Source organism: Homo sapiens, chromosome 21, assembly GCF_000001405.40.
Source record: "Homo sapiens chromosome 21, GRCh38.p14 Primary Assembly".
NCBI classification, from domain to species: Eukaryota; Metazoa; Chordata; class Mammalia; order Primates; family Hominidae; genus Homo; species Homo sapiens.
This window is the reverse complement of record NC_000021.9, coordinates 32,407,224-32,550,172: the sequence shown is the minus strand read 5'-3', so window position 1 is coordinate 32,550,172 and position 142,949 is coordinate 32,407,224. Positions and strand designations below refer to the sequence as shown.

The window sequence follows — 142,949 nt, the reverse complement described above, 5'->3', positions numbered from 1 at the left end:
CAAGCTAAAATAATGAACAAGCAATTAAATCTCATGCTTCAGGGCCTGTGTTGATTGCTTGCAGGAGAGGGGCAGAGCCCTGCCTTGTTCATTGCATATGGGGCACAGGGCCTGGCTGTTTCCCTTGCAGGAGAAGCACCTGCTACCAGGCTGTGTCAGGGGTGGGCTGCAGGGGTGCTTGGGTGCTAGAGGAAAGGGACTTGATGGGAAACAAAGGTCCACCGAGTCACCTGTATTGAAAATGGGTGCTGGCTGATGTTGTCCTCCTAAGGTCTTGGCAAGACTGTTACTTATTAGCAGAGCACAAGTGGCTGTGACTCCTCTTTTTCTTCTTTATTATCCTTTGATGAATTAATGTGTACTAGGAGCATGGTTTCTTCTTTTTTATTATTATCATTAAATAGGTATTCTTGGTTTTGACTGAAAAGTGGGTTTTGTTTAGCTAGTTGCTGGGAGGCTAACTTTTGTCTTCTTGACTTTCCTATGCAAGCTACTCAATTTTGGAGAGGAAGTGTCAGGGATAACGATAAGATAACTTCCCCAAAGTCACAAAACCAGTATGTGGCAGAGCCAGAAATGGATCTGAGTAGTTTGGGGAATGAGGAGTTTTAACTATGTTGCTGGTGCACCTCAATATTAATTAATTTAAAAAGTAATTAATAAATCACTTTTTAATAAATATATATGTATTGAAATTCTACTGGGGCTTTGCCACTGGGAATTCATGGATAAGCAATATATAGCTATGTCCTGCAGTACTGGATTATGTATTCTAGCACGGGAGACTGCCATTGATGAAAAGGCCCACGTTATCTTACAACAGCAAATGTACTAAATACCCTGAAAGAAAATCAAGTGGTGAGGTAGGAATGCCTAAAAGATGGTCTCAACTGGTATAAGGGGTCGTAGACTACCATCCTGAAGATGTGAACTTGAACTGAGGCCCGAAGGATGGCTAAAGGGGAAGGAAGTGAGGTAATACAGGGGCAGGAAAGCCATGGGAGGTGAGGCTGGCCGGGAGCCAGGGTCAGGTCCTGTGGGGTCGTGTACATCTCCTTAAGGATTTTAAAACAAAAACAGGCTCACGCCTATAATCTCAGCACTGTGGGAGACCGAGGCAGGTGGATCACCTGAGGTCAGGAGTTCAAGACCAGCCTGGCCAACATGGTGAAACCTCGTCTTTACTAAAAATACAAAGAAATTAGCTGGACGTGGGGATGCGCGCCTGTAATCCCAGCTACCCAGGAGGCTGAGGCAGGAGACTCTCTTGAACCCAGGAGGCAGAGGTTGAAGTGAGCCAAGATCGTGCCATTGCACTCTAGCCTGGCAACAAGAGCGAAACTCCATCCCCCCAATCGAAAAACAAAAACAAAAACAAAAACAGATGCATGGGACTTAAACTAAAAAGCTTCTACACAGCAAAAGAAATAATCAACAGAGTGAAGAGACAACCTGCAAAATGGGAGAAAATATTTGCAAACCATGCATATGATAAGGGGATAATATCCAAAAATATATAGGGAAATGAAACAACTCAATACTAAGAAAACAAATGTTAGAATGGCTATTATTAAAAAGACAAAAACTAACAGATGTTGGTGAGGATATGGAGAAAGTGAACTCTTAAACAGTGCTGGTGGGCATGTAAATTAGTACAACCTCTGTGCAAAACAGTATGGAGATTTCTCAAAGAGCCAAAAATAGATATACCATTTGATTCAGCCACTCCACTACTGGGCATCTACCCATAGGAAAAGAAATCAATATATCAAAAAGATACCTGTACTTTTATGTTTATTGCAGCACCATTCACAATAGCAAAGATATGGAATCAACCTAAATATCCTAAATTGAATGAAGAAAATGTGGCATATAAACACAATGAAATACTATTTAGCCATAAAAAGGAATGAAATCATGTCTTTTGCAGCAACATGGATGGAACTGAAGGCCATTACCTTGAGCAAATCAACCCAGATACAGAAAGACAAATATTGCATATTTCCCACTTGTAAGTGGAAGTGAAAAAATGTGTACAAATGGCCATAGAGATTGGAATAATAGACAATGGAGATTTGGAAGGATGAGGGAGCGGGAGGGGGTGGAGGATGAGAAACTACTTAATGGGTGCAATATACATTATTTGGATAATGAATATGTAAAAACCCCGACTTAACCATTATGCAATCTATGCATGTAACGAAATTGTTCTTGAACCCCATATATTTATATAAATTTAAAAAAAAGATTTTATTTTTGACCCAAAGAGCAATGCAGAGCTGTGAGAGGACAGAAGTAGGGAAATGACACCACAACATCTGTGCATTGAGAAGGGCGCTCTGCTGGGGCACGGCAGTGAGTACGATGGGATGGTTTAGGAAATAGGTGGGTTGTACCTCAGACCGGGGTGGTCCAATGAAGACGTAGTTCTGAAGGCATATTTCTGAGCTCTTTAGGAGGGAGAATGGACAGGGCTTGTGATGGCTGGGGTTGGGGAGCAGGTGAGGGGTCTGGGATGACTCTTTGGGTGTCTGGCTCGCACAGCTGGATGAGTGGCAGTGCCACTAGCTGAGAATAAGAACATGGGAAGCCCGCTAGATTTAGGAGAGGACTCAAACTTCATTTAGACCTGTTGAGTGGGAGATACCCCCCAAAAGAAGGTATGGTGTGAATAGTTGCCTATAAAGGTCTGATATTCAAATGAAAGATTGGAGGCATCTGAAAATGGAAGCTGCCAGTGTGGATGAACCATCTTAAAGAGAGGCTACTAAATAAGAATGAAGACTAGGACTGAGATGCCAGGACTCCGGTGTGTGTGGGCCATGGTGCAGAGATGTAGGAGTGCCCAGAGCAGCAGGAAACTTGGAGGGTGGGGCACCTCAGGGTGGGAGAGGCTGCTTCAGAAAGGAGGGCCGGCCGGGGGTGGGGTGGGGGAGGAGGGTGCCATGGAGCCCACCAAGGTGATGATTCACTCAAGGATGGGTGTGGACTCACCCTTGAAAACACTGTAAGGCAGAGATTATTATTATCTTCCTTGAATAGATCAAGGGACTGAAGCTCAAAGAACTTAAATAATTGGCTTCAAATCACACAATAAATAGGTTGTGGAGCAGAATTTGAAGCTGGTTCTCTAGGTCCAGATCCCCTGCGCCAGCCCTGTCTCTCTGTAGCTTTATTTCTTTCACGTTGAAGCATTTTTTTTTTCTAGAAAAGGAACAACATAATGGTATTTTGGTTTGTTAAGTAATCATGATGGGAAAAAGAATGACAACTGACATTTAATGTGAGGCTTATAAAATGATTAAAGGGTTTGAATACTGTATGATAAATAGGCTTTTAAAATCCACGTATCTGACCTCTTATTAGGCTGCTTATTTCTACACTGACAGTGCAGCTCAAACAATTGCTGAAGAACTGCATATATCTTCTGCCTCAATTACTTTCTTTCAGAGACAATTTAGTAACGATGACTTTTCTGAAGTTAGCCAATGTAATTCAAAACCAGATAGGTAAAAGAGAGGCCAGTCATGAAGGATGTGAACGAATATCACGTTGAGGACTAAGAGAATTAAAATGAACTGAGGATTTCTGTTTTTCCTGTCTTTATGATGATCAGAAACTGAGGCAAAAGGATTAAGTATATGTCTGTTGATTTCAAAACACAATGCATGGAAAATTCACCTTCAAATGACATGTGGATTTGGAAAACTCAAACATGGACTGGAGTGGATTGGACTCTAGGGGTTTTAGATATTCTGATGTTTGTGGTAGTACGGATGATGAGAAGTTGATGAGTCTAGGAATATATGAGTCGCTGGCCTGGAAGTAATACAATGATTCAGATTGGGAGTTGGGAAGGTCTACGTCGTTATCCATGGGGGAGGTTGCTAGAAAGGAAACTATTTAAACACTTTAAAGAAACACAACTCTGAAAACACCTAGAACCTGAAGAGTGAGGGGAAACAGACAGGGTCCCCAGTGGGGTGACTTGGCTCTTTTTGAGGGGCCCTATAATGTCCTGGGCTTAACGCTATCTCTGCCCTTCCACCATGCACTGTAATGGTCTGATAACTGGTCTGCTTCATAAGAGCATGAACTTCTTACGGCAAGGACTGTGTCTTACTCACCTTTGTGTCACTTAGTTCAGTGCCTGGATCATAGCAGATGTTTGTTAAATAAATGTTTGTTAGAAGGTTGAGCAAGTAAACAAATGCCAGGAAAGGTGAGAATTTGAAAGAAGGCTAGGGAAAGGGAAGGAAGAAGGCTTTGGTCTCTGTGCTAGGAGAAGGAGAATTTGGGAAAATCGTGTATTTATGTATGCCCAGAAGAGTATTATTCATGGCTTGAGTGTGAATCTAAGACCTGGATACCTTTTCTGACAGAAAGGTATCACATTCTTCAAAATTAAAAGGAGAAGATGCCTGAAGAATTGTTCAGGTGCAAAGAGAAATTCCATCAGGAATCCAGCAAGGCGGGGTTGGGTTCTAAGATGAAGACTTGAGCAACACAAATGTATGAACAACCAACAGGAAGCGGAGCCTGTCCAAAGCCTGATTTACTTAGTGAGGCTCAGCTCATTTGATTTAGGAGGTGATTTTTGTAACAAATTTTTGTCCTGAGGTGGCCAAAAAGTTCTTTAGTGCTTAAAGCTGATGGAGTGTGGGTTAGGAAAATAAAAACAGCCCAGGGGGAATAGATGTCAAGGAGGTGTGGGAAAAAGACCCTTATTCCAAGGGTAAGATCTTTGGAGATGGGCCTCTCCATCCCATTTTCTTGCTTTGGGCCCTGGGAAGGAGGGGGTCTTAGTCCTCAGCATCTCATGAGATTAAAAGTAAATTTAGGCCAGGCATGGTGGCTCATGCCTGTAATCCCAGCACTCCAGGAGGCCAAGGCGGGTGGATCACTTGAGGTCAGGAGTTTGAGACCAGCCAGGCCAACATGGTGAAACTCTGTTTCTACTAAAAATACAAAAATTAGCCAGGCATGGTGGTGGGTGCCTGTAATCCCAACTACTCGGGAGGCTGAGGCAGGAGAATTGCCTAAAAACCCAGGAGACAGCGGTTGCAGTGAGCCGAGGTAGCACCACTGCACCCCAGCCTGGGCGACAGAGAGTCTCCATCTCAAAAAAAAAAAAAAAAAAGTAAATCTGTTCAGTGGTGGAGAAGAAAAGAAGTCAAACCTTGAGGACCAGTTGCTTGATGACCAGTCTCATTTGCTTATTTATAACAATAGCCCTTTCCTGATTGATTCATCGGAGTCAAGGATATGGCTTGAACAGTGCATTCTTGAAGGCGTAATTTCCTTTGTGACCTCACAGAAGACGTGATCCCTGAAGCTGGGCCTCCAACTATCCTGAAGTTCAGAAACAGCTGATGGATCATTAATTTTTCCTTTCTTGTGTGGGCCAGGAAGCTCTCTGGTTAAGAAAACTTTGCCCATCAGGGACATTAGTTAATTAACTAATTAAATTAATCAATTAGCTAATTAATTAGATTAAAGAGGCATCATTGTAATTTACTCTATTTCCTATAAATTAGATTATTGAAGGAGTTGCTTTTTTTGATTCCTTGATAGTATTTGCCACTCCATGGTGTAACATGATAGGTTAAAAATCAGTCAAATAGGGAATGATGAAGATAAAAATAACAGTCATGGACTTTAAACTCATGCACATTAAAGTAGTGAAAATATGTGCTTTTATCTGAATTTCTTGCTATGAGGCTTTGGGAGTGTTTCTATAGATAATATTTTAATGAATTTTTTATTCCAAGTTTTCAATGTTACAAAAGGATGACTTTTAGATTTTTCTTCAGTGCAGGGGAAGAAATGAAAGGCAAGACTTGATTCTCTGCACTAATTAAGAAGTGAAGAGCTAGAGAAAAAGCCAGGCAGCCTCCATAAAGGGTTTGGAGTCAGACAGCTGCTTGTACCCTGACCTCTGACAAGCATCTTAATCTAAGTCTATAAAATGGGTATATCTCAAAGGAAGCTTGTGATGAGGAAATGAGATAACGCATGTATTGTGCCTGGCGCCGTTACCCATACTAGTGCATAGAAGTACTTCATAAGTGTTGGCTGTTATTTTTCTTTTTTCACATTATTGAAATTTGTTATTAGAATATTATGTAACTTCCTTTCCTTATCCCTATGTCTCAGAAGTTTACAACAAAATATTTTCATCCTTCCCTTTATGTATGATTTGTCATCTAGTTTTGCTGACATTAGTTGAATGCATGGATAGATGTGATACAAGTTTCTCAGACACTGCATATTCTGGAAAAAAAAAGGGTACTACACCTTTGGATATCCTAGAGTTTACTGGAGATTAAATATATTAGAAACTCTTGAAAGACAGTCGTGCTCTTAAGGAATTCATCCTCTGGTAATTTTCCTATTCAAGACATAATTTTAGGCTCCAACTATGCCTGTAATTTGCATTTATCATTAAAGAGACTTTTTTTTTTATTTCCTTGAATGAATTTTTAAAGAGCTCCTCAGGAATGCATCATCCAAAATGTACTACTGTCTTGTTGAAGTTATGTTTTATGCAAGAGTTTCTGGGCTACACAAATTTCTTTTTTTTTTTTTAATTATACTTTAAGTTTTAGGGTACATGTGCACAACGTGCAGGTTTGTTACATGTGCCATGTTGGTGTGCTGCACCCATTAACTCGTCATCTAAAATTAGGTATATCTCCTAATGCTATCCCTCCCCCCTCCCCCCACCCCACAACAGGCCCAGGTGTGTGATGTTCCCCTTCCCGTGTCCATGTGTTCTCATTGTTCAGTTCCCACCTATGAGTGAGAACATGCGGTGTTTGGTTTTTTGTCCTTGTGATAGTTTGCTGAGAATGATGGTTTCCAGCTTCATCCATGTCCCTACAAAGGACATGAACTCATCATTTTTTATGGCTGCATAGTATTCCATGGTGTATATGTGCCACATTTTCTTAATCCAGTCTACCATTGTTGGACATTTGGGTTGGTTCCAAGTCTTTGCTATTGGGGCTACACAAATTTCTTTATCCTGTGTTGCTAATGGATTTGCTGTTGATCACCTGCACATTATGTGACAGCAGCTTGAGGAATGGACCTTTATTACAGAAAGGCTTGACAATAATTTGGGACGTATTTTGGAAGGATACTTTCATTTGTCCCTGGTACACATCAAATTTGTCCAAGTAGATGGTCAAGGTTTGGGAATTATTTTTAACTTTCAACAGTTTCCAGTCTAAGCTCCACCATCAGTTTCCTGAGGAGGCTGGTATATACCTGTTTCATCACTCTACTGTTCCTCTATTTTTTTTCCACCAATATTCAAAGTAGCTTTTAATATTGCAGAAAAAAAAAGAGTGAGGGGACCACAGTGGGCATTGGGGGGTGGAAAATGCCAACTTTCTGGGTTACCATTTGTGGTTTATTTGCTCTCTTTATGCATGTCTTTGTTTCCCAGTGATTAAAACTTGGTATAAATGTTGCTACTTATCCACCTGTCGAGGATAGTGTGAAAATGAGTAATAATGTCTGAGCCATATTTTTGCTCCTTAGTAGAAAGGTGCTATATACATACAAAATGTTATTTCATTAAAAATGCTTGTACGATAACAGCATATGTTAAATTCAATTTCCTTGACCAATTGGATAAATATATTTTGGTGTTACAGTATGGTTGTTTTTATGGTGAGTAAGTGTGTATCCTACACTCTGTGTTCTATTTTCCACCTGGGTGGTGTAACATATCAAATGTTTAAGAAAAATAAGGACACCATTCTAAAGAGATCAGGAAGCTATTGCTAAATGTTATTCTGGGGGGGATTTCAAATAGATGTTAGCGAGATACCTACTGAATTATTGAGGATATGAACTGTACAACCGTATAATAGGACATTATAAATATGTAGGCTGGTATACACCTGTTTTGAGTAAACAGTATATTTTTCTTATCAATCTTAGTTCTATCTTGGTGGTTTGCAGCCCATGAGACCAAAGCGTTTTATGATTAAACTTAAGAGCCTGGGCTTCAGTGGCCAGAGATGATGCCTGTTAGCATCATTTAGTGGGGCATTGGAATCCGTGCGCAGCCCGGGGAAAGGACATCCCTTCTTGTCTCAGACCATCCATCCAGAAACTTCTTTTGCTGAAGAGGAGGATTTGAATCCCTCCCATCACTACAGCAAGCCCAGAGAATGCAGATGTGGCAGATACATGGAGACATGGCACCATTATAGCACAGTGTGGTCATTTTTGGATAATTTTTTTCTAATGCAGTATCGACCTTCAGGCAAGTCATGACAAAGGCCCTCTGTGCCATTTTCTCCCACCCACATTTTTCTCAGCAATTTACTTGACTTATTGCCTCACAGATAAGAGATACCTCCATCTGCACCTCTCACCAAATTATTTGCAACTCTACCTATTCTACAAAACTTTTTAGTTTGAAATAATTTTAGAATTCATAAAGAGTTACTAAGACAGTACAGAGTGTTCCCATACACCCTTCACCCAACTTCCCCGAATGTTAACGTCTTACATAGTATGTTTATCAAAACTAAGACATTGATGTGGTGCAATATTAGCAAGAGAACTACCAACTTTATTTGGACTTCTCAAATTTTTTTTTGAGATGGAGGCTCGCTCTGTCGCCCAGGCTGGAGTGCAGTGGGTGCCATCTCGGCTCACTGCAAGCCCCACCTCCCAGGTTCACGCCATTCTCCTGCCTCAGCCTCCCGAGTAGCTGAGACTACAGGTGCCCACCACCACGCCCGGCTAATTTTTTGTATTTTTAGTAGAGACAGGGTTTCACCGTGTTCGCCAGGATGGTCTTGACCTCCTGACCTTGTGATCCGAGCGCCTCGGCCTCCCAAAGTGCTGGGATTACAGGCGTGAGCCACCGCGCCCGGCCTGGACTTCTTAACTTTTTCTGTTAATGTGCTTTTTCTGTTCCAGGACCCTGTTTGGGATATCCTGATACCTTCACTCATCATGTCCCCCTAGTTTCCACCAATCTGTGATAGCTTCTCTGTACTTTCTTGTCTTTCATGACTTTAGATGTTTTGAAGAGTAGTGGTCAGGTGTTTTGTAGAATGCCCTTAACTTGGGTTTATCTGATGGTTTCTCATAAACATTCTGAGGCTGTGGATTTTGGAGAAGAACACCACAGAGGTGATAGGCCCTTCTCATTGTATCATGTTAGTGGGCGTATAATGTCAGCATGACTGCAGGTAACATTAACTTTGATCACCTGGCTAATGTGATGTCTGTTAGGTTTCCCCACTGTCAAGTTACAATTTTCCTCTTTCTGTCATCTATTCATAAAAGCAGGTCACTAAGTCCAGTCTATACTTGAGTATGAAAGTCATGTTTTTTTTTTTGTTTGTTTTTTTTTTGGGGACGGAGTCTTGCTCTGTCACCCAGACTGGAGTGCAGTGGCGCAATCTCAGCTCACTGCAAGCTCTGCCTCCCGGGTTCATGCCATTCTCCTCTGCCTCAGCTTCCCGAGTAGCTGGGACTACAGGCGCCCGCCAACACGCCCGGCTAATTTTTTTTTGTGTTTTTTTAGTAGAGATGGGGTTTCACAGTGTTAGCTGGGATGGTTTCGATCTCCTGACCTCGTGATCCGCCCGCTTTGGCCTCCCAAAGTGCTGGGATTACAGGCGTGAGCCATTGCGCCCGGCCCAAAGTCATGTTTTAAAACCATAAGAGTGGTTAGTAAATTTAGGAAGGGATACAAATATGATGCAAATATCTTGTTACTCCTTAAGGTTCAATCACTAATTTTAGCAATTATCAATTAGTCTTGCCCGTAGCAATGATATCTGTGGTGTTCCAGTGGCGATTCCCTGTTTCTCCAATTCTCTCTACATTTATTAATTGGATTTCTTATGTAAGAAAGATTGGTCCTCCTTCTTTTGTTTATTTATTTATTTATTTATATCAGTATGTGCTGATGGATATTTATTTTATTCTTTAGATGATAATTCAATACGATTGAAATTTATTATGGTGCTCAAATTATATTAGCTCAGGCCACTGGGAGCTTTATTAGATTGATTCTTGGGTCTTTCTGATGTGCCCTCATCTTAAAAACACATTCTTGGGGGGTACTTTCCTACTTTCTGATACTATGCTACATTCCAGGGTCACTGCGATGAGCAAAGTAATTTCCTATTACTTGGCTTATTGAAGATGTAACTTTAGCCTACATGGAAAAAGAAATAGACAATTTATAAAAACAGATACGATACAAAACAAAGCTTTAAATATGAGTACAACACCCTATTCTGCTTTGTTTGGGAGCTGAGAATGACAGTTGTTAAGCCAGACCTTTTCTGTTGCTACACATGTGAACGGGAGGACATCTCAGAGGTGATGCCGTGCTGACAACCAGGTGTGATTCCCTCACAATGTACAAGCACTGGGCATTTCAGAGGTGACTTTGTGCTGTCCTTACCATGTAGAGGTAGGCACTGGGCATCTCAGGGGTGACCTTGTGTTTACAACCAGGTGTGCTGCCCTCATCATGCACAGGTAGGCGATGAACATCTCAGGGTGGACCCCATCCTGATCACCAGGTGTGCTCTCCTCACTGTGCACAGGTTGGGGCTGGACATAGCAGGGACCCAGGTGTGTGCAAGGTGCAGCGTTTGTTCCATGGGGAGGACCTGCAGGTCCGTCCAGCTCCCCATTCCTGTCCTCAGAAACTCACTGGGGCGCAATGCCTGTAGGGCAAAAAGCTGCTTGTGTGCTGTGATGTGAACCTCAGGGTGACTCCAAACGTGATCGTGCTCCATGTTCTGTTAGGCTGCTGTCAATAAATGCAATAAATGTGTGAACAATTCCTCGTAGATGTCTTTGGATATTTTTATGTCTGTGCCTCCTCTTTCGGCAATGAGTTCCATAAGTTTACTCTTCGTTATATAAATTACTTTCTTTAATTTGTCCTCAGTATAAATCAGACATGTTAAACATGACTCTGAGGTTTTCTCTTTGTCCTTATGTTCTGGGAGCTGACACCTTCAAAGTGAAGGAGACTTGTTTTTTCTCAAAATGAATGCATGTACTCTTTTATTTTTAATTGTGATGAGACATATGTAACATAAAACTTACCATTTTAACATTTTAAGAGTACAGCCCTGTGGCATTAGGTAAATTCACAATTTTGTGCAACCATCATCACCACCATCCAATTCCAGAACTTTTTCATCCTGACCAGAATCTCTGGACCCATTAAACACTAGCTCATCATTTCTCTCTTCCCCAAGACTCTAGCAAAAGTCATTCTACTTTTTGTTTCCATGGATTTTTTAAATTGACATGTAATAATTGTAGATATTTATGGGGTAAAGTGTGATGTATTGGTGCATGGGTACCGTGTGTAATAATCAAATCAGTCTAATTAGCATATCCATGACCTCAAACAGTTATCATTTGTTTGTGTTGAAAGCATTCAAAATCCTCTCTTCTAGCTGCTTGAAAATATACAGTAAATTACTCACCCCATGAGAAGACCAAAACTTCTTCCTTTCTAATTGTAGCTTTGTTCATGTTAACCAAGCTCCCCACCGCCAGCACCTCACTCCCCTGCTGTTTCCTGTAACCACTGTTCTATTCACCAAGTCTGTGAGCTCTTCTTTAGCTTCCGCATATAAGTGAGACCATGTGTTGTCACTCAACAGAGCGAGACTCCATCTCAAAAAAATAAATAAATAAATAAATAAATGTTTGCCATCATTAAAATTTGTTTTAGCCGTTTTCAGGGACCTTAACATCTTCAACGTCCTTAAGGCTCATAATGTGGCTTTTTTTTTAGAGGGAGTCTCGTTGTCGCTCAGGCTGGAGTGCAGTGGCGCCATCTCTGCTCACTGCAGCCTCCATCTCCCAGGTTCAAGCGATTCTCCTGCCCCAGCCTCCCAAGTAGCTAGGATTACAGGAGCCCGCCACCATGCTCAACTAATTTTGGTATTTTTTAGTAGAGACGGGGTTTCACCATATTGGTCAGGCTGGTTTCAAACTCCTGACCTCAGGTGATCCACCCGCCTCAGCCTCCCAAAGTGCTGGGATTACAGGTGTGAGCCAACATGCCCAGCCTACTATTGCCAGTTTTTAAAATATATCTGCACAAACACAATCAGGTAAGCAGATTCACTGACTGGCTAACTTTAAAAATTTTGAAGTTAATTGCAGAACTATAGCAAATAGGATAATTACAATGTATTTTGCCCAAAGAAAGTAACTTACTAAAATATATAAATATAACTTCATTTATGTAACAAGTAAATAAATAAACAAAATGGCATACTAAAACATTCTCTCTTGATACCCCTCCTCTCACTATTGCTTCACTTATCTGTGCCTCTTTATAGAAGAATAACTTTCATAGATAACTTTAGGACAGTGGCCCACACCTGCTGTTTCCTCCCTTCTTCTCCTGATCCTACTCCAGCTGGCTCTGGTCCACATTACTCACATGCACACCACCTCACAAAAGTGGCTCTGGCCAAGGTCACTGCTGGCCTTCATGCTGTTGGATCCAGTGGTCCGTCACCTGCATGAGTTCTCAGCAACACTCAATGCAGCCTCGCGAGTAGCTGGGATTACAGGTATGCACCACCACACCTGCTAATTTTTGTATTTTTAGTAGAGATGGGGTTTCACCATGTTGGCCAGGATGACCTCAGGTGATCCGCCCACCTTGGCCTCTCAAAATGCTGCGATTACAAGCATGAGCCACCGCGCCCGGCCAGTTTGTGGCAATTTGTTACAGCAGTCACAGGAAACAAATACAGAGCCCAAAGTCTAAGTCCTTCACAGGGACCCACCCCCTACCCCCAACCCATCTTCTCTCATGATCTTCTGCAAATAGGCTGGGTGTCCCCAGGACCTTGGCACACACCATCCCTTTTCCTGGAGCTCTCTTTCCACCCTTCTTAAGGCTTGCTCCTTTGATTCCTCCTGGTTTCTGCTCAAATGCTGTCTTATTAAAGAGACCTTCACTGGCCATTTTGATAAAATACCACCCACCCCCCAGAAAAGTGCACAATGTGGGCAGGACTTTTTCTGTTTAGTTCACTTCATAGGATGGCACTTGGTATGGACACACCCATCCTTCCTTCCTTCCTCACTCCCTCCCTTCCTTTTCTTCCTCCTTCTCTTTCTTTCTCTTTCTTTCCTTTTCTTTCTTTCTTTCTTTCTCTTTTCTTTCTTTTTTGTTTCTTTCTCTTTCTTCTTTCTTTCTTCTCTTTCTTTTCTCTCTTTCTCTTTCTTTCTTTCCTTTCTTTTTCTTTCTTTCTATCTTTTGAGACACTGTCTTGCTCAGTGGCCCAGGCTGAAGTGCAGTGGCACAATTACAGCTCACTGTAACTTTAACCTCCTGGGCTCAAACAATCCTCCTGCCTCAGCCTCTCAAGTACCTGGGACTACAGGTGCATGCCATCGTGCCATGCGAATTTTAAAAACTTTTTTTTGCAGAGATGGGGTCTCACTATATTGCCCAAGCTGGTCTTGAACTCCTGGCCTCAAACAGTCCTCCTGCCTCAGCCTCCCAAAGTGTTGGGATTACAGGCATGAGCCACTGCTCTCGGCCCCCACTCAATTTTTTTAAAAATTCATATTGGATAAAGGACTGGTATTTAAAAAAAATATAAAGAACCCTTAAAACCCAACTATAGGCCAGGCGTGGTGGCTCACGCCTGTAATCCCAGCACTTTAGGAGGCCCAGGCGGGCAGATCATGAGGTCAGGAGATCAAGACCATCCTGGCCAACATGGTGAAACCCTGTGTCCACTAAAATGCAAAAAATTAGCTGGGCATGGTGGTGCATGCCTGTAGTCCCAGCTACTTGGGAGGCTGAGGCAGGGGAATCACTTAAACCCGGGAGGGGGAGGTTGCAGTGAGCCGAGATCAAGCCACTGCACTCCAGCCTGGGCAACAGAACAAGACTCCGTCTCAAAAAAACCCAACCAAACAAACAAGCAAAAAAAACCAACAATAAGAAAACAAATAACCCAATTTAAAAATGAGCAAAATATCTGACCCTATCAAAGAAGTTGTACAGATGGCAAATGAAAAAAAGTATTTATTGAATGAATAAACGAATGGGATTTAATGAGTTAGGACACTTTTTCATCTCTCCAATTCTTTTAGGATCTTGTCTGGGTCCTTTTATTGTTCAGTTCCTGCCTACCCCACCCGCTCCATGTGCCTGTGTCCCTGCACGACCAACACCATGCATCTCATTTAATTTGGTCTGTTTTCCGTGGATACTCTTGTGTATACCGGGTTTTCCCAGAATGGCCTCACTGCAGGGTGGAAAGGACTGCAGGCTCCATCCTAGTGGGACGGACTCAGGCAATTGACATGGGGCTGGTGGCTGGGCCAGCCATTGGCAGAGCCACGCAAGGGCTGGGTTTCATAGTGTTAGTGATTAATTCTGCAAGTATGAATATGAATGTTTATATATGTATACACATATATATTTAAATTGTAGTAAAATACACATAAAATTTATCATCTTAAACTTTTTTTTTTTTTTGAGACAGGGTAACGCTCTGTCACCTAGGCTGCAGTGGAGTGGCACAATCACACCTCACTGCAACCTCAACCTCCCAGGGTCAAGCCGTTCCCCCACCTCAGTTTCCTGAGTAGCTGGGACTACAGGTGTATGCCACCGTGCCCCACTCATTTTTTGATTTTTTGTAGAGATGAGGTCCCACTATGTTGCCAAGGCTGGTCTCGAACTCTTGGGCTTAAACAATCCTCCTGCCCCGGCCTCCCAAAGTGCTGGGATTACAGGTGTGAGCCATTGCGCCCGGCATCTGAACCATTTTTCGGTGTACAGTTCAGTAGTGTTAAGTACATTTACATTGTTGTACAAACCATCCCAGAACTTTTGCAACTTGCAAAACTAAGACTCTGTTTCCATTAAACATTAACTCCTCATTTCCTCCCATCTACCCCCACAGTCCCCGGCAAGCTCTGTTCCACTTTCTGCCTCTATGGATTTGACTCCTCCAGATACCTCTTATAAGTGGCACACACAAACAAACACACACACACACACACAATTTGTCCTCTTGTGACTGGCTCATTTCATTTAGCATAATGGCCTAAGTTTCATCTGTGTTGGAGTATGTGTCAGAATTTCCTTCCTTTTTATTTATTTATTTGTTTTTGAGATGGAGTCTCACTCTGTTGCCCAGGTTGGAGTGCAGGTGTGCAATCTCAGCTCACTGCAACCTCTGTCTCCCTGGTTCAAACAGTTCTCCCTCAGCCTCCCAAGTAGCTAGGACTATAGGCACATACCATCATGCCTGGCTAATTTTTGTATTTTTAGCAGAGATGGGGTTTCACCATGTTGGTCAGGCTGGTCTCGAACTCTTGACCTCAAGTGATCCGCCCACCTTGGCCTCCCAAAGTGCTGGGTTCATAGATGTGGGCCGCTGCACCTGGCCTTCCTTCCTTTTTAAAGATGGGTAATACTCCATTGTATGGATACACCACATTTTGTTTCTCTGTCTATCCGTGGATGGACACTTGGGTCGCTTCCACCTTTTGGCTATTTGAGTAATGCTGGTGTGTTAATGCTGATATTTTTAGATGTAGGAATCACACAGTTTAGCACATGCTATCAGATGGTTTTATATATATATATATATATATATATATATATATATATATATATATATATATAACTTTCACTGTTTTCCTAGATAAGCCTTAGAAAACAGGATTTTAAGAAGATAGTACGTCCTGTGAGCTCCCTGGCAGGGGTCCAGAGGACTGATTTGGGGAGCCGCTGTGTGGGACTTTCCGAGGCTTTTGAGGGTGATGGGCAGACACTGGCGCTGACTAGGAGTGAATAATTTTCAGGACTGAGGTGACCTGGGCCTTTTCCAGAGAAACAACCCGGGTCATAGCGGGGGCTCTGAGTCCAGGGCCTAGCCAGGTAAGCACAGAGATGCCGCCCTCCATTGCCCACCTCCTCCCGGGTTTCCTTTTCATGAAAGCTGGGAAAACTTTCTGTGTATTCTGTGTGGATGAACTACCTACTGGTGATGAGAGAGAGATCAGAGAAAGGAAAACTTTCCACTTTATCAACCAAACCCAGCCTTTCCCAGCAAGCAGAGAGAGGGGCAGGGAGCATGCCTGGCGGGGCTAGAACAACGGGCACATCCTAGGGGAACAGCAGCTACCATTTACTGGGGGCTACCACGCTTGGGTCCTGTGGGGCACTTCGCATTCCTTACCTTGTTTACTTCTCACAGCAGCCTTGTGTGGTCTCCATTTTACAGATGAGCAAATGGAGGCAGAAATGGTGCCCAGAAAGTCACCAAGGTGTCACCGCTACCAAGTGGCAGAGGCAGGATTGGAACCCAGGTTAACTGAAGCCAGTGTGACCCCATGCTGGCCGGCCTCTGTTCAAACATACACATGTCAATCTGTAAGGCAGAAACAACATCCCACAGGGGCCAGTTTGCAATGTGGTCTTGAGAGAGAAATAGCATACGCACGCACACATGCATGTATGTGTACACACACATACACACGCACACACACATGTGAGCATGCAGACACACAGACATGTACACACGCATGCACGAGCACACAGACACACAGGCATGCACACATGCATGCATGAGCAGACACACATAGGCATGCACACACACGCACAGACACATAGACATGCACACACACATGCACAGCACACACACAGGCACGCACACAGTCATGCACAAGCACACACAGACATACATAGGCATGTACACACAGATGCACAAGCACACACACACATAGGCATGCATGCACAAGCACACACAGACACACATAGGCGTGCACACATGCACGCACAAGCACACACAGAGACACACAGTCATGCACACACATGCATGAGCACACACAGACACATGTATGCAGGCACACACATGCACACACAGAGACACATATCATGCACACACACATGCACACACAGACTCAGCATGCACACACACATGCACACACAGACACATAGCATGCACACACAGGCACACATGCATGCACACACACATGGACGAGCACAGAGAGACACACATAGGCATGCACACAGACATGCACAAGCACACACAGACACACACATGCAGGCACGTGCATTTTGTTTGTCCTGCAAGCAGCCATTGATTCTGATGGAAGGAATGAGTGAGCAAATGAAAAGGTGAAAGCCCTGTTCATGCAGCTCTGGTGCAGGATCGTCTTTGTGAGCGCGAGAACGTGGTGCCCTGTCTTGGCAGCAGTGAGGGCTGGAATTTGAAGGTGCTGATTGATCCTTCCACCCCAGCCCCTGTGAATGCATCCTGTGTGAGATCCAGACACCTCCTCGTGCTGGATTCAGGATGGGGAGACAAAGCTGGAACAAATGACAGCTGTGCTTGAGAAGGAGCATGTAGACACCCCCTCACCCACCCCTCGGGAATGAAGGTGTGGGAATCTGTGGTTCCTGTGAACTCTGAGCAGATAGAATCACCTGGGATATGGTGGGAGCCCATGGACTAGACCCTTCCAGAACCCAGCCAAGTTGGCTGACCGGCCTGGCCACCTCCACAAATGCCACATTCCCCTTTGTTTCTTCTGGGGTCACATTCCTGGAAGCACTGAATATGTCAACCTGGCATTTCATAGTTCAGCCATCCAAGCACAGAAAAGGGCATGATCCCAGGCTGAAAAGGTGTATTTTATATTCACACACTTGACTTTCAAGGCCCCGAATGAATTTTGCTGAAATAAATATTCACCTTTGGGTTTCATCCAACTATGATAAGTTTTAGTCCCAAGAAGTCTTTTCTTTTCCTTTCTCTCTTTTTAAAAGAATATTAAAAGTGACTGAAAAGAAGGATTTAGAAATGAATGGCTGTTTTTCAACATGTCTTATACAATGAAAAGGAGTAAATGCTATAATATTTCTTAGAGAAATGGATTTAAGCAAAATCAGATTTAGAACCCGGTGGCTGTTTATTGCAATGTGAGACAAATGTCCTTGCAGGTCTCAGTATAATGTCCTTGCAGACCTCAGTATTCAAACTTGAGCTGTCAGAAGGGAGGTGAGAATTAGGATGGTTGCCCATCCCGTATTGCCTAAGACTACTACCCTCATTGTAGCACTAACCCATTCATCCCTCACAAACCAGAATGATTGGTGTTCCTGGTTGAAATTACTATAGCTATAAGAAGTACTCACAGGAACTCACATAACCCAGTCCAGGTGACCAATTCCTTCCTTCCTTCTTTCCTTCCTTCTTTCCTTCCTTCCTTCCTTCCTTCCTTCCTTCCTTCCTTCCTTCCTTCCTCCCTCCCTCCCTCCCTCCCTCCCTCCCTCCCTCCCTCCCTGTCTCACTCTGTCACCCAGGCTGGAATGCAGTGTTTCAACCTTGGATCACTGCAAACTTCACCTCCCTGGCTGAAGCAATCCTCCCACCTCAGCCTTCCGAGTAGTTGGGACTACAAGTGCGCGGTAGTGCTCAGCTAATTTTTTGTACTTTGGGTAGAGATAGGGTTTCACCATGTTGCCCAGGCTGGTCTCAAACTCCTGAGCTCAGCCTCCCAAAGTGCTGGCATTACAGGCATGAGCTGACATGCCCAGCCTACCAATTTTCACCTCACTTCATGTTGCATCTACATCACGAATTGTGCGCAATGCCAAATGCAGGTATTTGTGAGGGCTGTAGAAATCAAACCCTGTTTCCCATCCTAGCTCTAAAGTAACTAGCAACCACCTCTCACCTTCAGGATGGAGAGAGCTGACAATGGAGATTAAGGCTGAGATATGTGGCAATGAAGGGCTTCCTTAGATCAGCGGCAGAATGAGACGCAGGCAGCTGTGGCCAATCACAGGCCTCACCAACTGATGGAAGGTCCTGGGCTTTGCCTTCTTCATGTGAATATTCCTAGTGCCTGGCCTGGTCCCTGACAGAAAGCACTCCTTAAAAAGTAGCTGTTGTACTGAAGGAAACTGTTGTGGCAAAAATGCAAAAAGGAGTTGTATTAGTCCGTTTTCACACTGCTGATAAAGACATAGCCAAGACTGGGCAATTTACAAAAGAAAGAAGTTTATTAGACTTACAGTTCCACATGGCTGGGGAGGCCTCACAATCATGGCGGGAGGCAAGGAGGAGCAAGTCACATCTTACATGGATGGCGGCAGGCAAAGAGAGAGCTTGTGCCGAGAAACTTCCCCTTAAAAAGTGATCAGATCTCATGAGACTTATTCACTATCACGAGAACAGCACAGGAAAGACCAGCCCCCATGATTTAATTGCCTCCCACCGGGTCCCTCCCCCATCACATGGGAATTCAAGATGAGATTTGGGTGGGGACACAGCCAAACCGTAACAGGAGTGTGTTTGTGCATGTGTGTGTATCTGCATGTTCTGTGCATGTGTGTGTGTCTGCGTGCTCTGTGCATGTGTGTGTACCTATCTACATGTTCTGTGCATGCATGTGTCTGTATGTTCTGTGCATGGTGTGTGTGTGTCTATATGTGTATTGTATGTGCACCAGTGCCCACCTGCTCCTGGCTTTTTTGGTACCACCTCCAGGAATCTCTGCATCAACAGGTCTCCTGAGAGCTCACAGTTGGAAGCTGATGTGACTGGGCATAGTCAGTGTTCTTCAACTGATGCTGTGCCCTGGACCAGCTGAGAGCTGATGCAGAGGCTGCTCTGCAGGCCACCCTTCCTCTGGGGCAGCTTTGCGGGCCTCAGAGGTGGAGGTGCTCCAGGCACATCTACCCAAAAGCATCCTATTGGAGCCAGATTGCTGCATTCCAGGCCCCACCTAGTTGAGGTTATGTTAGCCGTCTGCCATCTTTACTGCTCTACTTCTTGTAGCCAGCTCTGGCTCATGGCAGCTGATGGTTAAACATTCAGGAATTTTTGCAAATTGGTTGTTAAACACAGTCACCATGAAATACTAAATTACAGAAGCTTACAATTAAATAGATTATATTAGGCACAAAGGCTGTCAATTCTCAAAACTCAACATTTCCTAATTATTTCACCTTATTTTACTATTGTCTTGAGGTCATTGACATTGATTGTACCTGTAGGGTAGAAACACTATATGAAGGACGTTGTGTTACACTCGCGTTGGCCAAGGAGGGAGTATTTACACCACAGAAATTGGCAGATGCTACAAATCAGCACTTCTCTGCCCACACCTGGGGTTGCTGGTTGTTACAGCTTTTCCAGCAACTCCTGGCCTCCACCCAGCATGGTGTCTGGCACAGAGCAGGGCTCAGCTCGTGCTTTGTACATACAGTTCCTTGAGTCATCCCAGTGTGAATGTGTCCCCTGCTTCTGGCTGGGGATCTGTGACTAGTCCATGCCTCGCCTTGTGCCACTTCCACTCTTGGGAGCAGCTCTGGAAGCTTCTGTGCTAGTTTCTGTGGCTGCCATAACTAATGACCACAAATGGTGTGGCTTAAAACAACAGAAATTTATTCTCTCCCAGTTCTGGGGGCCAGGGGTCTCAAATAAAGGTGTTGGCAGGGCTGTGCTCCCTCTGAAGACCAAGAAGGGGGTCCTGCCTTGCCTCTTCCGGCACCTGGTGGCCCCTGGCAATCCTTTGCACTTTTGGTTTGTGGCTGCGTCACTCCAGTCTCTGCCTCTCTAGTCACGTGGCATTCTTCTCTGTGTGTCTGTCTGTCTTCCCCCTTCTTAGAAAGCCGCCAGTCATTGGAGTTAGAGCCCATCAGTGCCACCTCATCTTAACTAATTATAACTGTGAAGACCCTGTCTCCAAATAAGGTCACATTCTGAGGTTCCAGGAAGACGTGTATTTGGGGGAGCAGTGTTCAACCTACTATGGAATCTCTGCCATAGAAACTGCAGGTGATGCTGTCCCTCTAAGGTCGTGAGGAAATTTCCAAGGGTTGCCTGACACCAGTCATGACCAATGAGCAAAAAGGCCCTCACTGAAAATGTTTGGCACTTTGCTTTTACAGTGACTTTGTGGACAGCAAGAGAGCGGCTCCACAATCATGTCCTCATGCCATGGGGTCATGGACCCTGGTGTCTCCCCCTCCGCTTTCCCCGACATGCACCCAAGTATGTTCTATTTGCAGTGCCTGCATCATTTTCTTTTTTAAATTTTTTAAGTTTTTTTTTTTTGAGACAGAGTCTCCGTCACCTAGGCTGGAGTGCAGTGGTGCAGTCTCGGCTCACTGCAACCTCCGCCTCCTGGGTTCAGCTTTTATTTATTTGTTTTTCTCTTTCTTCTTTTTTTATTTCAACAGTTTTTGGGGTACAGGTGGTTTTTTGTTACAAGGATAAGTTCTTCAGTGTTGATTTCTGAGATTTTAGTGAACCTGTCACCCAAGCAGTGTACACTCTACTCAATATGTAGCCTTTTATCCCTTACCCGCCTCCCAGCCTTTCCCCGCAAGTCCCCAAAGTCCATTATATCACCCATGCTTATGCATCCTCAGAGCTTAGCTCCCACTTTTTTTCTTTTTTTTTTGACAGGGTCTTGCTGTGTCACCCAGGCTGGAGTACAGTGGTGCAATTTCAGCTCACTGCAACCTCTGCCTCCTGGGCTCAAGGGATCCTCCCACCTCAGTCCCCAAAGTAGCTGGGATTACAGGCTTGTGCCACCATGCCTGGCTAATTTTTGTATTTTTTAGTAGAGACGGAGTGTCGCCATATTGGCCAGGCTGGTCTCGAACTCCTGACCTCAAGTGATCCGCCCGCCTTGGCCTCCCAAAGCACTGGGATTACAGATGTGAGCCACCACGCCCAGCCTAATTTTTAATTTTCGTGGATACGTGGGAGGTGTATATATTTATGGGGTACTCGAGATATTTTAATACAGGCCTACAATATGAAATACGCACATCATGGAGAATTTCCATCTCCTCAAGCATTTCTCCTTTGGGTTATAAACAATCCAATCACACTCTTTAAATTATTTTAAAATACACAGTTAAGTTATTACTGACTACGGTAACCCTGTCATGCTATCAAATAGTAGATCTTACTCATTCTTCCTATTTTTTTTGTACCCATTAACCATCACCCCCTTCCCCACTCCCCTGCACTACCCTTCCCAGCCTCTGAACCATCATTCTACTCTTTATGTTCATGAATTCACTTGTTATGATTTTTAGATCCCACAAATAAATGAGAGTATGCTCTGTTTGTCTTTCTGTGCCTGGCTTATTTCATGGAACATAATGATCTCCAGTTCCATCCATGTTGTTGCAAATGACTGGATCTCATTCTTTTTTTTACGGCTGAATAGTACTCCATTGTGTGTATGTATCACGTTTTCTTTATCCATTCAACTGTTGATGGACACTTAGGTTGCTTCCAAATCTTAGCTATTGTGAACAGTGCTGCAACAAACAGAGGAGTACACCTATCTCTTTGATTTACTGATTTCCTTTCTTTTGGGTATATACCCAGCAATGAGATAACTGGATCATATGGTAGCTTAACTTTTAGTTTTTTGAGGAACTTCCAAACTGTTCTCCACAGCAGTTGTACTAATTTACATTCCTGCCAACAGAGTACAAGGGTTCCCTTTTCTCCATATCCTCTCCAGCATTTGTTATTGCCTGTCTTTTGAATAAAAGCCATTTTAACTGAGGTGAGATTCTATCTTACTGTGGTTTTGATTTGCATTACTCTGATGATCACAGATGTTGAGCACCTTTTCATAGGCCTGTTTGCTCTTTGTGTGTCTTCTTTTGAGAAATGCCTATTCAAATCTTTTGCCCATTTTTTGATTGGACTATTAGATTTTTTTCCTATAGAGTTGTTTGATCGCCTTATATATTCTGGTTATTAATCCTGCCTGCATCATTTTCTTTCTTTTCTTTTCTTTTTTTTTTTTACTTTGAGATGGAGTCTCCCTCTGTCACCCAGGCTGGAGTGTAGTAGCTCCATCTTGGCTCACTGCAGCCTCCACCTTCTGGGCTCAAGCAATTCTCCTGCCTCAGTTGCCTGAGTAGCTGGGATTACAGGCCTGCACCACCATGCCCAGCTAATTTTTGTATTTTTAGTAGAGATGGGGTTTCACCAGCTGGCCAGGCAGGTCTTGAACTCCTGACCTCAAGTGATCTGCCCGCCTCCGCCTCCCAAAATGCTGGGATTACAGGCGCGAGGCACTACACCCGGACCTGCCTGCATCATTTTCTAGGAAGACCCACACTTCTGTGGATGGCCTCTGCGGTGTCACCTTCCAGAGGCTAGGGTTCAGCCTCTCATTCTAACAACCTGTAAAGCTGTTGTCTGCTGCCCATGTGCATGCTGGCCCAATCTGGTGGCCAACTTCAACAGAAGTTTCATGAACACTTGACACAGAGAGACGCGCATTAACCTCTTTTGATCTTGCTGTGATTATGATAATACCTTATATTTTTGGGCAGTTAGTGGTTGTCAAAGCTGACATCATTTGTATTATCTCTTTGGATCCTCGTTGCAATCCCATGAAAAAGCCAGAAAGATTCACATTCTCAAATATACAAACTTTTGCTTAAAACTTCAGAGGGCTCATGGAGCTCTAGAAAAGATCAGTGGTCCCCTTAAGAGTTCAGGAACCTCGGCCAGGCATGGTGGCTCGCGCCTATGATCCCAACACTTTGGGAGGCCGAGGCAGGTGGATCACGAGGTCAAGAGATGGAGATCTTCCTGGCCAACATGGTGAAACCCCGTCTCTACTAAAAATACAAAACATAGCTGGGCGTGGTGGTGCATGCCTGTAGTCCCAGCTACTCGGGAGGCTGAGGCAGGAGAACCGCTTGAATCCGGGAGGCGAAGGTTGCAGTGAGCCGAGATTGTGCCACGGCACTCCAGCCTGGCGACAGAGTGAGACTCCATCTAAAACAAAACAAAAAACAGAGTTCAGGAACCCCAGGATAAGAAGTCAGGAAAGGAAAGTATCTTCAAAGCTGATGGCATGACTTTCTCCTGCCAGGCTCCCCATTGGCTGAACCCAGCAGACAGGCGGGGAGATGCTGATGGGGGTCTGGAGGTACAGGACAGTGGAGCAGGCTGGGGGCCATGGAGAGCAGGTCTGCAGGAGCAAACAGAGGGTTTCTGTACAGGATGAGCAGAAGGCCCAGCTGCAGGAGTTGGGCTGCAAGAGACAAGCAACAGGGCGGGGTGCTGGGTTTCAGGGACCCAGGTGGAGGCAAGCCCAGCTCTCAGCTGTCTGCCTATCAGGACCCCTGGGGGGAGTTTGGGGGGCGGAGAATGCAGATTCCTGGGCCTGGAGCCCCAAGGTCTGCCCTCAGGGACTCTTGGGTGGGGTTTGGGAATCTCTCGTTGTAGATATATTAAACCAGTGTTAGCGAGACCAGGGCAGGGGCTGCAGACGGTCTCTGCTGAGGACCAGGGCTTGGTCCCTGGGTGCTGGACGCCTTGGCCTGGGAAAGTCAGAGGGGAGGAATTCAAGCTCAACTTCAAGTCTCCAGAAATCCCAAACCCTCCCTTCATCAGCCAGTCCTGGAAACCTATGCTTTCTTCTCTTTTTGAGGGCAAGCTGACCCTAAGAGGCGGGCCTTAGGTGTCTGTGCACAGGGCCGGCAAGAAGCTGGGGTGGGGGTGGATGGAGAATGCAGAGACAAGAGCTCAGAGGGCAGCAAGGGCCAACCCGAGGAGCCACTTCTGAGCAGCTGTGAGCAGACATGTCCAGGGCCTGCCAGGCCCCCGACCTGAGCTGGGCTCACCTGGCCCCATCCCAGCCTCTTTTCTACTGCCCACGGCTGGCCAGGCAGGTGCACGACAGCCTTCCTCAGCCCTCCCTCCTGGCTCTGCTTCAGCCAGCCCTGCCCACAGGGCCAGAGGCCCACTGCTTTTGCTTCTGGGGGACTCTGAACAGCCAGCTCCCGGCCCTCTTTCAGCCCACCTCAGGGACCCTGGTACACAACAGGAAGTCATGGAGGGGACATGCAGGTGGGGTGCAGGGGCAGGATTTGTCCAAACCACCAACATTTTAGTTTCTTTTTTTTCTTTTAAGACAGAGTGTCACTCTGTTGCCTAGGCTGGGGTACAGTGGCACGATCTTGTCTCACTGAAACCTCTGCCTCCTGGGTTCAAGCAATTCTCCTGCCTCAGCCTCCTGAGTAGCTGGGACCACAGGCGTGTGCCACCATGCCCAGCTAATTTTTGCATTTTTAGTAGAGATGGGGTTTCACTATATTGGCCAGGCTGGTCTTGAACTCCTGACCTTGTGATCCATCCACCTCGGCCTCCCAAAGTGTTGGGATTACAGGCATGAGCCACGGCACCCGGCCCAGTTTTGAGTCTTTTTAAAAACACGTTATCATAATCTATGTATTATTTAATAATGACTTTAAGGATTTTCCATGTCGGTACATAGAGATCTAGCTCTTTTAAAAACATGATACAGTGCATTTTTATTATTTTTTCAGAGCAGCTTGACTTTTTCCCAAGACATCTTCAATAAGAAGTATCCATGTGTACGAACTGAGTGACAGAGGCTCATTTACCAGAAACCCCGGGCGGAGCAGAGCTGGGCTTGGCTGGTCCATGTGATTCCCCCTTGCTGACCAGCACAGGCCCCTCTCTCCCAGGGCCCAGGGTTTTACAATCAGAGGTCAAGTTCTAAGGAAGGAAGTTTGGGAGCTCAGAGCTGGGTGGCAACTCACTGGGTTTGCAAATTCTTCACAGATTAGCAACACATTTTCTTGCTAGTTCATTGTTAGTGAGTTGGGAATGTTTTCCTTTTTCTCTTTTAGTGAGGTAATGTCATTATTTTACACATGCCTCTAATTGGAGCACCCTCCCTTCCTCAAAAACTAATCGAGCCTTTTCCAGGTCAGGTTGGTGCTTAGTCATCTGAACACGAGTCCCGTCCTCTTCCCTTAATCTTTCCCAGGCTGGATTTTGTCTTTGAAACAATAGGAAATGACAGGCTCTATTTTCTTTTCTTAAAAGGACTCAATCCATGGAGTCATGAGTTTGGAACAGGGAAAGTGTGGGGAATTAATACGTCCTCCCAATCAGAAGTAACCAGCTTTCCTCTCTTTGTTTGGCTGAGCCTCTGCAGCCTGAGCTCATGATATCACAGGCAGTTCGCTTAAAAGCAGGAAGGCGGCATTTTCACCTGAAGATAAATTTCCAATGGGATTTTCTGTTAGACCCATTGGAAAGAAATGCAATTAGGCAGTGAGCAGTCTTGGGGCAAAGACTAGAAACATTTCAAAAAAGGGCTCTGCCAGAAATAATTTGTTAGACCCTTGAGGTCTATTTGCATTGATGATATTAACTGCATCTTAAAGTGTCCCAGGTGAGTCAGTCACCGGAATACTTAGGATAATCACTCTTAGGATAAGAGTGATGATTTTAATTTCTTCAACGAAATTCAGCTGTAATTTGGTCACTTCCAAGATATCGAGATTAACTGGATGGTGTTCAGTGACCTTAAAATCCGGAGCAATTACTATTCCAAGAGTCAGAAGGTCAAGGTTGGAGGCCAGGCCCAGCCTGCTCCTGGCTGTGGGTTCCTTATCTGTTCACAATCCCGAGACGAAAGACAATATTAGGAGCAGATAATGGACCCACAACCAGGAGCAGGCTGAGTGATGCCGCCCAAAGTGCGTAATGTTCTTACAGCCAGGACACAGGCACGCGCCAAAGCCCAAAATATCAACATTCTCCAGGTGCCCTTCACCCTTTTAGCCTTATTTTCCCTCACTCTGGCTGTTCCCTGTACTTAAACGTGCTGTTCCTGTTCCCACCTCCTGGCTGCTCCCTTCCCTACCTTCCTTCACCTTTGGAAATTCTGCCTATTCTTAGAGGACCATGTTGAGCGTGATCTCTGATAAGCTTCCCCTAGTCCATTTGGTGGAATCATTTTCTCTGAGCTCCCAGGGCCACTTGGTTTGGCCATTTACTGTCATTCTTCGATGTCAATTGTATTTAATTAATTAATTTATTTTTTACTTTTTTGAGACAGAGTTTTGCTCTTGTCGTCCAGGCTGGAGAGCAATGGCGCAATCTCGACTCACTGCAACCTCTGCCTCCCGGGTTCAAGCAATTCTCCTGCCTCAGCCTCCTGAGTAGCTGGGATTACAGGCATATGCCACCATGCTCGGCTAATTGTTTTTTTTATTTTTAGTAGAGACAGGGTTTCACCCTGTTGGCCAGGCTAGTCTTGAACTCCTGACCTCAGGTGATCCACCTGTCTTGGCCTCCCAAAGTGCTGGGATTACAGGCGTGAGCCACCGCACCCAACCCTTGATGTCGATTGTTTTTTTAGAGTCAGAGTCTCACTCTGTGGCCCAGGCTGGAGTACAGTGGCACAATCTCTGCTTACTGAAACCTCAGCCTCCCGGGTTCAACAGACTCTCAAGCCTCAGCCTCCCGAGTAGCTGGGATTACAGGCACCTGGCACCATGCCAGGCTTTTATATTTTTAGTAGAGACAGGGTTTCACCATGTTGGCCAGGCTAGTCTCGAACTCCTGACCTCAAGTGATCCACCTGCTTCGGCCTCCCAAAGTGCTGGGATTACAGGTGTGAGCTACGGTGGCTGGCCTACCGTCATTCTTACACTTTGTCTAATGTAGCTAAGCCCCTGAAGGATAAAGAAAGGGCCCCTGCTGAATCTGCTCATGGGCTCAGCAAAGAGAAGAAGGGATCAAAGGGAGAGAGAAAGAGGAGGGCAGGAGGTGCAGTTCCTTCCTGGGTGGACCCAGGGGCTCCTCCTGGAGCGGGGGGCAGGCAGGGCCCAGGTGAGAGGAAAAGATCTGGCCTGAGGTTTCTCTCGAATGTTCCTGGGGTGCAGATGGCTGCAGGGTCAGGAAAAAGGAGCCCTTTAGGCTCTCCAAGGTGGTCACACCCTTTTCAGGGCACAAAGGAAGGGGAGTTAACAGCAGCAGCAGTGCCCAGAGAGGTGACAGTCACAGCAGCTGCCACAGGACCATGGCCGGGTTGTGTGTTAGGAACAAAAAGGAGCAGCAGGCTGAGTGTGGCCAGGGGACGGAAGGGGCACAACTCCTGCGGTCGTGGCTCTTTGGGGCTCAGAGCCCATGAAGGTGAGGCTGCAGCCCCAGGGGGACAGGAGCCTGTGCACTGAGCCTTCGGGGTTTGGAGACAAGAGACATGCAGGGGTATCCCCAGGAAGGTGGGCAGAGGTCGGGTAAGGTGGAGCTGGGTTCCCACATTTCTGTGCCTGGGATTTTGATATCTGATTATGTTCTCAGTTGGTGAGGGCAGGGAAATATCTGTCCCATTTTATCAATGAATTGAGCAGGCGTCTCCATGCCTGACTTCATACACTAGCTCAGCACTGTCCAACAGAACTGTCTGCACTGTCCAAGACAGTAGCCACTGGCCATGTGGCTATTGAGCGCTTGAAATGTGACTAGTGCAACTGAGCAGGTGACTTTTACATTTTATTAATTGATTTAAATTTAAATTTAAATAACAGCATGTGGCTAGTGGCTCAGTCCCGGACAGCACAGCCCAGAACTGACAGCAACTGCAATTAGCTACTCTCATTCATTCTCCAGGGAGCCTGGCGCTGTGCCACACCCAGAGGAGGCGACTGTTGATTTGAAATTCCTAAAAATGACGTAGTAGTCCCGGATCCTTAGTTGGCTTCCTGAATCCTCCCTCATGGGCTGATGGTTATCGTGGCTCTTTCCTGCCTTCTCTTTAGCTATGGACCAGTGAGGCTTCCAGTTCACAGAGCATTTGTTGGAGTATTTAGGATTTAATCTCCAAGGCTACCATCCAGTCTTGGAGTGGGGTTCAGCCAACTCCACACTGGTGCTCAGGCTTACAACAGGTTTTTAAAACCAAATGACCATAGTTCCGGGTTACAACTACCCTGCCAAAACTGAGCACAGCTTAAGTCCATGTGCCAGAGACTTGACAATGAACTTGGCTGCAGAATCCAAGGAAGTTCAGGCCTTGACACTTTTCCTCTGAGCTCTGCAGATGCAATTATTTCTCCTCCACAAACTCGTCTCTATAGCAGGGCTGAAGGAGGCTGGCTTGTTATCTCCCTCAATGACTCATTCTTATAATGCTTTTGAGTTTTGCGAAATGCCCTTAGTGTGGTCTAAATGGTGCAACCTCGGCCACACGGGATGCTGGATGCTGCCTCTCACGGGAAAGAAATCATCGATGATCAAAGCTGAAATGTATTGTTGTCACTATGTGTAAAGCACCGTGACTCTCAACACCACTAGGAAGTAGATTTCATTATTATGCCCATTTTACAGATGAGGAAACTGAGGCACAGATAAGTCACCCCAAGACTGAGCTAGGACCAAGTCAGAGCAGAAGCTGGGAGACAAGAGTGACACAGTGAACGAGGAAACCCCGAGTCCAGGGCTGAAGCAGAGTCGTGTCTAGTCTGGTTGACGTCAGTGGTCCAGGGGTCCAGGGTGGCAGGCAGGAAGTGGGGTGGAAGCTTTCAGGGCAGTGGTGCTTCTCAGGAGGTCCCACTGGACATGTGGGGATTTGGGGAGCAGCGCCGAGACCCAGGGAGTTGGAGGAGAGGCTGGCTTGGTTCCCTTGACTGCCTGGCACTGGGCTTTGGTTCCTGGAGCAGTAACTGGTTTCCAGGGACTCATGGAGAAGGCTGGGGGGAGACTGGAAGGGGGATCTTGTGGGCACTTCTTTCCAAGACTCCCCAGATGCCAGATGTATGAGTGCCTGACTTTTCCCAACACCACAAGCTAGTGGGGAGGGTTGCTGATGTTCCTTTGGGCCTGGCTCCCACCCACTGACATTGCAGGTGATGCCGCCCAGCACTGTGGCTCAGCAGGGGCTGGCACACTCCCTGGTCCACAGACCTCTCACATTGGATGCTGTAAGTCAGTTTCCTGAGATGGAGATTTGTGCACGAGAGATTTATTGAGGGAGTGCTCTCCGAGGAAACACCTGTAGGAAAGCGGGGAGGAGTAATTCTCTGTAGAAGAGGACAGGTGTGGGCCATTCACAACCACTCCTCTCAGCAGCTGGAGGCTGGGTGCCTGGGAACGGGGCACCAACATCACACATGGTCCCATTTGTGGGGTCAGCAGTGGGACTGCCTCTAGGCTCCCCAGAGCCTGCATGGTCCCTGGGTTTGCTTGGTCCCTGGGCTTCTCCCTGAAGCAGCAGCAAATGTAATGGCTGCTACAAGCCCCAGCAGCCCCTCAGACAAGCCCGGTGTATCCAGAAGAGTAGAATTTCACAGCAGGCAGCTCATGGATGGAAAGTCAGCATTAGCAGCAAGTAGCTGAGCTAGGGACGTGCGAACCTCCCAGAGGGAACTGGCTTCTTTTCACAGGGCTCCTGAGACCCCACAGCTTGGAAACTGTGGGGGCTCTGCTGCCCAGAAAGCACAAAAGCAAGAAGTGGCAGCCCATATGAGCCCGTGGTCCCTGGGAGGACTTCCACCCGGGAGCTTCCTCCCAGCAGCTTCCTCCCAGCCACCACAGTCCATCAGCAGTCTCTCATCCAAATCTGCTCTGGTCATTTTCCCGCTGGACTTTGTGCCAAGCCAAACACAATCTCAGCAGGACCCTTCAGCCTCCTTCCACAACAAGAACATGGCATTCTTCTTTGGGGCTCTGAAAATGCAAAGAAATATCTCACTGTATCTGCACAGGCCAAAGACTGACCCTCGAGTTGGCAAGCCTGTTGACCAGCTGCCTCTGTAGGGATCCTGGGAGGGTGTGTGTGTGTGTGTGTGTGTGTGTGTGTGTGTGTGTGTGTGTGTGTTTGTGTGTGTAAGCATGCATGCTGGGGGCTAATGGGGGGAAATTCAGATAAGCGAAAACCCATTGTGGAATCCAAGAAAACCATGTGACTGAGGCCAATATGGGCACAGCTCTTTCTTCAACTGGTAACGTGAACATCTGCAGCCCCAAGCAGACGGTCATCAGCCACCAGCTGGACAGCATTTGTGTTCATGGGGACAGGGAAGATGCTGCCTTCAAACTGGAAATAGAGACAGACAGCTGCTCTGGGAGCTGGGACATTATCAAAATGCTCCTTGCTGAACTCAGGGACATGAAAGGACAAAGATTCTCTTTGATTAGAACAAAATCGTTATGAAATAGTTGGACAATGGAATTCACTGCATTCTCTGATATGATCTGGAATAGATTTCTCTCCAGGCCAGGCACAGTGGCTCATGCCTGTAATCTCAGCACTTTGGGAGGCTGAGGCGGGAGGATCACTAGAGGTCAGGAGTTCAAGACCAGCCTGGCTAACATGTTGAAACCCTGTCTCTACTAAAAATACAAAAATTAGCAAGGTGTGATGGTGAACACTTGTAATCCCAGCTACTCAGGAGGTTGAGACAGGGAGAATCACTTGAACCCGGGAGATGGAGGTTGCAGTGAGCTGAAATAATGCCACTGCACTCCAGCCTGGGCAACAGAGCAAGACTCTCTCAAATAAATAAATAAATACATAGATAGATTTCTCTCCAATGACAGATTTAACCCTTCTCCCATTTGCCCTGAGAATACTCACGAGTGGCACTTGAGGCTGTAGCGTTTACTCCGAGATAACTTTTCCAGGAAATCTCTCTTTTATTATTATTTTTGCATTGCTCTTGTACATTGACTTTGGAAACAAAAGACATCATTCTGTTTATAGCATTCTGTTTTTAGTAGAGGTATCTCCATTTATAAAGTGTAGTAATCCTCGATTGCTGAAAATGTCAAATCCTAGAAAATGTAGCATTCCCATGCCTGAGGTTAACGTCATTCTCCAACAGTTGTTGGCTGAAGATTCATTTGATGAATTTAGTTTTTCTGAAATAGATGATTCTGTTGTTAGTTCTGTTTAGAAATAACTCCAAGAACACTTTTTCTTTTCTTTTTTTTTTTTTTTTTTTTTTTTGAGACGGAGTCTCACTCTGTCTCCCAGGCTGGAGTGCAGTGGCGCGATCTCAGCTCACTGCAAGCTCCACCTGCTGGGTTCATGCCATTCTCCTACCTCAGCCTCCCGAATAGCTGGGACTACAGGCACCCGCCACCACACCCGGCTAATTTTTTTGTATTTTTAGTAGAGACAGGGTTTCACCATGTTAGCCAGGGTGGTCTCGATCTCCTGACCTCGTGATCCACCGACCTCGGCCTCCCAAAGTGCTGGGATTACAGGCGTGAGCCACTGCGCCCGGCCCCAAGAACGCTTTTTATATTTTATGTTCACACTGAAAATCAGTCAGATTTGCTTCGGCCTCAAAGTGTGTTTATGTAAAATTAAATGAGCGCTGACAGTGAGTCGCGTTTTTTTTTTTTTCCTAAACGGGGAAAGGGTTAAAACACATCATCCTCAACCCCTTCAATTTCTCCCTATGGGAGAAATTCCGGTACCTGGAAATCCTGAGGAATTTCAATCTCCACCCAAACCACCCCCAGCCCATCTGTATGACACCTCTCTTGGCCAATCCCTGCTCTCCCACCTGCAGGGGGCCTGTGTAAGGGAAGCTTGCTTTGAAATTGGCAGGTGTGGAGGGTAGAAGAGGGGGTGCCATTCTGACCCATCTTGACTTTCCCCTTCCTTCCACTGAGTGGACACACAGGATTTCCCACCAGCTCTGTCTGTAGTTGCTGCTTTGTGCTGGTGAAATGCCACACATGAACGTTCACAGCAGCACTATTCACAGTGGCCAAAGGAACCAGCCAAATGTCCACCAGCTGATGGCTGGATAAACAAACTGTGGGCTAGCCGTACAATGGAATATTATTCAGCCCTGAAAAGGAATGAACACATGCTACACTTGCTACAACATAGATGGATCTTGAGGACGTTATGTTAAGTGAAATGAGGCAGTCACAAGAGACTACATGTTGTGTGATCCCATCTACATGAACTATCCAGAACAGGCTAATCCATAGTGACAGAAAGCAAATTGGTGTTTTCCAGGGGCTGGAGGGAGGGAGGAATGGGGAGTGACTGCTTAACGGGCAGAGAGTTTTCTTTTGGGGTGATGAAATGTTTTGGAACTAGATAGAGGTGGTGTTTGCACAACATTGCAAATGGACTAAACGTCATTGAGAGAGTTAATTTTACATTATGTGGATTTCAACTTACTAAAAATGAATGCCAGAGTGGCAGCTGAGCCTCCTCACTCCACACCCACCCTCCTCTGCATCCTGCAGATAGGCCCTTCACCCTTATGGTCTGCAAGACTGAGAGAGACATGCCTTCTCCATACCTGTCACTGTAGGAGTTCCTGTGGGAACAGCTATGTTTCCTGAGCACTCAGGACGAGTCAGTCCCAGCACTTCCCAGCTGTGTGACGTGGGCTGGACGATACTTACCCTGGCGGCCTTCAGCTTCCTCATCTACATATGTTTATAGGGTTAGTGATGACGAAGTAAGATAATAAGATAACAGAGAGAGAGCTCTTTGGTAATAGGCATATGAAAAATGCAATCATGTTTATATTCTAAGCCCCTGGGATTACTAGGACAAAAAAGAAAAAAAACATGTTTTCTTATTTGATGCCACAGCTATAAGCCTCCTGTCTACCAGGGAGAGCCGTCTGCAGGAACCAATAATAAGTTCTCCCACTGGGGTCTGTTTTCTGAACTCTTTCTTCTGCTCCTCCACCCAGCCCTCCCCAAGTGGGGTAGGACCCTGTTTTTGGAGAGATTTGGGAGCCAGCTCCACTTGATCCTGGCCCACAGCACTGTTAGGTACCCTGGTTGATGGCTATTACCACCAGGGGCTCTGCTGTTTTAAACTCTAAACCAGGAGTCAGCAAACTTTTTTCTATAGAGGGCAAGAAAGTAAATATTTTAGGTTTTGCAAACCATACTTTATTTACAAAAACAGGTTACAGGCCAGCTCCATCCTGCTGTCTGTTTTTGTACAGCCTTTGAGTTAAGAATGTTTTTTTACATTTTTATTTATTTACTTTTATTTAAATTTTTTTTAATTAAATAGAGGTAGGGTCTTACTATGTTGCCCAGGCTAGTCTCGAACTCTTGGCCTCAGGCTTTTACATTTTTAAATGGCTGGTTTAAAAAAAAAAAAAAAAAGAAGAACGTGGAACATGTGAAAATAAAATGAAATTAAAATTCAGTGTCCAAAAAGAACGTTTTATTGGAATACAGCCAAGTTCATGCATTATGTAATATCTGTGGCTGCTTTTGAGCTGCAATGGAGAGTCGAGTAATTGTGGCAGAGAGGATTTGACCCACAATGCCTAAAATATTTATCATCTTGCTTTTTTTTTTTTGACAGTTTCTCACTCTGTCACCCAGGCTGGAGTGCAGTGGCACGACCTCAGCTCACTGCAACCTCTGCCTCCTAGGTTCAAGTGATTTCTCCTGCCTCAGCCTCCCAAGTAGCTGGGATTACAGGCGCGCACTACCACACCCAGCTAATTTTTTATTTTTTTGGTAGAGATGGGGTTTCACCGTGTTGGCTAGGCTGGTCTCGAACTCCTGACCTCAAGTGATCCACCTGCCTTGGCCTCCCAAAGTGCTGGGATTACAGGCATGAGCCACTGTGCCCAGCCTATCATCTTGCCTTTTAAGAAAAAGTTTGCTAACCGTTGGTCTAAACAAGTCAGTGGTTAAAATCACTCATGAGCTCATGTTTGCTGAGTATCTGTGTAACTGTTTTACGTGTATATATAGGAATCTTCTGTTTAGTCATCTGTAAAATGGGGGTAATAGTACCAGCTCATGACATTGTGAGGATTGAATGACTCAGAACATGAAAAGCAGTTAGAATAGCGCCTGGCATTATAAGCGCTCAACAAATGTAAATTCTAATTATGTATAACTTATTAATGTATAGACACAAATTCAAAGAAATACAGAAAACAAAGACTCTTCCCTCCTCATTTATTTTGGAATGTGCTAGAAACAGCTTGAAACATCCCTTTAATAGCTTCCTGGCCTCACGAGTGTTGAATGACATGACGAATTCTCCTTCATAGAAGGTACAGGTGAACCAGAACTGGAGGGGCATTTGGGATCCTTCCTTCTTCAGAAAGTGCGATCGCATCAAGATGCATGTGGTTTTCAGTAGAACTGGCCCATGTTTCTTGGGAGCGAGGTGTCCAAACCACTGTTCATCCATATTTCCTGAATGATTTGCTCCCTGCGCTCAATCCTTTCTGCGAGCTCTGCAGCTTCTATGGAACTGTATATAGGATATGAAGTCCTACAGAACCCCGACAGTTCCCCTGGGAAATCAGACTCAGAGGGGTCCTCCTCCTCTTCTTCATCCTCGCTGTCCTCCTCGACCTTGTCACTTCCTGGCACCAGCTGCTCCCTCCCCAGCTGCAAGTCGCGGAAGTCCTTGGCACAGGACTCTCTGATGACCAGGGCGCACAGTGTGAGGGCCAGGCCGATGCAGACACTGGACACGAACAGCAGGGCAGCTCTCTCCGGGTGGGCTGCAGGAGGAAGAGAACATGTCAGGAGCTGGGAGGAGCTGGCAGACTCCACCAGTGCCAAGTCCCACAGAAACAGATGTCTGCCCAAGCAGGGGGCTAATGAAGAATGCCAGTCCAGCATCTTTGAGACTGTCTACACCAAAATAATCATATATCCCCACTGACATTTTTTTTCAAAAAAGCTTTTGCGCCTACGGAGTCAATATATGTATGTGTAGGAGAAAAACACACAGCAGAGGGGCTCAGGAGCCAGACTCCTCTGAGTTCAAACTCAGGTCTGCCACTCAGTAGCTGTGTGACTTTGGGCAAGTTTCATAACCTTTCTGTGCCTTAGTTTCCTCATCTGTAAAATGGGGCATATAGTATCTTCTATCACAGAGTCATTACAGTGAAATGAGTTAATTCCTATAAAGCTCTTAGAATATTCCCTGACACATAGTAAATGCTCAATAAAGTGCTGCTATTATTAGTAGTAGAAGTAGCTCATGAAGAATTAACTTATGTACGAAGTATATATGTGAACCTAAGTAATAATATAATAGATGTTAGCAAAACTTAATTCTGTCCTTTTTCAGATTAAAAAGTAAATATAAATATACAGTCATCCCTTGGTACCCGTGGGGGACTGGTTCCAGGACCCCTCCCCCACACTCCCAGGCTACCAAAATTCACGGACGCTTGAGTCACTTATATGAAATGGCACAGAATTTGCATAAAACCTAAGCACATTCTCCCCTATTCTTTAAATCACTTCTAGATTACTTGTAATAGCTAATGCAATGGAAATGCTAGGTAAGTAGTTGTTACCATGTATTGTTTTGGGAATAATGACAGGAGAAAAAATGTCTGTACATGTTTGGTAAAGATGCAACTATCCATTTTAAAAAGATATTTTCAGTCTGAGGTTGGTTGAACCCATAGATGAGGAATCCATGGATACAGAAGGCCAACTGTAATATAAAATACAAAAATATGCTGGGTGTCGTGGCTCACGCTGGTAATCCCAACACTTCGGGAGGCCAAGGTGGGTGGATTGCTTGAGTTCAGGGGTTCAAGACCAGCTTGGGCAACATGGTGAAACCCCATGTCTATTTAAAAAAATACCAAAATATATCTGGGCATGGTGGTGCGTGCTTGTAGTCCTAGCTACTAGGGAAGCTGAGGTGGGAGGATCACTTGAGCCTGGGAGGTCAAGATCATATCACCATACTCCAACCTAGGTAATAGTGTGAGACCCTGCCTCAAAAAAAAAAAAAAAAAAAGAAAAGAAAAATATTAAAATAAATAATATAAATATGTATATTATTTATAAATATTAATAATATAATAAGTATTGGCCGGGCACGGTGGCTCACGCCTGTAATCCCAGCACTTTGGGAGGCCGAGGCAGGAGATAACGAGGTCAGGAGATCGAGACCATCCTGGCTAACATGGTGAAACCCCGTCTGTACCAAAAGTACAAAAAAAAAACTAGCCGGGTGTGGTGGCGGGCGCCTGTAGTCGCAGCTACTCAGGAGGCTGAGGCAGGAGGATGGCGTGAACCCGAGAGGTGGAGCTTGCAGTGAGCCGAGATCACGCCACTGCACTCCAGCCTGGGCAATAGAGTGAGACTCCATCTCAAAAAAATAAATAAATAAAATAAAATAATATAGTAAGTATTATAATACTACTATAATGATATTATATCATTGTAAGTATTATAATACTTACAATAATATAGTAACAACTATATTACAATAATAACAACTATATTATTGTAAGTATTATAATGCTTATTATATTATTGTAAGTATTATAATACTTACTATATTATTGTAAGTATTATACAGATGGAAGCCTGTATACTGTAAGTAATATGCAGATCAAAGCTTCATCTCTCCCGACTTCACTTTCATCTTCCTCCCCTTTGAATTTCCCTCCTTTCCTCCCCATCCTGCAGCCCTCCTCTCCCCCGAAATCTTTGAGCCACTGTCCTCTCCAAACCCTCTCCTTCTGTGATGCTGTTAGGGCTTTCAAGGTGGGCCACAACTCAACTTCTCTGTCTTGGAAAATATAAACTTTGAGCCCCACTGCCAGTGATGCTGCCGACCTCAAGGAGTGCTGAGTGTGAGGAAGCTGAATCCCATCCATTTATAGTCTTTTCCAGCCACCCATGGTCAGGCCAGGGACAGATCTGGACAGAAACAATTCCATCCAGCTCAAGCCTCTGAGGTACAATGGTCATCCGTGGCCCCCTCCCCTCCTCTCCCAGTGGTGGTGTCGTGGGAGGGGCCGGGTACCCAGGGCAGACAGAGTAGGGTCACAGCAGAGCAATCAATTCCAGCAGTCAATTCCAGCAGCGACTTGAGCTATAAGTGAAGGAAGTCGAATGGGGACGTTTCAGGTTCCAAGAAGGGAGTAGGGTGCCACAGCCGGTAACTATGGACTTGCTACTGTACCTCTTTTTTCATATTTTGAGGATTCCTGGTGGACTGAATTAAATTACCCATAATCCTTAGGACATGAGACATTCTCTTCATTGGTCAATACATAGCCCTACTTTATGTCTAACGAATTACTTTTTAATACTGTAATTAGCACCAGTGCTATGAATGCACACCCGTATAGGAGCGAGGCCTTGACCACACCTGTGTCTAACCTGTGCTTCCCCATCCCCTTGCCTCCCCCTCAAGGTGACTACCACCTGAATTCCAAGCTCCTTACTCCCCTGTTTCCTTTTTTATATAGTTTTATTTTCCGTCTCTATGTATTCCTAAAATTTTATTTAAAGGGTATAATATTATAGGTAGTGTTGGAGACTTGGTGTTTTTTTTTAATTTAATATCATATCGCTGTAAAATATTTCACTGTCTTGGCTATAATGTAGTTTATTCACCCACTCTCCTGCTGGTGGGTCGGGAACTGTTTATTTGCCTGCTCTCCTGCTGTTGCCAGGTTTCTGCTTTTGTGGATGATCGTGAGCATTCTTGTCAATGTCCCTGGTCAACACCTGCAAGCGTTTCTCTTGGGTACTACCCTAGGAGGTAACTGATGGACTTAGGGCACGTGAGTTTCAATTTTCAGAACTACTGCCAACACGGTGTTCAAAGTGGCTGCAATGTGTGAGAAATCCTGTCAGTCCTCATCTTCTCCAGCACTTGGCTCACATAGACTTTTACATTATTTTCTAATCACATGGGTATAGAATTGTACCTTACGATGGTCTTGATTTGTGTTCCCCTGATCTGTACCTGTCTTCACATGCTTATGTATTTCCTCTTCTCCAAATGCTGGCTCATGTCATGTACCCATTTTTTTTCTGGGTTGCCTGTGCTTTTCCAGTTACATATAAAGGATGTGTATATTTTCTTTTTTCTTTTCTTTCTTTCTTTCTTTTTTTTTTTTTTTTTTTTTTGAGACGGAGTTTTGCTCAGTTGCCCAGGCTGGAGTGTAAGTGGCATGATCTTGGCTCACTGCAACCTCCGCCCCCCACCCCAGGTTCAAGTGATTCTCCTGCCTCAGCCTCCCAAGTAGCTGGGATTACAGGTGCATGCCATCACACCAGCTAATTTTTGTATTTTTAGTAGAGACGGGGTTTGCCATGTTGGCCAGGCTGGTCTTGAACTCCTGACCTCAGGTGATCTGCCCGCCTCAGCTTCCCAAAGTGCTGGGATTACAGGCGTGAGCCACCGTGCCTAGTCCAAGGATGTGTATATTTTCTATAGACTCTTGATGATAATCCTTTGACAGCAAATATATTGTGTATACATATAGATAGAGAGAGAGAGAGGGAGAGAGAGAGAGTCTCCCTTTGTCACCCAGGCTGGAGTGCAGTGGCACAATCATAGCCTGCTGCAGCCTTGAATTCCTGGGCTCAAACAATCTTCTCACCTCAGCCTCCTTAGAAGCTGGGACTACAGGCATGTACTACCATGCCTAGCTAACTTTTTATTATATTTTTTTGTAAAGATGAGGTCTGACTTTGTTGCCCGGGCTGGTCTTAAACTCCTGGCTGAAAGTGATCCTCCTGCCTTGGCCTCCCCAAGTGCTGGGATTACAGGTGTGAGCCATGGCATCTGGTGTGAATATCTCCTGGTAAGTGCCTTGTACTTTCACTTTCATTAAGATGTCTTTCAACCTTGTGAAATTATCTGAAAACCAGGGATGAAACACTGTTCTGCTCCATCTTCCCTGCAGGCACCTGGTCCCCATCCTCCTCTCTTGCCCGCCTTTTCTAGTGAATGGCCGGATAGGAACTATTGCAGGTTTATGGGCCATATGGTCTCTGTTGCAAATATAACAGCTCTGCTATTGTAGTGCAAAAGCGACCACAGACCATATATAAACCATCTTTCCTGCATGGCCTCTATAATCTTTAAGAAACACACATTGGGTCACATCACTGCCTGACTTAAAACTTATAGATGGCCTCTTCCCTCTCCTAAGCTATTAGGTTGGTGCAAAAGTAATGGCGGAAATCGGCCGGGAGTGGTGGCTCACACCTGTAATTCCAGCAGTTTGGGAGGCTGAGGTGGGCGGATCACTTGAGGTCAGGAGTTTGAGATCAGCCTGGCCAACATGATGAAACCCCATCTCTACTAAAAATACAAAAATTAAAATTAGCCAGGGGTGGTGGCGTGCGCCTGTAGTCCCAGCTACTTGGGAGGCTGAGGCAGGAGAATGGCTTGAACCTGGGAGGTGGAGGTTGCAGTGAGCCAAGATCACACACCACTGCACTCCAACCTGGGTAACCAAGAAAGACTCTGTTTCAAAAAAAAAAAAAAAAAAAAAGGAATGTCGGAAATCGCAATTACTTTTGCAATAAAAGTCAACTCCTGACCACAGCCTAGGAAGCCGGCTATGACCTGGCCCTTGTCACCCTCCCCAAGTTCAACTCCCGAGAACTTCCGCTTCCTCTCTGCTCCCCGCTCTAGCCTGCCATTCCTCACTCGTGACACATCAGATACCTGCACACCCTGGTTTTTCTGCATGTGCTCTTCTGTTAGCCTGGAAAGTTCTTTCCTCCCTCTTCATCCAGCACTACTAGATACCTCCCCCTGCCTTAGCCTAGCCAGGTCCCCTGTCATTTAGTCTCAGAGTATCTTGAATGTTTTCTTCACAGCCCAACTTACAATCGTCACTCACTCGCTGAGTGGGTGCCATCCTTTCTCTCCACCTAGAATGCAAGCTTCCTGAGGGCAGGGGCTGGAACCATCTTGCTCTTTGCCAAATCCCCAGTGCCATCCCTGGCACAGAGTGGGCATTATGAAAATATTTGCTGAGTGCATAAAAGGAGGGAATTGTGGATTTAAGCACTCAGCTTGGCGCCTGGGGATGGGGCTCCATAAATCAGCTCCCTTTTTTTCCCTCTCCTCTTCTCCTGGGAGGTGGGTGTCTGGGTTCTCCTGCCAGGAGAGCTTCTCTCCCATAAGACTCCAGGTGCCTCTTGGCCTAGGCCTGCCTCCTGCTAAGTGAGCGCTCTTTAAGGCAAGTCTGCATCAACTCTGCTGAGATGCAGCCACCAGAGATGGACAATATGGGCAATGCTTGGCAAGTCCATGGGAACAAGGCTTCCTAGTCATCTGAATCAACTAGTTTGAAGATACAAACTCACCAGATGTTGGTCAGCTGGAATCTTAGTGATGAGCTGGTCCAACCCCTCTTGTTGTAGCCAAGTCACTTGTGCAAAGCCACCACTTGGCTAGGACCCCAAGCTCAGGCCAGGGCTCTCTCCATGGTCCCAGGCTTTACACTAAGGGAATGTCAACTGTTCTCTAGAATCACTTGGACTACTTTATACTTTTGTGGCTCCTTTTCCTATTCCGTATTCTGGAAAAACAAAGTTTTCCTTGTGATTGAACAGAATCTTCACACTGTGTTTCTGCTGGCATTGTTCTAAATTTAGCCTTGGTTCATCCCCAGCTGGAGTGAATGACTTTAATTTGATCAGCTGTTGCATGCCCATGGGAGCCTCTGAAGGGGGACCTATGGCCTTTAAGGCTCCTTTCCACCCTTAGATCCTGACTTGGGGCAAATGCACGCTCCAGCTCATTCGTGTCCAGATAAGACACCCAGAGGCCATGGCGAGCGTTCCCCCTGTTGGGGCCCTATTGCTGTTGAGAGGATCGAGGCAGCAGTCAGGGCCCGAGAGTTGTCCAGAAGAAAGCACAAAGCATACCAAGTGCTGGTCTGACAGCACTTAGGGGTGTGACAGAAACCTTCTATCATGGAACTAGAGATTGGAGACCGTGGGAACACATCCGAATCCATATCTCCGTGACAAGGTGGTGCTGATTTCCAGTGATTCTCCCTGGTGGGGGAATCACATAGCTCTGACTCTGGAGCGTGTTTTTGTGTTTCTCTTTCAGTATAAGCTTATCTGTGGCCCTAGAGTTCCTCCCTTATGAAACAATTATGCCTCCCAAAACAGGACATCCCAGGCTGCAAGCCTGTCCCTTCTGCCCAGCTTCCTTACCCCTGCGCCCCAGAAGCCCACAGCAGGGCCTGCCAGAGGCTGATGACATATCTGTCACTGTCCCAAGGGGGCAGGGGCAGTGACGGAAATATTAGGCCACAAAAGGCATGCCTGCAGGCACATATGAGGTAAACACCCAAAGCCAGATGTCAATGAAACAGTAATTATGTGGAATAGGAGAGGTCATATTCTCATGCAAGACTGTCTAAATACGTAAGTCCCCTTGGGCACAATCTGCCAGGGGACAATGGCTCATGCTGAGCCAGCTATTACACTGCTTTGCTAAGAACTTCCAACACACACTTACACACACAGATACACACGCACATGTGCATGCACACACATGCATGCGTACACACACGCACCCACACACACACATGCAGGCACACATACAGATACACACACACACAAACACACATACAGATACACATACAGGCACACACGCACACACACAGATACACACATGCACAGATACACATGCACACACATGACGGCACACACGCACAAGCATACAGACACATGCACACACATGCAACACACATACATACATGCACACAGAGATACACATATGCACAGAGATACACATACATGCACACACACGCAAACACATATGCACATGCAGATACACGTATGCACACACATGCACACACACGTGCACATACGCATGCACACATGCACACAGATACACATGCATGCACACACAGGCACACCTGCAAACCCATGCACACACAGATACGCATGTACACACATGTACACATAGAAACACACATGCACACACATATACACATGCACACACAAAAACACGCATACATACAGACGCACACATGCACACACAGAGACACATGCACACAGATACAGACACACGCACACAGACGCATACACACATGCACACATGCACACACGCACACGCATAGACACCTATGCACACACACGTGCACACATACACACACATGCACATGCTCACAGACGCACATGCACACATGCACACACACATGCACACACACACACCACTCCTTTTCCATTTCTCTAATTTCCAATGTTTTTCTATGAGCTTCCTTAGAGTCATGATCTTGATTCTAGAATGAATTCGGGGAGTAAGTCTGTATTATTGAAATGACAGTAAATTCAAACATACCTAAGAAGCTTTTTCAATGTTGGGGAAACCATCTCACAGATCATTCAGATGACCCCAGGAGATGCTTCACCAGGGACCCTTGGACATCCTCCTGTCCCTTCTGCCAACCTCTGTGCTTTAATATCAGGGGACAAACCTCTCGATTTTGGTTTCTCTTCTCCTTGTCCCCATGTACACTGGACTGCACTACTGTGTCAAAGCTACTTGCAGCCTGACCTGGGAAATGTACTTTTGGATTCACTCCATTTGCCGCCTATTTGGGTGGTTTGGGCTGGAAACTGCCCTGCTCACACTCTTGGCTCCCAGCTGCTCCTGCTTTGGGGGTGCCTAGAGACCCCAGCTCATCCCGTGGGTCACATCCCCACAGTGGGGCCGGGGATGCGACTGAGAGTTGTCTGGGCACCTCTCTCCAGCAGCAGTGAGGATGGAGCTCAGCACTGTGTGACATTGGCTGGTGGCCACTGCCTGTTTGGGTCGAAATGACCCAGCCTGATGTCCACATGCACCTCTGTGGCACACTGGCCTGCAGACCCCTGAGCATGCACTGCATGCTTCCCACCTCTAGAGTGGCCACCCAGACAGCGACATAGACACACCAAGAAAACCCACAGGCAAGCCCAGAGGCACCTGTTCTACTAGGGCTTTGTGAGCCTCTGTGATTTGAGTCACGAGCTTCTTGTGGTGATTTCATTTAGCTAACATCCAACACAGTGCATTTAGAGACTCTTTCTCTTGGACATTATATGGAGGCGTGGTCATGGTTTGCTAAGATAAATGTCACCAAACACCCCTCAATAAAATCAAATAACAGCTCATCAAGTCCTTACATTTTAAAAAAATGGACATCTTATAAATAGCAAATATTGGATGACAATAAAGCACAGGAAAAAGCTCATAAGCCCATATCAGCAGTCATCATTCAGTTGTTCCTTAACTACTGACTGTGCACCTGTTCTGTACCAGCACCGCATCCTAGATACAGGGATACCACACAAAATAAGATGACAAGGCACCTGACCCTGTGGAGCTGAGCCACTAGCAGGAGAGATAGTCACTAAACGAATATCTCTATCCTGTGGTTTCTGGGAATGACAATCACATAAAAGGATAGAAAGAGATGGAGGAAAGCTAATTTAGACAACTCAGGATCAGAGTGGGGAGGTGGTTGCATCCCTCAAAATTCAGAGTAGCTGGAGTGCAAGCCTTGTATTAGCTGAGCCTGAATCCTGGCCCTGCCGCTGTCCATGGTGTCCTCAGGCAAATGGCTCAACTCCTCTGACCACCGGCTTCAAGTGCAGAACAGGGGATCAGAGTCCCATCTCTCAGGGTTGTTGCTATGGACTGAATTGTGTTGCCCCCAGTTCACTCATTAGGAGCTAATTAAGGTTAAAGGAGGCCATAAGGGGGGAATCCTAATCTGATAGAATTGGTGGTTTTATAAAAAGAAGAGATGTCTCTGTCTCTGTCTCTCCCCCTCTCTGCCATGTGAGGACAAGCAAGAAGGCTGCTGTCCACAACCCAGGAAGAGAGCCCTTACCGGAAAGTGATTGGTGGATACTTTGATCATGAAATTCTGGCCTCCAGAACGGTGAGAAAATCAATGTCTGTTATTTAGGCCATCTGGTCTCGGGTACTTTGTTATGGCAGCTGGGCTGGCTAAGGCAGTTGTTGAGAGGAACGGACAAGGTAGTTGGGGTAAAGCACACAGCAAGGCCACAGCTCACTGAGCGCAATGTCGGTCTCGTTCCCCTTCAATCGTTATTCTCTGTCTGGAGGATTTTCATGATGGCTTTTCTCCAAGAAGCTCCCCAAGGACTTTGTAAATATGGGGATATTTCTGACAGTAAAAATCCTTACAGTTCTTAACATTGACAATGATCAGGAACAGCAAGACATGAAAATGAGAAGGTGGCTAGAAAAGAGAGGACCCACAGAAGAAACCATCAACCACACAACACACACACAGGAGGAATCCTGACGCAGGAGGACAATAGAACAGCAGGGGACCCCAAGACTGAACTTTGCATCTCATGTATTGAGATCATTCCCCAATATGGTTTGGCTGTGTCCCCACCCAAATCTCATCTTGAATTATAGCCCCCATAATCCACATGTGTCATGGGAGGGACATGGTGGGAGGTAATTGAATCATGGGGTGGGTCTTTCCCATGCTGTTCTGGTGATAGTGAATAAGTCTCACGAGATCTGATGGTTTTATAAAGGGGAGTTCCCCTGCACAAGCTCTCTTGCCTGCTACCAAGTAAGACGTGACTTTGCTCCTCATTCACCTTCCACCGAGATTGTTAGGCCTCCCTAACCATGTGGAACTGTGAGTCCATTAAACCTCTTTCCTTTATAAATTACCCAGCCTCAGGTATGTCTTTATTAATAGCATGAGAACAGACAAATACATTCCCTAAGCCTCTATTTTCCTCTGAGACAGGCTTACCCCAAATAGCCCATCTTTGCAGGCCTTGAATAGCAATACTGTTATGTATTATATTAACATGTATTTTACTGAAGGTCTCTGGTTTTTGTCTCTCTGAACATAGGCAGGCATTGCTGAAACTTGCAGATGGCATTCCAAAATGTGTTCTATCTTAAGATAAGCAGAGAGGGTGGTGAGGAAAAATTGTACATACCTTCCCCTCAATGAAGAGGTCCCCGCGGTGTGGCCGGCCTTGGTATAAGCCTTCTGGCTCTGCTAATTCATGAGGGCTGAGTCTGATTGATCCTCATGGGGAAGACTAACAAGGGAATCCTTGACAACTATTAGGAATAACACTCATGACCCAGAAAGTGGCTCTGTCTTCATGGGGCATGATCTGTCTTGTTTACTAAGTGACCTTCTGGCTCATTTTTCTTCCAGTCAGGGCTGGAATTCAATAATCCTAGTTCCTTCCCGAATTTTAGAGCTGGGAAATGCATTCCTCGGGTTTCTACTTTTCAAAAGCGAAAAATATCTGTGGAGCTCAACTCCTAAATAGTGTGACTTTGTCTGTTTATGTGGTTCTCTTGCTGACTGCCTGGTTACAACTGTGCCTGAACTCAGGCCTCTGTGTTTCTGAATCTTAGAAGTGGTGGTTGGCATGTTAAACTTGAAGTCATCGTCCTTTAGTTATCTGAGTGCTATAATTGAACAGCACATTTATTAACAAGACTTTAGTAAATCCATCAGCATTCTAGGAAGCTTTGATTCATTGACCTACCTCTAATGTAAGCAAAGGCTGCCAGAGAGTTGCTAACAAGAATTCCATCTTTCCTCAGAACCTTCGATCCGCTTGGGTCGAAGTTTATACCTGTTTCATGAAAAATGCAAGACCAATTAATCACAGCTGTTCATAGTACGCCTATTCTAAGACACCCCTGCTGCTCCTACCCCAGGGACCGCCGGAATAATTAAAAGTCACAGAAATCAAACAAATGGGCCTCTGGCTAAATTACAGAAGATTAACCCAGGAAGAGCACTTATTAAATAGTAAGCAGTCCCCGACAATATTAAAGTACAAAAAGGATTAGAAATTGTTTTAAGTGTTGGTTCCAACTTCAGGTGCTGGTCTTCCACTCCACTGTGGAAGGGAATAAGTGGATTTTCCCATCCTAAAGACAGTGACATTCATCACACCCCTCAGAGGCTTAATAATATCTCGCTTTATTTTATTTATTTATTTATTTTTGAGATGGAGTTTCACTCTTGTTGCCCAGGCTGGAGTGCAATGGCACAATCTTGGCTCACTGCAACCATCTACCTCCTGGTTTCAAGCAATTCTCCTGCCTCAGCCTCCTGAGTAGCTGGGATTACAGGCACGTGCCACCATGCCCAGCAAATTTTTGTATTTTTATTAGAGATGGGGCTTCACCATGTTGGCCAGGTTGGTCTCGAACTCCTTACCTCAGGTGATCTGCCCGCCTCGGCCTCCCAAAGTGTTGGGATAACAGGCGTGAGCCACTGCTCCCGGCCAATAATATTTCACTTTAAGCATGGATTTGATGTCTGCTGTGTGGCCAGAGATAAAACAAGCCTCCATTACAGAGGGAGGTTGTATTGGGCTACTTTTTTTGGAAACAACAGCAAAATGTGGGGCAAATCTGCTTTTAAATCCTGGTTACACTGCTGGATGGAGCTTAGCAAGTCTGTGATGGGGTAACCTGATGGCTTGGGGGACTCCTAGCCATGTCAGACAGGACAGATGCCTTTGAGGAGAGACGGCACAGGGTTGGCTCTCAGGCCCCCACTGCAGGGGGACCAGGCTGTTTATGGATCGGGTGGGAACCCTGTTAGAAAAATAAGTGGAAGCTGGGTGCGGTGTCTTACGCCTGTAATCCCAGCACCTTGGGAGGATGAGGTGGGTGGATCGCTTGAGCCCAGGAGTTTGAGACCAGCCAGGGCAACATGGCAAAGCCCTGTCTTTACAAACATAATAATAATAGTTAATTAATTAGTTAAAAGAAAGAGAAGAGGAGCTAAGGAACACAGAGCCTGCCAGAAAGCCAAGGTGGCCAGCTAGAAGGACACAGAAGAACATTACCAATAGTTTTCTTTGAGCTTTTGGAGTAGGGGTGCTTTCATATGGTTTTCATATCAAACATACTTTACTTTTATACTTAGGGGGGAAAGACCTAATACATATAATAAAGGTAACACAAGACAAAACTCTCACCACAGCCTAACATCTTAGATGCTCTACGGGGTCTCTGCAGTTTCTATTAGGGACCCCATGGGTTTGAATTCCATTCTAGATTTGATAAGAAAATCCAAATGCTCAACCCCCTCAACTCCCTACCCCTCCACCCCATTTACAAAAGCCAAGTGAAAACTAAGGAGGGGCCGGGTGCGGTGGTTCACACCTGTAATCCCAGCACTTTGGGAGGCCGAGACGAGGAGAACACCTGAGGTCAGGAGTTCAAGACCAGCCTGACTAACATGGTGAAACCCCGTCTCTACTAAAAACACAAAAATTAGCCAGGTGTGGTGGTGGACGCCTGTAATCCCTGCTACTTGGGAGGCTGAGGCAGGAGAATCGCTTGAACCCGGAGGCAGAGGTTGCAGTGAGTGGAGATTGCGCCATTGCACTCCAGCCTGGGCGACAAGAGCGAAACTCCAAAGAAAAAGAAGAAAAAGTAAGGAAAGAAAGAAAGAGAGAAAGAAAGACAGAAGAAAGAAAGAAAGAAGAAAGAAAGAAAGAAAGAAAGAAAGAAAGAAAGAAAGAAAGAAAGAAAGAAAGAAAGAAAGAAAGAAAAGAGCGAGAGAGAGAGAGGGAGGGAGAGAGGAAGGAAGGGAGGGAGGAAGGAAGGAAGGGAGGAAGGAAACTAAAGAGGAAGGTGGTGTGTACAGAGGTACAGAGGCCCTCAGGTCCTAGTTGGCCCTGGCGCCTACGCAGGTTCCAATGGGCTCAGCTTTGCAAAAAGCTCATTGTGTAACCCAGGAAGCCCAAATTTACTTCTGAGCAGATGTCTTTTCAAAGTGATTTTCCTTTTAGGAAGTGAGAGGAGAATGAAGGGGAGGTTTATCCTACTTCTGATTTTAAAAAAGTCAAAACAAAATAAAATGGTGTTCACCATTTGCAACTATTGGCCGATAATAAGCGCTATTATCACCAGGACCGGTACCTCAAACACACCTCCTGACAGCCCCTTCCATTCTAACCAAGGTGTGCCCAACTGTGGTCACCCAGGGGCTGTTTACCTTTACTTAAAGAGAAATGCTGGTAGTAAGCCATAAAAATTACCATATTCACCATCTTTCTGCTTCAAAGAAGGTTTTAGATTAGCAATGGCTGGATCAATCGCTGTGAGTATGTTCTTGGGAACTAAAAGCCAAAAAAGAAATATTTTAAATTCGTGGTATATTTTTAAAATGTGGACTCTTAATACATTTTTAAATGCAATGTAGATAAGATTTTAAAATCACTTTCCAAATCAGTGCAAGAATCACTCACTCTTCCTGTTAAATACACACATATACACACAAACCCATGGTATCCATGTGATCATCAAATGCTCCAGAGAGGTGGTTTTAGGCCCATTTTGCAATATTAAAAAAAATGGAGAATAAAAACAAGATATGATATATCCATCTAGCAGAATACACCTCATAATAAAACGGAATGAAGGCCCAGCATGGTGGCTTACACCTGTAATCCTAGCACTTCGGGAGGTCGAGGTGGACAGATTACTTGAGGTCAGGAGTTCGAGACCAGCCTGGCCAACATGATGAAACCCCGTCTGTACTGAAAATACAAAGTTAGCTGGGCATGGTGGCACACAGCTGTAATCCCAGCTACTTGGGAGGCTAAAGCAGGGAGAATTTGCTTGAACACGGGAGGCAGAGGTTGCAGTGAGCGAAGAGCGCACCACTGCATTCCAGCCTGAGTGAAAGAGTGAGACTTCATCTCCAAAAAAAAAAAGTGAAGTACCGATATGATACATGCTACAACATGGATGAACCTCTGAAACATCACATTCAGTTAAAGAAGCCAACCACGCACACACACACACAAAACCATCCATTGCATAATTCCATTTGTACAAAATATTCAGAAAAGGCAAATCTAGAGACAGAAAGTTGATGCGTGGTTATCTGGGACCGGGGGGGTGGGAATGGGGCAGTGACGGCAAATGGGCACAAGGGAGCTTCGGGGCATTGTGAAAATGTTTTAAAACTGGAGGGTAGTGATGGTTGCACAACTCTAAATTTACTAAAAATCATTGCATTGTATTCACATGTAATAGAATTTTAAGGAAAATAACACCTCAATAGAGTGGTTAACTCTGGGCTGGGCATGATGGCTCATGCCTGTAATTCTAGCACTTTGGGAGGCTGAGGCAGGTGGATCACTTGAGGTCAGGAGTTCAAGATCAGGCTGGCCAACATGGCGAAACCCCATCTCTACTAAAAGATACAAAAATTAGCCGGATGTGCTCACTTGAACCCAGGAGGCAGAGGTTGCACTGAGCTGAGATTGTGCCACTGCACTCCAGCCTGGGTGACAGAGAAAGACTCTATCTCAAAAAAAAAAAAAAAAAAAAAAAAATAGGGTGGTTAACTCTGAAGATGAGCTTCCCTGGACTTAGTAAAGCAAAATGACTGTGACCAACTCAAAACCCACCATCAAACTCTCCCAGCACCTACTCTTCTGCTTTCTACCCCAAGCTCTTTGCCTCTGTGTTTCCATCGTAAATCTGGAAAGAATTCGAAGACCCTGTGCTAAAGTGATTTGCTAAATATTATCAGAAAGGACTACAGAAAGATGCAGAGAGGATGGCAGCGTGACCGACTCCTCTGAAGGTGGTTTCAGACTCTGCTGAACTGACCCTAAGAATAAGCCCTGGGATGTCAGAATCCCCAGGCAAAGCAGCCGGCAGATGACAGCACCCGCTGAAACAGAGGGCAGAGCAAGAATTCTGCAGGCCAAGCACACTGCCGCAGGCTGGGAGAAGGGAGTGGAAACCGAATATTCCTGCTGCATAAAATTGCTTATTTTTGTTTGTTCCTCAGCCCAGCTGAGATCTCAGAGAAGTAGCAACAGGAAATGGAAAGAAAGCCAAAACAAACTGCAAATTCAATTGCACTGCTTTTTTATAAAAGAACAAGTGAGGCATCTTCAGCAGCAAGAAAACCTTGTTTCCTCTCTCAGAGGGCTTAACTAAATTCTTCTGGGGATGTCCCAGGATCAACAACCACCGGACATTCCTAGATTGTGAGTTTTCCACGTACAGGAGGCCCTGGCGCCTTCATGCCCATCAGCAGCAAGGGAGACTTTCCAGGGAAGCCCGGTGAAGTTGCTGGATGTGGCTGATGATTTCCAGGGCCTTGAGGAATGTCCCTTGGCTGTCCTTGGGGCACACCACTGATCCTGGGACCCTGGCAGCTCCGGAGAGCTGAGCTCAGCTGCTGCAAATTGCTTTCTGCTTTAATTACCTCGCATTCATTTCTGGGCCCTGAGAAGGATGCAGAATCCTAGGAAGTGTCAGCTCTCCCTGCCAGGAGTGGTACTTCTTTCTCATGTCTGCCTCTTGGCTTGTTCTCAAACTATGGCTTCAGGAGGGCCTTGGCTCTTGGCAAATGCCAGAGGCTTTACAGTTTGAGAAAGAATCAGAATTTTGTAGAGGAGCTCAGAGGGGAAGGGCATTCTAGGATGCACTTTGCAGAATAACCAGGCAGTGAAAAGGTTAAATTGGCTGTGTATGACACAGGCCACTGCAGGGAATGTGCCCTTCTACTATGTGAAAATGGCTCTGATATCTGGAGAATCTTTTAGGACCTTTAAAATCACCGTTGTCAACACACTTGTCAGATTTTTGCATCTCCTTGATTCAAACTAGTTCCGAATGAGGTCGGGGACTGGGGTGTGATTGATCACCGTCCTGCTCCACTTCAGATATGTTGGTGAAAACACTAGGGACCACTCTTCATGGAGCTCCTACTGTGTGCAGGACCCTGTTCTCAGCAGTTTAAACCAGGGCCATCTTCCTCCTCATCAACACCTTTCCTCTCCCACTCAGCAACCTCAGCGTCTCGGCCCCTAGTGTGCAGCTAGTGTGCAGCTAGTGTGCATACCCTAGTGTTCACCCTACAGTATGGTTCTCTTTGGAAGAATTAAACCACCACCCCCAAGCTAAATTAGGCCCCCTCCACTGTTACAGTCTTCTGCCCTTTTCTAAAATAGCATTTGTCACAACAGGTCATGATGATGTGTCTGGCTATTTGGTTAATGCTTGCCTTTCTCCCTCAACTGCTCACCCCATGAAAACAGGACCATGTCTCTTTTTTTTTTTTTTTTTTGAGACAGAGTTTCACCCTTGTCACCCAAGCAGTGACGAGATCTCAGCTCACTGCCAACTCCGCCTCCCAGGTTCAAGTGATTCTCCTTGTCACAGCCTCCCAAGTAGCTGGGATTACAGGCATGCGCCATCATGCCCAGATAATTTTGTATTTTTAGTAGAGATGGGGTTTCACCATGTTTTCCAGGCTGGTCTCGAACTCTTGACCTCAGATGATGCGCCCGCCTCGGCCTCCCAAAGTGCTGGGATTACAGGCGTGAGCCACCGCACCTGGCCGTGTCTCTTTGTTTATTACAAAATCCCTGGCACCCAGCACAGCTCCTGACACAAAGAGCAATGTGCTGAATGAGTGACAGAAGGAAGAAAAGCTTGAACTGGGACATGTGACCCCCAGGCCCTGAAAGCTCACCTTCATCTCAGCATTAGTGATGTGGTTTGGCTCTGTGTCCCCACCCAAATCTCATAATTCCCACGTGTTGTGGGAGGGACCTGGTGGGAGGACCCTGTGGGAGATGATTGAATCTTAGGGGCGGGTCTTTCCCGGGCTGTTGTCTTGATAGTGAAAGGGACTCACGAGATCTGATGGTTTAAAAAATGAGAATTTCTCTGCACAACTCTCTTTTTGCCTGCCGCCATCCGCATAAGATGGGACTTGTTCCTCCTTGCCTTCCGCCATGACTGTGAGACCTCCTAGCCATGTGGAACTGTAAGTCCAATTAAACCCCCTTTTTTGTAAATTGCCTAGTCTCGGGTATGTCTTTATCAGCAGTGTGAAAATGGACTAATACAATTAGCTAAGAAGAGCCTCAGCTGTAGGAACTGTTCTTGCCTCATCCTTGAAAGCACACTAGAAACTGCACCTTTAAAAAAAATGTTTTAGTAAATGTTATTGTACAGAATAAAAAAATACATCATGATTCTGTAATGATTTTCTCTCCCACAAGAGCATGGGTGAAAATCAGTAATTTACTTATAAAAATATTTTAATTAGGACTCCAATAAGATAATATGTACCTTCATACCTTGTCTTCTGAATAACTAAATGGGGAGAAGTTCACCTGAAAAAAGTTTTCCCCAGGAAACCCATGGTTTCTTGGCTCAACGGACCCATTAAAAAAGTCCACCTATATCAACTTTCTGCCAATCTGGAGATTTGTTTTCTTTGATCTAATGTCATGTGTTCACAAGCTTCTAAAACATTTGCCAAAATTAAAGTCTGCTGGACGGTTTTTCCCTTAACCCATACTCTTCCATTCATTCCAAATACTATCTTCAGTGGATAGAGTTTTCCCACTTCCTGTTTGATTTCATGATCTGGAGCTAACAGCTTTCTAATGAAGCCCAGTCACTTTAAAAAGCAGACCATCCTGTCCAATGACATTCCTTCCATTGGCTCATCCATAGCTGTCAATACAGACCATCTCTGGTTCCATGTCTTTATTAGCAACCACAAATTGGCCATAGATGAGATCTCCAACCTGCACATTTGGTCTGTTTCTTTTAGTTGCACCTTCAAATGCCAAGTAAGACAAAGAAACTGGCTCACTCCCTCCAACATCAACTCTGAATATATCTCCAGATTTAGCTGTCACTATGCCAGTCACCTGGTCTCCTTTCACTAGAATATACTCCGTTCCCAGGGCTATGGCGGCCCCAGCCCAGCAGTGTCTCAGCTTTCCCGGTCCCCGGCCAAAACTACACCTTATTTGGAGGCTAAAGTTCTGCTTCTTATTCAACACTCTGATGAAGAGGCCTGAAGTTACTGGAACCTCAGTGTGACCCGTGTCCAGTCTACCGTCCTCCATTCTACCAGAGGAGCTATCCAAGGATGTACTCAAAGTGACCTTTTTGGCCTCTGGGGGAACCTCAGCCAAAATGGGCCCCATGCTACTTAGAGTTGCTTAGACATGACAGCAGGAATAAAGACAGAGCAGGTAAAGCCATCCCTCCTGTGATGTAAGAGTGGGTGCCATTATTTTGGTAATACATTTATGTAGTCACTTCATCATATCTATTGCAGCATTGATATTGCAGAGAACAACATTTTTAGTTCAGGATATAAAATTCTAAGGATGCAATGGAATATTATGATGCCACAAAAAGAAATAAAGTACTGAGACATGCTACAACATGTACGAACCTTGAAAACAGATGCTAAGTAAGGAAGCCAGACACAAAGCACCACACATTGTATGATTCCATTTCTAGGAAATGTCTAGAAGAGGCAAATCCATAAAGACAGAAAGTAGATGGGTGGTTGCCTGGGGATGGGGCAGGTGTAATGAATGGGTGGATTTGGTGGGCTGACTGCTAAGGGATACAGGGTTTCTTTTGGGGGGATGCGAATGTTCTTAAACTGATTGTGGTGATGGTAGCACAATTCTGTGCATATACTAAAAACCACTGATTTGTATGCTGTAACAGGTGAATTGTATGCTCTGTGGATTATATCTCAAAAAAGCTGTTGCAGACATAAAATGGCTAGGAATGTTTGGCAGGGGAAAAAGCGATTTCCAAGAGAATAGGTATCAGGTTCTTCAATTATAATGCTCTTTGCTTTCCATTTGCTTTTATGCTCATTTCCAACAAAAAGAAGGCAGTCAACACATTAGGATTACACACTGGAAATCCACAGTATCCTCAGAAAATAATAAACTGCTGATTTGCTTTTACGTGGCTTTATGAAATTAGAATCTAAACGAAGAAGGCATTTCATTTTATCATTTAAAGACATCAGGAAAACAAAGTAATGCTGTCGTGTAACAATTTTTATTGTTTTAGGGTAAGCATTTGATCTGTTGACTCAACACTGTGGGCATGTAGATAAAATAGCTGTTGGCAGTACAGAGAGTTAGTCATTTAGGGCCTAAAAGCAGAACTGGAAGGTTAAATAGGAGACACATAATTCGACTGTGAACTCGCATGACATCCCAATAAATTTTCCCAGATGAAAATCACTGGTCTCAGTGACATCAGTTTACCCCTATTTGGTTGTTCCTTCTCCACCCTCCCCATTGGCTGCCAATCTGATTGCTAAAGGTGCTTTTACACAAATTTTGACCAAAGAAAATTCTATTGCTTATCTGACATGAATATCATAAACAAGAATAAGAAAGAAAAAAAGGGCTCTCGGGTATCTGGGATGACCAAACAGCTTCAGGAGGAGCAGTGTTTGGCTTGTTCTGGGCAAACTCCTGCCGTTCACATGGTCACCACCCTCCCCCAAAAGAGGCAGTGTCATCAGGCAGCTGGTCGGGGGTGTGTTCTTACCACATGCGTAGGTCACAGTGAGGTATTTTTTCACGCCTGGCAAACAGGGGCTTCCAAAATGGTGATTGTTGACGATGATTTTGCATCTCTGCTTCCCATAGCACCTTCGGGATAGGACTTGCAAAGCTGAGTAAGACAAGCAATCTGAAAGGCAGGAAACACCCAGAACTTCAGGTTGCATCCCACACAGGGCCACCACATAGCCTACAGCATTCTCTGTAAATAAATATGCTGAGCTGGATTCAAATCAAATGGAGAGTTTCTCTGCTTATTTTCTGTCTCATTAAAGCACCCAAGATGGGCAGAGCCAGCATCATGATCCTGTCCTAGAAGTCCCAGAGCTGGTTTTAATGCTCTGCTGGCGCCATCTTGAATTTTTTTTTTTTTTTGAAACTGATTCTTGTTCTGTCGCCCAGGCTGGAGTGCAATGGCACGATCTCAGTCACTGCAACCTCTGCCTCCCTGCTTCAAGCAATTCTCCTGCCTCAGCCTCCCCAGTAGCTGGGACTACAGGCGCATGCCACTATGCCCAGCTAATTTTTGTATTTTTAGTAGAGATGGGGTTTCACCATGTTGGCAAGGCTGGTCTCAAACTCCTGACCTCCAGTGATTTGCCTGCTTCGGCCTCCCAAAGTGCTGGGATTACAGGTGTGAGCCACCGCACCCGGTCAAAATTCTGATATATTTTTGAACAAGGGGCTTTGCATTTTCATTTTGCACTGGTTAAAATATGAAGAACATTGAATGAAGATTCTTGGTTCTTTTACGACCTTTACCATGCTTTGAAATATATTATTTGTTTGTTTATTTTGAGAATCAATCTCCTCTACATGAACATAAGCTCCAGGAGAGACTATTTCTGTTTTGTTCATCATCTAATTCTCACACCTCGCCCACTGTAGAAGGCAAGTAAATATCTGATGAATGAATGAATGAAATAAACTAATTGACATGAAGATTTGTTTTTCGGTGCCCTGGCACAACATCATTAAAATCAGTAAATATCAGTTGAACACCTATGGTGGATGAGGCACTGTGCTAAGTACCATCAGAAAAAAACAGTAAAAAGAGGACCAGGCACAGTGGCTCACGCCTGTAATCCTAGCACTTTGGGAGGCGGAGGCAGGCAGATCACCTGAGGTCAGGAATTCGAGACCAACCTGGCCAACATGGCAAAACCCCATCTCTACTAAAAATACAAAAATTAGCCGGGTGTGGTGGCATGTGCCTGTAGTCCCAGCTACTCGGGAGGCTGAGGCACAAGAATTGCTTCAACCTGGGAGGCAGAGGTTACAGTGAGCCGAGATTGTGCCACTGCACTCCAGCCTGGGCGACCAAGCAAGACTGCGTCTCAAATAAATAAATAAATAAATAAATAAATAAATAAATAAATAAATAAAAAGCCTACCTTGCTTTTTACCCAGATGAAAGCATCCTTTCACAGGATTTGCAATAGAGCTAGAGAGTCAAAACACACATGTGAGAGCTGGTGTCTGATAGTGGAAACAGTGAATCACTGTCAGCAGGACGTGGTGCAGACAAGAGGTGCTAGGTCAGAGGCGGGAGAGATCGCTGTGCGTGGGAGCAGAGGGGCTGGATCATGAAAGAAAGAGCAGAAATTGGGTAGAGGCAGGCAAGAGAGAAAGCATGAACACTAAGGCAGTGGGCTAGGAGCCCCTGCAGGGGCTGGCCACAGGCTGGAAAGGCGGGAGTAGGCGGGGCGACCACAGCGAATGAGTAGGAAATGTGAACTGGAACAAGACAGAGACACTTTCAAAGGCTTAGCTAAAGAATTCAGACTTTACTCTGCAAGCAACAGGAAGCCTAAAGAAATGCCTGACACTATTGTCTTTAGGGGACAGTGTAGAGGATTCCCTGGGAGAGAAACGGGAACCAAAGGCAAGGAGAGCAGTTTGGAAGCAATTTTAAGAATGTACATTGAGGGGAGTTACAGGCTTAAAGAGCAAGGAATGGAAGAGGAGAGAATTTTAGAGACTTTGCAAAGTTCCATTCACTTATAATATAACAGGTAGCATGATGTCAGCCACTGCTCTCAGCACTTGTATAGTGAGAAACTATGTTTGTTTTGGTCATCATCTAGTTCCCACACCTGGCCCACTGTAGGAGCCCAATAAATACAGATAATTATTTATGAGATAGGCTGTTTGTAATACACACACTTGTGCATGCACACACACACACACATCAATTTTGTGGCTGAGACAGCAGACACAGAGAGGTTCAGTAACCTCACACAGCTAGAGAAGAGCGGGGCCTGCAGGTTGATCTCTGAGCCCCACTACCCCAGTCTCCATGAAAGGGTGGGTGAGGGACCGACCAAGGATGGTTTCAGATCTTAAGCTGCAGGGCTGGGGAAACAGTGGTGCTACTGAGAGATGAGGGAAGTTGTTAGGAGTAGGCAGTTTGAAGGACACGATCATAAAGTCATTAAAAAAAAAAACAAAAGAAAACTGTCCTGCATTTGAGGTGGGCCGAGATTTTGAAGAAAAGGCTCAAATCTGGAGATGCCTGTGGGGGGTTCATGCCCAGAGAGGCCAAGGGCTGGTGCTGTGAAGAAGCATAGGTCAGGGAGAGTATGAAGGCACAGGGGCAGGGACCCCAGCCACACAAAGTCCTGTGCATGTCTGCTCACGTCTTATAGATGACAAACTCCTCTACCCTCTAACAACAAAAACTGCTCTCCCCAGTTCCCAGGACCTCTCTCCAGACTTATGCTTTTCCTTCAGTCAGCCTTCTAGAAAGGATCTCTATGCCTCCCCTGCATCTCTCCTCCCATCCTGTATCCTCCCCTCCTCAATATGCCCCTGTCCCACACACACCCCGAAACTGATCCCTTTGAGGAGATCACATGGACTTATCACCATCCCATCCAAGAGATGAGGGGTGATCCTAATCCTTCCCTATCTCTGGAACTTCCGGTGCCTAAATGCCCCTATTGAGGGATTTCTCACTGACCTCAGCTCCCTGGTGCTCATCACCCTGGTGGTCTCTGATTCCTCTATCCTGGTGCCCTCTGCAGGCCTGCCCACCCAGAGTAAGCTCATTCCTGTGCCTGGTGGAAATTCTGATATATTTTTGAACAAGGGGCTTTGCATTTTCATTTTGCACAGGGCCCTGCAAAATGCACTGGGTCTGGGCTCTCTTCTCCTTTCTGCACACTCCATTCAGTCCCAAGTCCATCCCTGCCACTACCAAACCACTGAGAGCCGAGGCCAGGATCTCTGCCTTCAGCGCTGGCCACTCCGGCACTCCGCCATGTGCAATGATTGTCTTTACTCTTTCCAGCCACCTTTGACTCCACACGTCTGCACCTATCATCTCCTCCTACTCTCCTGCCATAGCCTCAGTTCCAGCCCTGTCAGTTTTGCAGCAAGTCTAGTAACTGGACTCCCTCCCTCCATTTTCTTCCCTTCAAATGGTTCTCTCTTTGCCCTCCACTGTGCTTTTTTTTTTTTTTTTTTTTTTTTTGACAGAGTCTCGCTCTGTCACCCAGTCTGGAGTGCAGTGGTGCAGTCTTGGCTCACTGCAATCTCTGCCTCCCAGGTTCAACCAATTCTCTTGCCCCAGCCGACCAAGTAGCTTACAGGCGCCTGCCACCATGCCCGGCTAATTTTTGTATTTTTAGTAGAGACGGGGTTTCACCATGTTGGCCAGGCTGGTCTCGAACTCCTGACCCCCGGTGATCCACCCGCCTCGGCCGCCCAAAGTGCTGGGATTACAGGCGTGAGCCACCGTGCCCGGCCCACTGTGCCCCTTCTAATCTCATCACTTCCTGCCTGCTTAAGATCCCCAACCCCCCATCTGACCAAGTCCGACTCCTCAGAACTGTGCACAAGGCCCCATATGACTTGCCTTTTCTACCTTCCTAGCTCCTTCACAGCCGTTATTCTCCCACCCCAGCCTGTGTCGCAGCCTGCAGGTCTCACTGCAGCCCCAGAAAGCCAGGCTGTGACTCTTGACATCTCTTTATCTTTGCACATGCTCCTCTGCCTGCTAGGAAATACTTCCTTCTCCCCTGTCTTCTCAGTTGTACCATCTCCCAGGCGGCAGTCAGTGGTTTCCTTCTCTCTGCCTCTCCTGTTCTGTGTATTGCTCTCACCTCATGGCTCTACTTATTTGCTCATTTGTCGCTATCCAGACTAGACAGGGAGCTCCTGCTCCCAGCACTTATGCTGGTCCTGATGCTCAGTAAATGCTCAAAGAATTATGGGACGAATGAACAAAGGGAAGGTTATAACCTCCATCCCTTCTGAAGCTCCTCCTTGGCTCTTGGAGCCTACTCCTGGTGCCTTTGCTAGCAGGCATTGGAGCTAGCTGCTCACGGGAAGAAAGTCTTGAAGTGGATTATCCAGGAGGAAAGGAGAAGGATTCACTAGCAGTGAGGTACATGAGTGCATGAGAACCCACAGCTGTGAGATTCAAGAAGGAGACTAAAATGGAACCAGAAGCAAGGGAAAAAAACACCATGGCTTCACATCCATGTTCATAGTGGCATATTCACAACAGCCAAGAGGTGGAAGCAACTCAAGTGTCCTTTGATGGATGAATGGATAAATAAAATGTGGTATATACATAGGATGGAGTATCATTCAGCCTTAAAAAGGACTCACTGGACTCCTTCCTTCCATTTTCTCCCCTTCAAATGGTTCTCTCCCCTTTGCCCTCCACTGTGGTCTTTCTAATCTCATCACTCCCTGCCTGCTTAAGATCCCCCACCACCCATCTGACCAAGTCCGACTCCTAAGAACTGACACATACTACAACTTGGATGAACCTTGAAGACATTATGCTAAGTGAAGTAAGCCAGTCACAAAAAGACAAATACTGTGTGATTCCACTTATATGATGGACCTAGAGTAGTGAAATCCACAGAGACAGAAAGTGGAATGGTGGGTGCCAGGAGCTAAGGGAGGGAGCAATGGGGAGTTGTTTTATGGGTTTTGAGTTGCGATTGTCAAGATGAAAAAATTCTGGAGATTGGTTGCACAACAATATGAATATACTTAACACGACCAAACTGTACACTTAGAAATGGTCAAGGTGGTAGGCCGGGCATGGTGGCTCATGTCTGTAATCCCAGCACTTTGGAAGGCCAAGGCAGGTGAATCGCCTGAGGTCAGGAGTTCAAGACCAGCCTGGCCAATGTGGTGAAACCCCATCTCTACTAAAAAAATACAAAAATTAGCCAGGCGCGGTGGCACACGCCTGTAATCCCAGTTACTCAGGAGGCTGAGGCAGAAGAATCACTTGAACCCAGGAGGCAGAGGTTGCGGTGAGCCGAGATCCCATTTACAATGGCATAAAAAATTACCTAGGAATAAATTTAACCAAAGAGGTGAAAGATCTGCACACAGAAATCTACACACACATTGATGAAAGAAATTGAGCAAGACACAGATAAATGAAAAGGTATCCCATGCTTATGGACTGGAAGAATTTATATGGTTACAGTGTTCATACTGCCCAAAGTGATCTACAGGCTCAATGCAATCCCTATAAAATTCCAACGACATTTTCCACAGAAATAGAAAAAACAATGCTGAAATTCATATGGAACTGCAAAAGACCATGAACAGCCAAAGCAATCTTGAGCAAAAATAACAAAACTGGAAGCATCACACTACTTACTCACAAAATCTACTACAAAGCTATAGTAATCAAAACAGTATGATACTGGCATAGAGGCAGACACATAGACTAATGGAACAGAATAGAAAGCCTAGAAATAAACCCAAGGATATACCATCAACTAACTTTTCAACAAGGGGGCCAAGAAGACATTAAGGGGAAAGGATAGTCTTTTCAATAAATGGTGTTGGGGTTTTGGAAAAATTAAATATCCACATGAAAAAGAATGAAATTGATCCCTATCTTCCACCATATGCAAAAATCAACACAAAATGGATTAAAGACCAAATATAAGACCGGAAACCATAAAACTCCTAGAAGAAATCCCAGGGGGAAAACTCCTTGACCTTGGTCTTGGCAATGATTTATTAGCTAGGACACCAAATGCAAAAATAAACACGTGGGACCACATCAAGCTAAAAAGCTTCTGCACAATAAAGGAAACAATCAACACAATGAAAAAGCAGCCTACAGATTGCGAGAAAATATTCTCAAAGCTTATATCTGATAAGGGGTTAATATTCAAATATATAAGGAACTTATACAACTCAACTGAAAAAAGCAAATAACTCAGTTAAAAAGTGGGCAAAGGACCTGGATAGACATTTCTCCAAGAAAGACATAAAAATGGCCAACAGGCCTGGCATGGTGCTCACGCCTATAATCCCAGCACTTTGGGAGGCCAAGGTGGGCGGATCACCTGGGGTCAGGAGTTCGAGACCAGCCTGGCCAACATGGTGAAACCCTGTCTCTACTAAAAACACAAATATTAGCCAGGTGTGGTGGCGTGTGCCTGTAATCCCAGCTACTAGGGAGGCTGAAGCAGGAGAATTGCTTGAACCGGGGAGGCGGAGGTTGCAGTGAGCTGAGATTGCACCACTGCACTCCAGCCTGGGCAACAGAGCAAGACTCCATCTCAAGAAAAAAAAAAAAAGGCCAACAGCTATATGGAAAGGTGCCCAACATCACTAATTGTCAGAGAAATGCAAATCAAAACCACAACAAGATACCATCTCACACCTGTTAGGGTGGTTTCTAATAAAAAGACAAGAAATAACAAGTGTTTGGAGAGGGTGTGGAGAAAAGGAAACCCATCTGCACTATTGGTGGGAATGTAGATTGGTGCAGGCATTATGGAAAAGAGCATGAAGGTTCCTAAAGAAATTAAAAATAGAGCTACTATATGACCCAGCAATCCCTCTTCTGGGTATAGACCTAAAGGAAATAATTCTCCATTTCCTGAAAATACCAACTGTGTGTCCTACAATTTATCTAAATTTTTATGTCTTTCTTGGAGAAATGTCTATTCAGGTCCTTTGCCCTCTTTTTAACTGAGTTATTTGCTTTTTACAGTTGAGTTGTATAAGTTCCTTGCATATTTGAATATTAACCCCTTATCAGATATAAGGTTTGAGAATATTTTCTTGCAATTAATCTCTGATGATGTCCTTTGATTGTTTATGCTGAAAACTTACACTGACTACCTGGAGTTAGTACAGATACCACAGGCTAAGGGCCCAGTCCCACAAGACTACCCCCCAGCCCCTCATCAGATGCCAATCGCAAGCCTGGGCCTCTGACTGACCACCTATAAATCAGGGGTTCTTCTTGGGTTCCAGAATTTGCAAGACTGGCTTACAGAACTCAGGAAAACAGTTTACTTACAAGATTATTAGTTATTATAAAAGGACACAACTCAGGAGGAGCCGAATGTTAGAGATGCACACGGCAAGGTTTGGGGACGGGGCATGGAGCTCCCATGCCCTTGCTGGGGGTTCTACTCTCTCTTTTTTTTTTTTTTTGAGATGGAGTCTCACTCTGTCCCCCAGACTGGAGGGCAATGGCGCGATTTTGGCTCATTGCAACCTCTGCCTCCTGGATTCGAGCAATTCTCTGTCTCAGCTTCCCGAGTAGCTGGGATTACAGGCGCCTGCCACCATGCCCAGCTAATTTTTTGTATTTTTAGTAGATATGGGTTTTCACCATGTTGGCCAGGCTGGTCTTGAACTTCTGACTTCAGGTGATCCACCTGCCTTGGCCTCCCAAAATACAGGGATGTGAGTCGCTGCCACTGGCCTAAAGGTTCTACCCACTGAGCATCTCCATGGAGTCCTTGAGCTGAAAGGTCTCTGAGCCCCATTGTTGAGGGCTTTTATGGAGGTCTCATGATATAGGCATGGTTGATTAAGTCATTGACCATTGGTGATGGACCCAACAACCTCCAGCCTCTCTCTCCAGCTTGGGGAGATAGGGGGTGGGTGTGAGGTTTAAGTTCCAGCCCTCTAGTCACATGATCCATTCCCTTGACAACCAGCCCCCCATCATTAGGGGCTTTCCAAAATTCATTCATCTACGTAAACTCAGGTGTGGTTAAAAGGAGCTAATTTTAATGAATAACAAAAGACGTTCCTTTCATCTTCATCATTCTGGAGCTATTTCAGGAGCCCAGGACAAAATCTAAATATTATAACAAAAGATGTTCTGATTGCACTTATAACTTAGGAAATTACAAAGGTTTTAGGATCTCTGGCCAGGAGCCAAATGAAGACAAAAATATATATTTCTTATTATATTACAATACCTCAACACCATTTTTATTAGCCAAAAAACTAAATAATACAGTTATTTAAAAGTATATGTGTAACATATTTGTATAAATACAAATCTCTACATAGCATTTACCACTGAAAGGGACAGGGCTAGGACAGAGGAGAAAAACATAAGTAGATCCAAGTTATTTGTAGGATTCTAGTTCTGTGGGGTGTAATGCACTATATTATTCTCCTTTTACAACCTACATAAGTGTTACACATATTATTTTGAGTATGTCAAATATATTAAAGAATTTAAAGGTAAAAATGGACTATTAAGGCCTTTTTTCCAAGAAAGTGTTTCTTCCAGAAATTTTAGGATTAAATGAGACCACAGATGTTGGCAGCAAGGAATCAGCTAATAATAGCATTATAGGAAATTTAAAAATATAGATTGGTGGGCATTTAGAGTCAGAAATACCTCACAGGGGCATAGAGGAAGCAGTAATACCTGGTAAAAACTTGAACACAGAGAGAGGGAGAAGTTAGTCAAGAACAACAGTAAGGGCCGGGTGCGGTGGCTCACGCCTGTAATCCCAGCACTTTGCGGGGCTGAGGCAGGCAGATCACCTGAGGTCAGGAGTTCAAGACCAGCCTGGCCAACATGTTGAAACCCCCATCTCTACTAAAAATACAAAAATTAACTGGGTGTGGTGGCACACACCTGTAGTCCCAGCTACTTGGGAGGTTGAGGCAGGAGAATCGCTTGAACCTGGGAAGTGGAGGTTGCAGTAAGCCAAGATCATGCCACTGCACTCCAGCCTGGGCAACAAGAGTGAAACTCCTTCTCAAGAAAGAAAAAAAAGAACAACAGTAAGATCAATAGCTCCGCATCCACTCTTTCTTCCTTTGTCTGCTCATGGCGATTGGTTCAAACAATGCTGCCAGAGCCAACTTCTAAAAGTATATCTCTGATGATGTCCTTTGACTGTTTATGCCGAAACCTTACAAGGTGGAAGAGGCCTGGATCCCTGGGTCACTGGAAGCGAGCTGCCTAGGAAAACCACCCAAGCCTCACTGGACTGTGATATGACCAAGAAATAAACCTTTACTGGGTTAAGCCACTGAGTGGCTGTAACAGTTACATTAATTGCCCTGACAAATGCAGAAGGCTTGGCAAGGCTATGTAACTTGACTTAGGTCTCAGTGTTTGGTGGTAGTGTGTGCCCTAGAACCTCAATCCAGTTGACATTAAAGACTGTGCCCTTAAACATAATGTCTCCACTTAGACAAGAGTGGGAAAAGGTATTGCGAGAATCAGGAACTCAAACAATTTGGCAAGAGAGAGAAGACAAGTCTGGGCCATGGTGAACAAGAAATTAAGGAATCTAGATTCTGAGTCTGCTTGAGGAGCCGGCCCATGAGGAGCCAGGACAAGGGGATTAGAGAGAGAAGGTTCTTAAGGAGAGAAGAAACCTATGGGCTCCATGAAAGAAGAAAAACAAAATGAAAAAAATAAAAAGGGAGTGGCCAGGCACGGTGGCTCACGCCTGTAATCCCAGCACTTTGGAAGGCGGGTGGATCACCTGAGGTCAGGAGTTCGAGACCAGCCTGGCCAACATGGCGAAACCTCACCTCTACTAAAAATACAAAAAATTAGCCAGGTGTGGTGGTGCACGCCTGTAATCCTAGCCACTCTGGAGAGTCGCTTGAACCTGGGAAGTGGAGGCTGCAGTGAGGCGAGATTGCGCCATTGCACTCCAGCCTGTGTGACAGAGTGAGACTATTTCAAAAAAAAAGAGAGTGATCAACATCAGGTGAGTTTCAGGTGTGCAAGACCAGTTGCAGCATCTGAAAGACGTGGCCCTCTTGGAGGAAAACAAGAGGGTGGACAGTCAGGGGAGGAGAATGTCAACTACAGAGGAAGACGCATGCGTCTAATATGTTTGACGCTTCTAGAATGGGCCAAGGGAGAGTGTGGGTTGGGCTCTGGAAGGATTTGGAAGGGAGAACACATTAACAATGCTTGTGCAGTAAAAAAAAAAATCGGCAAACAAGGAAGTTTCTGTGGTCTGGCACAGGCCAGCCCCTCCCTGTGGGTGAGTGGGGACGTAATGGCTATGGAGATGGCAGAGGCCGGAACTTCCTCCAGTGGCGTGGCTGCTCGGCGGACAGACAGAAGCACACACAGTGGGTGGGGGTGAGTCGAGGGAGCTCACTGGGTCTTAGGGAGGCCAAAGGTGCCTGTCCAGAAGAGAGATTAGGGTAGAAATCACAGACCAACACATCTGCTGAGAAAAAGGGGCCAGAGAAAGAAGCAAGAGTCTCTAAGTAGGGGAGGAATTCACAGCCCAGGTAACTTAAAAGGTTGACAGAACCCCGGGTGACACATGTGAGTTGCATGAGTTAGCACAGTGTCCGCCCCAATAAATTTTTTTTTTTTTTTTGAGATGGAGTCTCTCTTTGTCGCCCAGGCTGGAGCGCATTGGCATGATCTCGGCTCACTGCAACCTCCGCCTCCTGGGTTCAAGCAATTCTCCTGCCTCAGCCTCCCAAGTAGCTGGGATTACAGGCACACGCCACTGCGCCTGGCTAATTTTTGTAATTTTAGTAGAGATGGGGTTTCACCATCTTGGTCAGGCTGGTCTCCAGCCCTTGACCCTAAGGTGATCCACCCACCTCGGCCTCCCAAAGTGCTGGGATTACAGGTGTCAGCCACTGCGCCTGGTCCACCCCAAGAAATATTAAATGGTAGTTCCTTCTGCAAGAGCATCAACATCGAACTATGTTCCAGGGAACCCTGGGGTTTGGAGGAGGTACCCTGGGGACTGGGCAGGTAGAGGAAAGTAGGAAGCTCATGTCTCAGGGAAACTCTTCTACTCATTGGAGAACCGTGAAGGGGTCCAGTTGAAAGGAATGATCTATGGCTAACCACTAAAAAATTGGAAAGTCAATGCCCTTGAGGGAAGGACAATTTAAATATATTTAAATACACACACACACACACACACACACACACACACACACATAAACAGTGAGGAACATTATCATAAAAGCACTTGATTTGAATATATTCATGAAGGACGTCTACGGCCATACCACCCTGAATGCACCTGATCTCGTCTTATATCCATGAAGGTTCGGACTTATTTTGCTAAGGTACCATTCCACAAGCCTGATAAAAAGAATCAGGTGCTGGGCACACAGTAGGCACTCAACAATTAAGTGCTTAATGAATGAATTCATGGTCTGAAATGGACAGCCTGGAACATGACATAATGCAAACATCCCACATCTCTGGCTTTAGAATGTGTTATTTTGTAGGGGTGCCTGATCTGTGAGATCGAATCTATGCTGAGAAAGGATGCTCCAAGGGCATTAGGAAGCAGTGAAGCTGCCATCCTTCTGTCTGGTTCCTGGATCAGCTCTTCCCAGCCACTCACTAGGGGCTTGGAATAAATCCATCTTTCCCCTGACTGCCTGGGAGTGGAGTACTCCAGTCTAAAGGAGTGGCTTGCTGGAGCTACTCTGGCGGGTCTTCATGAATGAAGAGTAAACACAGCAAGTCAAGAAGTCTATTGAGCTTTAAGAGAATGTTTTAAGTGCCTGTCTATACCAAATGCCAGAAACGTCAAGTCTGTCTTTGTGAAGGGCAAGTTTAGCTCAACCAGTATAGCAGGAATAGTCACTGCTGCACATTCGGGCGCCAGACAGGCCACCCACATTCAAATCAGGGCTTAATAAATAGACCATTTGCAAAGGTGGGAATGGGATGAGGACATGGCACACCCAAAGGATGGTGCAGAACCCCAGGGGTAGGAATGGCAGGGAGGGCCGGGCGTGGTGGCTCATCCCTGTAATCCCAACATTTTGGGAGGCTGAGGTGAGAGGATTGCTTGAACTCAGGAGTTCAAGATCAGCCTGGGCAACAAAACTAGACCTCGTCTCTACTGAAAACAAAATTAAAAGTAGCTGGGCATGATGGTGTGCGCCTGTAGTCCCAGCTACTTGGGTGGCTGAGACAGGAGGATCGCTTGAGTTGGAAGATTGAGGCTGCAGTGAGCTATGATCGTGCCATTGCACTCCAGCCTGGGCAACAACAAGACTCTGTCTCCAAAAAAAAAAAAAAAAAAAAAGGGAATAACACTGGGATGTGACCACCCCCAAACCCTGAAGGGGGCAGGACAGTGGTTCCAGAACACAAGAGGGTGAAGTTCCGTGAACAGGGCTGCTGAATGGAGCAGGACCCTTCAGAGGAGAGTGGCAATGCTTCTGCTGTGCTGTGTTCATTGTTTGTGCCTGGATCTCCCATTGGGCTGACAGCTGCTGGGGTTCGAGGCATGTGGGTCTCATGGATTAACACAGTGTCCGACTCAATAAATATTAAATGGTAGTTCCTTCTGCAAGAGCACCAACATCAAATTATGTTCCAGGGAGCCCTGGGCTTCCGAGGAGGTACCCCAGGGACTGGGCAGGTAGGGGAAGGCAGGAAGCTCATGTCTCAGGGAAACTCTTCTACTCATTGGAGAACCGTGAAGGGGTTCAGTTCTTCTGTGAAGAGGGTGAGCTCACTACTGTTTGCCCAGCACTTGGTATCTGATAAACTCACTGAGACTCAGTTTCCCTCCTGTGTAGCATGAGGAATATCTTTTTTCACTGTATCTCTATGAGGTCTGTACGAGGCAACTGCAGAAGGTAAGCCCACAAAAACATTTGCTGTTCTCCTCAGCTGTCTCTAAGCTTGTGTGAAAAATCTGTGTTTAAGGTCCCGGAAGACCATCTGTGGCAGCTGTGGGCAGCAGAACAGAGCAGCGGCAAAAAGTGTGACCTTGCTAAGCCTCAGTTTCCTCACTCGGACAAAGAAACTCCTGGGAGCTGGCTCCTGGGATGATGTGATTGTTAAAAAGGCAGTGGTGTGGGCAGTGGGAACAATGCCAGCGCCCTCGCATGTGAATCAGCATTATCATCATCAGGGCACCTAACGTCAGGTAGGAAATGGTACTTTAGGAAAAGGCCTTTGGGACTTCGTCAATTTAGAGTCTAAATTACATGCTCTCTTTGCTCCCTTGAAGTGAAAACAAGCATCTATGGTACAGCGTGGTATGAACTAAATATTCAGGCCCCAAATCTGCATATAGGAAATAAAAAAAGATTGGCAGGAGAATCACCAAGATGGTATTTTTGGCTGGTTGAAAAAAGGTGTTTTATTCTCCCTTATCGATTTTAAGGTACGTTTCAAGCTTTTGTGACTTAACAATGCTTTGAAATGAAAGTATCGAATGATCTTTCTTTAAAAGGAGAATGAAATTTATGTCTAAATAGAAGACAGTTTTTGAACAGTGAGAGTCTTAGAGGCATTTTTTTCAGAATATTTTAATAAACTCTTTTTTTAATATAACTTAATTTGTCCCAGAGGTCATGAAAAGTTTATCTAGGAGTAAAGACATATCCTTTAACTTTTCTTCTAGTTTTTTTTTTTTTCTTGTGGCTGCACGGGGTTGACTGAGGATATTTTTGTTGTCTTTAAGAGCTTTGTTTTATTTGGGGTTTTGAGCTGAGCACATTTACCAGTCAAAAAAAAAAAAAAAAGGTTCTGTTTCTTCTCTACTAAACCACAATCCTTATATGTAAGTGGCCTAAAACTAGCCCCTTCTTCACTGAATTCCTCTCCCTAAGTAGAAAAAACCTTAAGTTTCAAAAGAACATAGAATGGAATATATGATTTCTGTATAAGCTACCTGCATTGGGAACAAATAGTCTGAATTGTGAAATTTATCTTAGAAGTCTAACGTTTCCAAACATAAGTAGTATCGTTTTTTCCTGTTACAAAGTAAATACATGTTCACATTTTAGAAGTACAGAGAGGCCCAAAACTGGGGGAAAAAGCCCTAGTAAATCCCACCATCAAGAAAAAAAGCTATTAACCTTTAAAGAATATCTTCCTAGTCACTTTTCTGTGTGTAAATGTTCTTCCCTCTCAATGGAATCATACATAATTTTATTTTATTTTTATTTATTTTTTTTTTTTTGAGACGGCACTTGCTCTGTTGCCCAGGCTGGTGTGCAGTGGCACGATCTCAGCACACTGCGACCTCTGCCTCCCGGGTTCAAGTTATTCTCCTGCCTCAGCCTCCTGAGTAGCTGGGATTACAGGCATCTGCCACCATGACCAGCTAATTTTTGTATTTTTAGTAGAGACGAGGTTTCACCATGTTAGCCAGGCTGGTCTCAAACTCCTGACCTCAGGTGATCCACCCATCTTGGCTTCCCAAAGTGCTGGGATTATAGGCGTGAGCCACTGTGTCCGGCAAAAAAAGTTTTTTGAGACAAGGTCTTGCTCTATTGCCCAGGCTAGAGTGCAGTGGCGCAGACACGGTTCACTGCAGCCTTGACTCCCTGGCCTTAAGCAATCCTCCCACGTTAGCCTCCCGAGTAGCTGGGACTATGCTATCCATGGCTCTGTCACCTAGCCTGGGACATGCCACCACATCCAGCTAATTTTTGTATTGTTTGTAGAGATGGGGTTTTGCCATGTTGCTCAGGCTGGAATCACATACATACTACTTTGTATGCTACACTTTCCCATTTACTAGTATATTTGTGAACATTTTAAATAAGCAATATTTTAAAGAGTTGTATTGTCTTTCATTTTATGAATGTACCAACTCGGTACCTTTTTTTTTTTTTTAAGAGACAGGGCCTTGCTCTGTCAACCAGGCTGGAATGTAGTGGCACGATTATTGCTCACCACAGCCTCCAACTCCTGGGCTCAAGTGATCCTCCCACCTTAGCCTCCTGTGTAAGAATCCAACCCTATTTATAATACTCTTTTGTCAGACATTCAGATGATTTCTATTTTTTAATATTATAAGCAGTGCTATGTAGAATAATCTTACAGCTGAACATTTGCAAACAAGTATGATATTTCCATAGGAATTATTGGAAGTAGGTTGCTTTGTTAAAGGGTATTCCAAACATCAAGGCTTTTAATACATACTGCCAAACTTATCCAGAAAAAGTTTACCAAGGCATGCAGCTGCAAAAATTCTATGAGAGCACCCTGGGAAACCTATATTTTCTTAGTTTTAAGGATATATGCCTGACCATATTCCTTAAGGCTAACAGAAGAAGAAAAAAAAAAAAGAGTAGCTGGGACTACAGGTATGTGCCACCATGCCTGGCTAAATTTTTAAATTTTTTTTGTAGATATAGGGGTCTCACTATGTTGCCCAGGCTGGTCTTGAACTCCTGGCCTCAAGTGATCCTCCCACCTTGGCCTCCCAAAGTGCTGGGATCACAGGAAAGAACCACTGCACTGGGTTGCTTTTGCACTTTTCAGTTACTCTGGGAGTGCAAGAATTTATTTTAGTGAGAGTGAAAGAACCCACAGGAAGAGGCCCAAGACAACTCAGGTCTGATTCAGGTCTGACTGTATCTTTGTTGACACTGAGCTCTGAATGGTTCGCAGGATTCTGTTGTTGTTGTTGTTGTTAGTGGTTATTTCCCTCCAAGGCTGATTTTATTTGCACCTTCTGCTGCTTCTTTTTTCTGGGGGGTTGGGGAGGGCAGGGACAGAGTCTTGCTCTGTTGCCCAGGCTGGAGTGCAGTGGCACGATCTCAGCTCACTGCAATCTCCGCCTCCCAGGTTCAAGTGATTCTCCTGCCTCAGCCTCCCGAGTAGCTAGGATTACAGACATGCGCCACCATGCCCAGTTAAATTTTTTATATTTTTAGTAGAGATGGGGTTTCCCCATGTTGACCAAGCTGGTCTCGAACTCCTGACCTCAAGCAATCCACTCGCCTCAGCCTCCCAAAGTGTTGGGATTACAGGCGTGAGCCACCGCTCCCAGCCTGCACCTTCTGTTTCTGGCAAACTGCCCTCCACCCCCAATACATGTGATAACAAGATATTCAACCATTTACATTTTTACTTTTTGGCTATTACTTAACAGTGAAACTGAAGTTAATTACTCCTTCCAACCTGTGTTTATTTAGATAATAAGGCTGGCTGCTTAAGTGCCGCTGTCTTGGCAGTGGGAACCTCTGGCACCTCGATCTTTGGCTGAAAAGTCCAGGCCTGCCCACACTTGGCCTCGGAGTGGCCTTAGCCCAGCCTTTGAGGCCTATTGTGTGGTTTTTCTCATCTTCTTATTAAGGAAATAGCAGAATCCCTGGAGCTCACCCGGAAAATGTAAACCACAGCGGGAAATTATGCACCACAGTGGATGCCCAGACAGGGGGCACATTCTGAAGCCTGGCGGCCTCAGGCCCAGCCTTCGGGAAAAGCTCACTCCTGTCTCATGTGAAAATGCTGTTTTGCTGGTGTTCATTGGTCACCAGTGATGGTCACTTTCATGTCTTCCTTTCAGTTTCTCTTCTGCCGGATGAGGCATAAATTCTGATGGACCCCACCTGCTGTAAGATCTTTCAGAAAAGACTTTGGGTCAGTCTCCTTCAAGATTAGACATCAGGCTGGGCACGGTGGCTCATGCCTGAAATCCCAGCACTTTGGGAGGCCGAGGCAGGAGGATCACCTGAGGTCAGGAGTTCGAGACCAGCCTGACCAACATGGTGAAACCCCGTCTTTACTAAAAATACAAAAATATTAGTGGGACTTGGTGGTGCGTGCCTGTAGTCCCAACTACTTGGGAGGCTGAGGCAGGAGAATTGCTTGAACCTGGGAGGCGGAGGTTGCAGTGAGCTGAGATCGAGCCACTGCACTCCAGCCTGGGCGACAGAGTGAGACGTGGTCTCAAAAAATATATATATATATAAAACTTAATTATCTCTTTAAAGACCCTATCCCCAAATAAGGTCACGTTCTGAGGTACCGGGAGTTAGGACTTCAGTATATGAATTTGGGGAGGACATAAGTTAGCTCATAACAGCCTTCAAAAGGGTCCCCAGTGAGGCTCATCTCTTGGAATTCGTGCGTTTGTGCAGCCTCCTCCCACCGTGAACCAGAGCTTGTGTGGGGGACCAATAATGTATGGTGGCGGTGACAGCATATGGCGGAGGGGACAGCGTATGGCAGAGGTGAGGGTGAGTGAGAGCGTATGGGGGAGGTGAGAGCGTATGGCGGAGGTGAGGGCGTACGGGGGAGGGGAGGGCGTACGGGGGAGGGGAGGGGAGGGCGTACGGGGGAGGTGAGGGCGTACGGGGGAGGGGAGGGCGTACGGGGGAGGGGAGGGGAGGGCGTACGGGGGAGGGGAGGGCGTACGGGGGAGGGGAGGGCGTACGGGGGAGGGGAGGGGAGGGCGTACGGGGGAGGTGAGGGCGTACGGGGGAGGTGAGAGCGTATGGCTCCACCAGTTCTTTTGCATCACTTTCTCTGGGGGAAGCCAGCTGCCGTGTTGTAAGGACACATAAGAGACTCATGTGGGGAGAAACTCACGTTTCCCACCAACAATCAGCACCAAACCACCCACCCATGAGCCAGTCCCCTTGCAAGTCCAGCCCTCAGGGGACTGCAGCCCCAGCCACCATCCGGGCTGCAACTTCCTGAAACCCCGTGAGACTGAGCAAGAACTGCCAGACTACACTATCCCTGAATTCCTGTCCCACAGTAATAAACATTTTGTTTTAAGCCATTAAACTTGGAGGTATTTTACTAGAAAACGAATTCACATTTTGATATTTGAAGTGGGTTGCCGGGGTAATGAAATCCTCAAACTGTGGGGGTGGCTTTGGGATCAGGCAGTGAGCACGAGTTGGGGGGACCTTGAGGGGTATGTTAGAGAAAATGTAAGGGCCTTGAAGAGAAACCTGGTATCTGTCATCTTGATGTGCTAAAGCCAAGTGCGTCTTCAGGGCAGAGCTTCCCAGCTCACCTGTGAGTGGACACAGACTTGCTGGGATGTGTCCCCTCAGGCCCCACCTGTCCCCAGGCCATTGATGCCAGCATTCAGTGGCATCTCTCTTTACCCCCTTTCCATATGGATGTAACTGTCTATGTGCTTGATGATGGGGCGGTTGGGAAGCTCTGTTCAATAGCAGAGTGGGGTGTGTGGCCGACACTGACCTCCTCCGTGCCTGCCCTGATGCAGTTCAGTTGGGACCAGCTTAGGGCTTCATATACAGAACACTGCAGCACTGCTCTCCCTCCTCTGCACCCAGAGCTCGGAGGCTTTCTTGACGCAGATGGGGGGACCCTCAAGTCTATGGAAATGCTCAGGAGTGTGTGTCCCACTGCGGTGCAGGATACGGGAGTACTGGCAGCCAGGCCTCGGGCAGCCCTGGGGGTGCTTATGGGGCAGGATGGAGTCACACCGATAACTTGGGGGGATCACACACATGCCCCTACTTCTCCACCCTCTTCCTCTTGAACTTATTATTATTATTATTATTTTGAGACGGAGTTTCACTCTTGTTGTCCAGGCTGGAGTGCAATGGCGCGATCTCGGCTCACCACAACCTCCACCTCCCAGGTTCATGCGATTCTCCGGCCTCAGCCTCCGGAGTGGCTGGGATTGCAGGCATGCGCCACCACATGTGGTTAATTTTGTATTTTTAGTAGAGACATGGTTTCACCATGTTGGCCAGGCTGGTCTCAAACTCCCGACCTCAGGCGATCCACCTGCCTCGGCCTCCCAAAGTGCTGGGATTCCAGTCGTGAGCCACCACGCCCGGCCCCTCTTGAACTTCCCTATATATGACATACACAGAATCAAAAAGGCAACCAGCCCTACATAACAAACCCAAACTGCCAAAAAACAAAACAAAACAAAACAAAAAACCCGAGGATAGGGGGATAATTACAGCAGAAAAAGCATGTCAAGGGTTACTATCCCTACTCTGCCAAGAACTCATAAAATAAATCAATAAAGATCCCAACAGGAAAAAAAAAAGAGGCAAAAGCTAGAGAGACAAGGTGTGCAAGTGCAAATACAATAACCACAAAAATATGAGGAAATGGCCAAGGTCATTCACAGTCAAAGAAAGGCAAAATAAAAACCACATCGAAGGACTATTTTATACCTCTTAAATTGGAAGCATGCAGAAAAATCATACATAAAGCTGCCAGCGTTGCAGGGAAACCACAGTTATACATTCCTGTTTATATAGATAGATAGATAGATAGATAGATAGATAGATAGATAGATAGATAGATAAAGTTTTTAGAAAGAACTCTGTGAAGAACTGTAAACATACTCATGCCATCTTTTGGTATAAAACTTCCGGGAATTTATTCCAAGGAAGTCAGCTGGAAGTCAGCCGGAAGAAAGGGAAAGCTACAAGCACAAGCTCATTATACATTATTTACAATACTTGAAAGTCAGAAAAAATGAAAAATATCTGGCCACCAGGGAACAGTTACGTAAATTATTTGATGTGTCTTTTTAACAAGATATTAGGAAGTGCTCGGCATTGTTAGGATTTTTTTTGGCCACGTGGAAAAACACACATGATATAAAGCAAAGGAAAATAAGGCAGTCTGCAAATGGATCTGCTTAGAACTGCCATTACGTAAAACAGTCCTCAGCTCATACTCGACTTGGAGAGAAATCCAAAAAAAAAAAAAAAAAAAGTAAGAACTTTTTAGCTGATGAGTAACATTTGTGGCTGAATCCTTTTCTCATTTCTGTTAAATATTATGATGGTGTTTGTGCAGAACAATAAAAATGATGATGATGATGATGATGATGATGATATTTTAGAAGAACTGGAAATGCTCTTTTACAGCATCTCAGCACTAAAGCCACACTAAGCTGCTATAAAATCCAAAGTGGTCCCTGACCATGGAGAGACACTGTGGACACTGGGTTTCACCGCGTGTGTTCCAAGGGGGTATCCAGTCTAAAGCAAATGGGGTTTTGCCAGACTTTAACTTATAGGCAAGAGGAAAAATACACAAATCATCCTCTCAAACCAGATGTTCCAGGACTCACCACAAAGCTCCCTTACAGAGGTCTGCAGTGAAACCAACCCCTCGCTCTCACATAATCATCCCACCAAACTCCTGCCAGCTTCTAGGGTTAAGGATAAAGACCCTTTTCCCCTTGAAAGCAGCGAGGCTGAGCTGCAGTAGTAAATGGGAGCACAGAGCAGAGATCACACATGCACTGGCAGCCTGTGGCCCAGGTGCGCCCTGGAGGCATGTTTTGTTTGGCTCACACAATGTTTTAGAAGTTGGAACATTTCACTTAGAAAAAAAGAAAATCCAGATTTCCAGCATCCCATGAGGTTGGAAGCTGTGACACCAGGCCTACATTCCCAGTCTGTAACCAGACGATTATCCATCCTCGGGAGCCGAGTGTGGGCACCTCACTTCAGAGGGGCTCTGATTCATTCCTGTGCCTCAAGATTCACGTGAGCACCCACTCTATGCCTGGCACTGCTTAAGTTGCTGGGAATTCCACAGACCAGTCCCTGCAGAGCTGCTTAGCTCCTGGGGAGATGAACCACACACACATACCATGGTCTATCTCCATGCTGTGGAGAAAGTCCAACAAAAGGGTCGCCAGAGAGGGACTGCAGGGACGAGGTGCCATGCTGGCCGGTGCCTGGAGAAACCTCTCTGAGATGACATCTGGGTCGATGTCTTGTGTGGCAAAGCCAGCCACACAAGATATGGGGTGAGCACAGTCCAGGTCAAAGGGACAGCTTGTGCAAAGGCCCAGGGGTATGAATAAAGGTGGAGTGCTCCAGAGGTAGTGAGGGAAGAGGCGTGTGCAGCAGGACCACAGCTGAAGACTGATGTATTCCAATTACAGTGTGCAGAGTGGAGGGCTTTAAGCGGAGGTGCGGTGTGCTCTGGTTTAATTTAAATAAAATCCTGGTCGGGCTCAGTGGCTCACGCCTGCAATCCCAGCACTTTAGGAGGCTGAGGCGGGAGGATCACTTGAGGCCAGGAGTTGAAGACCAGCCTGGGCAAAATAGCAAGACTTCATCTCCACCATGCCAGGCATGGTGGCATGCACCTGTAGTCCCAGCTACTCAGGAGGCTGAGGTGAGAGAATTGCTTGAGCCCATGAGTTGGAGGCTTGCAGTGAGCTATGATGAATACTTCACTGCATTCACGGCCACAGCCAAAATGCCAGAGCCCTTCTTGTCCTGTGCTCCGTGGCACAAAAAGGCTGAAAGACAAAAATCAAAGGGTCCTGAGGATGCCCTGTTCATCTGGCCCTCAGCCTCACATGGAAGGTTCAGCTCTGACCTCACCGTTCAGGACAGTGCTAAGGGCATTTTCTCCTTGGCTCAGATAGACCATACATGAAGGCTGCACTTGGTGCATCACTGCATTCCAGCCTGGATGACAGAGCGAGACCCTGTCTCCAACAATTTTTTTGAAATAAATAAATACAATCCCTCTGGCTGCTAAGCGAAGAGGGGAGGCAGCTTCGATGTCCAGGGGAGAGATGCCCGGAGGAGGCTGGGAGCAAAGTGGACAGATTAGAGAGGTGCCACCATGGGACCGCCCTGGGACTGTCTGCAAATTCTCTGCAGACGGCAAATGCTCTGCCCATGGGACTGAAGGGAGGGACGGATAGCGGGTAGGAGACGGGAGGTCAAAACAGTGTGCTTTTTCAGGTGGATGATATTAAAGCATGTTTGGACACGAGGGGTAAACTGATGATTCTCTGGGGAGAACAGGCCGAGTGCAGTTTAAAGCCTTCATGTACAGCTACAGTGGCCCGACAATGGTCCCTTTCCCTAAGGCAGTAGCAGGGAGAAGGGAGGAGAAGGTGGAGACATTTAAGAGAGAGAAGAGCACAGCATCCAACTGAACACACACAGGTGTTGTTGGAACACACGCAGGTGTTATTGGCTCCTGGGCCAAGAAGCAAATGATTTCATAGCATTCAATTAGATGGAGAAAATGCACCAGCTCAGAGAGCCAAAGGTTTGTATTTCCACACGCATGCGTGGTTCTGCCCTTAGCACTGACCTGAATGGTGAGGTCAGAGCTGAGCCTTCCATGTGAGGCTGAGGACCTGATGAACAGGGCACCCTCAGGGCCCTTTGATTTTTGTCTTTGAGCTTCTTTGTGCTGCAGAGCACAGGGCAAGAAGGGCTCTGGCATTTTGGCTATGGCCACAAATGCAGAGAAGAGTCTGGTCCTCACCCTTGCACGTACACCAAGGGCAATGGACGCAAGTGCTTGATTGTGAGGGAGAAGGGCGAGCAGGCTTTCACTCTGTGAGCTGGAGCTTTTTACCTTGAACAGCCAAGCAAGGGGCACAGAGCAGAGTCACAGACTTTTCTTCACAGTCCTTTCTACATCAGGGTTTCTGAGGGCGTTAACACTGCTGGCTGACCTCAGAATTCCTCCACTCTCCATGGAAACCTGTCTTTTAGGCCATGGGATCTGCTAACACTTTCTTTAATTACTTTTCCTTTTTTTTTTTCTTTTAAGAGACAGGGTCTTTCTCTGTGGCCCAGGCTGGAGTGCAGAGGTGCGATCATAGCTCACTGCAACCTCAAACTCCAGGCCTCAAGGGATCTTCCCATCTCAACCTCCAGAGTAGCAGGGATTACACAGGCATAAACCACTGCGTCTGGTATACTTTTCCTTTTTAAATCCAACTCTCAGCCGGGCGCAGTGGCTCACACCTGTAATCCCAGCACTTTGGGGAGGCCAAGGCGGGTGGATCACTTGAGGTCAAGAGTTCGAGACCAGCCTGGCCAACATGGTAAAACCCCATCTCTACTAAAAATACAAAAATTAGCTGGGTGTGGTGGCACATGCCTGTAGTCCCAGCTACTCAGGAGGTTGAGGCAGTAGAATCACCTGAACCCGGGAGGTGGAGGTTACAGTAAACGGAGATCACACCATTGCACTCCAGCGTGGGCGACAGAGCGAGAGTCTGTCTCAAAAATAAATAAATAAATAAATTAATTAATTAAATCCAACTTTCATCTACCATTCCTAGGAATGAAAGGCAGTGACCAAGTGAACACAAACCATTCGGCTTACAGATTTACCTGCTTGGCCAACTGAATTCTGCTGAAAAGAACAACTGACAGGGATGTTACTTACTGCTGCTTCTTAAAACACATGTGGCTAAGTTAGACTAGTAAGCCTGGGAAATGAGGTGCTTCTCTGCAATATTAAGAAATGGAGGCCGAGTGCGGTTGCTCACGCCTGTAATTCCAGTACTTTGGGAGGCTGAGGTGGGTGGATCACGAGGTCAGGAGATCGAGACCATCCTGGCTAACATAGTGAAACCCTGTCTCTACTAAAAATACAAAAAAATAGTGGGGCGTGGTGGCGGGCACCTGTAGTTCGAGTTACTCGGGAGGCTGAGGCAGGAGAATGGCATGAAACTGGGAGGCAGAGCTTGCAGTGAGCTGAGATCGCACCGCTGCACTCTAGCCTGGGGGACAGAGCAAGACTCCGTCTAAAAAAAAAAAAAGGAAATGGAGGCTGGGCGCAGTGGCTCACGCCTGTAATCCCAGCATTTTGGGAGGCCAGGGTGGGTGGATCACCTGAGGTCAGAAGTTCGAGACCAGCCTGACCAACATGGTGAAACCCTGTGTCTACTAAAACTACAAAAATTAGCTGGGCATGGTGGCATGCACATGTAATCCCAGCTACTTGGGAGGCTGAGGCAGGAGAATTGCTTGAACCCAGAGGTGGAGGTTGCAGTGAGCCGAGATCGTGCCACTGCACTCCAGCCTGGGTGACAGACGGAGACTCTGTCTCAAAAAAAAAAAAAGAAAAAAGAAAAAAAGGAGTGGGAGTAGGGGAACACAGAGCCCGTAAAGAAGACGTAGATCCACAATGCCTTGCACAATCCCTGTTCTGGAAAGGCATTCTTGAATATTATAAAGGTTAAGAATTAAAGAAAAAAAAAGTGAAGCCCCTTTTTGCAGGAAGAAGTTAAAACACCAAGGGTCCCTCATCCAGCTAAGGAACCATATAATACAGGGAGCCCCTGCAGGGTGTTAGGAAGGGTTAGTGACAGATTTGCCTTTAAGAAAGCTACCTGGGCCGGGTGCAGTGGCTCACGCCTGTAATCCCAGTACTGTGGGAGGCCAAGGCAGGCAGATCACCTGAGGTCAGGAGTTTGAGACCAGCCTGGCCAACACAGTGCAACCCCGTCTCTACTAAAAATACAAAAATCAGCCAGGCATGGTGGCGGGCGCCTGTAATCCCAGCTACTCCTGAGGCTGAGGCAGGAGAATCACCTGAACCCTAGAGACGGAGGTTGCAGTGAGCCGAGATCGCACCATTGCACTCCAGCCTGGGCAACAGAGGGAGACTCCATCTCAAAAAAAAAAAAGAAAGAAAAAGAAAAAGAAAGAAAGAAAGATAGCTGAGGCCACTGTGGGGAGAAAGGCAAGCCTGGGAGTAAGGAGATGGCTACAGTGGCCCAGCAATGGTCCCTTTCCCTAAGGCAGTAGCAGGGAGAAAGGAGGAGGGAGTGGAGACATTTAAGAGAGAGAAATGAACACACGCAGGTGTTATCAGAGAGGGAAGATGGGGTTCAGGAGCTCACAAGTCAACTTACTGGACCAGGACAGTGGGTAGTGTCATTAATGGACAATGGGGACCCACCTCACACGTGCCTCTCTGCCCCATTTGGCTGCTGAGCCTGTCAGGACAGGAATGCTCATGCCCAGATCGAGTTAAGGGCAGTGTATGCCCACACCAGCCTGCTTTTGCAGTCTGCCTGGGCTGCCCTCCAACAGACCCTCCACCATTCTCGACACAAGGGCCTTCCCGGAATACGGGGCTTCGCATTTGGGAGGCACGTGTTCCAAATGGCTTTTTTTGTTTTCTCTTGAGACTCACCTGAGTTAAAGTGCGCTTAGCTCACTTTTTGTTCATTTTCTTTTTTTCAGGTCCAAGGTATTACTTAGGCATGCATTTCTTTTTTAAATTAATGTTGAATTTCACCTGCGATCCACACATACATTGTAGCAATTTAACATATTAAGGAGCTCATTTTAGATTTTGATCAATAAGCGCAGGTCCTTGGGCTGTTTCACAGCTGGGTCTGTTCTCTCTGGTAATACAGCAGAGAGAGATCAAGCTTTTTCACCAGCACAGATTGGAGTGTGATGGTTAATTTCACATGTCAATTTGACTAGGCTATTGCTCCCAGTTGTCTGGCCAAACACCAGCCCAGATGTTGCTGTGAAAGTGTTAAGATGTGACTGATGTTGAAAGCAGTAGACTTTGAGTCAAGCAGATGAACTCCACCACGTGGATGGGCCTCATCTCATCAGATGAAGGCCTTAGAAGCGAAGACCGAGGTTTCCCTAAAAAGGAATCTTCCTCAAGGCTGCAACACAGAAGTTCTGCGTGAGTTTCCAGCCTGCTGTCCTGCAGAATTCAGATGTAAAACTGCAGCCTCAACTCTTTCCTGGGTCTCCAGCCTGCCGGCCTGCCTTACAGGTTTCAGACTTGCCAGCCCCTACCACCCTGTGAACTAATTCTTTAAAATCTCTCCATAGATACAAGCACCTGCGTATCCTATCGGTTCTGTTTCTCTGAATCATATAGGAGGGCTTGATGAGTGAAGCTCTTAGTCCTACCATGGCCATCACCTCTAAGAAGAATGACTTGCAGAGCCCTTCTTAGCACTGAATACCCAGCTACAGTCCAGCCTCAGGGCGTTGCGTCCACTCTTCTCTCTACCTGGACACTTGTCCCCAACTGGCTGCAGGCTCACTTTCTCACCTCCTCCAAGCCCAGCATGCCCATCACTCCCTAAAATTGCACCTCTTTGCAGGAACCCCTGGCCTTCTCCACCTGCCCTTCCCCATGGATTTTTCTCCTTAGCACTTATCCCATCTGCACCTGACATATGACATATGCACCCATTCATTATCTGATTTCTCACCACTTCCCCATCCACTGCTGGAACGTCAGCTCCACGAGGGTGTAGACTTTGTGTTGTGCCATTGATGACTCCCCCATGCTTAGAACAGGGCCCAGCATACAGCAGGTGCTCAATAACTACTCAGTGTGGAATGACGGAACAACTGAGGGATTCAGGAATGTGGAGGAGAAAGAGCCTGTGCATGGTGTGGCGGTTCCTCCCTGCCCTTGACTTTCCCTTTAATCCAGGCACTGCCCGCTGGCATAGCTTCCTTTCTTGGGGAGCCAGGGCCCTAATCCACTCAGACGGCGCCCTGTGTATAACCCTACTGTGATGGTTAATAGTGAGTGTCAACTTGATTGGATTGAAGGATACAAAGTATTTCCTGGGTGTGTCTGTGAGGGTGTTGCCAAAAGAGATTAACGTTTGAGTCAGTGGGCTGGGAAAGGCAGATTCACCCTTAATCTGGTGGGCACAATCTAATCAGTTGCCAGCAAATGTAAAGCAGGCAGAAAAATGTGAAAAGGAGAGACTGCCCTAGCCTCCAGGTCTACATCTTTCTCCCGTGCTGGATGCTTCCTGCCCCTGAACATCAGACTCCAAGTTCTTCAGTTTTGAGGCTTGAACTGGCTCTCCTTGCTCCTCAGCTTGCAGACAGTCTATAGTGGGACCTGTGATCGTGTAAATTAATACTTAATAAACTCCCCTTTATGTATATATATAAAGGGGAGTTGGGTACTATTCTTTATATATATATAAAGGGGAGCTGGGTACTATTCTTAGTGTTTATGTCTTAAGTTCTTGTTTTTTTGTTTGTTTTGTTTTTTTGTTTGTTTGTTTGTTTTTTGAGACAGGGTCTTGCTCTTGTCACCCAGGCTGGAGCGCAATAATGGCACGATCTCGGCTCACTGCAACCTTCACCTCCCGGGTTCAAGCAATTCTCCTGCCTCAGCCTCCCAAGTAGCTAGGATTACAGGTGCCCGCCACCATGCCTGGCTAATTTTTGTAGCTTTAGTAGAGACGGGGTTTCACATGTTGGCCAGGCTGGTCTTGAACTTCTGACCTCGTGATCCACCCACCTCAGCCTCCCAAAGTGCTAGGATTATAGGCGTGAGCCACTGCGCCCGGCCAGTTCTTGTTCTTTTACTTATTTATTTTTGGCAGATTACTGTTTACAAGCATTTATATATATATACATACACACACACACGGGAGTTTATTAAGTATTAACTTACACGATCACAAGATCGTGATTGTGTTAAGTATTGACTTTCACAATCATATAGGATATATATAGGATATATATATATATATTCTATTAATTCTGTCCCTCTAGAGAACCCTGGCTAATACACACACAAAAGCACATACCGAAAGGGGGGAGCCGCTCTGCCTTGGAGGAGCAGATGTCCCTTTCCTGGGTCCTCCTGCCGTAGGTCGCAGAGTAGATGTTGAGGAACTTGGATTCATGGCAGTGCAGTTTCAGCTCCTGGTCTTCACACACGGTTTTGTTTTTTAATTCATCTGAAGCAAAAACAAAAATTGAAGGCACCATCAGCTTCCCCCAGAAGGAATTGGTGAGCTCTGTCCAAGTCCCATTGCTCATTTCCCCGGGGCTGCACCCTGAGAAGGGGGCAGTGGGGATGGCCCTGTGGGCTCATGCTGTCTCTGACCCCAGAAAACAAAGCCCTCTGCAGGAAGCGGGTGGGAAGTAACCTGTTGACAAGCGCAAAGACCCTGGGAATTAAACTAAGGGGCAAATGGAGGAGAGGTGCTGGCGTTAAGGAAGCAGATGCATGGAGTTAGGTCCCAGGAAGGACCTGGCTAGAAAGGAAGTTTCTCTCACTCACCACTTAAGGTCACACATTCCTTCACTGAAGGGGGCCTTTTCTCAAATGTTGGCTTGAGATCCACATAGGTAAAGACAGACCAGAAATTACTTGAAAGAAGCATTAAGCTTCTTTCTCTCTCTGGAGAGAGCCCAGTTAAACCTCACCTCCAGCCCCTCAACTGGCATCCCCATGCATGTAGGTATTATTTGTTATTTTAGTTTAGTTTAGTTCTTTAGAGACAGGGTTTCACTCTGTTACCCAGGCTAGAGTGCAGTGGTGCAATCATAGCTCACTGCAGCCTCGAACTCTTGGGCTCAAACCTAGGCTCAAGCAATCCTCTTGCCTCAGTTTCTCAAGTACCTGGGAATATATGAATGCACACCATGTCTGGCTTACATTTATTTGTTTAAAAGACAAGAAAGAGGCCGGGCACAGTGGCTCACACCCGTAATCCCAGCATTTTGGGTGGGAGGCTGAGACAGGAGGTTCGCTTGAGCCCAGAAGTTGGAGACCAGCCTGGGAAACATAGCAAGACCTCATCTCTAATTTAAAAAAAAAAAAAAGCAAGAAAGATGGTATGATACCAAATCAAATCATTTCCTTTCCTAGGAAAGGGGCAAAAACAAGGCACAGTGTCAGTTAAGAATCCCTCTTTAGAGAAGCATGAAAAGTCTGCCCCAAATCTGGTAAATCCAGGAACAACTGACTGTCAAGCTGATGGTGCATTCTAGGTTAGGATGTTTTGGACCAGGTAGTGCTTTGTTCCCAAAGAATTCAGGGAAAAGTTTGTTTGTTTGTTTAATCTGCTTATCATAGTAAAATCTTTCTTTGCAATGTCGTACAAAGTTGGCATTATGCGTGCACTGTTGAAGAAAACACAGTTTATTTTTTTTTTTAAAGAATGTACTCCAAAACCATTTAATTAGTAAAAATGTTTAATAATGATTTGAATTTTTTTTTTTTTTTTTTGAGACGGAATCTCGCTCTGTCGCCCAGGCTGGAGTGCAGTGGCACGATCTCTGCTCACTGCAAGCTCTGCCTCCCAGGTTCATGCCATTCTCTTGCCTCAGCCTCCCAAGTAGCTGGGACTACAGGCACCCGCCACCACATCCGGCTAATTTTTTGAATTTTTAGTAGAGATGGGTTTCACCGTGTTAGCCAGGATGGTCTTGATCTCCTGACCTCGTGATCCACCCGCTTCAGCCTCCCAAAGTGCTGGGATTACAGGCGTGAGCCAAAGCGCCCGGCCAATGATTTGATTTTTTAAAGCAGTAAGAGCTAACACTGCAGACACAAAAGACTGCGTAGGTATGATTCCACTTATATGAAGGATTCAGAGGAGGCAAACCTTTAGAGGCAGAATGTAGATGAGTGGGTGCCTGAGGCTGAAGGTGAGGTCACAGAGTGACAGAAATGGACACAAGGAAGACTTCTGAGATGGTGGGAATGTCCCATGCTGGACTGTGGTCACGGTTGCACTACTCAGTAAATTCACTGAAAATCATGGGATTGTACACTTGGAAAATGTGAATTTTATGCTATGTAAATGATATCTTAATAAAGATATCTTTAAATAATGGTAGCTAACACGGCTGGGTGTGGTGGCTCACACCTGTAATCCCAGCACTTTGAGAGGCCAAGGCGGGCGGATCACCTGAGGTCAGGAGTTTGAGACCAGCCTGGCCAACATGGTGAAACCTCATCTCTACTAAAACTACAAAAATTAGCCAGGCGTGGTGTTGGGTGCCTGTAATCCCAGCTACTATATTTTGCTCAGCAAAATATAAAGGGGACCACGGTCATTTATTTGCATATGTGGTTCTTATCCTTGCCAACATTTTGTAAAGAAAATTCTTTTAAAAATGCTAGCTCTACCCTATCACCACTGTTCTGGAGTTTTCTACTTTGAAATGGCAACCACATAGCGGACAGGTGCATTTTTCAGCCAAACAAGCATTGGCGTTAACTGCAAACAAGAGTTAAATGGCAAGAACTGCTTGGGCTGTCATGGGCTGGCCTGGGGTGGGTGGGAAGACTGTCCAGAGAGAACCTCTTCCACCCCAGCCTCTCACTCCTCTCACGTGCTCATGTTCTTCCACTTTTCTTTCCTGGATTGGAAGTGCAGGCTGATTCCAGGTCCCAAACACACCTCAAGCCAGAGTTTTCCAAATTGTGATTTGAGGTTCATTCATGAGTCTTGAAATCATTAGTGAGTTGTAACCAGCAATTTTTGAAAATAAAGCATAGAGTAGTTTAGAAAACAACAAAGGGCATCACATGAAGAAAGTATAAACACTGTTTTGTAATTTAAACATTTCTTTTTCAGTTGTGTGTATATGAGTATGTGTTCCACTGGGCCAAAAAGTGAAAATCTTTTCCTACCATGGGCTGCAATCACAATTTGAAAACGCCCACCTTAATCCCTGCAGAAAGGCATGAGCTGTACACATTAGGGCCATGGCACCTGGCTGGATCTTCTTATCCTGGTGTCAGTGATGCTAAGCTCCAAACTTAAAAAATGAAAGACAATAATTTCCAAATATAAATGTCACCTTTTTGTTTTTTGAGACGGGGTCTCACTCTGTCACCCAGACTGGAGTGCGGGGGGTGCAATCTTGGCTCACTGCAACCTCCACCTCCCAGGCTCAAGCGATTCTCCTGCCTCAGCCTCCTGAGGAGCTGGGATTACAGGCATGCGCCACCATGCCTGGCTAATTTTTGTATTTTTAGTAGAGACAGGGTTTCACCATATTGACTAGGCTGGTCTTCAACTCCTGACCTCAAGTGATGCACCCACCTAGACCTCCCAAATTGCTGGGATTACAGGCGTGAGTCACCATGCCTGGCCTAAACGCCATCTTTCTGTACCTTGTAAATTTCCATGACTTTGTACCAAAAGCAGAGAAACAACAGTGAGACAAAATTTTGGACCACAAGAAGGAAAACTACAGAATCTCAAGAGGACCACCAGCTCTGCTGCTGGCAAACTTTGTTGCTATCCTTTCATCCATGAGGACGGGAACATTCAAGATGAATGAAAGGCTGGGAGCAGAAGCCAGCCTACAGATGCTCACAAAATCCCTATCCTGCCCTGGTAGTTTAACACGCAGGAAGAACCTCCACGAGGAAGAAAAATGAAAATGGTGACTAAGCAAATGTCTCGAAGGCCCTTTACCCACTCACTGGAATCTTAATTCAACAGCTTAAACTTAGAGCCAAGGCAAGTTTTGTTTTCTTTCTCTAGATAAAAGACTGCTAAGTCTGACCCGAACGTCAGAAGGTTCGATTCTTTTTGGTGAGTCATATCCGCACTGGCATTTATATGCAGTTTATGAGTAGATGCTAAATCCCACCAACAACAAAATTTTGCCTGACTTCAAAGGCCCAGAGTGAACGATGGCCTTTGATGCAGAAAAGAGGGCTTGGATAGAAACACCAAAAGAGCCAAAGTCCCCTTCCAACCATAAGAACTCAGAAAAATGTTAAGAATGCCTTCCCATGGCAGAGCTGGCACAGAAAGAGGATGGGAGAAGGCAGGACAAAAACAAGCTTTATCTCCACAAATTGGAAACTTTTTAAATGGAAGTCTTTTTTTTTTCTTTTTTTATAAATCAAAATATTTAAAAGTTACAAGAGGTTTTTTTTTTGTTTTGTTTTGTTTAAGGCATGTCATGAAACGCATTTATTAGCCACATCTCTTTGATTTATTAAAGCCCATTCATTAAAGGTAGCCTTGATGCCAACAAAACCCTCCCACAGTAACGCAACACCCACATGCAAGGCCTCCAGCGATTTCGTCCCCAGATTATGGGCAAACCATCTCCTGGAACGGAGGGGCCTGTGCGTGTCACATTACATCCTGGGGGTGACTGTTGTGTTATGTTGAGTCACTTGGTTCCTTGGGAATGTGCGAATTCACTGCCACATAAGAGTGACATTTCTGGATTATAAAAAATTAGGAAACTACTAACATCATTGCTACTTTTCTTAGAAGACTAGAATTTGTTTTAGAGCTGGGTTAGAGTTCTCAATTGGTCTCAGATTAGAGAAGGTGTGGGCAGCCTTCCAGAAGTGGGTTGCCAACTCTCCTGGGAGTTTAGATGGGGAGGATGGCAGGGGCCTGGGAAGGTAGAACCACGACTCTGCTTAAATGACAAGAGCAATGAAATCCCCGCCTCCTCATTTTATTAGGTTGGTGCAAAAGTAACTGTGATTTTTGCCATTAAAAGCAATGGGCAAAAACCGCGATTATTTTTGCACCAACCTACAAATGAGAGGGTTATGTGGGTCATTCTGCTTCTTTTCGATACAACAGTCACAAAAGCACATCACTGCCGAGACCAGCTCGGTCGGGGAGACCCTAAACCAGTGGCGCTAGAAGAATTAAAGACACACACACAGAAATATAGAGGTGTGGAGTGGGAAATCAGGGGTCTCACAGCCTCCAGAGCTGAGAGCCTCGAACAGAGATTTACCCACATAAATCATCACAGCAAGCCAGTGATAAGCATTGTTTCTATAGATTATAGATTAACTAAAACTATTCCTTATGGGAAATAAAGGGATGGGCCGAAGCAGAGGGATGGGCTCTGGCTAGTTACCTGCAGCAGGAGCACATCCTTAAGGCACAGATCACTCATGCTACTGTTTGTGGTTTAAGAACTCCTTTAAGTGGTTTTCCACTCTGGGTGGGCCAGGTGTTCCTTGCCCTCATTCCAGTAAACCCACAACCTTCCAGCATGGGCATCATGGCCATCACGAACATGTCACAGTGTGGCAGAGATTTTCTTTATGGCCAGTTTTGGGGCCAGTTTATGGCCAGATTTTGGGGTGCCTGTTCCCAACACATCACTAGCCACCTTTCAAAGGTGGGCAGAGGAAGGATCTGCCGCGATGGGAGTATTTTATTACTGACATTGCATACAATTGCCAGTGCATAGTGATGCTGAAATGTAGATAGTCACTTTTATTTATTTTTATTATTTCTTTATTTAGTAAATAAATCTCACCCTGTCATATAGGTTGGAGTGCAGTGGTGAGCTCATAGCTCACTGTAACCTCAAACTCCTGGGCTCAAGCAATCCTCCCACTTCAGCCTCCCAAGTGGCTAGGACTGCAGGTGCCTGCCATGATGCCCTGCTAATTGTTTTTTTTTTTTTTTTTTTTAGAGATAGGGGTCTCCCTATGTTACCCAGGCTAGTCTCTAATGACTGGCCTCAAATGATTCTCCTGCCTTGGCCTCCCAAAATGCTGAAATGACAGGCATGACTATATCCTTTAGTCATTCATATCTTTAGCAGAGTGATTTGAATCAGCTTATTGAAATAATAGCTACCAACTGCTGAGCTCAACTCCATGGTCCTGTGCTAGCGTGTTACATACAACACTGTGTTTTCACAGTCTTAAAACAGCCCTATGCAGAAGAGACATAATCCCATGTTACAACTGAGTCCTAGAAAGTGTCCCTACACTGCCCAACACACAGCAGATACGATATGCAGCAGAAAGGAATATGAACCCAGAACTGCCTAAATCCAAGCCTCGCTGAAACCTACATTTCCTGAAGGGATGCAATTTGGGAGGTGAGATTTTGAGGAAGGAAGCATAGTGCACATTAGGGAAAAGAAGGTTCCGGTGAGCCTTGCTGGTAAAATAGCTTTCCGTAAAGACAAACAAATAAACCCGATCAGTGGCATTTGCCCATTTCCCTGGTGTAAATACTCCCACCGTGGCAGATGCCACAGAACACAGGCAGAGCTGGTAAGACATGTGCATAACTGGCTCTCATCATAAGAACTGGCTCTGCACACCACAGGGTGCAGCAGTGCAGCCTTTGGACAATCACAGTGTCCTGCTCAGACTGGAACTGGGAATTGAGAAGAAGAGCCTCAGGAGGTGTGAGAGATGCAGAAAAAGAGGCAGGAAGGTGTGGAGACAATCTCACTTCCACCTCCTAAATGGCAGTGCTCAGGTTTCTGGTGTTCAGGTTACACAGGGGCTCTGTCTCTCATCTGCTCTCTATGGGGCAGCCAGAGGGGCTTTATGACTTCATCACAGCACCCTCCCTGCTTAAATGCTGCCCTATAGATAGAGCCCCAACTCCTTCCTTGGCTCTGAGGACTCAGGATCCCTACTCCGGCTCCCCAGCTGGTGCTCTCTCCTGTCTTGGTGCTGTGCTCCTACCCTGTGGCTGGCTGCGCCAATGCACCTGCAACCCGCAGCCACAGGCTTCCGTATGGAGCACTCTTTCTGTGCCCTCCATCCCTGCAGTTCTCAGCTCCATCATCACTTGCTCCAAAAAGACTCCACTGAACCCCTAGTCAAGGTCAATTCCTCCTATGAGGCTGGGCACTGTGGTTCACGCCTGTGATCCTAGCACTTTGGGAGGCCAATGCGGGCAGATCACTTGAGGTCAGGAGTTCAAGACCAGCCTGGCCAACATGGTGAAACCCTGTCTCTACTAAAAATACAAAAATTAGCCAGGTGTGGTGGTGTATGCCTATAATCCCAGTTACTCAGGAGGCTGAGGCAGGAGAATCGCTTGAAACCGGGAGGCAGAGGTTGCAGTGAGCCAAGATTGAGCCACTACACTCCAGCCTGGGCAATGGAGTGAGACCCTATCCAAAAAAAAGATTCTTCTGTGAGCTGCTTGCGTAGTACCAAGTGCCTCTCCATGAAGCCCTGACCCTACCTGGAATCTTGCACATATTTGTGTGAAACTCACAGTGAATATCAGGCCCCACGGGACTGGATGATCTGGTTACCGAGGACGTGCTCACCTGTGTCTCCCCAATGCTGAGCACAGGACCTGGCCCCTGCTGGGTGAACATTTGCTCTGTGAATACATATTAAGCACCTGTTCCTCTGGGGTAACAATGCTGAACCACACAGAGTTCCTGCTCTCATCATGCTCACAGTCTGATGCAGTGTGTGTGCAAATCATACACAAGCCACAAATAAGGTAAATCTAAACGATGATGCTGCTATGAAGAAAAAATAGGATGCTGTGATAGAGAGGGGTGGCAGGATGAGAGGAAGATGTTTTTTGTTGTTGTTTTTTGGACAGAGAAAGCCTCTCTTGAAAGGTGCTGTTTGGGGTGGAAATTACACAAGGAGAAGGAACCAGCTGTGTGAAGATCTCAGGAATGCTTGCTGGGTGAAGGAAGGTTGAGAAATACCCTGGAGGGGGTGTGGACACCACCCACGATAGAACCGCCACTCAGGGAATCTCTGTGGGATGTGAGTTCTCTTCATATTCCACTCCTGTGCAAAGTAGGGGCTTTGCTGAAATGATATGAATAAACCAGATGAAACCTCACACGATAGTCATGGGGCTGTGGCTCTGCACTGACTTATCCGAGGTTCGGTCAATTTTACAAAGGTCATTTGACTTCTCTTAGAGGCTGGTTTTTCTCAACTTATTATGAAACATTTCAAACATATAGAAAATGTGAAAGAATATCACAACCAACAGTCATATTCCCACCACCTCAGGTCTCCAATTGTTAATATCTTGAACAAGGGCCGCTTTTTTTTTTTTTTTTTTTTTGAGACAGTCTCGCTCTGTCACCCAGGCTGGAGTGCAATGGCGCGATCTCGGCTCACCGCAACCTCTGCCTCCTGGGTTCAAACGATTCTCCTGCCTCAGCCTCCCTACTAGCTGGGATTACAGGCATGCGCCACTATGCCCAGCTAATTTCATATTTTTAGTAGAGACGGGGTTTCTCCATGTTGGTCAGGCTGGTCTCAAACACCCGACCTGAGGTGATCTACCCGCCTCAGCCTCCCAAAGTGCTGGGATTACAGGCATGAGCCACCGCCCCCAGCCAAGGGCCACTTTTTAAAGGGCAATATTTTACACCATGGAAGGAGGGAAGTGGAGAACAGAAAAAAAAGGAAGGCAAAGCTAATGGCCGTCAAGGGTGTCTTCAAGGCTATGACACAGTCGTCTGTGAGATTCAGCGGTTGGAGGGAAGTGAGGAAGAACACTGAGATCTTGATGTGATTTCCTGAGTCTGTTGACTGAGGCAGGAGGTGATCCCAATGCCTAGGGGCGGAGGGAGGGTGGAGAGGGGTCACGAAGGGAGTTCAGGCGGTTCTGAATGGCTGGGCCTGCTTGTAGGTATTTGCGATTGTCTGTACATGTGAGTGTGTGTGAGCATGTATGACAGTGTGAGTGAGTGTGACAGCTTGTATGTGTTTGAGTGTGTATAATGGGGTATAAGGTTGTGTTAGTGTGTGCCTGTGTGTGATGATGTCTATTATGAGAGGTGAGTGTGAGGAGCGTCTGTTATGTGCTGTGAGAGTGTGAGTGCCTTTGCGTGTGCTGTGTTAGAAGAACACAGGGCAGCTTTGACGTATCTGGGCCCTGGCAGGGAAGGGGTTTGACAGAAGCCTGCATATCTGCTGAAGAGATCGGGGGGGTTTCTCCCCACATGTGTACCTGAGACCATAGTACGAGTGTGGCCTGACCTCTCCCCACATAAGTCTGGCACCTAGGCCACCAGGGTCTCGGGGAACCAGGGCGGGAGCTAACAGACAACAAAACGCAAAAAGTGAAAACAGTTGTGTTGGGTGGCAGGGAGGAGGTTTAAAAATGCTTAACTCGACCAGGCGTGGTGGCTCATGCCTGTAATCCCAGCACTTTGGGAGGCCAAGACGGGTGGATCAGCTGAGGTCGGGAGTTCAAGACCAGCCTGACCAACATGGCAAAACCCTCTCTCTATTAAAAATACAAAATTAGCCAGGCGTGGTGGTGCATGCCTGTAGTCCCAGTTACTCAGGAAGCTGAGGCAGGAGAACTGCCTGAACCCGGGAGGCGAAAGTTGTGGTGAGCCGAGATTGCGCATTGCACTCCAGCCTGGGCAACTAGAGTGAAACTCTGTCTCAAAAAAAAAAAAAAAAAGTGCTTAACTTCTCATTTTTTTGGTTAAACACACTGCTATCGTTTCTTTGCAACAAAGTGTGCAAGAACCTCTAATGCCACAGTGACCTATGATTTATCTCAGGCAGGCTCTTGGCTCCTGGAAGTGTGACCCACCCACGGAAGATGGATTATTTTTGCCCATCACAAAGCTGATGCGTATTAGAAATGGCAAAAGTCAATGGAGAAAACAACAAGAATCAGAATAAAAGAGATGGCTCCAGCCATATCCCCTCTCATTCTCCTGGGGAACAAGGAGCCCCTGCCGTGGGTGAGGGCGGGAGGAGCTGGTTCTTAAAGATCTGAAGCAGTGGGCGCAGGTGGCAAGTGGGCCACTGGGCCTCAAGGAAAAACAGGCAGCCTCTCAATCTCAGCACAAGACACCTCTGAAACGCAGAACCAGCTCCTCACTTTGAGGAACAGCAATTGCAGTCTCTCACCACCCCTGAGAGTTGTAGCATCAGTACAACTGAGTTTTACATATTGGAAAGGATTTTTAAAATTCAGGCATTTGTAAGAAAATGAAGGCATGTGCAGACTCACACACACAAAATCTCTCTCTCTTTCTTTCTCTGTCTTTCTTTCTCTCTCTGTCTCTAAAAAACTGGGTAGGATGGAGCCCAATGTGTCTGTTAATGAGTTTCAAAGTTGGACAAATGCCAACGGGCAGAGAATTTTGACCAGGAGTGTGAAGGAAACGAGAACCACACCCCAAACACACTGTCCCCCTCCGAAGTTACTTACTAGGTTGGCATTTAAAGGAGACCAGGAGGTATTTACTGCTTCCTGGACAAAGGTCAGGTCCAAAAACACGGCTATTGACCAGGAGGTGGCAGGCCCGCTGGTTCTGGCATTCGTCCAGCACCTTCTAGAAGGAGAGGGTAGAAAAGGGACAGGCTTGAAAACTGCTCACAGTGACTGCCAGACCCGAACCTGGGCTGCTCTGGGCTCTGCAAAGGGAAGGACGCCTCCCCACCTGGCCAAGCTGTGTCTAAGGCCAAAGAGCATAGACGTGGGTGATTGGGTTAGCTCCCTGTCTCCCTGCTCTTTCTCCTGAAAAGAAACCTGATCCAATAGTGCCAGGCTCCTGGGAAAACTAACCTCTGATCCACCACTACTGGTGCGGCGGCTGCTACTTTCAGCAAAGGCACTGAGTGCCGAGGCTCCAGGGGGTGCAAGCGAGGTCAGAGGACTTTCAGATATTGGGGTGCAGGGTACTTCAGGGTCCCCTTCGAGCGGGGTCCCCTAGCTTTAAGCTGAGAGAGCTGTGACCATCAGGATTCACAGTCCTGGCCTTTCATCCTTAAATAGCCCCACACAGGACACAGGAGAGCTGTGCATCGGGGAGCTCTTGGGGACCCAAACCCTTTCCAGCTTACGAACCATCCACAGGCCAAAAAATAAAAATTACAAAGCTGATTCCCACCCTCATCAAACTCAAGAGGATGGGACCCACTTCTCCCTCGGGGAGCAGTTTTCTTAGTGGAACACTCAGACTTTCTGTTGAGCATTGGCAGTAAAGGCTTTCCTGCAAATCTCAATCTCTCTCTCTCTCCTGATTTTTTCCAGACAGCTCCTTCGTTTTTAAGGCATCTGCTCTGTGGAAGCTCACAGAACACCCTCCTCCAGGTCCTGGGAAGGCTCAGCTTTTTGCTGCTGTTCTCTAGGTCCTCGTTCCCAAATGGAACAAGTCCTGCTTGTGATAAACACAGAGGTCCTGAACTTGGGTCTGGTTAAAACAAAAACAAAAAGGACATCAAGTACAGTTAAAAAAAAAGTTCCCAAGAATCTGCTTATTACTTTAGGTCTGAATTTAGTGCAGACACGTGAGCCTCTCTGAGTCACCATGTTCTCATAGTAGCTCGTGGAATAGCTCCGTGAAGAATGCTGGCCCCGCCAGGTATCCCCCATTCTCTCAGGGGCCCAGCAGATGTGTCTCAATCAGGAAAAAATACCCAAGAAACCCCTCAGACCCCAGAAGGTGCAGCTTTCAGATGACTGCATGTGGCATGGCCAAAGGTCATGGTGAAATGACTTGGCCCACAGATGTCACCGGAGGGCTCCACTGTTACAACCACAGAGCAGACCCCAGGGCAGGGCTATTTCCAAACTATGTCATGAGCTGGAAAATGCAGAGAGGGGGACTTGCTGCTGACAGTCAAGGGATGGATCAGCTGTGGTCTCCTGTGTGGATGTCTCCCCATGTTAAGCAACCTCCCTCTGAGGAAGCACCTTGCCTGTGCTCCGAGTGCAGCTTAAAAGACACAAAAGAAGGCTGGGCGCGGTGGCTCACACCTGTAATCCCAGCATTTTGGGGGGCCGAAGCGGGCAGATCACCTGAGGTCAGGAGTTCAAGACCAGCCTGACTAACACAGTGAAACCCTGTCTCTACTAAAAGTACAAAAATTAGCAGGCGTGGTGGTGGGCACCTGTGATCCCAGCTACTCGGGAGGCTGAGGCAGGAGAATTGCTTGAACCTGGGAGGCAGAGGTTGTGGTAAGCCGAGATTGCGCCATTGCACTCCAGCCTGGGCAACAAGAGTGAAACTCCGTCTCAAACAAACAAACAAAAAAGACACAAAAGTAAAGGACTTCTTGACCTCTGGTTGAAAGAGTAGCGCATGGGGATGTTTCTGGCAAACAAACCCTCCCAACAACGTCAGAACTGTGTTCACAAATGCTAACCTGTCGGCCTGGTTATAGAACATCCTCTTCCCTCAGGGGTATCTGGCAGAGGCAGGTACCCGTGGAATGGTGCAGGTGGTGCCCATGCTCTAGTGTATGCCAAGAGTTCCTACTTTTACAAAGTAGCCACTTTAAAAAAATGTTGGTACTGGCCAACATTCCTTTCATGCACCCAGGAGGGCAGCAGGTAGCCTGGGATCCAAGGATGGATGGCCAGGGCAGGTGGCTGAGAAATGGGGGTGGGTCAAGAGGGATGTAGCTCCTGGGGTGGCGCCCAACAGAGAGAGTTAGGGGTAGGGTGGGTGCTATGGCTGGAATGTTTATCCCCCCCAAAACTCACATTGAAATGTAATTGCTGCTTTAACAGTAACAGTGTTAACAGGTGGAGTCTTTAAGAGGTGATTAGACCATCAGGTCTTCACCCTTATGAATGGATTAATACTGTTTTTGTTTGTTTGTTTGTTTTTTGTTTTTTTTCAGGAGTAGGTTGTTAGAGTGGCACTAGGCTTGTTATAAAAGGCAAGTTGGCCCTCTCTCCTTCTCTTGCCCCTTCCATTCTTCTGCCACATGAGTACCAGCGTTCTCCAACCCCCTAGAGGATGTAGTGTTCAAGGAGCCATCCTGGAAGTAGAGACACCAAACCTATGGCGCCTTGCTCTTGGACTTCCTGACCTTCAGAACAGTGAGAAATCAATCTCAGGTCCTTATGAATTACCCAGGCTCAGGTACACTGTTATAGCAGCACAAAAAGGACTAAGACAGTGGAGCACACAGGGAAAGCAACTTCTTGTCTCCTGAAGAAACATGTTGTCTCTCCTCAAGGTATAGAAACCATGTCATGGGGAGTCATTCAGACACATTCATTTTGGCTACTCAATTGGTGTGTTTCACCAATCACCTAAATACCCAGATACTACCATGCTTGGAGTGGAAGCAAGGGATGGTGTGAGAAATAGAAAAATTCTTACATCATCACATTAGTTTGCGTCTCCTGTTTGGGCCTTAGGGAGAGCTACACAGCATTAAAGCTACTCTTATTTCTCCTTAGTTCTAGCAAATGTATCTTTATCCATATTTCCTACGGTCGACAAAATCAAACAGACTTCCAACTTTCCACCTGCTCTAAACTCCCTGCTTTAAATGTATTCATATGGAACTTGGGAGGCATAAAAAAAAAAATCCAAGGCCAAGTGACTCAGTAATCCTGGTCAACTAGTTATATATGTTAGGGGCCAGGGATGGTGAAGTAGAAGTTGCTCAGATGATTGAAAGCCATGCACAGTCTAAAACCATCATTGAAATATTAGTTTGACCTTCTCCTATACCAAATCTTTCCCTAAATATGCCAACCACAAAAAGAATGACTTAAACCACACCTCTCCCAATTCCTGGTACTATGTAGTAGAAGGAAGGAGTCAGTAAAGGCTGCCTAAAATAGCTCCAAGCAAGAATGACATGATTATCTACAACTGAAGAAGCAAATCATTAAAAAGCACAAGGCAGTTACTGATATTACTGATATTTCCTTCCTTGAATACATTTTCTTTTTTTTGAGATGGAGTCTCGCTCTGTTGCCCAGGCTAGAGTGCAGTGGCATGATCTCAGCTTACTGCAACCTCCGCCTCCTGGGTTCAAGCGATTCTTCTGCCTCAGCCTCCCAAGTAGCTGGGACTACAGGTGCGTGCCACCATGCCCGGCTAATTTTTGTATTATTAGTAGAGATGGGGTTTCACCATATTGGCCAGGCTGGTCTTGAACTCCTGACCTCATGATCCACCCACCTCGGCCTCCCAAAGTGCTGGGATTACAGGCATGAGCCACCGCGCCCAGCCCTTTGAGTACATTTTCTAAAAAGTTGGTCATGACTTCAGATGTCTGCCTCAAAGAGATACTTGTGGTTTCCATTAAAGAACCTACCTTCCCTTTCTACAGGAGTATTTATGGGAGATGTGGGCCTGGAGGTTGGAATCCATCCTGGTTGTACTTTGCTATACTAAAGTAAGGAGTAAACCTACAAATAAATTCATATTGAAGTGTACAAAGGGGGCTCTACAATAGGTAGGAATTCTATTTAGTTTTGTTGGGCAACAAATCCTTTGAGAAGCAAATAATAGCTCACCTACAAAACTGGTGATCTGTATAAATTGGGATTTTTCATGGATCAGTTTTGCTTGGATTGAACTATATAATCACAAATATATTTATACCCAGAGAGAGAGAAAGAGTGTGTGTTGAAACTGTATCATCTTAACATGTCTACAAAAGGCAATACCTGGAAGGTGGTGGCTGCCACACAGGTTAAGCTGTCTTCCCTCTGGGAGGCAGGCTTCTGGGAACTACACATTTGGTAATCTTGCCCATAAAATGCCGATTGGACACTTATCGTAGAATGCCGAGGGCACTGTAGATTCAAATAGTCCCCATCACAGGCATAGGTGGTGTGGTTTTGCAGGAGTTTGGTTAGGTAACCTGGAAAATATTCAGTCGAGTTACTAGAGGCCCAGGAACCCACCACTCCTCCATGGGTTTGGGGACAGGAGGACGTTGGTTCCCCTGGGGAAGGGCTGTTCAATCAACAACATGTGGGATGGGGCCTCCCTAGCAGCTCTGGTGCAGAGGTCACCAAACCAGGCCCAGAGGTGGGGCACAGGAGCCAATGTCAGCTTTCATGTTGACATGGAAGGGGGGCAGGGGAGTGCTGGGTAGAGAAGGGTGGGGTCCCTGGCGAGGGCTCCACCCATGGGCTTGTGCCCATGGACCTTAGTGAGAACAGGCACTCCTGTTTTCATGTCCAAATGTTGCATTTTCCAAGACTACTCTGGCCTGCCATGACCCCCATCCTGTGCCCATAAAAAACCCAAGACCCTAGTGGGCACACACACAAGTGGCTGGACGTCGAGAGGAGCAGAGAAGCAGAAGAGCACACTGACAGACACCAGCAGATGCTGGCGGGCTTTCGACAGCGGGGCGATGTGGAAATCAGTCGGGGGCGGTCGGAGGAGAGTCTGGCTGCTGGGCAGCCCAACTCTAGGGGAAGACCACCTTCCCACTCCATCCCCCTTCTGGCTCCCCATCCGAGAGCCACCTCCTCCACTCAATAAAACCTTGCACTCCTTCTCCAAGTCCATGCGAAATCTGATTTTCCGAGTACACTAGGGCAAGAACCTGGGATACAGAAAGCCATCTGTCTTTGTGATAAGGCAGAGGGTCTAATTGAGCTGATTAACACAAGCCGCCTGCAGATGGCAAAACTGAAGGAGACCACTGTAACACATGCCCACTGGGGCTTCGGGAGCTGTAAACACCCAATTCTACAAGCTGCTGTGGGGTCGGAGCCCAAAAACGCTCCCCACGACCTGTCCATCTGCATGCCCCCTCTAGGGGTTTGAGCAGCAGGGTACTGAGAAGCGAGCCATGCCCCTGTCACGTGCCCTGCAAGGGGGGATAAGGGAACTCCTCCTGTTTCAATGTCTGGGTCAGAAACCTCGGTCTGGGATGGCCCACTGAATGGTTTGGAGGGCTCTTTCCCCTTCAGGAAGCACTAAGATATTGGCCAGGAGCCAAGGAGTCCTGAAGCACCTTTATAAACCAGGAAAAAAATCGGGGTGAGTGTCCCCTGGATGTGTGGATGCCCATCCTGAGGGAGGCTTTCATTTGCTCATCTCCCACTAGTGAGGCCATGCCTTATTGGAATGAGAGGATGCAATTTCATTTCAAGAAATCACTCTTGGCTCTGTCTTGCTGCTGGAGAGGAAAGACAGGCAGGGTGCCCTGCGTAGAGAAGGGGCCTGCTCCAAGGGCGTGGTGCAGGGAGGCGATGGTGGGGCTCTGCTGTGGGTTGAATGATGTCCCCTCAAATTCACGTTCATCAGGAACCCCAGAATGTGACATTTGGAAATAGGGTGGTTGCAGATGTAATGAATTAAGTTGGTGACATACTGGAGTAAGGTGGGCCCTTAACACCATATAACCGGTGTCCTTATAAGAAGAAAAGAAGAGACACAGAGGGAAGACAGCCATCTGCAGCTGGAATGATGCACCTGAAGCCAAGGAATGCCGAGCGTTGCCGGCCACCACCCAAAGCTGGAAAAGGCCAGGAAGGATTCTTCCCTAGAACCTTCAAAGGCAGCACAGCCCTGCCAACACCTGGATTCAGACTGTGGCCTCCAGAACTGTGAGAGGATGAATTTCTGTTGTTTTCAGCCACCCAAGCTTAGGAAAGGGGTTGCAGCAGACTGTGAATAAGACAGGCAGCCAGTCAGACTCCATGGAATTCCCAGGCAGCTTGCAGGAGCCACACTCAGCCCTGGGCTCTGAGAAGCTCTGAGGCCCAGCAGGCGCAGGGGCCTAAACTATTTCTCGGCAAGGAGGAAGGAAGGTTCATCCAGAATGTAGATCCCCTTCCTCCTTCTCACACCTCACGAGGTCACAGCGAGGCGGCTGGGAGGAGAGCCAGGGACTTTTCACTGAGGTGTGTGGGAGACAGCTTGGCAGCCCTTGGTCTCTGAAGGGAGGAGGTGGCGTGAAGGAGGGCAGCTTAGGAACTTCCCGATTCCTGCTCGATGACCTGTGTGTAAAGTATTCCTGTTTAGGTTTCAAAATCCTCTCAGAAACATAATTCTCGGAAAATCCAGGCGCCCAATCCAGCTCCCTGGCCTTCCCTGAAATCTGAAGTCAAAGGGGCTGAGCCAGCCTGCCCTGGGGTCCTCACGCCCACCAGCCCAGAGTGCTCTCTAGAGGAAGGCTACAGACATTTCCTGGCACGTTCATCCAGACGTTAGCTGTCTTGCTGAAACTCCTTTTTTCACCCTTGAAAACCACTGGAAGAATGGCCAAGAACCCAGCTATCCTGAGTAAGTTCACTTAGAGAAGCAAAATCTAACATGAGTGGCAAAACGGACATTGGCACCAGGAGTGTGGGTCAGAGTCCTGCCCCTTGGAACTACATCATTGCTTGCACAGTGTACCCCCCAGGCACCAAGAGACCAGGCCAAGACCCCTCAGTGGCCCTGGGCCTCTGGTCAGTGTCTTCCCGCCTGGCACACAGGCAGGCCCTCATAAAACAATGAGTACTGAAAATTCCAGCCTTCTTGGTGGGTTCTCAGCACCCTGTCATGAGCCACACCCTGCCCCAGGGAACTCAGGGTCACCCTGATGCTACCCCTAGGCCAGTGCCCCTTCTGAAGTGCCCCAGGCTGGCACCCCTATACTTAGATCTCTTCAGCCTCCTCATGAAAACCTTCTTGTCCATCACCCCAGCATTCCCGGACTGTGGTCCGGGGAATAAATAAGCAGCTGACCACACATCAAATCAATTTTCAGAGTTTGCCTTTGGTTTAATATTCATGGCTTATCCAAAAGATCTTGTCACTGTAGCTAGATGAAAAAAAAAAAAAATGACAAGGCTCCAGAGAAGCAGAGCCACAAGATGGAAGATACCTGGGTCCCAGGTTCATGAAGAGAGGAGCTGCCTGCTCCACAGACTGTCACGTGAGTGGGAATGAAACTTTTGCTGCGTTTAGACCATTATCTTTCTTCACTCTGTCACATAGTCTATCCCCGCTAAACAGAACTTGACCTCCTCCAGACCATTTACATCAAGACCTGTACGTGCGGTGCAGTGGCCTGAGCCTCCAATCCATGCCCCACCTATCCAACTGGCCTTACCATATTCTTATTCTGAGAGTGGTATTCTGGGGGCAGAAGCTCAGTGCATAGAATTGACTAATGCCAGATCCTTCAGGTGCTTTGCACTTTGAAGTATATCAGTCCTAGCACATTCCAAGTACAAAGAAGACACGTCAGCAGTACAACCTGCCCTACACTCAGTTCAATTCCTTCTTCAAAAACCTAGGCCCGGCCAGTTGTGGTGGCTCACACCTATAATCCCAACAGTTTGGGAGGCTGAGGCGGGCAGATCACCTGAGGTCAGGGGTTCGAGACCAGCCTGGCCAACATGGTGAAATTCCGTCTCTACTAAAAATGCAAAAAATTAGCTGGGTGTGGTGGCACGCCCCCGTAATCCCAGCTACTCTGGAGGCTGAGGTGGGGGAATTGCTTGAACACTGGAGGCAGAGGCTGCAGTGAGCCGAGATCGTGCCACTGCACTCCAGCAGGGGAAACAGAGCAAAACCCCATCTCAAAAAAAAAAAACAAAACAAAAAACAAAAAACGAAAGAAACCTAGGCCCACATCCAGACAATGGAATGTTATTTAGCACTAAAATGAAATGAGCTATCAAACCACAAAAAGACATGGAGAAACCTTAAATGCATATTCCTAAGTGAAAGAAGCCAATCTGAAAAGGCTGTGTACTGTCTGATTCCAACTATATGACATTCTGGATAAACCACAACTATGGAGACAGCGAAAATATCCATGGTTGCCAGAGGTCAGGAGAAAGGAGGAATGAATTGGTGGAACACAGAGGACTTTTTGGGCATTGCAACTACCCTGTGTGATACCACAATGGTGGAGCCACGTCATTGTCCATACGTCCAAACCCATGCAACGTACAACACCAAAAGTGAGCCCTCATGTAAACTATGGACTCTGGGTGATAGTGATTTGTCAATGTAGGTTTATTGATTATGACAAATATCGCACTCAGGTTTGATATTGCTAGTGGGGGAAGCTGCACGTGTGTGTGTATGTGTGTGGCAGGTAGGAGTAGAGGTTGATGAAAACTCTGCACTTTTTGCTCCATTTTTCTTTCTTTTCTTTTCTCTTTCTTTCCTTTTCCTTCCTTCTTTCCTTCCTTCCTTCCTTCCCACCCTCCCTCCTTTCTTTCTTTCTCTCTTTCTTTCTTTCTTTTTCTTTCTCTTTTCTTTCTTTCTCTCTTTCTCTCTCTTTCTTTCTTTCTCTCTTTTCTCCTTTCTTTTTTTTTCTTTGTCACCCAGGCTGGAATACAGTGGTAAGATCTCAGCCCACTGCAACCTCCACCTCCCAGATTCAAGCAATTCTCCTGCCTCAGCCTCCCAAGTAGCTAGGATTACAGGCATGCACCACCACGCCTGGCTAATTTTTTTGTATTTTTAGTAGAGTTGGGGTTTCATCATATTGGTCAGGCTGGTCTCAAACTCCTGACCTCGTGATCTGCCCGCCTCAGCCTCTCAAAGTGCTGGGATTACAGGTGTGAGCCACAGTGCCTGGCCTCTTCTCCATTTTTCTATGAACCTAGAACTTCTCTAACACATTAAGTCTATTTAAAAGGAAAAAAAAATCCTTATCACCTCGGCCCCAGGATAGCATTACCTATGGGAGGAGAGGAGCTAGCGTTAGGGAGGGGAGAACGAGGAGCTCGGGCGAGCTGGCCATCATGTCCTGTTCCTTGATCTGATGGCAGGCATGTGCTTTACTTTGTGAAAGCTCACCCAGTTATCCACTTTGGATATGTAAACAAAAATGTTTAAGAAAACTTCACCTGTAGTTATCTGACCTACACTTTTAAACAATAAAGAAAGCCTAGGCACATGGAGCCCTGGATAACTCATGGAGCAAGCGGGTGCGGAATGCCTTCTGTAGCCAGCCTCAGTCCCACGAGGATGGGCTGCTGGGTGACAGCAGGACAGGCTGCCCAAATGCTCTGGTCCTCCAGGGTGCCTGCCCATGCCCCATTCTGTTTGGTCCACAGTGCCAAAAGGTCAGGAAGAAGGACAATTAGAACAACCCCATGGTTTCAGCAACATGGAGGCCATCAAGAACCATTTTGAAACCATATGGGATGGGGGATGGGGACAGAAGCTTGTTCGGAAAAGGTTGAAAAGTGAGTGGAGGGGCCAGGCGCGGTGGCTCACGCTTGTAATCCCAGCACTTTGGGAGGCCGAGGCAGGCGGATCACCTGAGAATGAGAATTCAAAACCAGCCTGACTAACATGGAAAAACCCCGTCTCTGCTAAAAATACAAAATTAGCCGGACGTGGTGGCAGGCGCTTGTAATCCCAGTTACTCGGGAGGCTGAGGGAGGTGAATCACTTGAATCTGGGAGGTAGAGGTTGCAGTGAGCTGAGATCGCGCCATTGCACGCCAGGCTAGGCAACAAGAGCAAAACTCCATCTCAAAACACAGAAAAAAGAAAAAAGAAAAGTGAGTGGAAGTGAAGAAAGTCAAAGATGGTCCATGTGGTAGGCAGAATAACGGCCCCCAAAGATGTCCACAGGCCTTAATCCCCAGGATCAGTGATTATGTTACCAGACATTCATGGTAAAAGGGACTTGGCAGATGTGATTAAGTTATCAAAAAAAAAAAAGAGAAACATAGCTGTAAGAACTGATGTTCAGAGAGAGATTTTTAAATAATTGTGATTGAGTTAAAGTGAAAGAGGCTTGTGCATATATGTATGTGTACAGATAAATACATATGCACATGACCCTTAGATCGTATGTATTAGATTTCTTTCCTTTTCCCCCCACCGAGACGGAGTCTCCCTTTGTCACCCAGGCTGGAGTGCAGTGGCGTGATTTTGGTTGACTGCAACCTCCACCTCCCTGGTTCAAGCAGTTCTGCCTCAGCCTCTGGAGTAGCTGGGACTACAGTGCCCGCCACCATGCCCAGCTAATTTCTGTTTTTGGCTAGGCTGGTCTGGAACTCCTGACCTCAAGTGATCCACCCACCTCAGCCTCCCAAAGTGCTGGGATTACAGGTGTGAGCCACTGCGCCAGGCTCATACCTATTAGATTTCTTACCATGGGTTATGGTCCGACAAGTTTGAAGGGGGATATTGTCAAGAGACGGCTCAAAATGATGAACCGTGGGCTCCAAGCTAAATGTAAGAAAGGAAATGAGCACAGAAGAGGGGAGGGGCGCAAGGGACCAGAGTTCCTAATGAGGACCAGCAAGGTCAGAGTGAGGGAATCACACAGCAGGCTGGAAAGGCAGGAGGCTGTGCCCACGAGTTGTTTGAGGAGTGATTTCAAGGTGGATTTGCAGGTTATGGAAATGTCCAGGAGTGGCCATGGAAGGAGGTAGGAGAGGTTGGTGGAGAAGGTTGCTGGAAACAAGGATGCCAGGACTGAGAGTGAAGATGCCCTGTGGACCAGGCGTCTCCCAGGATGAAGGTAGGAAGTGGGGTGGAGCAGGAGCCAGCTGCCAAGGTTGTCCTTAAACAAAAGGCAGATGACAGATGAGCTGCTCCCAATCTCACACCCTTTCCGGCATGCTGCTTTCCCGGTAGGCAAGCTCATGCATTCCAGTGTGCTGGGCAGAGTCATGCCACTGAACTTCCCACACCTTGGTTTCTTGGCTGGTTGAAGAGAGATCCTTTTTAAAGAACAACTACTAATGCAGCTGTTTGTTAATGATTCCCTCCTAGTCAAATTAGCCATCATGTTGGATCAGTCAAAACTGCTTTATTTCTTAATAGTTTCAGCCAGAGCTTTTACAATCTAACTCTATTTGTGGGCAAGTATTTGCTATCCTGGAAGATGGCAGTTGTGCACACTCTGTTAAGAAATCAGTCCTGGAATCCATTAGAGCCTGGAGATGCTCTGTTGATCCTTGTTAAACTGGTGAGGAGAGGAAATGAGAGGATGTGGACTCTTTTTTTTTTTCTTTTTCTGTCACCCAGGCTGGAGTGCAATGGCACAATCTCGGCTCACTGCAACCTCCGCCTCCCAGGTTCAAGCAATTCTCCTGCCTCACCCTCCCGAGTAGCTGGGACTACAGGCACGTGCCACCACACCTGGCTATTTTTTTATTTTTAGTAGAGACGGGGTTTCACCATGTTGGCCAGGCTGGTCTCGAACTCCTGACCTCAGGTGATCCTCCCGCCTCAGCCTCCCAAAGTGCTGGGATTACAGGTGTAAGCCACCACACCCAGCTGGATGTAGACTCTTTTTTATCAGCTTCACATCGCTCAGGGATCTTGGTGCAGCTCATGTGTAACTCCAAGATACTCTTCCCTGGTGAATCCTCCCACTGTGTATCAGCAGAAAGTCTTATAGCTACTGCCATGGGTAAAACCTTCCTCAAAGGAGTATCCTGAAAGGTTTGGGTTGAGCAAATCTTAGAACAGCTTAGACCAAAGTTCTTAGGTTTTCATTTTTTGAATACAGATGAAGAGTTCACGACATGAACCCCTAAGAGTGGCAGGAGCTCTCCTCTGTCTTCTGAAAGACACAGGGAAGTCCTTCTTGGGATCGTCATCCTCATCACATTTACAAGGAAAATCCATTAATATTCAAATAATCCAGTGACTATAGAAAGACCAGTGTGAGAGGAAAATAAATCTTGGGGCCCCATACTTACTAAGCCAAAGGGAACAGTCAAGCTGGGAACTGGGTCGCACAAACCTGCCTCCCATTTGGTTCCTAACTAAGACGGCTACAAAGATAAAAAGCTACATACATCGCTCACCTTTTGCTCACAAGGAGATTCCTTGCAGGCCCCAAGATCTTTACTTGAAAATATTTCTGTTGAATTTCACCCTGGCAATGTCAATTGATAGCTTATCCACAGATGTGGAATGGGACAGGACAGAACTCAAAGTCATCCTTCTGCTCGCCTGAGGCAAATGTATATCTGATTGCTTCCTCTGCACTATTGTTTACGTTATCTTATGTAAAATTGCAGATTCCCTTAGCCGGACAAGTGACAGCATGAATGACTATTTCCTCTACTCACCCTCCTATGAAAATTGTATATTCCCCCAATATCCATCCTTTCCCCTTTAAATATTGAAGCCCTCAAAATTATCTTTGGAGAAAGGCATAGACCTGTCTCCCCAGTGGGTGTCCTTAACTTTGGCAAATAAACCCCCTAAAATGATTACAACTTGCCTTGGTCATTTTCATTGATTTATACCAGAATGATGTAAATAACTGATTTTCAAAGAATCATGGTATGTGTCCCAAAGTGTTCTACAGGAGTGCGATATTGTGAAATATATATTTGATCTTTCACGTGTTTCCTTCCATACAACTCCTAAAACCCTTAGAATCTCCAAAGTGATGTGTTTTTGTATGCTAATAAGTTGACTGATGGCTGGCAGCCCCTAGCTAGCTTCAGGATGGGGACTGGTCCCTGGAAAGACCAAGGCAAGATTAAAGAGTTGGGACTTTGAGCCCAACCCCAACTTCCAGGGAGAGGAGAGGAACTGAAGGTTATATTGGTCACTAATGGCCAGTGATTTAATCAATTGTGCCTATGTAATGATGCTTCTATAAAAATCCAAAAGAACTGGGTTTGGAGAGCTTCCGGATAGCAGAACATGTACAGGTTTTTGGAAGTCAGGGCACCCACGGTGGGCACAGAAGCTCCGCACTGCTTCCTCCATCCCTTTCCCTATGTGTCTCTTCATCTGTATCCTTTGTAATAGCCTTTATAATAAACTGATAAACATAAGTGAACTTCCCTAAAGTTTTTCTGTGAGCCACTCCATATTGATGGAACCCAAGGAGGGGGTCATGGGAACCTCAACTTGAAGCTTGTTGTTCAGAAGTTCCGGAGGCCCAGACTGTGACTGCTGGGAAGAAGGGCAATAGTCTTGGGGACCGAGACTCATTCTGTGGGATATGATGCTGTCTCCAGGTAGATGGTGTCAGAATTGAATTGGAGTATATATCCAGCTGGTATTTGCTGCAGAATTGATTGTTTGCTTGTTGGTGGGGAGGAATCCCCAAACATTTGGTCACAAAAAATATTCCGTGTTGATTGTTGTTGAGTGAAAGAATAGAGAAAGTACTTTGAGTTTGTGTGTGTGTGTGTGTGTGTGTGTGTGTGTGTGTGTGTTTTCACACAATTGGTGTCAGAAGTGGGAGTTGCTGGCTGTGGCCCTGTCTCATAGAAACATGTGCTTTGGGAAGAGAAAGAATGAGAGGATGGAGGATAAGAGACCTTTGATTCCTGGATGGTCGTATGGTCACCCATGGTATGAAGTCACAGCTGTGCTGCACTCTGTTACTAAAGGTGAAAGTTACCTTTCCGGAATTTGGAGACAGATCCAACTCTTGGGAAGTTGGTTCACTGGATGTGCAAGGAAATGCAAACTAATAATAAAGAAGTGAAATATTCAATCCTTTGGTTATTGTTATCTGTAATAGCTAAAATAAAAATAAAAGAGAGCACTAGGAATTAGGGTGTATGACTGTGATAGCCACCTCTTGGAATTGGTGGCTTCATGTTTTGCTGTGATGATTAAATGATATAGTGGGCATAAGCATCTTTTTTTTTCTTTACCATAAACCACTGCACATCTCTAAGGTATTACAATTATACTGTAAGGGTTTTTTTATTTGTTTGTTTTTTGAGATGGAGTTTCGCTCTTCTTGCCCAGGCTGGAGTGCAATGGCGCAATCTTGGCTCACTGCAACCTCCGCCTCCTGGGTTCAGGAGATTCTTCTGCCTCAGCCTCACAAGTAGCTGGGAATTACAGGTCCTTGCCACAAAGCCTGGCTAATTTTTTTGTATTTTTAGTAGAGGCAGGGTTTCACCATGTTGGTCAGGCTGATCTCCAACTCCTGACCTCAGGTGATCCACCCACCTAGGCCTCCCAAAGTGCAGGCATGAGCCACTGTACCCTGCCATGTACTGTAAATCTTAAAGAACACTAATTAACATAGAGCTTCCATTGGTACAATGCTGAACAATCCAGCTCTAATCAAATTACACTCGCGGCCAGCCCTCTCAGCTCTGAGCACCTTGATGTAAGGTAGACAGCTCAGAGACCAGTACATAGCCCCGTGGCTGCCCTCAGTCCAGACATGTCACTGCTGAGCCTGGAGGAAAAGGGAACCCTCCCTCCCCACCCTTCCTCCTTCCTTCCCTCCCTCCCTCCCTCCCTCCTTCCCTCCCTCCCTCCCTTCCTTCCCTTCTTCCTTCCTAATAATTAAGACCTAAAAAGTTACTAGTATTTAGAAGAGGTCAAAAGAGCTGTACATTTTCCTCTCTTTCTTTTCTGAAGCCAGAGGCTTCCAATGCAATCTGAGTTTCCTGAGGGTTGACGTTGCCTGAGTCACTCTGAACGCAGGATATAAGAATATCAGTCACTGGCCCCACATCGGTGTGCTAAAGTCCCCTAATCACCAGGGGCCAATTTCACAATCTTACTTCTGGGAAAAGAAAGGAATTCAATTTGCTACGTCCTTGCCTTCCCTCCCACCCGCTTTTTTTTTTTTTTTTTATAACCTGCCACCCTCCACTTGGTTAATGCTTTAGATAAAAGACCACACCCTTGTATTCACAAATAAACAAATAATAAAAGGTGTTTTTACATGTTTGAAGTCTTTTTCCAGAAAAAGATGTTCTTTTCTTTTGTGTTTGTGAATGCATTTAGAGAATTGGCAATGGCATGGGGTTGGGGGGTGGGGAGCCATGAGTCAGGGGTCCTGAGGGTACAGGAAAGGCCCCATGACCAAGGGCTCAGGACTGGCACTACACACCCAGGGGCATCAAGATCAAAAGGTGAAGTTAGGTATGAGTTTAAGTCCTTCCTCTAGTCCCAGGTGTGAGACTAAGAAAGTGAACCTGGAGGTTAATTGTGAAGAGAACTAGAGCCACCAGCCTGTTTCTTAGATATTTGGGAGGCTCCCAAGTTAGGGATGACCAAGGATAGCTATGACAACTCTTAAGTGATGAGCTCAGATCCTAGTCCTGAAACAAACCACAGAGGAGAGAAGGTAAACTGAGAGTCCAGACAAGGCAGAGACAATATATTTTCTTCCCGAGCACACAGGAGTAGTATATTTCTCAGCCTGCCCTACCCCAATCTCTCCTGGTAGTACAGTGGGCCAGTGGAAAATTCTGGGCAATGGAAAGAGGGCAGAAATGATGTTTGCCACTTGAAGGTCTGGCCCTTGAGACCCCTTGTGACCCTCCACTACCTCTCTCTCCCCGTCTGCTGTCACAAGTGGACAACAGAGGGGACAAGGACAGACTCTGAGGCCCCAGAAGACAGGGGAGGCACCAAATGGAAGAAACCTCGTTCTGGGCTACACCTGGACTTTGAATTCTTGTAGTTAACATTGGTTTCTAATAGTCACCCAATTATCTCCCATCTTGTCACTTTTTCTTACTTCTTTTCCCTTTCTGTACACCAACCCTCTGATTCATCAAGTCCCATAATTTCCCCCCATATATTTGCATGTATTTTAAGTGGATTTTCCTATGTAGTTGTCCACTTGTGTATTTATATGTATGGATTTCAGATTTTCGTGGCTGTCTCGGCATTTGTCTACACATGTCAATCCATTGTACCATTGTATGGGTTTCTGACTCCAAAGAAAAATCCAAAGTCCCATGCCACTGGGCCCCTTCTACTTCATCCAGCCTCATCCAACCTCATCTTCTGCCATTCTCCTGCTTGACTTCAGCCACGGTGCCTTCTTGTTTCTTGAAAATGCTAAGCATACTCTGACCTCAGGACCTTTGCTTTGACTGTCTCTCAGCCCGAAGCAGTCTTCCTCCAAACATCTGCTTTCTCCCTTCCTCCCTTCATTCAGCCTCTTGTACCAATGTGGCCTCATCAGTCAGACCTTTCCGGGTTGCTCTGCAAGACAGCACACCTCCTGCCCCACACCCCTAACTCTGCTTTATCTTGCTACGTAGAAACCTGTTGCCTGTTTCTCCCCTTTGGGATGTAAGCAAGGACTTTGCTTTATTTATTGCTGTATCTCCAGCAGCTAGCAAGAGTTTGTCATATAGCAGTATGTCATCATATAGGAAAATGAAGAGTTCTTTTTTTTGAGAGGGAGTTTCACTCTTCTTGCCCAGGCTGGACTGCAATGGCATCATCTTGGCTCACTGCAACCTCTACCTTCTGGACTCAAGCGATTCTCTTGCCTCAGCCTCCTGAGTAGCTGGGATTACAGGCATGTGCCATCACACCTGGCTAATTTTTTGTATTTTTAATAAAGACGGGTTTTCTCCATGTTGGTCAGGCTGGTCTCAAACTTCCGACCTCAGGTGATCTGCCCGCCTCGGCCTCCCAAAGTGCTGGGATTACAGGTGTGAGCCACTGCGCCTGGCCCAATGAACAGCTCTTGAATGAATGACACAGTGAAGAAGACTACTAGAGCAAGAGCAGATCAAAAGTGAATAATTGAGTAGTAGGTTCTAATTAATCCTCATCAGCAACCAACATAACCCAGGGCTTATAGATTTCTCTGTGTGATATGCTACACACACATCTACGGAAAGAGAGAGAGATCATCAACCAATTTTAAAAAGTTAATTGGTTGACATCTGTCAACCAATTTTAAAAAGTTACTCTAAATGTGCTGCGTTGGTCTTGTATTACAATCCTTAGATTACACTACTATTTTATTTCAAACAGGACTGGTAGAAACTTCTTCATGCCTTTTCAACCAAAGGCCTTCAATCCTATAAAAATGAACACCTTGTTCTTTGACCAAGTACCAACCTTAGAAAGTTATGCAGCGAACACCATCTGACTTAGATTAATTTAAAAGTAACTGGATCAATCCCCCTTTACCCCAAGCAACTAAACGGAACAATTTTCTTTTCTTTTCTTCGGGACACAGCGTAATCCTCAAACTGCAGAGCCACTTGGCGATGAAGCCAGGATCACAGTGCATTTGATAACTTAATGCAACTTTTTACTAGCACTTAAAACTCAGATATGAAATCTATACTTGATCTTTTCTGCTTGGAATTGGCCAGATTAGTGGTTCTGCCCTCACATACAACAAAAGGCTCTCAGAAACACTCAGGGTCGCTAACCAATCGGAAGGACCAACAGAGCTCGACAAACAGACAGGAGGGTGGAAGGGCACCGCCTCCCATCCCACCCGCTTAGACAGCCTTTCAACTCTGCCCACTTTGAGGATGTGTAGGATGATCAAGGTAAGCATGATACCTACCTTAACTTCAAGGTGGAAATTAAGGCTTGAGGGCACTTATTTGGTGCCTTATTCAGTTAATTGGAAGATTATATGGTAATTTCACTGCTCATAATAATTAAACCTTTTTTTTTCACTTTAGGGATGATAATGACATTTGGAGAGTAGCACTATAAACCTCAAAAATCTATTTTGAAGATGACTGGATTTAGGAGCAGGACAGGTTTACTGTACACTTGACCAAACATGCTTTGTTCCCCCAAAGCAGCAAAAAAGCCACAGCCTGGAAGTTTCTAAAACTTGAAGCAGATGTAAATGGCAAATCCAAAAAGCCGTGCCTAAAGAACAGGTCGGGTGACCAGCTGTATCTATTCCAGCCTCCCCATTGGCTCGGTGGAGGATTTCAGATAGGTCTCTCAGTTTCCCCTTCTTTGGTTTCACCTTAGAATGAGGGAAGGTCACAGCATTTCTTCCTTTGTATTTCACAGAAACACAGGAGGCCGGGTTGACAGTCAGCAAATGTAAAGAAATACGGGCGTCCACACGGTAATCATGCTGGCCTGGCCTCCAGCTTCATATTCATCCTTAATTGATTCCCTGGCACACTCGCCAGTGACCTGGCTCCGCTTCACCAAATGGCCCCAAGGGCCCACACTTTCTTAATTGTCCTGTGGACCCTTTATTCACTCCCCTTCATCCTTCCTTTGCTGACGGTGGTCGCTTCTGATTGCCCCAATCTTTTTTTTTGAGATGTAGTCTTGCTCTGTTGCCCAGGCTGGAGTGCTGTGGCAAGATCTCAGCTCACTGCAACCCCCACTTCCTGGGTTCAAGTGATTCTCCTGCCTTGGCCTCCCGAGTAGCTGGGATTACAGGCATGGGCCACCACGCCTGGCTAATTTTTTTTTGTATTTTAGGTAGAGACGGAGTTTCACCATGTTGGCCAGGCTGGTCTCTAACTCCCGACTTCAAGTGATCTGCCCGCCTTGGCCTCCCAAAGTGCTGGGATTACAGGCATGAGCCACCGAGCCTGGCTTCAATCTTATGCTTACTATTCTTAATCTGTTGCCTCATTTTATAGTCACAGCTCAGGTGACAGCTGAGGGATTACATTCATCTGTCTCTGAGCCTCTAAGACTTCTGTTTTCTTCACCACCCTCCAGGAATCCTTTTTTCTAGCTCTTGGTTGCTGGCCATCTCCTGGACGGTTCAGTTGAAAATCTGACCTCCAGTTCATTGGTGCATCTACAATCAATCCTCATTACCTGCAGATTCTGTAGCTGCAAATTCACCTACTTGATAATGTTTATTTATAACCCCTAAATCAATACCAGTGGGGCTTTCCTGGATGTGCGCTGGGTGGTGAAGAGGTTGAATGGCTGCTACTACACATGGTCCCAGCAGAGCTCCATCGAGGAACCTCTGCCTTTTGCTTTCAGCTCTTATACCATAAATGAATGCCCTTTTCTTGGTCGTTTTGGTTTTTTTTTTTTTTTTTTTTTTGAGACAGAGTCTCACTCTGTCACCCAGGCTGGAGTGCAGTGGCATGATTGCAACCTCTGCCTCTCGGGTTCAAGTGATTCTCCTGCCTCAGCCTCCCGAGTAGCTGGGACTACAGGTATGTGCCACCACACCCAGCTAATTTTTGTATTTTTAGTAGAGATGGGGTTTTGCCATATTGGCCAGGCTGGTCTCAAACTCCTGACCTCAGGTGATCCACCCGCCTTGGCCTCCCAAAGTGCTGGGATTACAGGTGTAAGCCACCATGCCCAGCCAGGGTTCTCTTAAATGTAATGGAAAGAGGAGAATTGGAATGGCAGAAAGAGAGAACTAGGACCCTGCATGAATGCATCAAGTTGAGTTGGAGAGAAACTGTATTTATAGGAAAGTCAAGGCTCTGAGTTTGGAGATCAAGCAGGGTGGGGGTGAGCAAAGCTGTGAGAAGGAAAGCAGGGCTTCAAAAAACAGCTGCTCCTCCTTGATAGACGCAGAGCGGAAACAGGAAAGACCGGGGGCCGTGCGGTGTTATTTGTAGCACTTGGATAGCTTGGCTCTTAGAGTCCCAAGGCCTCCAGCTAGTGATCCACAGATGCCATTAGAGAGCAAAAGCGCTCGCTCCTCCCTCATTCGTCACCAAGAAGACCCACTATGGCCCTGGCCTTAAGGACAAGTTAGTCAATTGCTTATTGTACGTCACGAGATGAACACTGGGAGAGAGGAAACGCAGGGTGTGTAGGGAGAGGGCAAAAACGGCTACATCTGACCCACCCCAGAGATGAGGAAGGCTTCCAGGTGGGAGGTGATGCCAGCAGGTAACCAGGTGGAAATCACCCTCAAGTAGCAGGGACAGGTGTGCAAAGGCTCAGAGGGAGCTTCTCCAGGATCAGCAGAGCTCGATTGCAGGGTTTGAGGCTGTCACAGAGGCTGGAGAAATAAGCAGTGCCTTGCTAAGAAGTCTGAATCTTAACCTGAAGGGATGCGGGAGCTACTGCAGGCTGGTAAGCAGGGGAGTGATGCTGGTTGGATTGCAGTGCAGAAAAACCCTGGGTTGGCCTGTGTCTGATGGACTGGAGAGACCCTTGAAGAAATCAGGGTACAGGCAGTCCTCCGGGGGAGAAATGAGGAAGGTGCCAACTGAGACCACAGCAGTGGGGAAGGGTGTGAGAGGGATGGAAATTGAGATGAACTCATGGGTGTTTGGCCTGTGCAGTCACACAGGGCCCCATGCTGAGAGGGACCCGGAGCTTGGCTTAATGCTCTGCTGTTACTGTCTTAAAATTCCTCCTCATTTTATGTTTGAATCTATGTTTGTTTTGTTTTGTTTTGTTTTGAGAAAGAGTCTCGCTCTGTCGCCCAGGCTGGAGTGCAGTGGTGCCATCTCGGCTCACTGCGACCTCCACCTCCCAGGCTCAAGTGATTCTCCTGCCTCAGCCTCCCAAGTAGCTGGGACTACAGCCACCCGCCACCACGCCCGGCTAATTTTTATATTTTTAGTAGAGAGTGGGTTTCACCATATGGGCTAGGCTGGTCTTGAACTCGTGACCTCAAGTGATCTGCCCACCTTGGCCTCCCAAAATGCTGGGATTACAGGCATGAGCCACTGCACCCAGCCTGAATCTATGTTTTATCAGTAAAATCCAACAGGGCAATAGAACATGTGCGTGGGCAGACGAGACACCAGCAACAATATGAGTTACCACCACACTCCCCATGGCGTGTCTGCCGTGCCCTGAGCATAGAATCTTGGGGGGTCCGCAGTGCATGGGAGCCCAGCAAGGCTCCAAGTGGGCATAAGGGAAGCCTACTATGTCCACAACGGAGTCTGCGAGAGATGCTGACAGCACCAAGAGGTTGCACTTTCCCTTATTATAGAATCAGAATTGAAAACCAAGTCAATGGCATTCTAAGAAACAGGAACAAACAAGGAACTCTCTCCCAGCCTTTTCTACTCATCTGATTCCCTGTAGTAGCCAACCACTTCCACTGGAAATGATGACATAGGAGAAGCAAAGATAGCAGAGTCATAGTTATTTTTCCTTTCAATTCTTCCTTACACATCAGTAAGCCAAAGGTAGAGAGTGGTGGTTGATTGTATAGGTGTGAAAAAGTGAAACAAAAACAATTGAATGGCCAGGTGTGGTGGCTCATGTCTGTAATCCCAGCATTTTGGGAGGCCGAGGCGGGTGGATCACAAGGTGAGGAGTTCGAGAACAGCCTGGCCAACATGGCGAAACCCCGTCTCTATTAAAAATACAAAAATTAGGCGGGTGTGGTGACGGGCTCCTGTAATCCCAGCTACTCAGGAGGCTAAAGCAGGAGAATGGCTTGAACCCAGGAGGCAGAGGTTGCAGTGAGCCGAGATCTCACCACTGCACTCCAGCCTGGGCAAGAGAGCAAGACTCCGTCTCAGGCGAAAAAACAAAAACAAACAAACAAACAAACAAAAAACAGCTGAATTAGTTTCCTGCAACGTCTCACTGTTTCTGTGAGGCAAAAAAAACCCACATGCAAAGTACAAATTATGTCATTTCTGTGATTCCACATTTGAGTCCAATGTTCCTATTTAAATCTGGCATTGCACAATGTAAAGAGGAACAGTATAATCCATGCTAGTAATTTAAAATGTGAATTTTTCTTTACTTAGAAGGACATTAAATAACAAATGACAGTATCATGATAAATTGAGACACAGAGACCACAGAAGAAAGAAAATGCTTTATATGTTAGTACTTCAGCAGTGCTTTTCCTCTGATTTTTGAATAAGGGGGCCCATGTTTTCATCTTGCACTGGGCCTTGCAAATTCTGCAGCTGGTCCTGACTGTAAAGACAGGGATTTAGCCATAAAATCAGCAGGGGTTGGTCGTGGGCATATAGAGGATTTAGGCATGGCTGCAGGGTTTTCAGCCAGTGGTACCGTTGGCTGGGAAATCTAGGAAATCCAGCCCTGAAGGACAGGCATTGTGAATCTGTTGTGGATGGGCTGAGCCTGCAGTGGCCATGGGGCATCCTGCCTGGGAGGAGGGCGAGCAGCAATTCATCAGCACAGGTGGTGGCTGAGGCTCAGGAGGGGCTACTGAGGCAGGAACTGTGGGGCAGGGATGCTGGGGAAGGCAGACATTTAGGAGATGGGACAACAGCTGGGTATGGTGGCTCACACTTGTAATCCCAGCTACTCAGGAGGCTGAGACAGGAGGGTAGCTCGAGGCCAGGAGTTCAAGATCAGCCTGCACAACATAGCGAGACCCCATTTCCCCCCCACAAAAAAAATTAATAAAATGTAAAAATACAAAAAAAGAGATGGGACAACAAAGAAGGCCTCATAAAGGAGATGGAGAGGAAGGGGACAGGAGGAAAGGGGAGAGCAAAGGTGATAGCCAGAAGCAGGCATGAGAGGTTCCCTAGAGTGGGGTTTTATTATCTCAAGTGACCATGAGCAAATTACTGAACCTGTCTGTGCTGCAGACATCATGGATAAAACGAAGATAAAATGAAGACAATAACAACAGCACTTATGGGCAGGGAGGTTGTGGTGAAGATTAAATGAAGAGTTTATATGGGAAGGGCTCAGAATGCTGCTGTATTAAATGCCTCGGGCTGCTATAACAAGGTACCACAAGCTGGGTGGCTTAGAACTACAGAAATGCATCGTCTCACACCTGCAGGCCAGAAGGCTGAGATGAAGGCATTGTCAGGGCCACGCTCCATCTGAGGATGCTAGGGAAGGATCTCCCTCCCAGCTTCCTCCAGCTCCTTAGCTTGTGGCAGCATAAGTCCAATCTTCATGTGGCCTTCTCCCTGTGTGCATCTGTGTCCAAAATTTCCCCTTTCCATATCTATATCTATATATATATAAAATTTTATTTATTTATTTATTTATTTATTTATTTATTTATTTTTTGAGACGGAGTCTCGCTCTGTCGCCCAGGCTGGAGTGCAGTGGCGCTATCTCGGCTCACTGCAAGCTCCTCCTCCCGGGTTCATGCCATTCTCCTGCCTCAGCCTCCCGAGTAGCTGGGACTACAGGTGCCCACCACCATGCCCGGCTAATTTTTTGTATTTTTAGTAGAGACGGGGTTTCACCATGTTAGCCAGGATGGTCTTGATCTCCTGACCTCGTGATCCGCCCATCTCGGCCTCCCAAAGTGCTGGGATTACAGGCATGAGCCACCACGCCCGGCCTATTTATTTATTTTGAGACAGAATCCTGCTCTGTCACCCAGGCTGGAGTGCAGTGGTGCGATCTTGGCTCACTGCCACTTCCGCCTCCCGGGTTCAAGCAATTATCCTGCCTCAGCCTCCCAAGTAGCTGGGATTACAGGTGCCCGCCACTATGCCCAGCTAATTTTTTTGTATTTTTAGTAGAGACAGTTTTCACCATGTTGGCCAGGCTGGTCTTGAACTCCTGACCTCAAATGATCCACCCACCTCGGCCTCCCAAACTGCTAAGATTTCAGGTGTAAGCCACTGCGCCTGGCCTATTTTATTATTTTTTAACAGAGATGGGGGTCTTGCTATGTTGGCCAGGTTGGTCTTGAACCTTGGCCTCAAGTGATCCTCCCGCCTCAGCCTCCCAAAGTGCTAGGATTGCAGGCATGAGCCACTGCACCTGGCCAATTTCCCCTTTCCATAAGGACACCCATTATACTGGATAAAGCCCACTCTATCAACCTCATTTTAACTTGACTACCGTTGTAATGACTATCTCCAAATATGCCACATTTTGAGGTGCTGGGGGTCAGGACTCCAAGAAGTCTTTTGTGGGAGAGGGAATGCAATTCAACCCACAACAGTGCCCTGCTCTGTGAAATGTTCACCTTTATGAATATGACGACCTCCACGAGTTGTTTTCTTCAAAGGTATGAGGAAGAGACCAGTGAGGGACAACCTGAGGGTGGGGAACCTAAATTTGTTGTGGCCACAATCTCCACAACAACGCGATGTTTCTCCCGCAGCACTTAGCAGCCCAGGTGAAGGTAAATATAAGGAGAGGGAACAAAGACGAGGGAGTGACACATCCTGATAACGCGCCAGAGACAACCACAGGTAGAAATACTGATGGCAGCGAGGCAGACGGGGAACACTGCTCATTGCTCTGCCTGCCTCACTTTTGTTCAGGGAACACCAGGAGGCCTGAGATCCCAGGTGAACAGAAATCACCACCACCCTGTCTCGGCCCCAACCAACATACGCACAGGAGGCAAACCAAGTTTTGATCATTTATTAAAACAAATAAGAGGTTAATCTGTGGGTAAAAAGGCCTTGTTTGCCAGCAGCTCAGGGGATGCCTTCAAGCTGACTGGCGTTAGTGCACTTTGAAGTGGGAAGCATCACATGGGTTCTGGAGATAAGCAATAGATAAACAGCAGGAGTTACCAGAAGTGTCAAGCCAGGCATCACCTTAACAGAAATTATTCCTGGAGCTAATGTGGAAGTCATTAATCCCAAGAGAAAAGACAGAGGTGGGCGTGGTGGCTCATGCCTGTCATCTCAACACTTTGGGATGCCGAGGCGGGAGGATCCCTTGAAGCCAAGAGTTCAAGATCAGCCTGGGCAACAAAGTGAGACCTCGTCTCTACAGAAAACTAAAATAAATAAAATAAATCAGCCACATGCAGTGGTGCACACCTGTAGTCCCAGCTACTCAGGAGGCTAAGGCAGGAGGATCGCTTGAGCCCAGGAGGTCAAGGCTGCAGTGACCTATGATCACATCACTGCACTCCAGCCTGGGCAACAGAGCAAGACCCTGTCTCTAAAAATAAGAGAACAGAAGACAGATGAAGCACCTGCCAAGGGGGCCAAAACTGAGAAAAAGGGAATTGCTCTGTTTTAGATGAAGGATTACGGAACAACATTTTCAAGAGCAGCAACGAAAGACCTGCCTACCACAGTGTAGCCCTCAGCAAAACCACAAGTGGGCAGACTCTGACTCTCCCATGCCCCTCTCGCTAACCCCAAACCCCTTCTAGACAGAATGCTCTCCTTCCTCTTCATCCTAATGCCAGGAGCAACTTTGGTGGTGCGTTCCCTGGACCTGCCCCCTTTGCCAAAGCTCCAGGTTCCAGAGCCTTCCTTTCTTTCTTCTGTTCTGCTTTAAGGCTTGCTTACCCTGAGTTCAAGACCCTTACAGCCTTGTTAGATAAATGGCTACGGAAGATGATCAGTTAATCAGAGCAAGTATGGCTGATGACGGCTTCTGCAATATAAAGCAATGAACCTGCGCCCACCTTCACTGAATGATCAACATTCACTTTGGTGTAATGGGGTAAACCATCAGCATGTCCCTCCTGATGTGATGCACAGAGAAGAACATGATACCATTGCTGTGACAGTCCCACCCCAAATGCATAAGAATGTCACCACCAAGAAACATCAGCCAAATCCAAAGTAAGGGACATTCCATCAAATAACCATCTTGCGTTCTTCAAGAATACCAATACCATGAAAGATAAAGAAAAACTGAGGAGCTGTTCCAGGCTAAAAGGGACCTACAGAGACACAACAACTGAAAATAATTCATGATCTGGGATTATCTTTTGCTCCAATGTACACTATTGGGTTAACTGGCAAAATCTGAATGAGGTCCATACATTAGAAAACCGTATTGTAGCAGGGTTAGTTTCCTGATTTTGATCATTGCCTGGTTATATAAGAGAAAGTCCTTGTTATTAAGGAATACACAGGAATATTTAGGGGTAAAGGATAACTTATCTGCCACTTAGAAAATAATAAAGCAAATGGGGTAAAATGGTAGCACTGGGGAATCTCAGTGAAGGGTATAAAGGATGTCTTTGTACTATTCTTGCAACGCTTCTGTGTCTGGAAAAATAATAATAAATATTACATATTTAATAACTAAATAAATGAAAAAGCGTGCAATGTTTCTGCAGGTGTCAACCTTGGCGATGTAATAGGATCATCTCAGAAGCTCTGCATGAATATCAGTGCCCAGGCCCCAACCCAGAGATCCATAGTCAGTTAGCTGGGGGTGAAACTGCAGACATTGGCATGTGTGAAACACACCCCAAGGTCATTCTAGTGTGAATCCAGAATAATAAGCAGCCAGCTTAGCCCTTAGTGTCGTTGGGTGACAGGAAAGTTCTAGGCTGGGGACTTTCTGAGCCCCCCATGTCTGCTTGTTTTGAGATCTGATCTTGAGGGCAGCATGGTGACTCAAAACAGGAGCATAGTTGTGGGTCCAGTCTTGGTCCTTCCACTAATAAGATGGGAGACGTTGGGTCAGATCCCTTGCCTGTGCCAAGCCTGGGTTTTCTCAGCTGTGGAATGAGGTTAACCAGGAAGTGCCTCAGAGGCCAATGTGCATTCAAGAAAGAAGATGCCCAGCTCAGTAACTGATATGGTGTGGCTGTGTCCCCACCCAAATCTCTAATTGTAGTTCCCATAATCACCACATGTTGTGGGAGGGACCTAGTGGGAGGTAACTGAATCATGGGGTGGGTCTTTCCCCTGCTGTTCTCATGACGTTGAATAAGTCTCACAAGATCTAATTTTTTTTTTTGAGACCAAGTCTCACTCTGTTGCCGAGGCTGGAGTGCAGTGGTGTGATCTCAGCTCACTGCAACCTCCGCCTCCTCGGTTTAAGCAATTTTCGTGCCTCAGCCTCCCGAGAATCTGGGACAACAGGCATGAGCCATCACGCCTGGCTAATTTTTGTATTTTTATTAGAGATGGGGTTTCAACATGTTGGCCAGGCTAGTCTCAAACTCCTGATCTCAGGTGATCCACCCGCCTTGGCTTCCCAAAGTGCTGTGATTAGAGGTGTGAGCCACTGTGCCCTGCCTGATCTAATGGTTTTATAAAGGGGAGCTCCCCTGCACAAGCTCTCTTGCCTGCTGCCATGTAAGATGTGACTTTGCTCCTCCTACACCTTCTGCTATAATCATGAGGCCTCCCCAGTCACGTGGATCTGTGAGTCCATTAAACCTCTTTTTCTTTACAAATTACCCAGTCTCAGGTATGTCTTTATTAGCAGAGTGAGAATGGACTAATACAATAACCCTTACATCCCCGGACCCCAAAATGGAGTTGCCACAGGATGGCAGTCTGAAACCCTTGTGATGTCCAGCTGCAGAAAGGAATTTGGATGAGTAGGGCTGGCCAACTTCTGGTATTGCTGGCGGGTCCTGTCATTATGTGGGTGACTCCTTGCACCCCTGGCCCTTCACAGGACTAAATTCTGGGAGGGTTCTTGGGAAAGGGGCTAGAGAAGGCGAGAGGGCACCAGTCTTCTTCCAGGCAGTAAGAAGGCAAGCTGGAGAGGCCAAGCTCCCATGTAAACTGAGGCACCTCCACTGGCCCCTTTGTGAGGCATGCTTGACCTGGGTTTTATGGAAAGAAAGTGCCCTCACCAAAGGGTGCTAAACAAGGCCCCAAGCTCCACGCCTGATCCCAGGTGCCCCCCTCTGCCCTGCCCTAGTCTCACCTAAAGCTGTACTGCCCAGAGTCGTGGCCTCAGGCCACACATGGCTACTGGGCACTTGAGATGTGGCCATCTCAATGGAGATATGCTGTTAGTGTAAAATATACACTAGATTTCCAAGCCTTCATAAGCAAAAAAAAGAGAACATAAAATATCTCATTAAGAATTTTTAAGTATTCATTAATGTTGAAATAATAATATTTTGAATATATTGGTTAAATAAATTTACTAGGAGAATTCATTTCACCCCTTTTACTTTTTCTAATGTGGTGACTAAATTATTTAATATTACACATGTGGATTACATTATATTTCTATTGGACAGCTCTGTTCTAAAGTCTGCACATTGTCCTTTTGTGGCTTATTTCCCTGATAATTTTATTAAAATTAAATTGAGGGGCCAGGTGTAGTGACTCATACCTGTAATCTCAGCATTTTGGGAGGCCGAGGCAGGTGAATTACCTGAGGTCAGGAGTTTGAGACCTGCCTGGCCAACATGGTGAAACCCTGTCTCTACTAAAAATACAAAAATTAGCTGGGTGTAGGGGTGCGTGACTATAATCCCAGCTACTCAGGAGGCTGAGGCAGGAGAATCACTTGAATCCTGGAGGCAGAAGTAGCAGTGAGCCGAGATCACACCACTGCACTCCAGCCTGGGGGACAAGAGCAAAAATCCATCTCTAAATAAATAAATAGAAAAATAAAATTGAGGGCCAGGCACGGTGGCTCACGCCTGAAATCCCAGCACTTTGGGAGGCCGAGGCAGGAGGATTACCTGAGGTCAGGAGTTCAAGACCTGCCTAGCCAACATGGTGAAATCCCGTCTATACTAAAAATACAAAAATTAGCTGTGCTTTGTGGTGGGTGCCTGAAATCCCAGCTACTTGGGAGGCTGGGTTAAGTGAAGGTTAAGTGAAGGAGAATCACTTAAACCCGGGAGGCGAGGTTGCCGTGAGCTGAGATTGCACCAAGGCGACAATCTCGCTCTGGGCGACAGAGCGAGACCCTGTCTCAAAAAATAAATAAATAAATAAATAAAAATAAATTGAGGAAGGATTGAGCATGCAAAATAGAATCAGCCTTGGACCCTGAATGCCCTGCAGTGAGAATTCCCCTGTGGTTCTCAGGCTTCTGTAATTCCAGCAAATACACTCTTCCCTCAGGTTCACTAAAATGCAGATATTGTGAGATAATGCTCATTCCTCACAGCTTGCTTGAATAATAATAATGATCATTATAGTAATTTACAACTTAATAGTCAACACTGCCTTTTTAACCCAGTCTGTGAGACTGAATCGTAAACATGACATTCTTTAAAGTAAAGCTCTCAGTTAATATACCAGACTGCATAAACTCTAATAACTTACCTTTCCACGGAAAGAGAATATGTGGGTAATGAAGACAAATAGTGGAGAGTAGACTCTCATCAAAGACCCTCTGGCAGTAATAAGTTGCATTCCAGAAGGTTCCACGAGGTTCAGGGGAAGGGTGCAGTTTGGGATTGGTTCTCAGGTGTCTGTCTGACTCCTTTCTAAGGATGAAGGCTCCTGGTTCGTGTTTTAGCTACACCCACAGGAGCAACAGACTAAGACATTCCTCCACACAGTAACAGACCCAGGCAGTGCAGAGCCATGTGGGCCTTATCTGTCCCGTTGTCCACAGTCTGGTTTTATCTTAGACCCAGCCTGGTGCAATCCATGTTGTGTACTGGCACTCCACTTAAGCTTCCTGTTTGTAAAAAGCCCCTTTCATTCGGTGATTCCTCAGGGCTTTAAGGGAACTTTCTGGAAACCAGGAAGAAGGAAATAAAGGTTGTTTTGCTGAGGATGGGTGACGTTGGGCGCGGGACCCAAATGAGTGGTTTGAGCAGAAAGTCGCCTCCACGCTGGACTAATGCTTGGCAACATTATGGGAAAATTTCTGAGCCCAGAAGTTTATCATCTATTCACAGTTCAGAGGGATCCAGGGGTCAGATACGATGCTTCAGTTCTTTTTTAAAAATATATAGTACACAATCTTTATCAACAAGAGAAGACAAGGGACATGGAGGACAAACTGTGCACTCTACATAAAGTATACATGTAATGAGAAAAGTCACTGTCCACTGTTTAAGGTCCAGGGAAGAAAACAACTAGGAAAAGAGAAACTTCAAAAACAAGTTTTTCCTGCCTTTCTTTTTTTTTTTTTTTTTTTTTTAATAGAGATGGAGTCCTGCTATGTTGCCCAGGCTTGTCTCAAACTCCTGCCTTCAAGTCATCCTCCCACCTTGGCCTCCCACAGTGCTGAGATTATAGGTATGAGCCACTGTGCCTGGCCTCTGCCTATTTTTTTTTTTCCCCTGAGATGGAGACTTGCTCTGTCACCAGGCTGGAGTGCAGTGGCACGATATCGGCTCACTGCAACCTCCGCCTCCCAGGTTCAAGCGATTCTCCTGCCTCAGCCTCCCGAGTAACTGGGACTACAGGCATGTGCCACCACGCCCAGCTAATTTTTGTATTTTTAGTAGAGATGGGGTTTTACCACATTGGCCAGGATGATCTCAACCTCTTGACCTCGTGATCTTTCCGCCTCAGCCTCCCAAAGTGCTGGGATTACAAGCATGAGCCACCACGCCCGGCCTCTGCCTATTTTTAACACTGTCTATACCCAGCGGTAAATACTCCATTCAAGAGGCATTTGAGAAGATCAATAATGTCTTTAGGCCTGCGTTTCCAAACTATATAGAAACAAAGAATAGTAAAGTCTTGCAAGAAGATGCTCTGAAAAAACAAATGTATTATATACATCGTCAAATGTTTTTACTTTTATTGCAGGAAGCCATATTCATTTAAGAGCCACAGTAATCCTTGCTTAAGAACATGGTGCCTTTTTATTAAAAGGGTGTCCAGGGAAAAGATGCTTCAGTTTTTTAATCTGAGCTGATTCTGAAAACTGAAGTTCTATGGCACCAAAGTGAGCAGGAATGAGAAAATGCCCTCCCGTTGGACAGCATTCGTACATCACCCACTTGAAAATTAAATCTGAAACAGAGTTCTGACAGGCCTGCTATTTTCTTCAGTGCCAAGAGCCACACAATAGACCTTTTTTTGGGACAAAGCTCTTAAAATGCTTGGAAATTCAGATGGACTGAGTCACAAAACTGTACAAATACTGCACACCCATTCCTGCTGGTGCCCCTGCTCGCTCTCTTGGAAACAATACTATATTTTCCCTGTGTTTGGCAGAAGGAAAAAAATATTTTAAGTAGAGTTGTGACTTGTCTGAAGGGGTGATGGAGGGAGGCATGCTCAGAAAGTGGAAGCTGCTCTGCAGTCTTGAGGCCTCTGGGCAGGGATGGTAGTTACCATTTCAGAGGAGTCCGTCGACTCCTCCTTCTCGATGTGGGCTGTAAAACGATGCTTAGCCCCATGACCACACAAACTCCAGCGTATCTTGATAAGTGTATAACAGCAGCACAGACTGCTGAATGCACTGTTCACAAAGTAACACCCAAGCTGTCTGTATGTGAGTGCATGGAGGCTGGTGGGGTGGCAGGGGTTGGAGAGAGAGAGGTAGGGGGAATGAGAGCAGGAACACAGGGAAGGAGGAAAGTCGGGGAGGCAGTGGGAGATGCCAAAAAAAAAAAATCTCTGCACTATCTTCGTGACTTTCTCCTTCCTTTTTCATGTTCAAATCAAATTATCCACCCCCCATCATGCAACCATTTCACTGAGATTTTGAAATAATTGAGATGTGTTGCAAACACATCCTCGCACGTCAAGTGAGCAAGTGACTTCAAGTCTGAACACCTCTCCAGAGCAATATTTCACTTTGACGTTAATGATGGCCAAGAGTCTAGCTTGAGATGAAGGCAAAAGGGCCAAACACATAGACAAGGTCCTTGGAGGAAAGGAAGGGGGAAAAATTCTGACTAAAACCCCACTGGGCTAGAGAGGGTGGAGAAGCACAGCAGCCAGTGGATTTTCATTTCTTTGGCTTTATGGAACTGAAGACCTCCTTCGGGCTGCAGAAGGCAAGCTAGATTTGGAGAAGAGAGTCTTTCAGAGCTGTCTAGGGACTCCAGACTCAACTCTGATTTAAAAAAAAAAAGTGTTCACTTTTTTCAGGTTCTAAAAGTGTGGAAAATAAAACAAGGACAAATCTGCTGGTCTAGCCCAGGGTTCCTCAACCTTAGCACAAGGACTGCATGATTCTTTGCTGTGGGGGCGCTGTCCTGGACAGTGTCAGATGTTTAGCGGTGTCCCTGGCTTCTACTCACTAAGAGGCTGTGACAAAGAAAATTGCCTCCAGAGATTGCCAGATATTCCCAAGGGACAAAATCACTCTTGGACTGAGAATCACTGGTTTCAACTAAATATCAGGAAAAGCAAAATGTTCACTGGGTAAAGATCGCCGTCCCCTGTAAAGAGCATATAGCATTTTTGGCAAATGTTGACAAACCCAAATAACCTGCCTTGACTTGAATAGCCAGGGAGAGACACAGAAATCTGAGACAAGAAAAGACCTTTTGCCTCAAAGCCTTAGTTTATGGTTTTTGAGAGCTCTAACACTAATAAAAAATAATCCTGGGCCAGGCACAGTGGCTCCTATCTGTAATCCCAGCACTTTGGGAGGCTGAGACAGGAGAATCGCTCAAGGCTAGGAGTTTGAGACCAGCCTGGGCAATCTAGCAAGACCCTGTCTCTACAAAATACTCTTTTTTTTTTTTTTTTTTTTTGAGATGGAGTCTTACTCTGTCTCCCAGGCTGCGGTGCAGTGGCGTGATCTCGGCTCACTATAACCTCCGCCTCCTGGGTTCAAGCGATTCTCCTACCTCAGCCTCCTGAGTAGCTGGGATTTACAGGGGCATGCCACCACACCCAACTAATTTTTGTTGTTGTTGTTTGTTTGTTTGTTTGTTTTTAGTAGAGATGGGATTTCACCATGTTTGCCAGGCTGATCTCAAACTCCTGACCTCAGGTGATCTGCCCACCTCAGCCTCCCACAGTGCTGGGATTACAGGTGTGAGCCACTGCACCCACCCTACAAAATACTTTTAAAAATTAGCGGGGTGTGTAGTCCCAGCTACCTGGGAGGCTGAGGCAGGAGGAGCTGTTGAGCCCAGGAGGTTGAGGCTGCAGTGAGTCACAATCATGCCAGTGCACTCCAGCCTGGGTAACAGAATGAGACTCTATGAGAAATCATCATCAATCATCATCATCATCACGTCATCATCATCATCTTGGGACATTCTAACTTAAAATAAAAAAAATACGGAAATCAGATGAGAGGGACCTTTGCACTTGAAAGTGGAACAAGCAAGACCACAAGATCTGCTCTGTGTGGTTCTCCACAGCCTGCCGTGACCAGTTCCACAGAGCGGGACCACAGCACTGGGGTTCTCAAGACCTCTTTTCATTCTGAGTCTTTGTGTCCAGGGTGGCCTGTCCACAAAACATTTTGCATCATTAGCTTTGGAAGGAGCGTTCTGGCATTCAGGTTTCAGATAATAGAATGAAGTGTTTAAAATGACAATCCCTTAATTTTACAAGGAAATTGACAAAGGGAGGCATGTAAGCCTGAACTTGGGTTCAGTGTACATTTTTTTTAATGAAAAAGAGACTGTAAAATTATGTGAATTTCTTCAAGTATATCCCTCCAAAGCTGTACAAATTGGACTTCTAGATAAGATCATACATTCCCATTTCCACCTGTCATCTCCTGTTGAGCAGGCAGGGAGGGAAAAGGAGCTGGTGACCTGGGTTTCTCTTGTTCCTCAGTACAGTACGATGATTTATGATTTCTAAGCCTGAGAATTTCGGAAGCCACTGAACATGAAAAGAGTGAAAAATCTTCTAAGTCAAGAGAAAGAAAGGAGATAACTTGGTAGGACAGTGTGCTCTTCTCTCAGACTCTGAAACACTACTCTGAAAGCTGTCACGAGTACGCATCGCATGGGCCTTTGCAGACAAAAAGGATTATTTTATCCAGATTATTCCCCCACATTGCAGGGGAAAAGGGACTCATTTGTAATCATCAAAGGAATGCTGACAGACTTGAAATGGGATTACACTCTATTATACTCATCCGAATTAAAGATTTGTTTTGGAGATCATTCTTAGGTTTCTTCCTCTCTGCTCCTCCAGCCCCAGATGAGGTGATTTGTATTCACAGGGCATCAGAGGCAGACATGAAATCAGACTGTTCACAAACATACATTTCAGACTCCGTGGCCTGAGTTTTGAATTTTAATGTTGCCTGGTTTTCTGCGTGTGGAAAACTTGGCTCTCAGATTGAAACGAACCCTAAGCATCACTTCATCCAAGCATCATTTCATTCTCTAACTTGTTAGTGCAGGAGAAATTCATTTCCAGAGGCTTGAGTGAGCAAATGATACAGGTGTCGGAGAGAACATAAGGATGAGAAATTCATGTAAGGAAATGTAAAATCTATGCATAGCCAGAGTCATCTAGTAGGTCTGTGAACATACTTCCAAACACTCAGTTCCAAGCTCTGTGGTTTGCTTACTAGTTTTTGGAGAATGTGACCTGCCAAATCGATTGCTCATCCCTCAAACTCCTCTGTAATGTGTGTGTCCATGAACCCACTAAGAAGCAAGCTTCCCCAGGGAAGGAATGATTTTTTGGAGTAGGTTGTACCATATCTAGCACAGCATCTGGTACCTGAGAGGCTTTAGACTGTTTCCCATTCTTCCCTACAGAATTTCTAGTGTGTGGTCACCATGAAACTGAGGCTCACCTGTGGAGGAGCCTTGAGTATCTCAGGGTGGAAGTTATAGTCCTTGGAAGAGCTCAAGTGGGTCAAGAAAGTGTCTCATGACTTTTGCTATCAAAAGAGTGAAATATATTACAGAACATCCCTCTCAATACAAAAAGATTATACTCCCTCAGCAGGAAGACAGAGCAAGGAATGTGGATAAAGTGCATTCAAAGTTGTACCATTTCTTTGTCCACCATTTTTTTTTTTTTTTTTTTTTTTTTTGAGACAGAGTCTCACTCTGCTGCCCAGGCTGGAGTGCAGTGGCATGATCTTGGCTCACTGCAACTTCCACCTCCCATGTTCAAGCGATTCTCCTGCCTCAGCCTCGTGAGTAGCTGGGATTACAGATGTGCACCACCATGCCCAGCTAATTTTTGTATTTTTAGTACAGACATGGTTTCACCAAGTTGGCCAGGCTGGTCCCGAACTCCTGACCTCAAGTGATCTGCCTCGGCCTTCCAAAGTGCTGGGATTACAGATGTGAGCCACTGCACCTGACCCCTTTAATAGTTCTTTTAGTAAAGATTCATTAGCGGTAAATTTGTCTTTCCTTCACACACTCTTGAAAAGCAGTTAAGCTGGGTATATAATTCAGGACTGATGGTTGTTTTTTGTTTGTTTGTTTCTCAGAACCTGGAAAATATTATTTCGCTGTCTATGGCTCCCACTGTTTTTGTAGCAAAGACTTTATAGATAACATTTCCTTTACTATCTGATTGCTTTTAAGACTGTCACTTTGTCTTTAGTATTTTACAGTTTCAGTATGACACATTCAGGTATAAATTTATTTTATTTATCTTCCTTGGAATGCTTAACTCTGAATCTTTCATCAATCCTTAAAAATTAATCCTAGGACACCATCACTTTGAGTGTTGCCTCTCTCTCCTTTTCCCTACTTTCTTTTTCTGGAATACTGATCAGATGTATATTCAACCATCATTCCATCCTCCATGTCTTATGACTTTTCTTCCATGTTTTCCATATGTTTACCTGTTTTGCTTCATTCCGGATAATTTCTCCAGCTTTTTTTTCCACCTCACTGTTTCTCTCTTCAGCTATACCTAATCTGCTCTTCAACCTACCCATCAGGCTTTTCATGTCAATGAATATATTTTTCATGTTAGTAGATATCTTTGATTCTTTTACAAATACACCTGTTTTTTCTCGATAGCCTTTTGTTCCTTTCTCATGTTTTAGATTCCTTCTTAAATTTCTTTTTAGATTCCCTCTTTTTTTTTTTTTTTTTTTGAGACAGGGTCTTGCTCTGTTGCCCAGGCTGGAGTGCAGTGGCACAGTCTCAGCTCACTGCAACCTCCACCTCCCAGGTTCCAGTGATTCTCATGTCGCAGCCTTCCAACTAGCTGGGATTACAGGCACCCGCCACCACACCCAGCTAATTTTTGTATTTTTTAGTAGAGACAGGGCTTCGCCATGTTGGCCAGGCTGGTCTTGAACTCCTGACCTCAGGTGATCCACCCACGTCGGCCTCCCAAAGTGCTGGGATTACAGGCATGAGCCACCATGCCCAGACCTAGATTCTCTCTTTTATTACTTAAGAACCGTGTCATTGCTGCTGACTACTGCTCATATAATGTAATTTTGAATTGTGTGATCATAATCAGCAGCATTTTAGCTATAGGAATCTATAGATGGGCCTATATTGATGATATTCCCATGAAGGCAGTATCTGTGTGTTTGTTTTTGCCAGGTATCATGGGACAACTTTATTAGTTTCTCAACTTGGGTTTCCCAGTAAAGGTAATATGAATTCAAAACCCAGACTCTCCAAAAGGCAGAATTTTGATTACACCATCTCAAGAGACATTATTTTTTTCTCCAATCCTGAACCTAGGCTATGACAAGTTTCCTTGTCATCTTTCTTTACAAGAAGGCTGATTTGTTTTACATCCACCTTTTAATGAAGGCTTAGGTTTTCAAAGTCCTGGCTTTATATAGAGGTCTTTATTCTAATTCCTCACTATACAGTGGTCTCACTCCTTATCGCCTGCGCTCAGGCACCTGTTAAATCTTCGTTGTCAAGACCATCAAGCAACTCCAACGTAGCCATAGGGTTAGCACCAGCTATCATCCCTAGTTCTCTATTCTCTCTTCATTTTTGTTTCCTCACCACTCATTTATACATTAAAAGATTTTTCTTATATTTTATTCAGCATTTCTAGGTGTTTTGTTGGGGAAATAGTTTCAGAACACCAATTTCCAGAAACAAATTACAGACCCAATTCTATAATCAGTTCTTTGAGGCTAGATGGTACTATCTTTAAACAGGACAAGGAATGGACATTACTTATGTAAGTCCTGGGAAAGATTTGGCTCTAGGAAATGAAGAGATAAACATGACAGAAGTGCCACTGCTTTAAACTGCATGTAATTTATTTTGTTTTATTCCCTTGGTATTAGAAAGGCTACCTGGATTCAAATCCCCAAAAGTTACTAAATTGCTCTTTGCCTCAGTTTCTTGAACTTTTTATACTAGCATCTCCTTTATAGCTACAACTGGGAGGATTAAATGAGTTAACATGAAGTTCTTTGAACAGTGTCTGGCATAGAGTGCTTTATGTGCTTAATAAATTATTTTTAGGGCCAGGCACAGTGGCTCACTCCTGTAATCCCAGCACTTTGGGAGGCCAGGGCGGGTGGCTCTCTTGAGTCCAGGAGTTTGAGACCAGCCTGGGCAACATAGTGAGACCCTGTCTCTACAAAAAAAAAATGCCAAAAAAAATTAGCTAGGCCTGCTGGCATGTGACTATAGTCCCAACTACTAGGGAGTGCTGAGGTGGGAGGATGGCTTGAGCCCCAGAGGTTGAGGCTGCAGTGAGCCGTGATTGCACCACTGTATTCCAGCCTGGGTGACAGAGCAAGACCCTATCTCAAAAGTAAAAGATAATTTTTTTTCTTTTTTCTTGAGACAGGGTCTCGCTCTATTGCCCAGGCTGGAGTGTGGTGGCATGATCTTGGCTCACTGCAACCTCCGCTTCCCAGGCTCAAGCAATTCTCCTGCCTCAGCCTCCCGAGTGGCTGGGATTACAGGCGCCCACCACCATGCCTGGCTAATTTTTGTATTTTAAGTAGAGACAGGTTTCACCCTATGGGCCAGGCTGTAAAAATTTTTTAAAACCCTAAAAGTATTTTTAACTCACCAACTTTTTTACTCATACTGAGGGAAACCAAGTAAAGAAGTTACTGCCTCTGCTGAGCCGGTGGTGCACACATGGGAGCCAACTAAAGGGGTGGCAGAACGAGATACCCCAAGGGGCAAGGGGAAACTCAGAAGACACCAGAATCACTTGGTCAGCTGCCTTTCCAACCCAAGATTCTTTTTCCAGTACTAAAATCTTCATGACTGTAGGATTTAGGATTTATGTTATTATGAGAAACCATTTCCTTACAGAAGGATACAAATATACCAGCCTCATTAAAATAGTGACAAAGTATCATAAAACTTCAGACCTCCCCCCAGCCCCCACCCCCGCTCCCACCTTCTTGGTCCATTGCTCAGCTTCAGTGACAGTATGTTTTTTTGTTTGTTTGTTTGTTTTTGTTTTTTGTTTGTTTTTGTTTTTACAGGAACTCGCTCTGTCACCCAGGCTGAAGTGCAGAAGCACGATTTCGGCTCACTGCAACCTTCACCTCCTGGGTTCAAGTGATTCTCCTGCCTCAGTCTCCCGAGTAGCTGGGATTACAGGAGCATGCCACTATGCCCAGCTAATTTTTGTATTTTTAGTACAGATGGGGTTTCACCATTTTGGCCAGGCTGGTCTCAAACTCCTGACCTCAAATGATTCACCTGCCTCGGCCTCCCAAAGTGTTGGGATTACAGGCGTGAGCCACAGTGCCCGGCCATCAGTATGGATATTTAAAACCCAATAGGTACTGGGTTCAAATCCTGCTTCTAAATTTTATTAGCAGCTGTGGAGCTGGGGAGAGCAGTACGCAAGTCAGGCAATAGGGGTGGGTAACGAGGGAGCAATTGTTCTCTCATAGTACATTACCCTCAAAGTGGTGCCTCACTAAGAATTTTAAAGATATTAAGCCAACAGGATGGCTGTGAAGATCAGTGACCTCCAAATTTTTTTAACTCATGAACTCATCTACGCAACAAACCTTCCCATGCACCCCCAAACCTAAAATAAAAGTTTTAAAAAATAATTATTATTACTGGCAGAAACAATTATAAAAAACATTATGAACAGAAACATTTTGAGAACACATCTCCAATATATGCACACTTATTTATAAATTACATGTTGTTCTGTCAATTTATATGTTAATTATAAGCAAAACTTAACTCCTTTTTTTATTAAGATGGAAAACCAATAGGCAAGAACAGAAGTTCTGACATGTTTTTCCTACCCCACTGGACCACTTTGTGAGTGCACCCACTTTGGAAGGACTGTGATGAAATGATGCTGATGGGAGGGTAGGAAAAGGTCAGTCTATTCAGAAGGTAACCAAAATGGCAGCAATGACCCCATGAACTTTCAAGAAAGGTTAGGCAAATTGTGGTACTTTTTTTTTCTGGCCTTGCTCCTCCCTACCCCCAACACCCTTGCAGGCGAAGTCCCCAGCCTGGCCCCATCCCTGTACTCTGGCCAGCCCTGGTGCTGGAGCCTGCCTCAGCTCTGCTCCCTAGCTGGGTGGTCTTGGGCAACTTTGTTACCCTCTCTGAGGCTGAGTTCTCATCTGCAAATGAGACTGGTCCTGATCTCACAGAGTTGCTACGAGGATGAAATCAGATAAAACTGAGTTCAATTAACTTTTACCCTCTTCCTTTCTGTTTCTTCCCTGAAACTGCTGCTAGGCTCCCCTTTCCAATAAAGCACCTGGGAGACCAAAGCCATCAATAACAGGGACCACTTGTGGGCCGAGACTCTTCTCTGCCATAAAAAGAGCCGGCAGAAAACTTTTCAGATGTAGTCACTTTCCATGGAAACAGATGAGCAGATTCAGACACTGGCTATTCATCTCTCTTCTTCTGTGGCCTCTAGACAACTCCTTCGGACATTTGGTTTGTTTTTCTTTAGTTACGAGCTGGCTTTTCACTCCATAAATTTTTTTAAAGTAAAGATAAATCTTGAATAAAAAGGATGATGTGACTGAGGCATCATGAAATGCAGAGGGAAGGGTGTGTGCATGCGTGTGTTTGCATGGCTGTGCATGCACAGGTGTCTGTGTTGCGAGGTGCTGATATGCTGGGGAAATACAGTCCTGGTCTCCCTGGTGATGAGCCCTAGGGTAGGGGGTGAAGGGGACACCCAGCCACACTCTGTGCCCTTGGATGACCTGATGCATGGGCAGAAGGTCACCCTCCCCTCTGAACTCCAGAGGTGTCCTCAACTCTAGCTGCATATTAGAATTGCCTGGGGAGCTTTCAAAAAGAGATCAGTGACTGGCTCTCCCAGGGCCAATTACATCAGAAGTCTTGGGGTGCAGCCTGAATGTCCATAGATATTTTTTTAGTCTCCCCAGGAGATTTTATTGTGCTGCCAGGACTGAGACCCAATGCTTATCTGAAAGCAAATAACAGGGTTCAACCTCTCCAAAATGAACAACTGTGTCCATCAATACTGAGTTCCCACCTCAAGGCCCCCGGGATCAATTGAATTACCATATTTCTATACCCTGGAATTCCTGGCCAGTGAAATAAAGAGCTATCAGTCAGGTTTATTTATTGGGCTGCAAATGATCTAAGTTTTGGCTGAACTGCATCCCACTAAAATTCAAACATTGGAGTCTAATCTCTAGCACTTCAGACTATGATAGTATTTGGAGACAGGGCCTTTAAATAGGTGACTACATGAAAATGAGATCATTTGAAGGAGTCTAGTCCAATATGACTGATATCCTTGTAAGAAGAGGAGGTTAGGACACAGACACACATGGAGGGAAGACCATGTGAAGATACAGCAGGGAGATGCCATTTACAAGCCAAGGAGACAGGCCTCACAAGAAATCAACTCTGCCAAGACCTTGATCTTGAACTTCTAGCCTCCAGAACTGTGATAAAATAAATGTTCCTTGTGTAAGCCACCCAGTCTGTAGTACACTGTTATGGCAGCCCTAGCAAATTAATACAATCTGGTACCAAGTACCACTTAATGCTCACTTGGGCTACCAATGGCAGGGACTGGAACACTGGCCCAGGCCAGGTGGGGTGGTGCACACCTGTAATCCTAGCTACTCAGGAGGCTAAGGGAGGAGGATCGGTTAAGGCCATGAGTTTGAGGCTGCAGTGCACTATAACTGCACCTGCAAATAGCCACTGCACTCGGGCCTGGGCAGCAGAGCATGACTCCATTAAAAAACAACAACAACACTTCTATTATAGAGTGACCTTTGTTTGAGGTCTGGGGACATTTGGGTACAAGGAAGGCCTTAAAGACTGCCCCACTCTCCTTGTTTCCCATCCCCTGTCCCTTCTACTTCTCACATTCACCACTATGTGCCCTAGGACAAAATCAAATGTGGAAACATTTGGTCATGTCTACTTTGTCCAAGGGTGGGAGTTCTTGAGGAATTCAAGTGGGAACTAGAACAACTTTCTACCCTTTCCTTCCCTTCCTTCCTCCCCACCTCTACCTAGAAGCCCATCAATCACTTTGAACTTCTTGGAGAAAAAAGGAAACAAAAGAAAAAGAAAAGGAGAGGCTGGGTGCGGTGGCTCATGCCTATAATCCCAGCACATTGGGAGGCCAAGGTGGGTGGATCACTTGAGGTCAGGAGTTCGAGACCAGCCTGGCCAAAATGGTGAAAACATGTCTCTACTAAAAATACAAAAATTAGCTGGGTGTGGTGGTGGGTGCCCATAATCCCAGCTACTCAGGAGGCTGAGGCAGGAGAGTTGCTTGAACCTGGGAGGCAGAGGTTGCAGTGAGCCGAGACTGTACCACTGCACTCCAGCCTGGGCAACAGAGTGAAACTGCGTCTCAAAAAGAAAAAAAAAAAAAAAAAAAGAAAAAGAAAAAGAAAAGGAGAGAAAGGAAAGAAGCAGGGAGGAAAGAGAAGACCCAGCTTACCTTCAGCAGAGAAACAACACAAATTAGAAGCACACACACACACACACACACAAAACAGTAAGTACTGAGGGACCATCACAAACTAAATACAAGAGACACACTGAAACACCACTCTTTAAGGCAAAAATATGAGGATCCCTTGCTTTTTATGGCTGCTACTCAAGAGGGCACCCCTCCCTCCTCTCAGCACTCATCCTCAAGCTCCAGCTCCCTGTCTTGTTCTCTGAACAAAGAACTATGGGCATAGCATTATACTTCTGGGGTTTGTTTTGTTTTTTAAGTCAATGATGAATTTAGACGTCTCAAGCCAAATCCTCAATTTGAGAATGCAGTCAAATGAAGAGAACTCTATCCCAAAGAGGAAAGTGGATGAAAGCCAAGCACATTTGAGTATGAGATTAAGGATCAGAGGCACTAATTTTGCATGAACTTCTCTTGCCTTCGCTGGGATTCATTTTTAATGCAGTGATGATAGCCTTCCAGTGGCCGCTGGCGACATCTCAAAATCTTTGGAGATGAGAGAGAAGGCGGTGTTTGGGGAGCCTGTTTACTAGCAAGCTTGGAGGTGATTAGAACAAGTCACGAGCATGGACAGGGAGGAGGAGGGGGCCATGATGCTGCCTCTGGCTTATTAAGAGTGAGATCGATGCTGGAATCCCTGAGGGCAAAAAAAAATCAATGACCCAGGAAAACGACACCAGCTGACAGCCCCAGGAAAAGGCTCAAGGAAGAGCCGCAAAGAAGAGAAAGGCTTAAGGAACTTTCCAAAACTCTGCACTGCTAATCTCCTGGGGGGAGAAAGGGGCCTATATTGTACAGACAATGGCTGGGACCCCTGACATTCTGGCACTTTCTTTCACATGGATACACCATCCTCCCTCCTCCTTCACAGGGCAGAGGGATCCCAAGTTTCCTCTATCCTCTGCTAGTTTTTGATGTTCCCTTTATTTAGAAAAACAGGCAAGTATCTGCATTGTCAAACACTGCTCTCTAGCCCTGGTTATTGTGATCAGGCTCTGCAGGGGAGGATCCACTGTCTCCTTCCAGGCCTCAGTTTTGGTTTCTATGCACTCCTTCAAGTTCATAAAAAGGAACAGGACCGACTGTCCCAGGAACACAGGCGGCAAGCTTTGAGGCCACATGGGGTTCGCGTCAGCTGAAACACTGAACCGAACAATAAGATGGTCATCTTTGGAGCTTAGGAATTTGCAGAGGGAGGGCGGCTAAAATCCAAGTCAAATGAGCCAACTTTGGAAGATGATCTTTCTTTCTCCCTGAGATTTTTCTAATATTTCCCTGACCTCACATGATATAGAATTAAGGTTTAAATTTAAGTGCATCAGTGGTTTGGGAGGACATTATATTTCCTTTCTTCTCCCCAAAAGGCTTCTGACATGTTCTGCCTAATCTTCAGATCTCTGGAGAGCATCACTGATGAGAGGAAAAATGGGGGCTCGTTGTGGGTGGCAATATCACCACCTACTGCTGGCTCAGGGAGTTTGAAACCCTGGAATTTAGGTTCGTATGGAAAGCAGAAGAAAATGCCTTTTATCATTTATACTATTTAGAATAACATGTATCAAATCATTCATTTTACTAAGGAGTTGATAGCTCAACTCCACTGTATGTAACAGTTGCTAGATACAGACAATTCCAAACTTGGGTGGTAATCTATAGACTGTTACAAGTATTGCAACTGCTTCCCTAAAGCAACAGAACTCTAAGTGTCTATAATCTGTGAAAACAATCTAATGGTTACACTGCAATTTGCCTAAAGCAATATTTGTTCAGTTGCAATGATGTCACAAACACAAAAAGGCTTGTCAGTTTTCAATTATTTCCTTAGAATTCAGAGCTAGATGGTGGCTGAACTCAGAACTGCTTTCCATAGCTCAAATCAGCTAATACAGAGCTTTTCTAGCAGCCAAGAAAGTTCTAGTAGTACAAAAAAAAAAGTTAATAGCCCTTGAAAAGTCTGATGCATTTCCCCACAACTCTTACCACAGAGTTCTGATCCTGGGATGCTTGATTTTAAGGGCCGTGGGTGGCTTGCCAAATAGGCCTTATCTTGGCTTCCTTTGCTAGGTAGGAATACTGCCTTGATATTACATATTCAAAGCAAAGAACCTCTGACCTAAGGGCTCTCCACTAACAATGACATTCTCTGTAAGTAAACTAGAACCCCATCTCAACTTCTGGTTTGCCCTTGTTCTTTGCTATGTACTAGCCTACTGCACAAACAGGACTGAGGAGGACTCCCTTTACCACCATTATGTTGCAAAAGACTCTGCACTGAGGACCCGATAGGGACCGACTGTGCAAAGCCTGAACTTGGCAGAAGATCCCTGGAGAAGGAGGAGTATGGGGCTCAGAGCTGCTCCCTAAGCTGGGCTGGGGAAGGCTGAAGGCCTCCAGCCTTGCCAGAGGGAGATCCAGGTGTGCTTCAGCGGCAAGGACATGTGTTACCTTAAGCAACTGCAGCGCTAACTTAAGCATGTGCTCCTATGGCTATCGTCAACCTAGAAATCCCTTTCACTTTGGGGCGTCACACCTGTAAGCTCAGAACTATCTGAGATCCGCTGCGAGAGCCTGGATCACGATTCCCAAAAAGAAAAGCCTCCTAGTTTATTCGAGAGTAGGAAGTCATTATTTTCTGTGAAGGAAACTGGAATTGGAGAGGGAGGACCCTGGTACACTTTGGCAGAGAGGCTCCTCTCTCTTATCTAAGTATCTCCTCATCCCTCACTGCCTTTCCACCAGACCTCCAGTCCCCGCGGGCTTCCCTTTCTACCTGCCAATGTGGACTCGAGGTCAAGTGTCCCCTGGGCTAGTCTCCTTACATGGGCAAACGGGCTACGCGGGTGACAAACGCGGCGCAACGCCTCCGACCACAACACGTGTATTTTACAGCGCTGGGCGCGGCACAGGGCTCAGTTTAAGGAGCCTCCATAGAACGAGCGTGGCTCAGGACCAGGTCCCTAATGCTAGGAAATTGACGAGGTCAACAGCAGGGCGAGAAACTCTGAATACATTACACACCCTTCCTTCTTGGGAGTGGCAGTCCCCCGTCGCCACTTCACTCGCAGCCATCTATATGCCAAGGGCTCACACCAGACAAGTGTCTGTGAGCACGCCTCAACTTTAATCCTACCCCGCCGTGTCCACTGGTGCGGCTGCCCCCAGTCGAGGGTTCACCTGGGCGCTCCGCGGTGCCGGGGGCACACAGCCAGGGAGGGCGCTCTTACCAGAGAAGTCGGTGAGCGCTGAGATCTCTTTGGAGCAGACCAGGACAGTGCAGTAGAAGAGGCGCAGGAGCTGCCCCGGCGGCTCTACCTGCCGGCGGAGGCCGGGATGCTGCACGGGCTGGGGCGTCGGCGGTTGGCGTGCGCGTCCCGGCAGAAGCATCGTGCGCTGCGCGGCGGGGCGGAGGCGCAGGCCCGGGACGCGCTGGGGGTCGCAGGGCTAAGGACGGCGTCACATGGCGGGGAGAATCGATGGCCAGCGGCTCCGCGGCCCCCCGCCGCCTCCCTGCCCAGGCTGCCAGAGCCTCCTCCCCTGCGCGGGCCAGCCCAGGCGCCCCAGCAAAGGGGAGGGGGCGGAGAACTGGGGCGGGGCGAGGATCCCCGAAAAGGATCCGCGTAGTTTCCCCGAGAGGAAATCTCCGTTGCCGCCGTGCCGGAGGAAGCGAGGGGGGCCGTAGGGAAAGCGCAGCCTTCGCGCGCCCCGCGGCTGCCCAGGCCGATCCCTGGCGCGCTGCCCACCGCGGAGGGCGCCCCCAGTAGCGCGCCCCGGGCCGCGCACCTTGAGCGCCTTCCACACCCGGGAAACAGCCGGGCACCCGTGGCCCTGCCCGCGCTGGCCGGGTGCCAGCCTCGCCCTGGCGGCAGAAGGAGCGCGGCCGGTGCCCGTGACGCACTTTGGAGCCAGCGCCGCGCGTGCAGCTGGGGCGCCCCCGGGGCGGGGCCGATCGGGGGCCGCAGGAAGGTGGGGTCCTGGAGGCGTGGGATCGCACCGCTGCCATCCCCGCCACCCGCCGCGCGCCACGTGCAGTCACCCGGCACATACAGTTATCGCCATTCCACAGAAGAGGAGACTGAGCCCCGGCGCCGTGCCCAAGCTCTCGCAGCCAGGACGGCGACGAGCTGGAGGTCTCAAAACCGGTCAGATGGCTCCGGAGCCGGGATCTTTAGCTCCAGCTCGGCTTCCTTTGGGTGCTGGTTGTCCGCAGCGCTGGGGGATCTGACACTGCACCGGCGCAAACAGCCGCCGAGCGCTAATAATTGGGCTTTGTTTTAAAGTGGGCCACAGCATCTTTCTGAACCTCTAGACTGTGCGCGGGGTGACCCACGTTCGGACGCCCAGCCAGTGGCCTAGGAGTGGCCTGCGTAGCCCCAACTCAAGGGTATCGAGGACAAGTGCGCGAGGGGCTCCGTGGCTGCTTGCCGGGTGCGGGTACCTGGCGCCCAGCGACCCAAACCCTATGGATCGCGCGGGGCCGGCGGAAGGGAGGAGGGCGGGCGCTAGGCACACAGTGTTCCCGAACCCGGCGGGAGGGCCTGCCAAGTTCGCGGCGGGCGTGACGCGGAAACGTAGATAATGAGGCCCAGGGCGGGGCCGGACGCACTGCCCCGCGGGCTCCAGAGCTGCGAACGCCCCAGAGTGTGCAGGGAGGCCTGCAGAAAGAAAATGCGGCTGAGGGTCCCCGTGGGACCCACTCAGAGGTGGGCCGTAAAGATCCCGGAAGGGTGGATGGCATTAGATACCACCTAGTACTCCAGCAAGGGCTGGGTCACCGAATTGGGATCTCGGCCTCTTCTTCCAGTCTGGGGAAAAGTGTGTTAAATGCTAAACATCAGTGTTTATCGAGTGAGGCCCAGCCTGTCTGGCATAATGATTTTTAAAATCTACATTCAAATATTAAATAAAAACTCAACCTCCCCAATAACATTTGAACATAAATATTAGTGTGCGCTCTCTAGGTTAGGGAAACTGAAGCTGGGAGTGTGGGTAAGGATGCCCAGCACTTAGGAGCCACAGGGTAAGTAATGTTTGTCCAAAACTCGGGTCCCTCCTGTACTTTCCATTCTGTCTGTTCATTCATCCAGTTTAGATATGAATTGGTACCAACGTGTGCCAGGTTCTGCGCTAGTGACTGACAGTGTTGGCACAGGGAGGCAGCCATGCTCCCGAGTCCTGGGAGTGGGCAGCACTGCCCTGTGGGTCTGCACTGGCTTCCAAATGTCTAAGTGGGCACTGTTACTCACTGTGACAGCATCCCCAGGCTTTCTTACCTGGTAAAGCAGAAACTCAAACATACTTACACACCAATATTCATTGCAGCATTATTTATGATGGCCAAAAGATGGAAGCAACTCCAGTGGATGAATGCATACAGTTACTATTACAGCAGGGAAGACAGACATTGGAAAATAATGCCCCGTGAACGGACAGTCACGAAAGACAGGAACCATGGGAGCAGAAGCGAGGAATGAAGGAGCTGAGCCCGAGGGAGGAAGGGAGATATTCAGGAGCATTTTAAGGCAAGATGGATGAGAAAGCTAGAGGATGAATTGGCCAAGCAAAAACTAGCAAAACCCGGGTGTTGCGGGAGGATGAACATTTTAGAAAAAGGGACCAGCATGTTGAAATCCAAAAGGAGCATGGCTGTCTTGAAGGATGGGGAAAAGTCTAGACAGCTGGAGCAGAGCAAAGGGAAGAGCCAGGGGACTTGGAGGTAGGCAGGCCAGAGCTCAGGGCCCTGGAGACTTTGGTGAGAATTTCCGTCTTTTATCTTAAGCCAGCAAAGAACTGTAAGTACAAAAGTGATGTGATTGGATGTGTGTTGGTAAAAAGTCCTTCTCGGCTGCTGAGTGCAAATGGACTGGAGGAGTCAAAAGCAGGCCCTGGAAGTATGTGTGCCAAATAACTAAAAGCAGAGACAGACTCAAACAGATACTTATGCACCAATATTCCTTGCAGCATTATTTAGAAGAGCTGACAGATGGAAGAACCTCAGTGGATGAATGGATAAACAATATATGGCATGTGGCCGGCTGCAGTGGCTGGTGCCTGTAATCCCAGCACTTTGGGAGGCCGAGGTGGGTGGATCACCTGAGGTCAGGAGTTCAAGACCAGCCTGACCCACACGGTGAAACCCCATCTCTACTAAAAATACAATATTAGCCAGGTATGGCGGCACACGCTTGTAGTCCCACCTACTCGGGAGGCTGAGGCAGGAGTATTGCTTGAACCCGGGAGGCAGAGGCTGCAGTGAGCCAAGGTTGCACCACTGCACTCCAGCCTGGGCAAGACAGAGCGAGACTCCGTCTCAAAAAAGAAAAGTGGGTCTGGGGAGATGGCCGTGGTGAGGGAGAGAGTGCAGTCAGGGGTTTATGGCTGTGCTTGGGCTGATGTGCTCGCTGTACACCCAGAAAGAAGAGGAGAAGCGGCCACAATGGAAGGATGTTTAGAAGGCAGATGGACAGCACAATGCGACCGGGCAGTCGTGGGCTATGAGAGGGTCTGAAGGACGTCTCCCTGGCTTCCCTCTGTTTTGTCCCTTAGCCCCTCACTGTTAAATCAGAAGATTTTGGTCCTAATCTGATCTCTTTAAGAATTTTGGAATCTTGCGAGAAAACTGAATTGCTCAGTTATCTTTCTCTCTGGACCCCACACTTTTCTAAGAGCTTTGTAGGTCAAATACCTTAACTCTGAGGCACTATAACAACTCATAGGACGGAAAAGTGGGAAAAGGAATATATGTTTCAAAGAGGGATGAACAGTGTAAAATCAATCTGGGGTCTGGAGAGAAATAATCTTTTCCACCGAGGCAGTTTTCCTTAAATGCTTTCTACTATGATGGAATTTGAATAATAAAAACAGTCATAGCCACTTGGTATTTCAACACAGTTATGGGAGCTGGAATTAAAGTGAATGATGACTGGTGTGCCAAATAATAAAGTGTTTCCAAAATATTAATACTCACAACAACCCTTTGAGATAGGTACTAACTAGGCTAACTACGTCATTTACTTGCCCAGTGCAAAACGAAAATGTGGGGCCCCTCGTTCAAGGATTATTAAGAATTCCAGGATGATAATAGCAGAGCATTAAACCAAGCATAGTTTAATGCTTTGAACACAGGGCCCTGAGTGATTGCTCAGGTCATATGAAGCTGGCCCAGGTACAACAGGAATCTTCATTTCTCAGATGGGGAGACTGAGGGCACAGAGTCATACTGACCGTCCGAACCAAGACTTGAAGCCCTCTTATACTGCAAAGGCACAGCAATTAGGTGGAGGTAAAATAAAGGGTTCTTTTCTAAGTGATGGCACCATTGGGCAATCTTGTTCCTTCTTGTACTAGTTTGAAAAGTGCCTCTGTAGTCACAGCATTCAGTCCATGTGTGCAAGAGGCAACCTTTACAGGACATTGTAAATTACACGTCTTACTTTCTGTCTCTTTGTTTTCTTTTAAAGCAATTCCTGCACCTTCTTTTCAGCTCCATGTTACATCTCTATTTTCCTTCTTCCTTGAGATCCTAGCTACTTGTCTCTCACCCTCTGCCATATCCAAGCCTATTTATTTTTTCTTTAGGTGGAGTCTTGCTCTGTTGCCCAAGCTGGAGTGCAGTGGCACGATCTTGGCTCACTGATATCTCCGCCTCCTGGGTTCAAGTGATTCTCCTGACTTAGCCTCCCAAGTAGCTGGGATGACAGGTGTGCACCACCACACCCAGCAAATTTTTTTTCTTCTTCTTCTTTTTCTTTTGTATTTTTAGTAGCGACAGGGTTTCACCTTGTTGGCTGGGCCGGTCTTGAACTCCTGACCTCAGGTGATCCACCCACCTCGGCCTCCCATAGTGCCGTGATTACAGGCTTGAGCCACCAGGCCCAGCCACCAAGCCTATTATGGGAGATGTTTATGTGCTTCACACTCAGACTGCAACCCTGAGCCATGTCCTCTCACCTGGGCCATTGAGGTAAGGTTTTTGGCTTCCAACAAATGGGCTGTAGCCCTTCTGAGAAGACATAAGCTGCCATTTGGAAACCTCAAAGAAACCAACCTTTCAGCTCAGGAGAGAGAGGCCCAATGTCGTCTGGAGCTTAAAAGGCTTTTTTTTAGAAAGCAACAAATGGTAGTTTGTTTCTAGAGCTGGCACCACAGAGCCGCATCAATAGCAAGGAGCCTGCTTGGTCAGAACTGCAAAAGCCACAGTGCACTAGAAAAGTTGTGTGGGAAGGTGTGGCCCCAAAGCCTGCAGAAGGAGGTTTTTGTTTTGTTTTGTTTTTTGAGATGGAGTCTCGCTCTGTCACCCAGGCTGGAGTGCAGTGGTGCGATCTCGGCTCACTGCAACCTCCACCTTCTGGGTTCAAGTGATTCTCTTGCCTCAGCCTCCTTAGTAGCTGGGGTTACAGGCATGTGCCACCATGCCCAGCTAATTTTTATATTTTTAGTAGAGATACGGTTTCACCATGTTGGTCAGGCTGGTCTCTAACTCCTGACCTCCTGATCTGCCCGCCTCGGCCTCCCAAAGTCTGGGATTACAGGCATGAGCTACTGTGCCCGGCCAGAAGGAGGTCTTTAAGAATATGTGCACAGCAGTCAACTGATGTCTGTACTGACAGCCCATCCGAGGTCAAAGGCATCTCATCCAATAGTGTCAACCTATATTCAAATAGCCACTCAGGAGACCTCAGGTCAAGTCCCAGCTCTGCCACTGAGACAGAGGAACCCACAGAGGCACTTGACTCGCCTGTCTCTCACTTTTTCACATTTGCAAAATGAAAAAAATGAATGCTAAAATCCATTTTGACTCTAAAAACCCATAACCTATTTAAAATAGATGTAGGATTTCAAAAAAATCAGGCTAAATCTATACTGATTCTTTTCATTCCTGAGTGTTTTCTTAATTATGTATTCTCACCTTTTGCATATGCTATCAGTTTATATGTGAATCATTGTCTTTGTAAAAGAAGAATGCAGCACGTGCAAACTCTTGGAAGTTTTTGAAGCGTTGTGAAGGACTGAATTCA

General features: G+C 46.3%; 1 protein-coding gene and 2 pseudogenes across 17 annotated transcripts, besides 7 other annotated features; all 3 read right to left on the bottom strand.

Moving 5' to 3' along the window:
* Positions 16,833-17,334: an enhancer, noted in NCBI's record as "H3K4me1 hESC enhancer chr21:33905149-33905650 (GRCh37/hg19 assembly coordinates)". NCBI's record gives its function as "activates a minimal SCP1, AML or CMV promoter by ChIP-STARR-seq in primed H9 embryonic stem cells {active_cell/tissue: H9 hESC(primed)}" and the evidence as "EXISTENCE:reporter gene assay evidence [ECO:0000049][PMID:30033119]".
* Positions 30,808-30,973: a silencer, noted in NCBI's record as "fragment chr21:33891510-33891675 (GRCh37/hg19 assembly coordinates)". NCBI's record gives its function as "represses an EF-1alpha promoter that drives an FKBP-Casp9 reporter gene in an ReSE screen in phorbol 12-myristate 13-acetate-treated (for megakaryocytic differentiation) K562 erythroleukemia cells {active_cell/tissue: K562(+PMA)}" and the evidence as "EXISTENCE:reporter gene assay evidence [ECO:0000049][PMID:32094911]".
* On the bottom strand, positions 34,786-138,450 carry EVA1C (eva-1 homolog C). 17 transcript variants are annotated; one of them, XM_017028420.2, is made up of 9 exons: positions 137,980-138,450; positions 98,810-98,959; positions 96,665-96,861; positions 92,453-92,576; positions 82,325-82,477; positions 55,003-55,146; positions 48,678-48,758; positions 46,158-46,247; positions 34,786-35,359 (listed from the first exon to the last, which is right to left on the bottom strand). In XM_017028420.2, the coding sequence occupies exons 3-9, from the start codon at positions 96,734-96,736 to the stop codon at positions 34,983-34,985; spliced, it is 1,041 nt and encodes a 346-aa protein (XP_016883909.1). In that variant the 5' UTR covers positions 96,737-96,861; positions 98,810-98,959; positions 137,980-138,450; the 3' UTR covers positions 34,786-34,982. The 17 variants fall into 17 exon arrangements, 14 of the variants coding, with proteins under 14 accessions (XP_016883909.1, NP_001307674.1, NP_478067.2 ...); NR_135467.2 differs by lacking the exons at positions 98,810-98,959; positions 137,980-138,450 and adding an exon at positions 137,160-137,467 and having other exon boundaries at positions 48,635-48,758; NM_001320745.2 differs by lacking the exon at positions 98,810-98,959.
* Positions 52,123-52,291: a silencer, noted in NCBI's record as "fragment chr21:33870192-33870360 (GRCh37/hg19 assembly coordinates)". NCBI's record gives its function as "represses an EF-1alpha promoter that drives an FKBP-Casp9 reporter gene in an ReSE screen in HepG2 liver carcinoma cells {active_cell/tissue: HepG2}" and the evidence as "EXISTENCE:reporter gene assay evidence [ECO:0000049][PMID:32094911]".
* Positions 52,605-53,361, bottom strand: EXOSC3P1 (exosome component 3 pseudogene 1; annotated as a pseudogene).
* Positions 54,228-55,427: an enhancer, noted in NCBI's record as "CDK7 strongly-dependent group 2 enhancer chr21:33867056-33868255 (GRCh37/hg19 assembly coordinates)". NCBI's record gives its function as "activates an origin of replication core promoter dependent on BRD2, BRD4, P300/CBP, MED14 and CDK7 cofactors, with strong dependence on CDK7, by STARR-seq in HCT116 cells {active_cell/tissue: HCT116}" and the evidence as "EXISTENCE:reporter gene assay evidence [ECO:0000049][PMID:35650434]".
* Positions 56,282-56,871: an enhancer, noted in NCBI's record as "H3K27ac hESC enhancer chr21:33865612-33866201 (GRCh37/hg19 assembly coordinates)". NCBI's record gives its function as "activates a minimal SCP1, AML or CMV promoter by ChIP-STARR-seq in primed H9 embryonic stem cells {active_cell/tissue: H9 hESC(primed)}" and the evidence as "EXISTENCE:reporter gene assay evidence [ECO:0000049][PMID:30033119]".
* Positions 58,732-59,241: an enhancer, noted in NCBI's record as "H3K4me1 hESC enhancer chr21:33863242-33863751 (GRCh37/hg19 assembly coordinates)". NCBI's record gives its function as "activates a minimal SCP1, AML or CMV promoter by ChIP-STARR-seq in primed H9 embryonic stem cells {active_cell/tissue: H9 hESC(primed)}" and the evidence as "EXISTENCE:reporter gene assay evidence [ECO:0000049][PMID:30033119]".
* Positions 85,488-86,687: an enhancer, noted in NCBI's record as "P300/CBP strongly-dependent group 1 enhancer chr21:33835794-33836993 (GRCh37/hg19 assembly coordinates)". NCBI's record gives its function as "activates an origin of replication core promoter dependent on BRD2, BRD4, P300/CBP, MED14 and CDK7 cofactors, with strong dependence on P300/CBP, by STARR-seq in HCT116 cells {active_cell/tissue: HCT116}" and the evidence as "EXISTENCE:reporter gene assay evidence [ECO:0000049][PMID:35650434]".
* Positions 92,584-96,657, bottom strand: LOC101928078 (histone demethylase UTY-like; annotated as a pseudogene).
* Positions 138,451-142,949: the final 4,499 nt, after the last annotated feature.

What these genes read in the sequence shown, in the direction of transcription:
- EVA1C (NM_058187.5), bottom strand. Translation starts at nt 137,319, where the DNA reads ATGCTTCTGCCGGGACGCGCACGCCAACCGCCGACGCCCCAGCCCGTG. An exon ending in AGCGCTCACCGACTTCTCTG is followed by an intron (nt 96,862 to 137,159) that starts GTAAGAGCGCCC and finishes AATATTTTCCAG; the next exon opens with GTTACCTAACCAAACTCCTG. An exon ending in TGGCAGCCACCACCTTCCAG is followed by an intron (nt 92,577 to 96,664) that starts GTATTGCCTTTT and finishes CTCTCCTTCTAG; the next exon opens with AAGGTGCTGGACGAATGCCA.